Source organism: Elgaria multicarinata, chromosome 10 (assembly GCF_023053635.1).
Source record: "Elgaria multicarinata webbii isolate HBS135686 ecotype San Diego chromosome 10, rElgMul1.1.pri, whole genome shotgun sequence".
Classification (NCBI taxonomy): Eukaryota; Metazoa; Chordata; class Lepidosauria; order Squamata; family Anguidae; genus Elgaria; species Elgaria multicarinata.
The window spans coordinates 86,267,425-86,411,603 of NC_086180.1; the positions used below are offsets into that span (position 1 = coordinate 86,267,425).

At 42.3% G+C, this 144,179-nt stretch overlaps 1 protein-coding gene across 1 annotated transcript; it reads right to left on the minus strand.

Moving 5' to 3' along the window:
* Window positions 1-61,571: 61,571 nt before the first annotated feature.
* LOC134404491 (cytosolic beta-glucosidase-like) lies at window positions 61,572-119,482 on the minus strand. Its single transcript, XM_063135197.1, has 5 exons — window positions 119,353-119,482; window positions 103,387-103,659; window positions 94,852-95,657; window positions 91,335-91,458; window positions 61,572-62,113 (listed from the first exon to the last, which is right to left on the minus strand). The coding sequence occupies exons 1-5, from the start codon at window positions 119,480-119,482 to the stop codon at window positions 61,908-61,910; spliced, it is 1,539 nt and encodes a 512-aa protein (XP_062991267.1). The 3' UTR covers window positions 61,572-61,907.
* Between the last annotated feature and the right edge of the window lie 24,697 nt (window positions 119,483-144,179).

Consider the following 144,179-nt stretch of genomic DNA (forward strand, 5'->3'; position numbering starts at 1 on the left):
TTTTGAAATGTAAACAAAACAAATTCTCCCCTTTCTCTAGATTTTACCAAAAGCAAAATTTGGTGGCTGATTTGGAGATTCCTGTACAGGAGAAACATCTGAGGAATTTCAATGAAAGTTTTTTAAAAAAACCCAAACTGTTAAGTTCAGTGAAATTTCTCGGGGTGGGAAAAATATAATCATTTACTGGGCGACTTATCACACAATATGTGGATAACCACTCATTAAGGTGGTCCTCTGTATTGGCCAAGTGTTGAGAAGAGTTTGACAGCATAACCGCACCTGATTATAGAACTGGGGAAGCAGGACAGTGATAAACGTCTCTTCACCGGTTCGCCAGCACAATACAAACAACCAGATTAGCAACTAGTAAAATGCCCATTGTGGTAAGCTACTACAAGATAAACAGTTGTGTGTTCCAGGTTCAATAAAAACACTGTTGTTGTTTTTCTTTTAAAAAAACATTTTTTAAAATAAATAAATAAATCAGATTTTGAAATTTTCTTAAAACAATTAGTAAAAAAAAGAGCCTAGATCAAAGATATCATCATGAATACTAATTATTGCAATGGATTTTAATATGTTCAATAGATTTTAATCTACTGTTATATGTCAAAGTGTCTGTTACCAACAATTGTAGTAAAATTCCTAAGATGGGATTTGTAGTTAGAATCTCTGGAATGTTGGGGGGGCCTTCCTACAAGCTGGAAGAATGTGCGTAACTGTGGCAACGAAGGACACAATGAATTTATGGCTGATGAGAGAGATAAGGGTTACTCTCTCTAGAAACTTAAACCACTAGAATATTCCTTCGAAGACAGAAATAAAGGGGGTCATTGGGGGATAGAAGCTATTTGCATAATACTATAAATACAGTGACCCTTGAGGCGGAGACTCAGTTTCTCTTTTCGTCTTTTGAGAAGAGGCTCCGCTGCAGTGTGTGTGTCTGACTTGCAATTAAAAGCCCCTTTCGGCTTGTGAATGTACCTGTGCCGTGTCCGTGTTGGCCAGTAGAATAAGGAAATCCATGACATTATACAAATTCTAATTATAATCTATGAATATGTTAACTGCAGTTTATGGAGATGGAAGATAACCTGACCAGGCCCATTCTGCACTGCAGGTGGTGTACAGAAGCGTATGCTCTCCCACATGTGCTCTCAAGGCCTTGACTCTGTCTAAGTGCAAAGATAGAGAAGGTCAATAAATAGAGGATTTTGGGAGATGGAACAGATCTAAACAAGGAGGAGGAATTTGGATCTAAATGCAGAGGATAGGGGAGGGGAATAGAAAGTGAAACCAATAGTGAACAGAACATATTCATGCACTCCTGACTCCTGAGGAAACTTCTGCTGAAGGGAAATACCTAGCATGGCACCAGAAGGCCATAAAAGAGACCCCATTGGGGAATATTTTCTTTCATAGAATCATAGAATAGCAGAGTTGGAAAGGGCCTACAAGGCCATCGAGTCCAACCCCCAGCTCAATGCAGGAATCCACCCTAAAGCATCCCTGACAGGTGGTTGTCCAGCTGCCTCTTGAAGGCCTCTAGTGTGGGAGAGCCCACAACCTCCCTAGGTAACTGATTCCATTGTCGCACTGCTCTAACAGTCAGGAAGTTTTTCCTGATGTCCAGCTGGAATCTGGCTTCCTGTAACTTGAGCCCATTATTCTGTGTGCTGCACTCTGGGAGGATCGAGAAGAGATCCTGGCCCTCCTCTGTGTGACAACCTTTTAAGTATTTGAAGAGTGCTATCATGTCTCCCCTCAATCTTCTCTTCTCCAGGCTAAACATGCCCAGTTCTTTCAGTCTCTCTTCATTGGGCTTTGTTTCCAGACCCCTGATCATCCTGGTTGCCCTCCTCTGAACACGCTCCAGCTTGTCTGCGTCCTTCTTGAATTGTGGAGCCACACTGTGTGTGGTGTGGTTGAAATGGTCAAAACGTTATTTACTTTTTTAAAAGAACTTTACATTTATTTAAAAATGGAAATAATTAGCCATTCATAAAATTCCTCTGTGTGTTTTGTTAATGTTGTCTGTTGAAGACAAAAACTAACCACAAGAATAAAGAATCTTATTAGCGCAAATTAAAAACCAGTTTGATGGTGGTGATTCTGGCACATCAAGACAAAAATATCGTGATTAACTGAATAGTTGCAGCTGGTTCATCTCCTGAACGACTTCACAAGTTCTTTCTGCTTTAGTACGGAAAGGGCCCCATTTGGTTTTGATGAAAATTAATCTGAAAACAATTCAGAATAATTGCTTAGTGTGTACCTACCTTCTAATGAAACCAACATCTCTGAAGACGTCTTAAGGTTATACCCTATTTCTTTGATTCTAAGATGCACTTTTCCCCCCATATAAACATCTCTAAAAATGAGGTGCGTCTTAGAAATCACGGGTGTGTCTTAGGGTTTTGTGTTTTTTTTCTGTTGGTGATACTGAAATTAGTGTGCATCTTACAATCGAAGAAATACGGTATTAACCAACTAGTAAAGCCCATGTCACCATAGCCCTGCTGCTTTCCTGCTTCTTTACCCCTCAGTTCTGTCACTAGAGTGGCCCTTGAATAATACAAACGTGGCTCCTGCATAGCGAATCCTCCCTCAGAAATCTGTATGCAGCATGGCCTGGCTCCCTGATTGGCCACCTCCATCCCCCTTCTCCTCCCTGCTAGTAGCAACAGCCTTTATGCCATACTGATTGTTTGAGCAGGGCAATCTGTTATCCCGGTGGCAAATGGGCTGCCCTGCCTGTTTGGCATGGAGGAAAATCAATTGTTAATAAAGCTTGAATGTTGAACTTTTCGAACTGCTCAAGGTTTAGTTTAAAACAAAAATGCACAAAATCAGTCTGGTAGATCTTGAGTAATAAGCCTTATGCTACCATATTCTAATTTATTTATTTACTAGCTGTACCCTGCCACGCGTTGCTGTGGCTCAGTCTGGTTAAATTGAAAAGAAAGAAAAGACAAAGCGGATGTTTCTAATATGTTTAATTTCACAATGCTTGTGGATATACAATATTTTTAGTTGTTCCATTGTCTGTGTAGATATAGAGATTGTCTGGTTTGCCGACTCTAGAACACGCAACATATGAGAAGCAATCTGTGTCTAAATCTAAACCGCACAATTCTAAAGATTGGCCCTGAGCTTTGTTGATGGTGATTGCAAACGCCAATCGAATTGGGAACTGCAATCTCTTAAATTGAAATGGCATATCTGTTGGAATCATAGGAATGCGAGGAATGAGGACATCTTCACCTTTGAAAGGTCCTGTCAAGATTGTTGCTTCTATGACGTTGCTCAGTAATTTTTTTACTGCAAGCCGCGTGCCGTTGCAAAGTTTTGGCTGGTTGATATTTCGCAACATGATAATTGGCAGGCCGATTTTCAATTGCAGTACGTGCGGTGGCATCCCTGGCAGATCAAGTGAATTCAAAAATTCTGTTGGATAATTAACCGCTTCATCTGCTTCCACAACAGTGCTGATGCCCGTTCTTCCTCAGTCTGATTTGCAATTTCTCGTCGCAGTGCTTCCGCTCTGCGAGTACGATGACCTAAGTGTGATCTTCTGCGAGGCATTATTTGGATGAAGTAAAGCAGATTGTTTGGTTTTTTAAAAAGGATGTTTTTACGGTGAGGAGGTTAGTGGAAACTCCTGGCAGTTACCTTTCTTCAGAACATGCAACTGTCACAGGTGTGCCATCTATATTCACTCAGCCAATTGTGAGAGAACATGCAAATAGGAGAGGAGGCAGAGGCAGTGGATTGGCCTACTGGTTGGCAATGTCACAATGACCTATAAGAGCAAATAGGAGAGGACATGAAAATAGGAGAGAAGGTAGAGGCAGTGGATTGGCCTACTGGTTGGCGATGTCACAATGATCAGCAGGACTGGTTTTGAGGAGGCCTATTTCTTCGATTTTGTCCCCATATAGAACATAGTTACATAACAACGCTCACGTATTCGAATGCAACGTTGTGTCAAAATTTCAAAGCAATCGGTGAAGAACTTTCGGAGATATAACGTCTGTTTCGAACAAACATTTACATTTTTATTTATATAGATTTATTTATTTCATTTATATACTGCCCCATAGCTGAAGCTCTTTGGGCGGTTCACAAAAGTTAAAAACAGTGAACATTAAAAACAAATATACAAAAAATTTAAACCATCAAAAGCATAAAAACAACAATATTCGTATATAGTTAATGCACTTCTACTAAAAATGAGTAAATAGAATCTTCCTCACTAGTGATTTAAATTGAGATTTAAATAATTAAATTTGAGTTCTTCAGAGAAGCAATTTAAATCATGATTTAAATCAATTTGATTTAAATCAACTCAACCCTGGTGTATTCATCTCAAAGTTATAGCAGATCTGCTGTGCATACAACCGTTTTCAAATATATACAAGACTGGCAAATTCAAGTTTTAATACACGTTTCACGGCTTCTCAAATGAAATCACAAGTTTTGGCAGATTCAGGAAATGGGCAAGGACCATTTAGAGCTAATACTTACTTACCCACTGCAGTGGGTGAGAGCAGTGACGTGACCTTCCATAGATATGTGCATGCTGGTGGCGCAATGATGCAACTTCTCCTCACATGAGTGTCAACCAACTGGGACCTCTCTTTGAAAGTTCTGAACTGGAGTGTCTCCTGGACATGACAAACCCACTTAAGCTAGCCTGCTACCCTGAGGTGCAGTAGAGGATGCTGCCCAGTTACCAATGCTGAAGTAAGATTCAACAGCCAGTCCAGTCAGTTTATCTACATGAGATGTGGAAGAGGGGCATGACCTTGACCTTTGCCTCATGCAGCAAAATGCCTGACACTGGCAGGAAGTTTTGTAGCATGACGTTTTGTTTCTGTAGGCCATAGGTCTCCCACAAGTCTGTCACCTCCTGACCTAAGGTAGGTTGCAACAGTGTCACCACTAAAATTTCCTTTTCCCAAAAAAGTACAAAAATGGGCATGAAGAGGAAAGTGGAGTAGGAGAAGAACGAACGAAAGAAAGAAAGAAAGAAAGAAAGAAAGAAAGAAAGAAAGAAAGAAGTTTATTATACTGGTTTTATACAAGTTTAATTTTCACGATCCCCCAAATATCCTGGGAGATTTTTAGTTTGGTGCAGAGTGAAGAATTCACTATTACAGATCTCTGCCATCACCATTCCACGGCACTACAACAACCAAAGTTCCCAGGAATTATTTACACCAGTATGGTTTCCTTGTGGATATGCCCTGAGAAATATAATCTTTACTTACTAGTGTTTAGCAAAGGTTTCCTCCTTTTAGATTCGCCTATTTTGTGATTTTCTGGTGAATGCAAGTGGAATTAGTGATGAATTGCCCCTGAAATATTCTCTCTGAATTATACCAATGTTTGTTTCTCTTCCTGTAGGAACAGAATTATAGATTTCCTCTTGCTATTTTTTCCTATTTATTTTCATAGCAATGTAGGGATATTTCACTTAAAAAAATAAAAGAGAGAGGAAGACAGAGAGAAAAATAGTACTTAGAGTCTTCATCCAAATGCAAACAGAAATAAACATGGAGACAATTAAGAGATGCCATTCAAGAAGCATTTATCAACATTAATTTAACCATCACTCATTCCCATCTGATACTTATCAGAAAGCTATAAGAATAGGCTGAATCTGCAAACAGGAAGTTTTAAATTAAAGGCACAGGAGTGCCTACTAACACTCTTCTTGTTCACATTAGACAGACTGATATGAAGTTGCATTTTATCCACCAACACAAACAACTCCCTCAAATCACCCTACAGTCTGACAAAATCATCTGGATGATCAGTAAAAAAATATTGAGTGAATGAGTGAATGAAGGATAGCCATTCAAGACAAAATGGCTAGCAAAGTAGCAATGTGAGTCCCAGGTTACGGGTTGGAACTAAAGGCTGGGTTTGAAAAGGCTGGAGAGTGCTACTACTCTTAAGCGTTTAAGTGAATTTTAACTTGTTTTTTCTAGGATTTCAATATATCTAATTTTTCCGGTATTTCCACTATCACTCATGTTTAATGTCACATTATTCTTTATGGCAATGTGTTGTTAGAAACATTCATTTCAAGTGATGCATCCTTTTCATATATATATCCAACGATACTTGAAATAAGTGTCCCTGTAAAGATTAAGTGCATAATTTAATTGTCCTTGTATCTGATGGAGAAAAAATGATTCCCACAGCAGCCCTATTGACTCCTTCAACCTTGCCTCTTGAAACCTTCCTGAATGCAGGAGCTGATACTGCAGGTTTTGTATTTATAATGATTAATTAATTCTGCGCTAAGCAATGTTCCTGACTGCACGAACAAAATCCACTTTAGAAAACATAAATGACAGCCTGCCTAAAATAATTAACACCAGCGCTGATAGAATTGGGGATGTTTCTCTCTCCGCTTTATGCTGGTGTGTTTCGAGAGACTATAATTACAAAATATTTCTCCCAAGCAAAAAGGATGGCATTAAAAAAGAAGCATGATTCATATAAAGAATATATGTTACAGGCACAAAGCACCGAAGAGAAAAATGCTGGCTTAAAATGGAGATATAATGCAATGGCTTCTAGTAATTGACTGGGGATGTTTTCTTTTTTCTTCTTCTTCTTTATCACAACAAACATGCCTAGGCTGTTCATCTTCTTAGAACTGGAGTTCTCAAATTTAGCCCCAATTCAGACCGAGCAGTGAGCATTTAGACGCCCATTAAATAGCGACTGTGGATGGAGATGCAACCAGTTTAACATTGTGAAGGGAATGCATATGTGCGCCTGCATTGCCATGTGCACAGGAAAGCTATTGCCACACACACATTTTAGCCTTGCTGGATCAGGGTGAAACATACATATCCTTCTCTTGATGGCTACAACAATGCTTTTCAGCAGAGGCAGCTCACACAGTCAACTGGGAGTTACCAACTAATACATCCAGTGATGTGACGCATTAGGTCACCTCATACATGTGATAGCCCCCACAAGAGAGCACAGATCTGCTATGGTCATGGCCAGGCTGGGCTTGTATCAAGATGCCATGGGTATGAACCAGTGCAAGTAGCCAGTATGTGAATGTCCCAGTTCACCCAATAGCAGTAGCACTATTTTGAGCCCATGTCGCTATGGGAACCATCATATACAGATAAACTGTGTGTATATTCCTGTTCACTCACTTGTTTTCACTCAGAAAGTGGTATAGATTATGTCCCAAACACATGCATTGAATAGAGTGGCCACTCGTACATTGCCAAAAAAGAGGACAAATGATGGGACAGATTTGCATATAATGTTCCCAGATCGAAAGAGGGAGAGAACATAATTACTATAATTTAAATAGAACTGTGCTGCTACATCTCACCATAGTGATGTAGAGTTTGTTAAGGAGTTCTGGAGCATCTCTACATGAGTGATTTATTCCACATTCATGATTGGCCACTCACAGAAGTTTTCAGGTGCTTTACATGACACCATCAACCTCCAGGATGTCTCCTGCGCTTTCCTCCAGTAATCCCGTTCATTTAAAAACACGGAGATAATGCAGTATTTAAAATAACCGTAGGATTACTTCCACCTGTACATGGTGCTGTTTCATTGAACTTTATGCAGCATTGCCCAGAGGGGAAGTTTTCGATTACAAATCACGTGATCGCCATTGGTCGCCATCTAAAGGTGCCTGTAGTGAACGTAGAAAGACCTGAGAAAATAAAGCCTGGTAAGGATTCAGGTTTTTTCCTTAATGTAGAGATGTCCCTGTGTACATGTTCAGTCTATTTATTTATTTATATTTATTTTTATTTATTTATTTATTTATTTATTTATTACATTTTTATACCGCTCAATAGCTGAAGCTCTCTGGGCGGTTCACAAAAATTAAAACCACAATAAAACACCCAACAGGTTAAAACACAATTACGAAATACAGTATAAAAAGCGCAACCAGGATAAAACCACACAGCAAAGTTGATATAAGATTAAAATACAGAGTTAAAACAGTAAAATTTAAATTTAAGTCAAAATTAAGTGTTAAAATACTGAGTGAATAAAAAGGTCTTCAGCTGGCGACGAAAGCAGTACAGTGTAGGCGCCAGGCGGACCTCTCTGGGGAGCTCGTTCCACAACCGGGGTGCCACAGCGGAGAAAGCCCAGTCCAGGAGCTAAGTGTTGAAGGAAAACATCAAGGACCCTATTCTGCTCTCCCTTCTTTAATTCACAGTTGGACTGGTCAGTCCTTCAAATAAAGGATGCCCTCAAATGAAGGACTCCCTTCTGTAAAGGAGGACACCTGGCCACCCTAGCACAGAGGTTTATTACCAAGACTGGCAGTACTAATTTTGCATAGGCATTTTGTTTTCTCTGGGATCTCTGGAGAAAAAGGAGGGGGTCAGGGAACATAGTCTTTTGAGACCACCTGGAGGGGCAAATTTAGTCTGAGCTTCTGCATCCCTGCACTACATGCTTACTTGGAGCTAAACTCCAGTAAGTACAGTAGTGCTTACTTCTGAGTAAACATGTAGTAGACATCTTCTCAATTATTGCCAAGATTTATTTTAAGGATGTGACTTCAGGAATACAACATTGCCTCTAATGCCAGGCTGAGTCGCTCACAAATCAAAGGAAAGGGGACCACAAGAAAGCATAGTATGCTTTAAGATTCCAAGGGGGTGGATCCCAGAGAAATCAAAACGCATATGTAAAATTAGATTAGGGAGTCACTGTGATAACTCCCAAATGAAAAGTTTTAGGATGCAACCATGCTGCTTCCTGCACTGGAGTTAGGTGCATGAATGAGCCCTCATGGCTCAGCCAAGGCATGCAAAATAACCCTGTACTTCACTTTTGAGACACCTGTGCTTTGAACTATGCAATCCTTCTTCAACTAGAGCAGTGCTACCTAATCTCATTAGCACTTGTGCCATTTTTACATCATAACAATGGGGCTGCAAAGCACCACAAGGTTTTCCAATGGCAGCATCCATTTCTGGATAGGAGCATGAAAAGCTGCCTTATTCAGAGCAAGACAATTGGTCCAGTTGCTATTGTTGACCCTGACTTGCAGCAGCTCTCCAGAGTTTCATACAGGAGTTCTACCTGGAGAGATCCCAGGGATCCTATAGCTATGTTGGACCAAGTATGTGGGCCCATTTTGCATGATTTTTCCAGCTTGGAAAAATTGTGGGCAGATAATGAGGTTCAGGCCTATGCACATAGGCTGGTATGCATGGAGCCATTGGCCCACACATCATCTTATGCGCATGGAGAAAGGGGGAGTGCCTGCCATCCTTGACGGAAAGAGGAGTATAGCCCAGATTAGTAGGTGTAGATGTGCCTTAGTCCAAGATGTTCTGTAGCTGAGCGGTATCTTCCTTATAATTGGCTGCTGAGCACGTTCCCACCTTTCTATGAATTTTCAAATATCCCAGAATGCACCCTGTAATTAGAGACAAGTCACAAGAATTCAATATAACAGTTGGACAGCTCCATCCACTTTGCCTCGCGATCTCGGAAAACATCCGAGTTCCCTCGGAGACATCATTATATTTTAATTCAGGGGTGGAATTGTGATCCTTTCCCACCTAGCCAAATCGCAGTACCTGTCTGTGGACCAGTAAAAAAAGAAAAAAGAACGCACTCACTTAGTGTTTAAATGCTCAGATGACCCAACTCATGCAATATAAATAAATGTGACAGCAGCGTGGAATGTGAATGTTGCATTTTCCCATGAATATCTAAGCAGATTATACAAAATTACACTACAAGTGGATGCTGACAGCTGGAGAACAGGCAACACAGAAAAGCTGTCAGACCATGTCTCTATAAAGCATTTCCTTTTGTGTATGGAATTATTTGATACTGTCATCACAGTTCTCTCCGCCGGAATATCCATGCTCCAGCTTATGATGATATTCAAAATTGTACATGGAAACACAGGACACGGCTGATCTGAATTCATTCTGCACAGGAATTCCGCATTACAAAAAGCATGTTCTGTAATTAAAAGAAATTACAAGAGGGACTTGCAACAAAATGTTGCCGTGTCTCCTCAGCTCCTAAATTACTTCCCCTACAACCAGACACTCCTCTTTTTATTTTACTGCTGATAACCCATCATTGCATAGGTCCTGTAAGCTCAGAGGTCCTTCTTAGTCCTTTTTTATTTCTTAAAATTTCTCTTTCCTTTTCCTGTATGAACTGATATACTTCTGCGTACCTGGAGAATCAAATGCACAACCCCCCATTTTGTTTTTGAGCAGCTGTGCTTCACTTCCAAACTGATAAGACAAGTTTGCTTTTGGAGAGAACAAATGGAGTTTAAAAACTAAAAACAACCTCCCACAATAATTCCCCCAGAATGCTTGGAATTATACTCCCTCACAGCCCTATTCAGCACTATCTCTCACATGTTGGATAAACACATGAAGCGAAGGGTAAGGCCACACTGACTAACCCCACCCCGATATCGTGTGTGGCAATTAACCCCACCCCTTGCATGCATGCACACCGTATGCAGGTCTTCAGGGAGACATCCTTCACATGTACAGTTACAAAGGTTTCCCTGCAATCTAGAAACACTCATGCAGGATTCAAAAGCTGCTTCCCCACAGGTGTTTGAGCTGGGCACACAGATACCAGGGCGTAGGGCTAGTCAATATGGCCCTGCTCCCCCCTCCAATGCATGAGGGATACTTCTGAATAGGCGTCAAGACGTCTCATCATTCTGAGCATTCTGGGGAAGGAAATGGCATATGCCAGCCCAAGAAGAATGCAGAGGAGCAAAGGTGGGGTTTTCTCCCTATTCCTGAAATTTGCACCCTTCCCCCCAAATGTGAAAGATGTGAGGAAGTTTCACCCCTGCCTTCATTACAAATTTAGTCAGAAATTCTTAGTTGAGTTTAAAATTCCCCCACAGGTATAACACCTGGGAAGGATTCTGCCCAGCCGCCATGTCATCATATTAACTTTCTCTGTGGATGTTGTTTTGTGAGGTGACATTCACACATCCAAACCACCCCCAGTAGCCTGAAGTGGCATTATTTAAGAAGTCTTCCCTCAGCACAAGGTCTAACAGGTGTACCCCTTGATTTAGGCCTATGCACAAAGCTAATCCTACTCTGTGTGAATGGAGGAAAATTTCAATGGTTTTGTTTGAGAGAGCTTCCTAGTGTCTTGTGTTCATCAAACCCAGGTGAGGCAGTGGCTGTTCTGAACCAGTGCCTGGATGAGGGCTAACAAACTGGTAATGGACTGGATGAGGGCTAACAAACTGAGATTCAATCCAGACAAGACAGAGGTAGTGGGTGGTTCATCTGTCCAGCAAGGTGATGTTTGCCCTGTCCTGGATGGGGTTGCACTCTCCCTAAAGGATCTGGTACGTAGTTTGGGGGTGCTTTTGGATCCAGAACTATCACTTGAGGCACAGGTGAACTCAGTGGAAAAGAGCACCTTTGATCAGCTTAGGCTGATATACCAACTGCGCTCTTATCTGGGCAGAGATAGCCTAGCTACAGTTATCCATGCTCTGATAACCTCTCGTTTGGATTACTGCAATGAGTTATACGTGGGGCTGCCTTTGAAAATGGTCCAGAAACTTCAACTGGTACAAAACAAGGCAGCACGGTTGCTAACAGGGACTGGCCAACAAGACCATATCACGCCAGTCTTTTTCCAGCTTCATTGGCTGCCAGTCCAGGTCCAGGCCTGTTTCAAAGTGCTGGTATTAACATTTAAAGCCCTAAACAGCTTGGGGCCAGGCTATCTGAAGGAACGCCTCCTCCCATATGTACCTGCCCAGACCCTAAGGTCATCCTCAGGGTTCCTTCTCCGTGAGCCCCTGCCAAAGGAAGTGAGGCAGGTGGCTACCAGGAGCAGGGCCTTCTCTGCTGTGGCACCCTGGCTGTGGAATGAGCCCCCTGAGGAGGTTCGCTTGGCACCTACATTATATTCTTTTAGATGCCAGATGAAGACCTTTTTATTCTCCCAGCATTTTAACAGTCTATAAATTAATTTTAACTTTGCTGTTTTAAATTTGTATTTTTGCATTGCTATTGTTTTTATCTTGGTTGTGCTTTTATATTGTATTTTATATTATGGTTTTATACTATTGTTTCGTTTTGAATTGTCTTAAATTTGTAAACCGTCCAGAGAGCTTCAGCTATTGGGCGGTATAGAAATGCAATTAATAAATAAATAAATAAAAATAAATAGTGTCTTGTGTTCAATGAGTCCAAAGTCTGGCCCCTTCCCCACAACCTTCAGAATGATTTAAAGACAGTCACCTTTAGGTGTGCTTTTAATGTTACCTGATTCCTACAAGTTATTTTCTTTTATGATGATGCTGTTTATAATTATTTTGGTTATGTTTTAACTGATTTTTTGAATTCCTGTGAATTGCTTTGGGATCCCCTGTGGGGCTGAAAGGCAAGTGAAGGGGAACATGATAGAGATACATAAAAGTATGCATGGTGAATGGTGGAAGATTCAGGACCGTCAAAAGGAATTACTTCTTTACACAGCACATAGTTAAACCATGGAATTCGCTATCACAAAATGTATTGATAGCCACCAACTTCAACAGCTTTAAAAGGGGATTTGACAAATTCATCATCATCATCATATGTTCATTTCGTACCCGCCTCTCCCTTTGGATCGAGGCGGGGAACAACATTAGTGCAGGAATCAACACATTTTTTAAAAAAATCCTGATTTTACATAAATCTGGGTAGGCCTGCCAGAAAAGTCTTCAAAGCTGCCTTAAAATCACAGAGGGAGTTAATATTACGAACCTCCTTTGGCAGGCCATTCCATAATCCAGGGGCGACAGAAGAAAAGGTCCTCTGGGAAACTGATGTCAGCCTAGTCTTGGCTGACTGAAGTATGTTCACCCCAGAGGACCTGAGTGTGCAGGGCGGACTGTATGGGAGAAGGCGATCCCACAGGTAACCTGGACCCAAACTATTTAGGGCTTTAAAGGTAATGACCAACACTTTGTACTTTGCACGGAAACTAATCGGCAGCAAGTGGAGTGATTTTAATGTTGGGGCAATATGCTCACCCCTAGATGTACCGGTGACCAACCTGGCTGCCATGTTTTGAACTAGTTGAAGTTTCCGAACTAGGTACAATGGTAGCCCTATGTATAGCGCATTGCAGAAGTCAAGCCTTGAGGTTACCAGTGCATGCACAACCGCCTTATTTTCATGGAAGATAAGGCTATTGGTGTCTAATAGCCATGGTTATATATGAACTCAGGTATCAGAGGCAGTGCGCCTCTATATACCAGCTCCTGGTGAACACGAGCAGGAAGGTGCAATTGTACTCATGTCTTGCTTGTGGGCTTTTCATTGTCATCTGGCTGGCCACTGTGGGAACAAAACGATGGACAATATAAGCCATTGTCTTGATCCAGGAAGGCTCTTCCTATGTTCATAGAAATATTACTTATAAACAAATAAACTAGCGACAGATGGACTTGCACTCATCTAATGATATAGCATGGTGCCAAACTAGGCATCATGCTATATGTGCTGCCAAAAATGGTGGCCACATGTGTAATTGAGACTTGCTTCCTGTCAGGACATGCCAAAGAGTGGGAGGAGAGCCAGTGAAATGCAGAATGTGATGGATACATTAGTCTAACCATTACAGAGAGGAATGTTAGAGCTGTGGCTGCCATTTTTGATGGCATCACATGTTTATTGTAACCTCTAGTCTGGCCCTCAGCTACAGCTTATCTGTATGGATCAATTTCAATGCTCACATTTGGTGGGTATCTTGTAACTTAATAACGGTGAGCATGAAGATCCTACTTTCCATATGAGGAGTACTGTCAGAGCATGAAAGAACAATAAAGTTCCCAATGCATCCTGGTGAAGTTGGTTCTTCTGAATCTTCTTCATTCCATATTAAGGGAACAATTAAGATGAAATTGATCAGCTAAATTGTGTGGCGTCCCAAATGTTTGCAGATAACAAATAGATCACTTATAGACCTTAAATGGAACATTTAAAAACAACATAGCTCAGTTGGATTGCAACTGATTTTTTTTTTAAAAAAAATGTAATTAACTTTTGCATCCCAAATAAACTTGATTGTTTTCAATTCTAGGATATAAAGCACAATGGGAAGGACGCCCCTAACTCTTGAACGATAATCAGGTTCCCTTCAGCCTTGTCACAGATTCATGTAGGGAGGGATAGATTCTCAACTATTGAAGAGTGAGAGAGATTGCAGACGTTTTGAAGCAGCGGTAAGTCAGGAAAGCAAAGAGTTACAATGATCTATGGAGTTCTAGACAGATGCCGGCTAAATTGTATTTGGAGGAAGCTAGACAGGCAAAATGAAACTCTTTGAAAGCATCAACTGAAGTGAGTCTACAGCCTGTTATCAAATAACTGTAGTTATAATTTGGTCAGCTGATCTGATCTCATTCAATCATGTATTTTCATTTGTACAAGAAGAGTGTACAAGTCACTGTACAACTGAAGGAAGGAAGTCAGAATTGAATTTGTCATTCTCCTTTTCACCCACATCTCCATTCATCCTCCCTCTATTTTCCTGTCGCTTGTACTCATGCAGACTTCCAAGGCCCAGGTAAGCTGTCAAGGAGGGAACAGCTTACTTGGGAGGAAGCAAGGGTAAAAGCCAAGTGCCATCCAATTCATGTAGGTCCGTATCCCTGAACGGGTCGCTTAAGGGGTACAGGTAGGAATCATGCTCCATACCTATTTGTACCATTTTAAGCAGGTTCATGGGACAGTGGCCCATCGGGTTGGAAATAAGTGCTTGAACTCCAAATCAGTGCCAGCTCCAGGTTTTTGAAGGCTCTTGAGCAAGGCACCCTCAGTGGGCCTCCTTCTTCACTGCGTTTACATTCCCACCAGCTGCTATTGCTCCTCATCACGGCCATCACTTGCTGGCTTAACAGGCAGAGACTTAGTGAACAAGTAGGCAGTGGTAGCTATTGCTTCTCTTTCTCACCGCCACCTGTATCACAGCCAGAGCAGGAGGCAGGTGAACAAGGAGGTTGCAAGCAATGCTAAAGAGGAAAAACAACTCCAGGGGACCAGCGTATGGGCCCTTGGCAAGTGCTTGACCATGCCTACCCTTGATACCCTTGCCTGCCCTGACTGTGCCGATCTTTGATGCCAGTTCTTCTCCCTCTTCCCTAGCCTCTAGGCCACAGGACCAGCAACTGATTCAACAACTATAACTGGACACCTGAATCACTCACCTAATAGGAGAGTGCCTCCTTTAGCACTGATTAGGATGTGGTTGGAGCTGCCTGTGACCACGTTGATAGACGTTTTTTCCAGATCCAGGTATATCTATGGGTTCCTCAAACTATGGTCCTTGGCTGTGGTCAGGATAGCTATTGAGGTAGCTGTGGCCAATTGCAATCTATGGTGGTCTCCTCCGATGACAGAGTGAGTGGCCATAAGCCTACCTCTTCCCATTTCTTCCTCCTTACTTTCCTTCCATTCCCACCCCTTTTATAGGGGCTGGAGATGTGTTTAAGCTTACAGAAGAGTTGTTCTCTGCCCTAGCCATGTTTATTCCCAGTCCTAGCTATTTCAGTGCCTCACAAAGCACTATTAGAAGCCGAATAAACCTTCTCCATTTAAAGCAAGGTTGTCCAATAAAAGACTCAGGGCCTAAACAGGCCTTTATGGATCTATAGTCCAGCCTGTCACATGCCGTCACCCTCCACATGAATTACGGAACCATCTACACAGCTAAAAACCTGACACCTTTGAGTACTAAAGAGGCTTACTCACTCATGGCTGCTACTGCATGCCACAGCACTCTCATGTTATTTATATATACACGTAACCTCTCTTTGGCCCTGTTCAGAAGGCACCTTAAACAATGGCTTTAATCATGGTGAATAAGGCAAAAAGCCTTATTCACCGTGGTTAAAGCTGTGATTTAAGGTGTCTTCTGAACAGGGCCTTAGTTATATTCTTGCTATAAACGTTTGGACTCCATTGATTTATGGAACTGCAAGGACCATTTCTAACGTCGTCCAGTTTTACCCCCTACTTGACGAAAACAGATAAGGGAGGGGCTGTGGCTCAGTGGTAAAGCACCAGCTTTGCATGCTGAAGGTCCCAGGTTCAATACCTCGTATCTCCAGGGAAGCTAGGAATGAATCCTGCCTCAAACCCTGCCTGGAGAGCCAGTGTCAACAATACTAGGCTAGATGGTCTGACTCACCTCCCTGTGCTCCTATGATGTGTCTGGTGCTAAATACAGGTAGAATTGACATTTGGGGAGGGGCGTGTGTGAAAACCGACAGGTGTGGGCCCTGAGTTTGCTGCCCAAAAAAGCCTTTGTGTATGAAACCAATATTTTTTACAGGTGAACTAATGTAACGTACACTGAGGAAAAACTGTGTCTGAGGGCATCTACACTGCAAACGTATGGTTTTTTTAAAAAATAACAGTTAAAATTGTTATGGCTTCTCCTGGCCCCACCCCCTTTTCCCTCACCACTGGTCATTTGGTGGTTTCTCAGATTTGGGGCTGGTTTCCCCCATTCTAAAAGGTTGAAATGCATCTCCTACAGCTCAGTTAGTGGCAATTAAGAGCTTCAAGCTGAAATACGCTGGCATTTTTTTGCATTTTGCCCCTGGCCCTTTTGCTGTTGTCCCACTGGGATGGGGCTCCTGAGAGCTTTTCTGAAATGGAATTTGCCCCTTAATCTGAAAGAGGCTCCATGCCCCTGCCTTCCCTCGAAGAACACTGGCCGATCACTCTGCTGCTGAGATTCCTCTGTTAGAGCGAGACCTCCCCTCAGCTCTTATCAGAGGGACTGACGATTATGCTGGTTTATTGAACGCATTGTGGTGTAGACGTGCCTGCCCTCTGTTGCCAGACCTTTCCAGAAGGGTACAGGATTGTGCTTATTTGGGACACGCTATAACACATGATGTAGTATGGACTTGCCTCCCCCCGCCCCCGCCCCAGCTTTAACAAGATTTGACAGCTTCAGGAGCAAGAACATCAAAGCAATTTACTGCAGATATTTTTTGGGAACAGCAATACCAAGATTCAGTTCACCCTATACATGCCATCTTCTTTCTTCCGGATAATGGGGACTTCAAAGACAAATGGGGTAAAAGCAGTTGAACTCATTGATTGATCTTTGTCTGGAACATTTAAAAGAGAAACCATACCTCCCAGATATTGACTTGAAAAATAGTGTTCTGCTTATGTAAGCAGTAGTATGCAGACAGGAGTGCTATTTCTCTAGCTGTGTCAAATGCTTTGGAACAGTTCATGCAACTTTTAAATAGACTTCAGTAGACAATCACTTGATCGTATTACCAAGTGTCAGGAGAAAATCTGACCCTATTATTATTATTATTATTTAAGGGGAAAAGGGGAATTTAAATTTAGCTGCAAGCTCGTTTTATAAAATAACATTATCAGGTTGTTTTATTTTAAAATGTGGAACACAGAACTAAGACTATATCCCCCAACAACTATTTTTCACACTACTTTAGTTGTCTGGTTTCTCCACCCCAAAGAACCTTGGGATTTGTAGTGCTTTATGGAGTGTTGAGAATTTTCTGCAGAAGAAACCATTTTCACAGAGAACTATACTTCTCAAGTGTTGGGTTGTTGTTGTTTTATTACATGGCATATGGCAAGAGAAACACTGGATGAACTTGAGGAGGAAAGCACTAGCTGCTGCCTAGCCTATCAGAGAAAGGCAAAGTTGGGGCAGGCGCACTCCAGATTAGATATGGAAGCATCAGGATCCTCAGGCAGGATTCCAGAAGTCAGTGGCTTGAGCTGGAAGCTGGAGCCTGACGATGATACTATTTCCTTGGAAGGAAGTATAAGAGTAAATGCGTCCCAGGGCATGGTTTGAAGGCATGGAAGACAGCAACCTTTCTAAAACTAAGCATATCTGTACAAAGATGGCCTAGCTACAGTTATCCATAACCACTCGTTTGAGTTACTGCAACGCGTTATACATGGGGCTGCCTTTGAAAATGGTCCGGAAACTTCAGCTGGAACAAAACAGGGCAGCACATTTATTAACAGGGACTGGCCAATGAGACCATATCACGCCGGTCCTTTTCCAACTTTACTGGCATCCAGTCCAGGTCCGGCCCGATTCAAAGTGCTGGTATTAACATTTAAAGCCCTAAACAGCTTGGGGCCAGGCTATCTGAAGGAATGCCTCCTCCCATATGTACCTGCCCGGACCCTAAGGTCATCCTCAGGGGTCCTTCTCCGCGAGCCCCTGCCAAAGGAAGTGAGGCAGTTGGCTACAAGGAGGAGGGCCTTCTCTGCTGTGGCACCCCGGCTGTGGAATGAGCTCTCTAAGGAGGCTTGCCTGGCATCTACACTATATTCTTTCAGACAGCAGGTGAAGACCTTTTTATTCTCTCAGCATTTTAACAGTCTATACATTTAATTTTAACTTTGCTGTTTTAAATTTGCATTTCTGCACTGCTGCTGATTTTATCCTGGTTGTGCTTTTATATTGTGTTTTTATACTATTTGTTTTATACTTTGAAACGTTTTAATTTTTGTGAACCACCCAGGGAGCTTCGGCTATTTGGTGGTATAAAAATGCAATAAATAAATAAATAATCAGATCTCATGTATGCTGCCTTGAAATAATAATAATAATAATAATAATAATAATAATAATAATAATAATAATGTTGAGTGTTTTATAAGTCAAAGAATGGAATATGAAAAGAAAGAAAGAAAAAGAAATATTTAGAGTGTAGGTATGCCCTGAGTCAAAATGATGAAACAATATTTTGGAAAGTAAATGGTGCACTTCAATCTGCTTTTAGGATGTACCCCTTATGAACCTAATTAGATGACCCTAGTAGTCCCAGATGTTCCCATCAAAAGGTGTTAACCCAAATACATAACAGCTTCTTCTTCTGGGTATAGATCCAGCACCATGTACATTGATGGTGCTATATAAATAAATAATAATAATAATCTCCCTTGTCAGATCAGGGTGCAAGTCTATTGAAAACAGATGCACACTGTGTCAGCTTTTAAGTGGGATCTTAAAACCATTACATTGACTCCAGTCATAGTATAAAATCATGGCATCATTTGTTTTAAAAATCACATCTATATCCTCCCCTTACTCCAAAGGTCTCATGTTGGCTTGCATGAAGCCATCTCATTTAATACTCACAACAACCCTATGAGGCAGGTTAGGCTGTGTGAGGGCTTGAACCAGAAAACTCAGGGCTCATCTACACCAAGCAGGATAATCCACTATGAAAGCAGTATGAAAATGGTATATAAAAGGCAGGAGCCACACTACTGCTTTATAGCAGTATTGAAGTGCACTGCAGGATTTACACTACCGCTTTATAGTGGTATTGAAGTGTACTGACGACTGTTGGGGCCCAGGACACAGCTACACCAAGCAGGATATAACACTATGAAAGCGGTATATGGTCTGTGTCAATGGGCCCCAACAGTTGTCAATGCACTTCAATACCGCTATAAAGCAGTAGTGTGGCTCCTGCCTTTTATATCCCTCTTTCATACCACTTTCATAGTGGAATATCCTGCTTGGTGTAGTTGAGCCCTCAGTATCAGAGTCCAAGGCCTAATCTCTTGAACTCCTACGTACTGTGCATATTTGGGGCACAGAGACTTCTTCAGGCACAGAGCAGGACATAAGCAACTGCAAATGGCAGGCAGTATGAAAACTCTGGATTGACCAAGTCTGGAATAACTACTAGGCACCCAGCCATCTGCCTTTACCTGACCAACCGAGCAGTGCCTTTTGCCTATTGCACTTCCAGTCATGGACCTCTGGAAAACATGCTTCACAGGTCTAAATTTAGGTACTGCCTGCCCCAGCCAGGATCACCTTGATAGGTAGCATAGTGACTCCCCCAAGGCCACCCAGTGACTTTCATGGCAGCACACAACTTTGAACCAAGATCCCTCCTCTAGTCCAAAGCCAACATGCCAGCCACTGTCCCACATTGGCTCTCTGGCTACTTGCCACGCAGGTTGCAAAATTAGCATTGTACAACAGTGCTGAGGCTAACACAAATGTACGCTGAAGATGCAAGTGGCACAAAAACAGAAAGGGAAAGATTTCCAGATCAAAACAGAAAAGAAATAACAAAGGCGAGTGACACATGAATGGATAAATGGAGAAAGTCTACAACTTTCTTCGAGGCATGAATGAAAGATCCTTTACACTGAGAACTAAATATTGTTAAGTGATTAAAAAAGAATATTTCTTTATTATCAATTAAACAGAAGAGACGTACCCCCTGTGGGCCAAAGGGTTTTTTAGCAGAGAACAATAAAAATAACTGATTAAGGGAAATAATCCCCATAGTCTCAGAGGGGCTACTGGGCTGTTACATTACGCTTGTTGCTGTTTATCGCTATACAAGTCTCTGCAGTCTCTTCAGGATGGAACTGTGGTTTATTTGCAATCTACCACCTCTCCAGGTCAGTTAAGAACATAAGAACAGCTCCATTGGATCAGACTAACATTTCATCTAGTCCTTGTTTCCCATAGCGGCCAATCTGTTTTCCATTGTGGCTGTCCACCAACTGGTACTCAGATGCGTACTGCCTCAAACCTAGGGGTAGTCTGTACCCATCAAAGATTAGTAGTCCTTGGTAGACTTATCCTCCTTGAATTAGTCTAATCCCTTTCAAAGCCATCTAAGCTAGCGACCAACACCATGTCTTGGGGTAGTGAGTTCCATATATTGATTCATTGTAGTTGTTGGGTGTAAAACCAAGAGTAGAATTTTAGGATACTCTTAATATGCATTTAGGAAGTTTTTAACAGTGTATGCTATGTTTTTAATCAGTATTTTGTGTATTTTATGCCGCCTCGATCCAATTGGAGAGGCGGTTAAGAAATAAATTATTATTATTATTGACGTGGATCAAAGTGAATTTTTGGCAGCCAGAAAGGAAGCCAGAGAAGTTCCAGGAGAATGAAACAAATTCAGATTTTACCATAGAAGGGTGTTGGCTGAAGGACAGGAAGTCAAGTTCATGAAGGAGGTTCCACATGCTGAAAGGCTTCTGAGTGACTGCACTAGCTAGTGGTTCTGAACACTGCTACAGCCATTCTCAGACAGTTCCCTTTCAAACTTCCCTCGTTGCTACTCACTTGCTCACTCATGTTTCTGCTGGCAACACCTGGCTTCTCACTGGATTTGGAGCTATTCACAAATGCATGCTCATTAACTGAGGTCTGTAGCAACAAAGCTGTGAATTCCATGTGTACATGACTCATCCTAGATCAATTAGCACAATCTGAATTTCCTATCGGTTCCCATGACCTGCTTCTGTCAGATATAGTATTATGAGGCCCTTGACAAAACCACATGGGTTTTCATAGCCAATAGGACTAAATGGCAGTGTAGACACATGAAGAAGAAAATGGCACCAATCCAGCATTAAAACAATACAAATATGAGTACAGAAAAATCATTGGAAAATGGAAATGCTTTTCAACATTCTCAGAAAGGAACCCAAAACAAGCTAAGTAGTATTCTTCACCAGTAGTTTGCCGTTTACATACTGTGCAAATCTCTACAGTAGCAAATATCTGCTAGTCTACAATCCAGATGAATATACAGAAATTGGCATACTTTATGTTAAAATATGAAATGTATAATAAAGGAACTGAGATTAAACTATAGGGCAACAACTGCGAATTCTTGTTTTCTTTTTTAAGTGAGGATGAACATTCTATATCATTAACGTCTTTCTTACGACTGCTCTACTAACTATTACACTAAAATCGAAAAACACAGCAAGCTTCTATTGCTGCTGAACAGCGAGAAATCCTTAAAGCTATTCCAGATAGTCAAAGCCCCCCCCAAAAAACCCACCTACCAATGAAAATTATTCCAGTAAGTATAAAATTATTATAAAACTGTCACATTTCTAATATTTCATATCACTCCTGACCATAAGCTCTGCAGCTATAAAAGCAATATCTCTGTCTCTTCAATGTACGGAAATGATGGTTTGCATTCTACCAGGCTTATGATGGTAAAATGCCTTTAATTATGTTCCAGACGACTGTTAGTAAGGAATTCTTAAACTCCCGTCAAGGTCAAAGCTTTACTTTCTTGCTGATCCTGAGATCATCAATCTGTGATTTCTATTTCACTAACATAATATCTGTATTATTCTTGAGAAACACTTTATTACTGCATAGTCTTCAGAGGTACTGGATAACATCAACTGTCCCTAAAGGTTTGGATGTGACACACTGATGTCCCTTTCTCCTTTACCAGTCTTTAAAGGTCAGCTAGACTGAAAACTAATGTATGTGCTTATTTCATATGTGAACAGATAGTAATATCACAACATCATATCGAAGGGGGGGTCAGCTGAGGTCATGAATCTCAAGCATATGGTAAACAGCATCAACTTCCTACAAATGTCTGTTCCCAATGACACATTTTAACACAAACAAGGAGGTGTAATGATTGGTTGCCAATCACAGCTCTAACTGGGCACCTTGAGAGCCCCGGCCTCTCTGTGTAGTTTTTGTTGAATTTAAACGATTGCTAGCTATTCGGCGCACAGTAATACACTCTTACTCCCAAACCATTAATTTAAACTCTGAGACACCAAAACCCAAAGAAGAATCATCTTCATGGATCACTGACCTTGTTAACAAGTATAAAATAGAATAAATTCTCTTAAAGCGATGCCTACTAGCTTTGCTGTATGGAAGGGTCTATAAATATATTTCTGGTATTGCAACAAATCCTAGTACCAAGTTGGTAGTTTTAGGGTAACGTGACCTTGCCTTTTGAGTGAATATCAGTAGTCCAATTTTCATTCTATACGTATTTTTTAAGGCTCTAACAAGAGTTAACATATTCAAACATCTTAGCTTTATTAAACTGTAAGACAAAAGTCTCCCACGAACATCTGGATAAATGCCACTGAGGTGGAACAGAGCAGAAGATTAGCAAAATAACACAACTAAGGCTTCCTTCACATTTATACACATATGCACAGGAGTGGACGGGGATTGATCAAATGGTGCTTTCCCCCGTCTTCCAGTGAGTTGATGATCAGGTGAAAGAGTCAGTAGGTCTTACCCGTGCAGTTAAAGCATTCACACACATACTACAGCCATGAGAGATTACATCACGTTGAAACAAAACCCCCATGAAGAAGGGTGAGCCAAATGGGAACAGAAAATATCCTAGAGGTATTTACACCGGAACCAAGGATGTAAACAGGAAAACTAACAAAAAGGGCAACCCTTATAAACTGTCAAATGATATTAGGCATATGTGATAAGTGACAGCAGAAATTGCACACAGTAAAACAATATCAAAACACCGTATGTAAGCACTCAATAAGTGACAAAATGAAAGAGGGGGAAATGGAGGTCCATTGGAACCAGGTTAGGCTGAGAATTACAATCTTTCACCCTAACCTGCCACACGGGGTTGTTTATTGTTTTATATTTCTTTATTGCATTTCTTTATTGCATTTCTTTATTACCTGTTTTCCTCCAAGGAACCCAACGTGGTGTACATAACCTTCCTCCTCTCCGTTTTATCCTCACAACCACAACCCTGTGAGGTAGGCAGGGCTGAGAGTATGTGGGTGAGCTTCCATTGACATGTAGGAACTAGAACCAGATCTCCCGACTCCCAATTCAACACTCTCGCCACTGTGCCACACTTCGTTGCAAAGAAAAAATGGAAAAGGAAGACAGTGTAGACCACCTTGATATCCTTGGGAGAAAACTAGGGTATACATGTAATAAATAAGTAATAATGAGTAACTCTGGGCGTTACTAGACGAGGCTCTAGCGCGCGTTACCTTCCGCAGTCACGTCGAGGCTTCCAGATGACGTTCACGAGGATCCGCCGTTATCCCGCGGTGAAGCCTCTTTCTCCCGACTTTAAAAAAGTGAGTTTTAGGGCGCCTTTTCCTGCTGTCCCGCGGTAATTCGGAGTACGTGTGGGAGGATGTGAGGTCACTGCGGTCCGCACTGGGCAGGAAAAGGCGTGCTAAGGGGGAGTGGTCAGCGGCTTCGGTCAAGCCGCCTCCGCCATTTGCGCGCAGTCCGCCAGCTGGGGCAGCGCGGCGGAGCGGCTTTTTTTTATTATTTCCCCAGTGACAGTTTGCGCAGGAACGGAGGAACGGAAAAGTGGCTGGTGACTCCTTGCGGTGGGCAGCTACCGTGGCCGCATAATGGCGGTGCTGTACGCTGCCTGTTAGTGTGGGTACCAGGCTGGCAGAGGGCAGAGCTGTTTGTGGGCTGCTGCCATGGCTACGGCCAGATGTGGGTTGGCTCCTTGGGATGGGGCACAGGGCACAGAGGCGGTCATCGCCGCCGACACCTCAGAGGCATGATGGGAGATGTAGGCACAGAGTGCCCATGCAGACGATTGACCTCGGGTCATATGACACCCGCCACGACCCCCATCAGGAAGTGAGCGCATCAATGTTGACCCTCAACAGCACCAGCAGCACTTCGGCTGGCACTGGCACTGCCGCCGCTGCCGCCGCCAGGGCCGGCGGCGGCATCGCTGACGGCTGCGCAAGTTTGCGGTCTTTCGGACGTGCGCAAACCGTGCAGCGAGCGAAAAAAAAAGCCGCGGCAATCAGGCCGGTGTGGCTGCGCAACCGTTCTCGCGGCGGCAGCAGCACAACCGGCGCAAACTTCCGCCACAAATCGAAGGCAGGTGTGGATGATGAGGCGTCACGGCTGAACGGGAAAAGCCGCTTTCACCGCTCCTCAACGACGGAACACCCGGTACGTCTAGCAACGCCCTCTGTGTCCCTTTGTGTATTCTTCCACTGTCACACTAGCCACCAGCATGATTCACTGATCAGAGTCCCAAACATTGTTCTTAATATGGCAACTCAATGCACTATGCGCACTGTATATAGCTACCAGAAGGTTTACCAGCACAGCAAAGAGTCCTTTAGCTCATAACTAGAAGAAATGGAGGAGGGAGGCTTTTTCATTCCAGACTAGTTTGTGGTTCGGGTCATGTAGAAAAACACAAAGATGTGATTTATTTTATTACTATTATTCCCTTTCCAACCCACACTACTATGCTATGCAGTGCAATCCTAGCCATGTTTTCTCAGAAGTATGGCTTCTTAAAATTCAACGGGACTCACTCCCAGGTTAGTGTGGCTACGATTGCAGCCTTTGGTTTCCTGAGGAGTGAGAACCATTTTCAATTGCAGAAATTAAATACAAATTCAACGCTACCAGTGAAACAGCCAAGGTTCACAAATGTAGAATGCATTTTGTTACCAGTAATTAATATTAATTAAGGCTGAGGTTTTAAGGTATGAAACAACTGACGAAACCGGCAGGGTTCAGATTCCTATTTGTCAACTTTTATTTGAAAACAGCAGGAGAAGTTTTGATCGGAACAATATTTAGCCTCAAACCATCATGCAGATTGTTTTGTGTGGTTGTAATTGAAAAAAGACAGCTTTGGTCGAAGCTCCTGAACACTTTTTATTGCTAATTTTGGCTGTAAACCTGTTAATTAGTTACTAGTAAAACATTAGTGAATGGAGCAAAAAGGACCCATCTGTTTAACATTACAAAGATGTCTTCTGGGCATAACATTTTAAAACAATGGTGGCAATCACGGTATTACCTATTTATTGAACAAAATTCACACAAACATCCTTTCCCTTTCTTATTTCTATAGCCTATGCCTTGAAATGATGTATCTTTGAAATCTCTTTTACTTAAAATAAATGCATAAGGCAACTTAACATTCACATTAAGAGAGCAACCCTATGAGTGTACAGCCCCAGTGGTGAAAGGCTGTGATCTCGGAGCTCTCTGTCCGTTCTAAGATTTGCCAGGCTCTTGCCAGCAGGGCAAGAGGAGCAATAGAGGCTATTTTTGCCTCTTCTTCCTAAAACGCATTTTGTTTAGATGGCCCCCTGAGCCCATCCAACACCTGTTGCTGGGTGCAGGGGTTCAGAGGCCATTGGATCCATGCACTCTCCCCGTCCATGTCCACTGGCACGCCCCCATCCCTCCTCCTCCTTCCACTTCCTGAGGGTGGGGAAAGAAGCCACTATGGAGCTTCCCATGGAAGGTGAAAGGGGCAGGGTTGGAGTGAGGAATCCACAGTCAGATCTCTCCTTAGGCCATAGCTCTATCTACGGCTGTGGAGGAGAAGATCCACATGCTGTCCATGGACCATCGGATTATTCTCTCAGCGCACTTTGGGAAAATAATAAAAATAATAATAATAATAATGGCTTAGGAGCGCAATATCTGATGGAATGCCTCTCCCGACATGAACCTAACCGTACACTGTGCTCAACATCTAAGGTCCTCCTCCGAGTGCCTACTCCGAGGGAAGCTCGGAGGATGGCAACAAGGGAGAGGGCCTTTTCGGTGGTTTCCCCCCAAATGTGGAATGATCTCCCCAACGAGGCTCACCTGGCGCCAACATTGTTATCTTTTCGGCGGCAGGTCAAGACTTTTCTCTTCTCCCAGGCATTTTAACAGCATTTAACAACGTTAAGTTTGTTTTTAATGGACCCCAGAATTGTTGTTTTTAAATGGATACTGTTGTTTTTATACTGTTGTTTTTATGTTTTTGATGGTTTTTAAATTTTGTATACTTTTTAATATTTACCATTTTTAACTGTTGTAAACCACCCAGAGAGCTTCGGCTGTGGGGCGGTATATAAATGTAATAAAATAAAATAAATAAATAAATAAATGAATAATATATTTATTTATTTATTTATTTATTTGTTACCCGCCTCTCCCTCTGGATCGAGGCGGGGTACAACACAAATAAAAACACCATAAAGTACATAAAACTAATTCAAACGTTTAAAACCAGTGCATGATTAAAAGCAGCACACCATTAAAAAAGGCATCTTAAAATTCAGCTAGGTAGGCCTGCCGGAAGAGATCAGTCTTTATGGCTTTCTTAAATTCTGGAAGACTGTTAAGTTGACGAATCTCTCCCGGCAAGCCATTCCACAAACTGGGAGCAGCAGAAGAAAAGGTCCTCTGGGTAATAGTTGTCAGCCTTGTTTTTGTTGGCTGGAGTATGGCATGGTTTGGAGTATTCAGTTCTCCCTAATACTATTTGCTACAAGTGGATGGGCTACTTGGCAATGTCCTCAGTGATTCTTGAGTTTTCAGTAGAATGTATCGCCTTATTTGACTGCTTAGATTGTTTTGGACCTTTAAATCGTACCTCCTCTGCCTCCATCTCTCAGGCCTATTAGGGTTCTGTGTCACTGATCTACCAGGTTCTGATCCATTTCCTGATGGGAGTCAGAACTTATACCTCAGTGCATGTAACCTTGGCAGCTATCAGCCCAGTGTTGACACCACTACTTTGCAGATTTCACCTACCCCATTCATTACAGAATATTACTGCCTGAGCTTTGTGGGTGGAAAACCCACCTTTCATTTTGATTGTATCGGAAAATTAATTTATTCTCTGCTTGAGCTGCTGCCTCATCCATAAACGTGCGGCTTAATACAATTCAGTTTACAGTATTATTCATAAACAAACTAGTTTCAGATTGACATGCAAGTTCCTTTTTATTTTATTTATTTTATATTTTTATCAGTAAAAAATGGTTAGTCAGGGAAGACATTGACGTGAACCGTATTTCAACTGCCATAACTGGAAATGATAAAACAGGAAGACAAGGCCTTGACAAATAATGTTCAATGAGAAACATTACAAAGTATTCCAGGACAGAAAAACAGAGACAAAATAAAGACTAATGGCACAAAAATTACAAGAGGTAAACATCTTAAAATAAATAAATCTGGCTGCAGGTTTTTGAGGGCGAGGCATTCCCAACAGCCCTCCTATTCACTTAGTCACTAGTGAGCCTAACTTCTCATGGACATTTTTACCAGGTGCTATTACTCCTCGTTCTCTTTTTTTAATCATTGCTAGCACGTGCAAGCACAGGGATCCCTGCTCACCCACGAGCTGCCACTTTGCAGAAAATAGCAGGTAAGCATTTTACATAAATCATCATTTTGAGCAAATGACAGCCATAAATAGGGCCATTTAAGCAAAATCACAAGCTTAAAAAAATCACATGATTTTTTTTTGTAAATGACCCTATTTACGGCTGCCATTTGCACAAAATGGTGATTTACCTAAAAAGCCTAGCTTCCATTTTGTGCAAAATGGTGATTACTGGAGCTGTGGGACACCATGAGCTGCTCACCAGATGTTCATGGACCATGTGACAGCTTATTGCACCTGGCGAACAGGGTCGGGCAGCTGATGGGGGGGGGTGTCTGGCGAGCAGGACACAAAATGGGCAAAGGTGACTTCGCCCATCCCTACCTCTCCATTTCTGTTTTAAATCTGATATTGCATTTTAAATCTTTGCACCACAACTAGGTTCTATTTGGTTTTGGTTTTTATACTTCAGTTTTATGTTTTCATATCGTATTTTATCATCTCGTATTTTATGGCTTTAATTGTTGTGAACCGCCCAGAGACTGTTGGCTATTGGGTGGCATAGAAATGTAATAAATCAATATTGTTCCTCTCTCTCACCATCACCATTGCATGGGCCAAAGCAAGAGGCAGGTAAAGGGGCAAGTTGCAATGGGGAAGAAGAGGGACAAGTCCACGGGGCCCATAAGTGGACCTTTGCTGGGGTACAGGCCCTCGGCAAGTGCCTGACCTTGACACAGGTCCTGAAAATTAGGAAGATGGCAGGAGAACACTGCACAGGGGAGGCGCTGGTTATCAGTGCTCGGCCACCAGGAGCCACGTCAGAGCTGACATTTAGTAACTGCAGATCAGGGTCCAGCATCACTACTGAGACCGAGAATACCCAAAGACACTGCCTGGGGTTGAAGCCAAGGTATCCGTGTCAAATTAGATATGACAACAGCATCTGCATTTATTGTTCCTGTGTCTGCCCCATTCACATACAAAACAGGGATGTGGCATAGGTGAACGTTCACATTAAAAGGGGTGCACAGGTGAGGGGCACTGAACTTTTCCCTACTTTACCACCATGGGATCTATCACTCCTGGCACCTGTCCCCCCCCACACCATTCCTAGTTGGAATTGGAGGTGGAGTGGAGGGTGGTGAGCATTTTGAGGGACAGACCACGGGAGGTAAGGTGGAGCAGGGAGGGCCTGGTTGCAGATTTGAGGAGCTTTGGACAGGCTGGCCTCTCTGGAGGAGGGGAAGCGCTGACAACCTTATGCCCTCCCAAACTGAGCTTATTGAGACAGGGGGCTTTTCAACATGAGGCATTTATCATGCGCTTGTCATTTCCTACTCATAGTTATTTACAGATTCTTTAGAGGATGCCGTGCCCCTCCAGTTTTGCTTGTGCATCTAACCAGCCCTTTGGACAAGTTTTTGTTTGGGTTTTTTTAGAAGAGAGAACATGTGGCATTTAATTGTGAAAGTGGCTGCTAGGGTGCACTACAAGGTCTTGTTGGCCATGTATAAAGCCCTGCATTGCTTGGGTCCTGGATACCTGAGCGCTCGCCTTTCTCCTGTGTCTCACCATTGGCAGACTCGCTCTCAGGAGCAGGGTGCCCTGATGGTCCCCCACTACAAATTGGAATGTGCCGGGGCCAAGGCTTTTTCAGTGGCTGGCCCCCGGTTATGGAATAATGTGCCCCTGGAGATTAGACAGGCTCCCACTCTCAATTGCTTCAAACCCCTTTGTAAGGCGTTTTTATTTTCACAGGAGTTTGGGGAGGGGGTGGTTTAGATTGGGGTTGAGGGCTTTTAATGGTTTGAGGGTGAGGGTTTTAATGGAATTCTTAATGTGGGTTGAGGATTTTAACGGAATTGTTTTGTCTGTCATTGTAAAGCGCCTTGATTCCAGAAATGGGGAGGCGGCGTTATAAAAATGCTTTAAATAAATAGATAGATAAAGAGTAAGTTCCTCTTGTGTATTTGCAGTATTCCTCTTTGCCACAGTGGTGATGTAGTGGAAAAGCAGGAAAGGAAATGCTCCTTGTGTAGTGCTTTGATTTCAATCCTGCCACGATAGCCATTAACAGCCTTGTGTAGAAAAGCTCAGATGGTGGCACTGATGTTCCAAGCAAGGTGAAACAAAACAATTATAAAAGGGAAGAAAACCGATTAGTGTGCTAAGGGTGTTTTTTATTGTAAGGGAGGGAACGAAGGGAGTGGATTGTGGACCCCTGGGGCAGAAAAATACTCAATTGACCAAAACTATAGCTGAGTTCAAGTTCTTATAATCACATGAGATATCACTCTAAAGTAACAAATAAAAGTACAAATTCTCCCTTATAATATTTTAATAGTGTTCTTTTTCATCTTATCTTTGTTATGTATTTATTTCGATTCTAAATAAATACATATCAAAGTTAAGATGAAACAGAACACTACTAAAATATTATAAGGGCGAATTTGTACATTTATTTGTTCTTAACTAATTTATTTAAAAACATTTTAGACCACTAAAAATAACTAGCACAGTATTTCGGGGGGTGGGGGAGACCCCTAACCCAACACCCTCAGAGAGCCCTCTCCCCAGTGGAGATGATGTGTGTAGTCTCACTTTCACACCAGAGAATCAAGAACTGGTCACCCCATTTCTATCCCTTGCAGGAAAAAAGTCTACATCTGGGTCTAGGAAGTACCCACTACTTCTTCTACTGCCTTCTACGTGGGATGCAGGAAGGGGAGGAACCATCAGAGGATACATTGCAAGGGGGAGGAGCCATCAAAGAACACTTCACAAATGCCCTCAGAAACTTTTCGCTGAAATCTATATTTTCTATATATAGTCCAAGGAGAATTTATATCCAGCTTGGTGTCGATCTGGCCCTTGTTTTCTATATACCGTCCTAGGAGGGTTTATTGGATGCACTTGAAACTGGTACAGGACAGCGGTTTGTTGCTTGTGTTGGCAGGACCTAAAAAAGGTGCAGGACCTAAAACAGGTGCAGGAATCAGTCTGAGAAATCCTTTTTTCATCTCTCCTAGAATTCCCGCCAAGGGCTTGCCACCTCAAAATCATTTTGTATAGGAAGGGGTAAATTTCACTCACTGTGCCTATCACATAACCCTAATTATCCATCTCTTTATTTTAATGATGAAATAATACAATCTCCTATTTTCTCTAATTAACTTTATTAGGAAGGCATTTTTATGTGCCTATTTTTAAAAAATGAAATTCCATTAAAAGTCAGCATATCAGATCTTATTAATTCTATTACATTACAACATGAAACATTTCACTGCAGAAAGGGTAGGGAAAAAAGAACTGAATCAAACCCTAATGTTAAGCTTTGATAATATTGATTTTTAAAAAATTCCGCGTGTTCACTTTTCTGTCTATTCACTTTTTAAAATAATCTCTGAAAACTTTCCTAATGTGAACGAGGTTTTCTCCCCTCCCCCATCAACAAAGATCAGCTCATCATAACCTACTTTAGAGGCATTTTTTTTACTCTATTCCCATTTTATTTTTCCTAAGAGTAAAATGGAGTGCTGAGGCCTCCAGCAGTTCCAATTATTCAACCCTTGGCTCCTTGCTTTAGTTTATATTTAGTTTCTTTCACATTTGTATTATTTTGATTAAAATAAGAACCAAAGTGACTTACAATAAAAAAGAATGCAACACAACAAAAAATCATAAAAACAATAAACAATAATTAACACATCAAGAGGCAGCAGTATCCAAAGTTTAGTGAACACAGCATAAAATGACAAGATTAAAAGCTGATTCTAACCAAAGAGGTCATTCCTCTTGACCTGTGATTGGGCTGGGGGCAAGGAGATAATAAATAAATGGTACCAATTACAGGGAGGTACCAACGATCTGGAAACTTCAACTGGTACAAAACAGGGCTGCACGGTTACTAACAGGGACTGGCCGACGAGACCACATCACGCCAGTCCTTTTACAACTTCATTGGCTGCCAGTCCAGGTCCGGGCCCGATTCAAAGTGCTGGTATTAACATTTAAAGCCCTAAACGGCTTGGGGCCAGGCTATCTGAAGGAACGCCTCCTCCCATATGTACCTGCCCGGACCCTAAGGTCATCTTCAGGGGTCCTTCTCCATGAGCCCCTGCCAAAGGAAGTGAGGCAAGTGGCTACCAGGAGGAGGGCCTTCTCTGCTGTGGCACCCCGGCTGTGGAATGAGCTCCCCAGAGAGGTTCGCCTGGCACCTGCATTACATGCTTTTAGACGCCAGGTGAAGACCTTTTTATTCTCCCAGCATTTTAACAGTCTATAAATAAATTTTAACTTGGTGTTTTAAATTTGTAATTTTGCATTGCTCCTGTTTTGATCTGGTTGAGCTTTTATATTGTATTTTATATTATGGTTTTATACTGTTGTTTTATACTTTGAATGTTTTAAATTTTTGTGAACCACCCAGAGAGCTCCGGCTATCGGGCGGTATAGAAATGCAATAATAAATAAATAAATAAATAAATTACAAGAACCTTCTCCTTTCTACAGCATTAACTACTGATCATTACCTTTAAAGGTGCAACCTGATGTATGTTTAGACAGAAAAAGTCCCACAACTCTCTGCATGCTAACTGGGATTGCACCCTAAAGATCTGCATGGCTTTGCTTTCCCAGTCCTTGTTTGACACTTAAGTACCTGCTCATTTTTATTTATTTTATTATTGCATTTATATCCTGCCTTTTTTCCTCTAAGGAACCCAAGGCGGTGTACATAATCCTCCTCCTCTCCATTTTATCCTCACAACAACAACCCTGCGACGTAGGTCGGGTTGAAAGTCTGTGACTGGCCCAAAGTCACCCAGTGGGTGACCGTGGCTGAGTGGGGACTAGAACCCGGATCTCCCGACTCCCAGTCCAACACTTTATCCACTATGCCACACTGGCTCACGACATTTGCTCTTCAAACTCGATCCCCCTAAGCTGCTTCAAAGTCTGTAACATGGCTCTATCCATTCTCCCATACTTTCCCCAGAGCATCACACTAATTCCCTAAAAAGAGTATCATAGCTCTTTCTCTCTCTCTTCAAATCCTGCCTCAAACCCTGTGTTGTCTGTGAGGTCTTAGCCTTCATCCACCATTGCAACCAAATTTAAGCATGTGTAACCTGGGGGGATTCCACACGTCGTACTGACGGCGCTTCCATGCGCCCCCAGTGCGCCCCCAAAGCGATCGTGTAGCTTGCCTGGAGAAGAGACGAGGAAGAGGCGTCCTTGCCGCCGCCGCCACCCACCTACCTCCTCGCCGGCCGGGACGGAGAGCTCGGCGGAAGAAGGCGGGCTTCCGCCGAGCTCTCTGACCCGGCCGGCAAGGAGGTAGGTGGGTGGCGGCGGCGGCAAGGACGCCTCTTCCTCGTCTCTTCTCCAGACAAGCTACACGATTGCTTTGGGGGCGCACTGGGGGCGCATGGAAGCGCCCTCAGTACGACGTGTGGAATCCCCCCAGATTTGCTCATGTTCATACTTTGCAAACCTACTCTTGCCCACAGGCAATTTGATAGTAAGCACCCAAGGGGGTGGGGAGTTCTGTCTCTTTTATTATTATTTTAAACTCTGTATAGGCCAGAATCCTGCATACCTTTAAGGATTCCTTCTTCCATATGTGCCTCTCTGCTTATTCAGATCGTCCCGAGGGTGTTTTTCCACATTCCATCACTTACTGCAGTTAGATCCCCAAGTTCGAATCAGAGTCTTCTCTACTGAGGGACCCGATCTTTGGAGCTCTTCCCCCAGTAAATCAGGATGTCCCCCTGTCACTGGAGTTTTCATAGGCAGGTTAAACATTTCTCTGAAAAGGCTTTTGCTGGATTATGCTGAAGTTGATGGGTTGTTTTGCGATTGTGTCTCAGCTTAGTTTCTCAGCATTTGGTTTATAAGCAAGGAGCGCCTCCTCCACTTTCTCCTGTTCTCATCCAAAATGAATTCTTGTCCCATGACCATTTAAATGCAGCAGCTATAGCCTTACTTAAACCTTTGTTTCCGCACAGGACAAGTCAATAGCTATCAGACTCACTTCTAGGGAACTGTCGTAAGTAGCTGCAGGATAAGGTGAGAAGTCTCTGGAGCAATACTGATAAGTGGCTGCAGGAAAGGTAACCAAGTGTAGCAAGTAGCTGCAGGACCAGGGCAGATGTTTAGAGAGTGATAAAGGTAAGTAGCTGCAGGATCAGGATAAATGCTCATGCAGAAGGTAAGTATTTGCAATTCAGGCTGGATGCCTATAGTGTAATATGGGTAAGTATTGACAGGATCAGGATGAAGGTCCGTGGTGTTGGTAAGTTAACTGCATGGCTAGGTTGAATGTCCCTAGAGCAATAAAGGTAAGTAGTTGCAAGGTCAGAGAAAATGCCAACATAATGATGCTAGACGTAGGTAAGTAGGTGTAGAGTCAAGATGATCTGTTACTGAATTTGCTGTAGAACTGAGCCAGTCTTTCCTTATCTACTTGTTCTGCTGTGCTCCTGACTGCTGCTGATTGTATTGGAGGTATCTCCCGTATTACTTAACAGCCACTCCTGTTTCAGCTCTTTGGCCTTCTAACGACCCACTGCTCTTTTCCTCTTTCTACTAACTCCCTTTTTCCCCTCTTCTGTTCTTTGTTCCCTTTCAGTTGATCTTTCCAGCTGCTCCTCCTGAGTCTCTTTAGTTCAGCTCTCTTTCTTCACTCCTCCCTGAGCTGCTAACATTCAGGCTTTTATCCTGTGCTTCTGCCCCCCACCTCCCATTCTTCCTCAGGCTCCTTAAGCCATTTAAAAAGCCCCTGTGCTGATTCTCTTGCCTTCTATTCAACCAGCCCTAACTGTTGCTGTCTAGTCTTGCTTGGCAACCAGGGATACCTGAGGATTGTACAGCGACCCCCAATGGTTCCTCACAGCATGGTGCAAAATATTGATTGTAGTCCCAGTGGATCGCCTGGCAGCTTCTGCTTGATGGAATTGTCACAAAGAATGCTGGACTAGATGGTTTTTTTTCCTGTTCCAGCAAGGCACTTCTTATATTCCTAAGCATTAGTGCATATTCTTGTTCAAATCAAGTAAGTGTTATTATTCAACACAATATCTGAATGCATAGGAATGCTGATGAATTATCCCTAATTATGGGTGACCATATGGAATGGAGGACAGGGCTCCTGTATCTTTAACAGTTGCGTAGAAAAGGGAATTTCAGCAGGTGTCATTTGTATGCATGCAGCACCTGGTGAAATTTCCTATTCATCACAAGTCTCCTGCAGCTTTAACAGTTGTGATGAAGAGGGGATTTCACCAGGTGCTGCATGCATACAAATGACACCTGCTCAAATCCCCCTTTCTATGCAACTGTTAAAGATACAGGAGCCCTGTCCTCCTACCCTACCTTAACTCTTGATATACCATCAGTATATGCATCTTTTTTTTTTGTATCAATGTCTAACACATAGATGGATCATAAGGATTCTAATCAACAACAACACAGTAGACCACACAATGGATTTTAGCAGACAGTTATTTGTCTCATGCACCATATAGCTAGAAAGGTGCCTGAAAAATGTTGTGAATAAATACATACACTAATGCTATGCTATAACTAATCACCTTAATACCGTATTTCTTCGATTCTAAGATGCCATCGATTGTAAGACACACACGAATTTCAGTACCACCAACAGAAAAAAAAAGCTTTGATTCTAAGAAATAATAAACGCACCCACGATTCTAAGACACACCCCATTTTTAGAGATGTTTATATGGGGGGAAAGTGCGTCTTAGAATCGAAGAAATACGGTATTAAATAACACCTTCAAAAGTAATCATATGCAAAACTAAATGGACGTGCTAGAGGTGCAAAGGAAATTAAGGTCTGTTTCTAGATAGGGCAAATATCTATTCCAGAAATTACTAAATAATGGGATGAATATGGCCCTCTCTAAATCAGGGGTTTGTCCTGCAGCTTAACTGGGCTTCTGCTTCCAGGTTGTCTGCAGGTTTAAGCATAGGCATGCACAGCACTTTTCATTAGTGTGTGCACCCAGGGATTTATTTATTTTTAAAGATGGACATTTTTTGAATACTCAGTCATAAGGAACATTATTTTTATTCATTTCTTTATTAAACACTGTAGACACTGATGCCCAGCTCCGTGTTCAGCTTGCCTGGCCATGAAGGGCTGTTGCAGGTAAGGGTGGGGGTGGGGCTTTGTGGTGACACCTGCCAGAGGAGGGGCTTACGAGGTGATATTAGCCTTTGGAGGCCCTCCTCCTGGCCTCGCTAAAGCCCGGCTCCCAGCAGAGCGATTCCTTTTTGCTCCTGCTTTGGGGAGCAACAGTGTGTTGTCAAGGGCAGCAACAGCAGCAAAGCAGCTGGAGGGCTGTTCCCACCACGTGGGCGGCATTCTGGCACGGCATGCACTCAGTATCATCTACACGCACCTCTGTTGGTTCGAGTTGAGTTGGCGCAGCCACTCTAGAAGACAACTAGTGGCCGAGGGGGCACGGCTTCCGACAGAGGGGCTCCGAGCAGTTCCTTTTTAATACCGCTGCTCTCTTGGAGGCAGTGGTTGTTCACCATGGTGGTGGATCAGCTTGAGGGCAGCCAGAGGGCCATTCCTGATACATCTGGATCCCTACTCAATGGCTTCTTTTAATTCAGCGCTTATTGCTTGAGACATTAAGGTTTGCCTAGGCAGACCTGGCACATCCCTTGCGCACGCCTATGGGTTTAAGATTGGCTCTTTTACACGGGCTGACAATGGCTGTTTTTTGGGGGGGGTGTGTCTTTCTCCGCAAGTTCTATATGTTTCATTATACAGCCACTAAATGGCACTGTGGTATAGCACAATTATGAAAATTTACTTAGCCACTAAAGTGGATAATTGCTCTTCTAGAGAAGGTGCTGCAGTTTCTCTGATCTTAAAAAAGCCAGGATAAAGATTATAAAGCACAGGAAAGGCCCTGGAGATTGATGATGTCATGTAAAGGACCTGCAAATTTCCGTACGTGACCAATCATGAGTGCAAGGTAAAAGTCTTGTGTAGAAAATAGGGGTGTGCACGGACCCCCCGATCCACTTCTCTTCCAGATCTGCAATTTGCGGATCGGGCTGCTTCGCTCCGCCCCACCTATAGTCCGCTCCGCTGCGGAGCTCCGGATCCGGATCGGAGCTCCGCTTTTCCCCCCATAGGCTTGCATTGAAATCCAAAAAAGTCTACAACTTTTTTCTGTTAAAGTTAGAAACCTCAAGTTTGGCACCATGACACCTCATGGACATATACACATGCATGCCAAGCCTCAAGCCAATCCAAGTGTCCCCTGATTTTTGGGGAATTTTTGAAAATCGGACACCCCATTTTCAGACATGGACTGTTCTCTGACATTTTGACAGATAAAAAAAATTGAAGTGGGCACCCTCACAGATGCCATATAGATCCACAATCATGCCAAGTTTCAAGCAAATCCCATCATCCCCTGATTTTTGGCGGGGCTTAAACCTCTAACGCACCACCCATAACCCCAATTCACACCCCTTTCGATATCTCCGTCAATTTTCACGTTAGAAACCTCAAACTCGGAACCATGACAGCTTATCCAGGGATACACATGCTTGCCAAGATTCAAGGCAGTCGCATCATCCCCTGATTTTTGGGGAATTTTTGATAATCGGACACCCCATTTTCAGACATGGACTGTTCTCCGACATTTTTTGACAGATAAAAACTTGGAAGCAGGCACCCTCACAGATGCCATCTAGATCCACATCCATGCCAAGTTTCAAGTAAATCCCATCATCCCCTGATTTTTGGCGGGGCTTAAACCTCTAATGCACCACCCATAACCCCAATTCACACCCCTTTCAATATCTCCATCAATTTCCATGTTAGAAACCTCAAACTCGGCACCATGATAGATTATCCATGGATACACATGCCTGACAAGACTCAAGCCAATCCCATCATCTCCTGATTTTTGGGGAATTTATGAAAATCGGACACCCCATTTTCAGACATGGACTGTTCCCCGACATTTTGACAGATAATTTTTTTTGAAGTGGGCACCCTCACAGATGCCATCTAGATCCACAATCATGCCAAGTTTCAAGCAAATCCCATCATCCCCTGATTTTTGGTGGGGCTTTAACCTCTAACGCACCACCCATAACCCCAATTCACACCCCTTTCAATATATCCGTCGATTTTTACGGTAGAAACCTCAAACTAGGCACCATGATAGTTTATTCTTGTATACACATGCATGCTAAGCCTCAAGCAAATCCCATCATCCCCTGATTTTTGGCGGGGCTTTAAACTTTTAACTCACCTCAAATCAAGTCCCATGCTAGAACTACGTCAATTTTCATGTTAGAAACCTCAATTTCGTCACCATGACACCTCATGGACGTATACACATGCATGCCAAGACTTAAGCCAATCCCCTCATCTCCTGATTTTTGGGGAATTTTTGAAAATCAGACACCCCAGTATCTCAGGGATTTAAAGCTGCAGACAGCTCAATGGGGCCATTTCAAAGGAAATCCCAACATGCCATGAATTGGGGAGTAGATAAACCTATATGAATCTTCTTCCACACTTGAAAAATTGATTTGTAACTTCAAAAAGTCTAAGTGAGCACAGGAAGGACTTGTCCCCTGAGTCAAAGCAAGACACACACAAACCATCCCTGCGAGGTGGGCAGGGGAGGAGGGAGGGAAGGCAGGCAGGCAGCAGACATTTCTGGGGGCATAAGGAAGTGAGCCAAGGATAGTTTCAAAACCAGTAATGCAAACCATCCCTGTGAGGCGGGAGCAGCACAGAGAGATGCCTTTTCTTTTGCATCCCATAACTAGGAGGCTAGGAGGATAAGAGTAAAGCTTTGTGATCCTTGCTTCAGAGTTGATTGACTGCACTGTGATCACAGCCATTACTAAACAACAAAATAATAATGTTAATAGCAGTACTAATTAATATTAATAGCAACAATAACAACAACAACAACAGTAAGAAGTTGAGCCACAATGAAAGCCTGCCTGACTTCACTGAAGAGGAAAAGCCAGGAGAGCTTGGGCTATGGGGTGTAAATAGAAAATGGAATAAATAAATAAATAAACAAACAAACAAACAAAGGAGGGGTAGAATTAAAAGCAGCAGTGTTGCTGAATAAACAACAGGAAGAATTTTTTTCAAAAAGGCTATATCTGTCTTTTACCAGTAAGAGGGAAGTGGACGTGTCCAGGGGGAGGGGGAATTGTGCCAATTGTTGACTGGCCCTAAGTAAGTACCAGTGTTAAGAAGCGACCTGCCACTTCAACTCATGAGAGGCATTAGTCTCCACTGGTTAACCTTCGGAGGACTCTGATGACCCTCCAGGGCAGGACACAGTGTATGTGTGCACTGGGCATGTCCACATGCTCTAGGGGCCTCATCCCCTTGCACCACATCTATTCAGTTGTTCACCAAGGTTAGGGTGGGTAGCAGTGCTGTGTTTCCTATCTGTTATTTATTTGCTTAGTACATGATTTCAGGTTGTGTTTGTGCATTTGGTGGGGCTACTGTTTTAAAAAACACTGGGAAAAGTCTGTTCAGACTAAGAAAGAGAAGTTTCCCAGTATTCCAAGTCCTGTTTTGCTTATCCCCTCCTCCAACTTTGGGATCATGTGATCATGACTCTGCCTCTCAGCACTTCAAAAAGGTATCTCTCCCGCTTTTTCTACCCGATTTTTCCAAAAATTATAGCAAGCGAACCGCACCACACAGAGAGCTGAGAGTAGGCTCAAAATGACCCCCAGCCACGACTCTCTAAGCACAAGAAGTTTCAGAAAGATAGCTTAAAAAACAACACAGTTATCCACTATTCTTTTCTGCAATGCAATCCTATGGGCGAAATTTTCCAAAATGGCGATCGGAGCGCTCCGTGAAAAGAGAAGCGCTCCGCCTATGGCCGCTTCTCTTCACCGTGCTTCTAAGGGTCTGCGGTCTGCTTCTACTCTGCCTCTGGGCAAGGTGGAGCAGGCCAATTCGCTTCTGATTCTCCGATTCTAATCGGAGCGGAGCACACCTCAAGTAGAAAAGCCTTGCTCTCCCAGCTTTCCCTCTCCTTCCCATGCACTCACTTTAGGCTGTGTGGGGATTCCCTCTAGCTAGCTCCTGTCCTAAGCATGCAGACACCTCTGGGCACAGAGAAAAGACTGGATTGTCCAGTTACTTTCTACACTATTTCTTAACCCCTTCCATTTCTGATTCTCACCAAATGTCTTTCTTTATTAATTCTATATTCTATATTTTGCAAGACATTTCAGTTTTAGCTGGAATGTGTGGGATTTTCCACCCTGTTGGTATTTTTTGTGTCATAGCCAGGCTTAAAATCCTTTTAACCAATTCCGAGTCCTCTTGAGCAACTAACCTTCTTTGCTAACAAAAATACAAACCCCTCATAAGTGTGATAGAGCTGGTTTGCCTGCTGTTGGGGTCCCACGTCAATTCCCAGGCAGTAATTGATATGCTGTAATGTTTTCTTTATCATTACTGGACAGTAGAGACTTGAGTTTTTAATGATTTTCTGTCACCACCTGAAAGTGATAAGGCCTACGAGCAGTAATAGCAGAATAAAGGATTCTCCGATACCCCACTGAGGCAATATCATGTTCTGCTGCTTTTCCCAGCACATTCCACAGATGTGACTCTAGGGCGCGTGCAACCTAAACATTTTGGGCTTAGGCTAAGAACAGTCTATTTCTTACAGAGCTGTTGTACAACATGGGTGACAGACCACAGACAAGAGATGGAGATCGGAGGGTAATTGACAGCAGGTTTTTTTTAAAAAAAACCAAAAACAAACACCAACTTTCAGTGTGCTCAAGATAGAGAAAAACCATAGCAATTCTTATTTGGCTGTTTTATGAAAAGAAAGTCTGAGCGAACATCGCAAGAGAAATATATGGGCTGTGTCAGGAGAGTGGAAATATCACACAACACACAGTGGAATGACTTGTAGTACAGACCTAATTGGCTTAAATGGCTTATTTGGGTTTTCCGTAAGCTGCAAATGTAGACCATATAACTTGTCTAGCCACAGCTGTTTTCTTTATTCAGCATTTTATCTCCTGGGAAGGAGGTATAGTACTGTAAATTATACACAAAAGACAGAGGGATTTCTAACGCTTTCCAGCAATTCCCCTCCTCTACAACACACACGTTGTGTAAGTTTGGGAAGGGAGTGCATTCTCCAGGGTCAGGGCTAATGGCAATGTCTCTGGCTCCAGGAAGAAAATGTTAAACCTGGCACAGAGCATTAAATTTGGGGCGTGTCTGTACAGGCTTGTCTCCTCCAGCTTTTGAATTCTTTTGAGTTAAGCTGAAAAGAGGAGTCAGTTCTTCCTTCCAACTCAGAAAGCAGGCTGAAATGATTTGTTATGTCAAATTTATATCTGTTAGGGAAAAGCAGGATTGTGGAAGGCATGGCTGGATTAGTGGGTGGGTGGGTGCACATGAGAATTAAGTTCAGGCAAGATTAGGAAACGTTAAGGGTAAAGAGGAAGCAAATAAGGCAGGATTCGGTGCAAGGAGGCTGTTAATCCCCTGTACCTATTTTTGGTTTTGTCACAGAATTGAGATCAAAGCTCTACATTTGGAGCACTTCCTTTCCGGCTTTTCTGCTACATAACCTCTAGATGGCACTCTCTTATAGTGGAATAGTGCAAGTACACAAGAGGATGTTGCGGTTTCTTTCTCTTTCCCAATTAAATGCCACATTTTTTCTGCTCTAAAAGTACCAGCTAAAAGTGCTGGTTAGACACAAAATCGACATTGGAGTGTCACTTTGTCTAAAGAACCCATAAACAGCCATGAATAGGAATGATGAGCACACAATAAATGCCATTGCGGCATCATACCAAAAAGACATTATTGAAAGCTTGGATTTTGGCCATTCATTATAGCAATTACTTGGCTACTTCACCACATATTCAGACTTAGCGCAGACTCCCTCAATCCCATGCTTTAGCTCACTTTCAGATACTGTTTAGATCAGCCTTACCCAACCTGATGCTCCCAGATGAATTAGACTACGCTTCCCATCATCCCTCAGTTAGCTGTGGCTGATGTGCGCTGTAATTTAATACATTTGGATGGTGCCAAGTCGGGAAAGACTCCTTTACCTGTACCTGCAGATATGTGGGAGTCACCTATCTGTGAGGCAATTTCATACAGCTGGAGGTATGCCTAAACAACCTAGCCACTGGGGTGGGGCACAGTGTGTGGGTCTACCCAGTTAGTTCTACCTACATATCTGGGTCATTCAGAGGGTATGGGATGATCTCTTGGATTAGCAGTTCTTGTGCAGCTGCAGGCATAGCTAAAGAGTACCTCAGAGTTGTACAACTTGCGCCAAGACCTGGAGGAGGCAAATTCTGTATTCCTTTGGAATGATGAAAACATGGGAATATGGTTAGGCGAGCGCTAGTTTAGCACCTGGCCTTAAGGAATCACGGTCTGTAGTGTTAAATCACAAACTCCAAAGCTTAGTGAGAAAAGCTTTCAGAAGCTGGCATATACTTAGACTTATCCGCGTGCATGCTGAAATGGTTGTGGTTAGAGAAATACAGAACTAATAAACGTTCTGCAGAGGTTGTGTACTAACTGAAAAGTATCCTGCATCCAAGATTTAGAAAACAAGCATAATTATCCATCAACGGACTGTATTGGCATCGCGGAAGATTTTTTGTTATTACGAGGAGGTATAGGTGGGGGGAACATGTGTTTTCATTTCACTGGCCAAGGTCAGATGATTTCGCCTCTTATAGATATCACTTTGTTGTATAAGTAGATAACAAACCTCTATATATCACTGTGACATTTAAGTATAAACAGGGGAGCAGCCCCCGAGCTTCAAAGTATCCTCCCAAGCTAAGGCACCTGTGCAACAAGACCCTCCCTGATAAAGCAGTGTCGACACAGATAAGGATGTTCGAGGAGGAGTAGGGGAGGTGACGGGTGTCTGTTGCTATGGGTCAGCAGCTGACGATCAAAGACAAGAAGGCAGACCAGATGATGTATAAAAACCAACACTACAGTCTGAGGAGGGGGGCTTCTGCATAGACCGTCCGGAAGGTGCTGCGCCAGTGATTCTTGGGGTCTTGCTCGCTGCCAACCGAAGTCCTCGGCAGCGGAATGAGCAAGAGGCTGACGAACCTGTCTCGGTGTACTCTCTGTATATGCTTCTGGTAATGTATGCTAGTTGTTAGAGAACTAATAAATCACTCATGACCTTACTCCCTGGTCTGGTTATTGTCTCCGGGATCTAAAAAGAACCTTGTTTTGACTTCCTAGCTGGCCACCAGCGGTCAAAACAATACACGGACACGCTTAAGAAATTCAGTTAGTTCAAAATAGGGCAGCTAGAGAGCTGTGGCTGGCTGATGTGATCATATTATGCCACTACTTTGCCATCTGCACCAGTTGCCAGTCCATTTCCAGCCCTATTCAAAGTGCTGGTTTTAACATTGAAAGCCCTAAACAGCTTGGGCCAGCTTATCTGAAAGAGTGTCTCCTCCCCTATTTACCTACTGGGACACAAAGTCCGTCATCTGAGGCCTTCCTCCAAGTGCCCCCTGCTAAATGAAGCAAAGTGGGTGGCTTCAAGAAAAAGGGCCCTTTCAGTGGTGGCACCACCATCTGTGGAATGCCCTCACCAGAGATGTTTGCCCAGTGCCTACGTTATGGTCTTTTCAGCACCCACCAGAGACACTTTTTTTAATCCTTCCAAGCTTTTAGATCATTGCACTTTTAGATCATTGCTGCCATGTTTTTACTTTTTATTGTGTGCTGTTTTTATTCATTGTTTTATGTTTTTAATGTATTGCGAAATAAATATATAAATATATTCAGTTGAGTAATTCATTAGTTAGTATATAGACCCTGTGATTTACTGACTGTACCAGATATATTTTGTCATAAATGGTTCTAGGATCCTTCTTCCCGTAAGGAGATTCCCAGCAAGGAGTTGTGGCTCACCTTATGAAAATAAATGGCCATGTCTTGCGTGTACTAAGTTTTATGTATGCTGGTTTTTGCATCCACCAGGGAGAGTAGGATAAGAAAAGGTAGGAGATGTACTTGTACTTCCTATGTCATACAATCCTTTCTTACGTGGATTCTAATCATGCCATCTTGTACAAAGCTGGGAATGAACATGTTGCTTTCATACTGTAACCCTAACACATTCTTTCAGAGTAGAGAACATGGCCTCTGTTTCATTACTGCTTAATTCCAGAATAAATGTTGCCGTCACTCTTTTATAGAGTTATGCCTTTATTTACTCGGAGAGCGCAATTTTCTCACATTTGACAGACCATTGCTCATGCTTTTCATTGTCATGGTGTTAGTGAAATGTAGCGTAAGCTTTAAATTTTCAACCAGTGTCCAATCAATAAGAAGATCCTACCATCCGAATAATGCCATGATATTTGACCAAAATCTATTCAACTGGTTCATTCCTTGTGACTTACAAATGCCATCACCCTCAAAATGAACACAGCTTTGTGCTATGACATGTTTTCCCCCCACTACCCCGCTTTGATTCAACACTTCTAATGAATATATTTCAAAATGAGGTAGCCGATTAAATAAATTTTATGTGCCGTATCAAAACAGTCATATTAACATTATTTGTGACAGCAAAGTTCTGAGTAAATTACAGGAAACTTACATATGCAGTACATTTAGCAAGAATAGAGGTTTTCAAAGAGCATAAATCTTGGAAGATGTCAACCTGCCACAGAAATGATATGTAGACTTTCTTCTCCATATTTCCATGACAGGAACAAAACGTGTTCCTTGGCATGGTTTTCAAATGCATCGAATTAGTATCCAAACCAGAATTTATTGCTAATGCAATAGCTTAGGAAAGCAGGGCCCATAAACTGTAATAAAAGGCTCCTATATCTCTGTATCCCTCGATGCCCAACCTGACAAGACTATGATTATGCATTCTCCTCTCCATAGCTATTTTTCCTTCAGCCATATTGTTTAATTTGCAGGCTGGCTTGAGCAATGAAATTTTCCTTCCTATGAGATGTCTTCATTAATAAAAGAGAACCGGTTTCCAAGAAGAAGCCTGGCCGCTAGCTTGTTGGACATATCCCACATTACCTGATAATAACAAAATGGTGGAATGTTTGACACCTCCAGCATGGCCCAGTTTGCCTTTTATAGCTCATGAAGCAATTCAAGAGGAGGACGTGGACAGATCAAATCATGGACTCGCATGCTCAGAAACATCTAAAACATCTCTAAAGAGAAGCAGTGAGAGTTGTCAGCCATTCGTGTCTTGCATGATTATAAATTCTGAAAGATTTAAAATAGAAATAACCAATAAGCTCACAAAGAAAATCTTATATCTTAAACCAATTCTTGCAGTTATTGTCAAAGAGTGACCATGGTCCTTGACAAGTCTCTGATTACTTTATGCCATATATGGGGTGAGATCCATAATTGGTCATAATTAGAGTAGATTTATTGAAATCAATGGGACACATTAGTTATGACTAACTTAAGACCCATTGATTACTCTAGGTATTGTTAAGTTTGGATCCAACCCTTGGTTATTTTTACCATTTTAGCAATTCATCTGGTTTTAACAATCTGGTCTTTTAAACCTGGGGAGCTTGTGTTCATGTCCTTTGGCTTTTCTATCTATATGTTTGCATTATTCATATGTTGGAAGCAGTGTTCATAGTAAGGATGAAACTTAGAGGAGATCTACACTAGTATATTGAACGTTTTATTTTTGAACTATTTAAAACGTAGCGGTTTTTAAAACTTTTACTTATGTTTTCTCTTTCCGTGGGAATGCATTTTTTTTGGCCACACTAGGAAAATAAATCTGTTTGTTCTATTTCCCTGTCTGCCCATTTCCCCATCCACTTCCTCTTCTCACCGCTTCAGTTGCCCCTCCACCTACAAACAATCCACCAAGAAGCCTCCCAAAAGTGAAACTGGAAGTGGCTGCAAAAAAGAGGCTTGAAAGAAAAAAACTGCTCCAACTTTGGGCGCGGAAATTACATAAACATGCCCCCCAGGAATGCGATTGGCTAAAGAAATACAGGAAACCCATTTAAAACAATGAAATTGGCCACATCATACCAAATAGAATGACTTATTTCAGAGAAGTTCAAAATAAAAACTGGAGAATAGACAACAATAAAACATCACAAACTGAACACCATGTGGCAAAATAGTACGAAACGCACACTTAAAAACAGTAAGACACGTTCTAACTTGACTAGTGTAGATCTCCTCTTAGTATGGCTGGAATTTGCCCATGTTTTGTCAAAAGTTATTTTGTTTAAAAAATTATAATCCCAGTGGGTAACACTAAATGTCACTTAAACAGGAAAATAGTAATCAGGTACCCATCAATGTGAGGGACTAATTTAATCTATAAATTATGTTAATAGCAATCTACATCACTATCAAGTTATATTACTAATATGCAACATTGCTAGATGAGGATTTTTCCCTACATATTTAACCATTAAAATAATAAAAACGGTGAACCCCTTAATGTTATACATATTTTGCCCCACTAACCGTGGATGTCTGGAGTGTCCATAATTTTCCAGATTAAAAGGTGAAACCAAAAGGGATAAAAGGGGTACCTGAAGTAGGTTTATTGAGCAGAAAAAATGTAGGTCCCAAAATAGTCCAAGCATTAGTATGGACTAAACCAAAGTCTGAGTCAAATCTGGGAGTTCCAGTTTGGGGTGAAAAGCAGCCGTTGGCTCTTGGCTCTAAGGGGTGCAATGGAACATTGCCTCTCAGGATCCACAAGCCCTATTGTATACAACATCCAAAGTTCTTATTGAGGAACAAAAGTGACAATGAATAAAAGCAGAAGCTCCAAAATTAAGAACTGTTTCTGCCTAAGATCTTCCTACTTGGAAAATATCTGTGCTGAGCTGAAAGTTTGCGGTCAAAAATATCTGGCTCCAATTTAGAAGGGGATGAATTCTAAAAAATGGTTGACCTAAAGTTGGCAACCATTTTTTGAAAGGGGGAAGGGCAATTTCTCAAAGGTTTGTTAGGAAAGCGAGGTTAGCACTGCTGCCTGCAGCCATGGCAACACCAATAAAAATGGCAAAGGAGCTCTTCTCAACAGTTGGGGGCCACCACATTTTATTCAGAATTCCCTGGACATCTCAGGGCATTGTAGGAAAAATGGTATCCTCCTAGAATGATGCAAAGCATTCTATTGGATAGAAATGGCAGCCACTCTTGGAAAAAGTTCAGTCGGTAACCTTTGTCGGTGTTACCAGGACCACGTATGGCACTGAAAATGGAAGTTTAAAAAAGGGTGGAGAAAAACCTGCTACTTCCCATCACTGGTAAATCTCTTGAGTTTAAATATATTTACTGGCACCTCTCCTCAGTCCATTCACCACATCTTGATTGGTTTTTGCCCCTGTATCAGCTTCTTTTTCCTGGTGATTCATTAACTGTGCAAAAAGCCACTTACAAACCCTGCTGGGCCTTTCAGCTATACGCTGCCCTACTCTTCTTCTTGGTGTTCCAACCCTCTTTTTAGGTTTCCCGGTCTAACCCTCTGCCCATTTCCGTGCATGCTTCAAGGCTAAAACAGGCATTACTTTAAATCAGTGTCTAGCAACTACATCTGTTATTCATTTTTACTCTAGAGTAGGTGCAGGGCCCTAAATAAGATCAGGATCCTAATATGGGGAAGGAGGCTTTTAAGATATAGAGGAAGGGTACGCCTATAATAGAATAAAAATGAATAAATGATGTAACTGCTAGGTAAGGATTTAAAATAATATCTGTTTTGGCCCTCATCTGACCTGGCTGCCTTCATTGGATTCTAACCATAGCTTGTCTTTTGAAGTACGATCCTCATTTTGCCTTCTTAACCAGACAGACAGACAGACAGACAGACAGACAGACAGACAGACAGACACACACACACACACACACACTGCCAGAAGGTGTCTCCTCTCCAAATACCTCCTCTGCACGTGACACTGGTTGGTAACTCTACCACAATATGGTGGCATTGCAAAGCTGTTGCCACTGGAATGACAGAAAAGCTCTCATGTCCCTGCCTGCCAGTTATCTTCTGCTCCTGGACCTTTCGAGCATTATCACAAAACATCTTTTATGTTTCAATAAAGGTGATCTTAACAGGATTAAATGCAACTGAGAGTCAATAAGGGAGCAGCTAATAGTAGACTTTGTTGTAAGAAAATGGTCTATCGGAACATATAGGACTTGGAAGCTGTTCAAAGGCCTATTGTTGTTTTTTAAATGCAAGAAAAATATATATTCTGAGCCACCCTCTCTGTGCCTTTTGACAGTGCAAGCAAATCAGTTCACAGTCCATTAAAGTAATAAGAACCTTATATCATATTTTGCGAGTAAATATACATTTACAAGAAAACCAAAGACTCCCGGGTAGAGTTCCTATCACAAAGTCTTATTACCACTAGAGAGGTATATGAAATGCACTCAGTTCTGCCTGACGCTCTGGCTTTAATACACAAACGCTGGAAAACCACCTGCATGAAAAGGATTGCGGTTGGATCCCCAGAATGGCAGCTCCTAAATCATTGCTCTTGCCTGCAATAACATCCAGCAAGTAGGATTTGCAGGTCTGTCTCAATATGTATAAGGAACCCATCATGAAAAGGTCACATTTTATAAAAGCTTCCTTCCTATCAGTGAGGCAAACAATTGAGAAGAAGCAGCTTCTGAGCAGAGAAATGCGGGGCTGTTTGAACAATGCTTGATAAAGACATTAGAAAAATGCTGCTACATGAGATATTGGGCTTGAATTGCAACTACAGTGGAAGTAATAGTATTTTGATGCTTGAATCTGCTCTTTTTTAAAAAACAACAACATACGGACAGTTCACTTGTCGCCTAATAACAAATTGTGCGTTAACTCTGAGTAGTTTAACTTAAAAACAATCCAGAGTGTCCAGGTTCAGACATCACACTCACTATCTATAATCAGTGTGATCATAGATTTTCAAAAAGTGGAAGCGGGTTGCCCTCAACCCCACAAATTCTGGGTTAAACAGCCCATGATTTGCTGCTATGATTTGCAAACCAGGGCAATATCTGTCAGGGGTTCCAAGCTTGAACCAGGAATGTCAGTGTCCGAAAGTCCTACCAGGGTACAGACTGTGTCCTCTTTTGATTCAAAAGATAATAGGGAAGTAGAACATCAACACCTGTGATTGACGGACAACATGGAATACCTGGAGTAGTCAAGCCTAAAATAAATACTAGGAGCCTGGCCTTTTGCTCTTGTTTGGTCAACAAGCAGTACGGCAAATACTCTAAGAAGCAGGATTGACAGAGGGTTAGTGGTATTCGATGTAAAAAAAATGTATTATGATGCTGCCCAAATTGAATTCACCAACAGAATTCTGGAAAGAGCCTCATGTTTTACTCTGTACAGCACCATGTACATTGATGGTGCTATATAAATAAATAAATAAATAAATAAATAATAATAATAATATACGGGGTGGGGACATGCTTGTACACCATTGAGAGCAATTTGAATTAAATAAAAGGAATCATTTTCTTCTCATCTAAGCCTGGGATAGACAACATCTAGCCCGTGGGCACCAATGTGCGTCCAGACACTTCCCTTAGCAGCCTACCCATCCCACTTTTTTTAAAAAAAATCAACATGTTTTCCTAACAGCAGCCAGGATAGGTTTCCATTGGTGCTGAAAACTGTGAGTTCAAAGGATCTGCTTAGAATGTTGGGGCTCAGACCCCACCTTCCGCCTCGCACTCCATCTTTGGGGCATGTTATTTGTCCTTTGCCACACCTCCCACGGCAGCCATTTTGTGGTGGTACATCGGACAGCTGCTCAAACTGCCAAATGTATTCTTTGCCCAAAAATGTTGTCTATGCCTGAGCTAGGCCATTGTGTTCACGGATATGCGATGCTATGTCATTAAATAATGAAGGAGAAATGGGAAATGGGATCTATGAGGCTGTCTTTCAACCAGGCATGATGTATATCAGAGCTGCCCAATGTGTGGGCTTGTCCATTTGTGCACGGTGGTTTGGAGTCCGGAAATACGTCTTTCCACACAATGCTCAGGCTCTGTACATAAAAATGTGTGCCATTTAGCCGTAAGAACTGCAGTGTTGTGGAGCAGATATGGCTGTGGAATTCCCTCCCCTGTGCAGTGCGTCTGTTGGCCAATCCAGACGCACCTCTTTAACCAGGTCTTTGGAAGTGGATGAATTATAAGACCTAATGTTGTTGTTTTCCCTCTGGTGAAGCAGTCGTTTGGACTGAGTTTTTAATGTTGGTTTTTAGTTAGTTTTATTGATATGTATCTGCGTCTCCCTGGAACCATAGGGTGAAGGGTGAGCTATAAATAATATGGTCAGGCATTACATACAAAATTCAAAGAGAGATAAAATATTGAAGCGTGGACTATTCCTTTTCTTCTTTGTTTGCGTTTTCTTACGCATGAAACTTTCCGTACAAACTTTTCACTGCTTAGTACAGTTACTAAGCCAGATAAGATTTCTTTGGGGCTGCATTTGGTTCATTGGCTACTGGTTCACAATACCTGACTTATATTCATGCAGGGTGGGGAGGGGGGAATTTAAATTTCTCAATTCCCTATAAAGCAGTCCCATATTAGTCTGAGTTCTGAATTCTGCTTTTGGCTATTGGAAGTCATCTCTCTTTCTCAGCCCTTCTTGTGTCAACTGTGGCAAGCTTCATATTTCTGCTTGGGATAACTTCTGTGATACTGTTAGTCTAAGGAGAGTGGAGCAGGTGGGATGTGTAAACCCATCACACCGCTGTATATGAGAAAGGGCTTCCTTTCTAACCCTCTTTGAAAAACTCCCATATATTTTGCCCTCCGTCTGACAAAACATAATTACATGCTGAAAAATGTCTTGAGCTGCAGAAGGTAGCAGCACCAGCTCCATTTTCCAAGGTACTCCCTAAGCCAATTTTGTGGAAATACCACATCTCATGAGGGAAATTCAAAATATTTCCCAGATTATTTTGCCACCCCCATGTCTCTTTTGATAGAATTAGTTTCATTTGTAGTGTGTTAATAACGAGCATAAAATACAAGCATTTTATTTACTGAAATTCCATTCTAAAGCTTCATTTGAACTCCTCCAAGATTATCACATACATTCTTGCTTTTGAAATAATTAAATTTCACCTTCATTATTATTTTCTCACACTTTCCCCCCCCTCTCTATGAAGTTTATCACAGTTTGCGCGATGAATTATAGCACTCCAAGGGCAATTACATGCTAACGTATTGGCAATTGTGACTGAATCTGGTGCTCCAGGTGAAGTATATACCTGATAATTAGAGACTATTAATTCTGTTTTGTTAGATTTATCATCTGGGCTTGTGGTAATGAAACACAGATTTCTGTTTGCCTTGTGCTTTTAACACATGACTTTAAACAACAGCTTTTGGAAAACAGATTTTCACAGTATTTACTGACCAACATGTCAAAAATTAGTTTGAAGAATGGATTAATTATGCATACACAATGCAGTTGCTCCTTTATAGTTAGGAAAATGTTAATAGAGAAAATTGCTAATCTACTTCAAAAGAAAGAGCAGTTTTGGGTTGCCAACGTTTTTCTCATTTATATCCCCTCTGAAAATTCTACAGGATTCTCTTGAGACAACTTGCAAACCTCACAATTCATTTCTTGAAAAGCTTTGGCTCACTTCATCTGTTATTTATTTATTTTAAGTTGGTGAAGTTACCGCAAAGGTGATTTATTACATTGGGTGTGTGTGTTCGATTGTGCCATTTTATCTTTGTTCAAAATTCTTCAACTGCTTTGCTTTGAGTAAGAACTTCCAAATTCACTTCGAATGCCACTTTAGGTGAAATATGGTAATGATACCAACTTCAATATAAACTTGTTTAATTGAAATAGGGTCAATTCACACATTACTTTTTGAAGCGATACGTCAAAATTAACTATTTTAAATTTATAAAGCAGGAGAAGGAAACATATGGCTGATCAGATGTTGGGGGACTGCAACTCCCATCAGCCAGACTAGCCAGTGATGAGGGATAACAGGAGTTACAAACAAACATCTGGAAGGCCACATGTTCCGCATCGCTAGTATATAATGCACTGTTCATGTAATGAGATCCATTTAGTACACAATCCTATCAATTACATCCTCAATGATTGGAAGCTCCCAAACTTGGAGGCCTCCAATCATCCAACACAGGGTGAAAGGAGTGGCAGAGGTGAGCTTTGTCTCCCTGACCTCCACCCTGCATTTTTTGCTAGACAGGCTTTTTTTTACCCATCTAGCAACAGAGCTTCAGAGGGAGAATGGAGGCTGGAATAGGCTCAGGATAGTTCATATCCTGGCCTCTCCATTCTCCTCCCTTCCCTGCCTTTTCCTTCTCTCTGACGTCAATTTTCAGACCTTGGAGGGCAGCGGTGTAGTTCTTGTTGTGCCATTTCCAAGGGGTGGGGGTCAGATCGTCGACTTCCCCTTCTGAAGTTGAAGGGACATCTCCGATCTCAGGGGGGAGAATCCCCATAGTCCTATGGCCCCTCAGACAATGTCTAGGGACAACAGGATTACTTCTTTATTGGACTAAAGACAAATCAGCGAGAGTTAGGGTTTGTCCTGGCATGGAAAATACGTCTCACCACACATGGATGTATCCAAACAAAATATTTACATGAAAATTTACCACATCAAAAAGTAGCCAGCAATTTGGTTCCAGATCAACTGAGCAGATGCATATTATAGCTCATTTTTCTTCGTTGCTGCAGTATTTCTTCTGGTTCATTTGGCTGTTTCACTTGTGAAGCTCACAACATTCGAGTGGACTTTGTATCCAGAATTAGCCCATGCGAATAAGCTAAATTAGATTCCTATACACTTCACTGCAGAGCAAATATTCTATTCAGTTGTAATTGCAGTCTTGTTTAAGTGAAAGGGCAGGTTAAGATCAAATGCAAGGCCAACCCCGTCCCTCTCCCAGAACACCACAAGAGCATCTGGGAAGCGTGTCGGCTACTGCAATATGTTTTGGGTTTTTTTAGTGAACTATTCAAATGTTTCCCTTTATTGGCAATGAAAGCAGGGACTCTCTCTCTCTCTCTCTCTCTTTTAAAGGGATGGGTTTCTAGCAGTCTCAGCCTCTGCCCTGAAAGAAGCTACTAGGTCATTTAAGTCCCTGGAATTGGTCTTATGGGGAGGAGGGTGTTTAGATGGCACTGCCCATTACTTAACTCACTTCAAAATGTGGTGAGCTCGCCCCACTGTATTTGGAGGCCCTCTTGCTCATTCTGCTGAGTGGGGCCCTGGACAGAGTCCTGTCTCACAGTCCTGCCCTGACAGCACCAGTGAATGGATGTTAGGGCTGACGGACGCTCAGTCACAATTGGTCACTTGGCAGAGTTCTTTAAGGGTGAAATCCAATGCATGTTTAGACAGGAAAAAAAGCCCTACAACTGCCAGCATACGTTTTTAGAGATGTGGTTCCTTTGATTCTCTCTCTCTCTCCCCGCCCCCCAAGATAAACAATATAGAAATCTCTTTCTATATGGTGCATCGACTCCTAAAAACTAACACTGGCAAAGGAAGTAATGCAGGTGGCTACTAGGAGGAGGGCTTTCTCCGCTGTGGCACCCTGGTTGTGGAATGAGCTCCCCAGAGAGGTCCGCCTGGCGCCTACACTGTACTCCTTTCATCGCCAGCTGAAGACCTTTTTATTCTCTCAGTATTTTAACACTTAATTTTAACTTAAATTTAAATTTTACTGTTCTAACTTTGTATTTTAATCTTATATCAATTTTGCTGTGTGGTTTTATCCTGGTTGTGCTTTTTATACTGTATTTTGTATTTGTGCTTTTAACCTTTTGGTTGTTTTATTATGGTTTTAATTTTTGTGAACCGCCCAGAGAGCTTCAGCTATTGGGCGGTATAAAAATGTAATAAATAAATAAAAAACCTGCTCCTACCTTTGTTTTTAATTGATTCCAATAAATGAGGATATCATTCTGTGGGTACTTTTTACCTGTTTGCCCTCCTATAATTTGAGAGAAATTCTTGCTTTTGAAAACACTTGGTTACCAAAAAACCCCTATATTCTCTTGTAAAGCAGGAGACAAGGCCGGTGCAATCCCTTCCCCCTGGGTCTTGACATTCACTCCCTCCCTTCAGCTGCTCTGCTGAGTGGGAAACCAGATACGTCTCACAGCAGGTGAGGAAAGGGAGTGGGTGATAAGAGCATGGAAAGAATGGAGATGGAGTTGCCTTGCCTACCATCTAAGCAAGAGATTTAAAAGGACAGAATTTGGGTTTTAAAGCACAGCAAGGGCTTGTTTTAGAAATGCAGCATGCACATGCTCTTTGTTTCTCTTCATATCTTCTTTAATCTTCTTTGCCCAGTATTGCAGTTATGTTCTAGAGTTACTCAAATAAAGCCTGAAGGCAGTGATGAATGTGGTCTTCTGATATTTCTATCACAGAGCATGTATATGTTTCATTGTCTGCAGCTCTCCAGAATACCAGAGCTCTGTGGTTGGGTTGAAGCAAGAAAGGAACCCGGGCTCCTTTCTTATCCTGCGTTGGCTGTACATGTGGAGAGCCAGCGTGGTCTACTGGTTAGAATGATGGACTGCGGAGATCCAGGTTCTAGGCTCCAGTCAGCCATGAAGCTCACTGGGTGACTTTGGTCCAGTCAGTGATTCTCAGCCTAACACATTTCACAGGGTTGTTGTGAGGATAAAATTGAGAGGAGGACAACCATGTAAGCCACCTTGGAAGGAAAAAAAGCAGAAAATGAACGTAATCTCCCTATATAAAGATAAACTTAGGTCTGTGGGTTTGTATGTATGGAAATGTTTACCCACTTCTAGATGAGTTACAAACTTGAAATTTGGTACACTGGTACATCTTCCTGTACAATGAGCCCCCAAAATCCCAAAACCCAAATTTGTGCAGTTTAACTATTTTTAAACAATTTAAAACAGATTCTATGCTTATGCATACAACTGCCAGCAATTGTCTGGGTAGCGCCTCTCGGACGATGGGGTGACTTGTGTTCTGCCGAAGACATGCTGGTACGAGTAGGCATTTCAGAGTTCTTGGGGGATTGCGAGCAGCAATGTGGGCGATGGCCTGAGATCTCTGAAATAGCTACACATACCAGCATGCTTTGCCTGGAGCTGCCTGCGTCCACTGAGAGTCACTTCCCTCCACTTCTCGTCGATGTTACTCCTCGAGAAAGAGAGGCAAGGAGCAACATCATCAGCAAGCAGAGGGCAGTGGATTAATGTTATTCGGGGACCTGAGCAACACCAGGAATATCTGCTAGTAATAAATAAATTAAACAAACAAACAAACATAGGAACAGGGTCATAGACCCAGGGGCAAGCTACAGGTTACACAGAAGAAATGTGAACAGGTTCTTGACAGTTTTATAAAATGAAAAGAAGCTGTAAGAGCAGCAGCCTGGAACAGGCTGCTGAAGTTTTTTCCTCCAGTGGTCTTCCACTCAAAATCATCCCCCCTGCTGGTTTCTCTGCAGGGAAAACAGATCTGAATAGGTTGATTTTCCTCTCTAAAGGGGAAAAACAGTGGGGGCTCTTTTGAGTGGTTAAAGAGCTGGCCGGAAAAGGGTTAACACTCCTCCCCAGCCAAACTTCCTTTGCTCCTGATTGCAGGCTGGTGGAGCCCCCCGCCCAGCACCCACTGTCACCTGCCCATGTGACAATAGGTGCTGTGGAGGCACTGGTTGATGCTCAGGGGCCCAAAAAGCAGTCTGCCCAGGAACCTCCAAAACTGGTGTCAGGCCCAATTCAAGGGAAAAAAATGTTACGGAGATATTTCCCCCCTAAAGAGCGATCACATACACTCATCCGTAGGGTCTGAGGAGTTAGTGATAGCCCCTTGTAATGATAAATTGAATCTATAACATAGGAGTTAATAGGGAGACCTGACCCCTGGCCCCTTGCACTAGAGATCCCTTCATGTGCTTTCTAAGATAGATGTGTATATTTCAGGCCTGAAGTGGTGTTTTAAAGGTGTCTTGGTTTGTTCCAAAACAAGATTAAAAGCGGATGCAAGTCAATTAAACTTGTGTATTATGCTTACCTGAGCAAAGATTTGGCCGCCCTTCAAATGTCCAAACGCTGACAGCCTTCGGCCTTATTCACTCAGCAGGCCTAAACAGACACACCACATGGTCAGAAGTCTCCATCTATTGGTTTTAACAAACATAAGCTGGAGATCCCAAATCCATCCCTTTCTCAGTGTGCTGCCATCTGCCTACTTGCTCACCCTCTGGAAGCACCTGGATTCTTTTTCGCAGCAGCAGAAAGTAATCAAGAAATCCCAGGGGTGCAGAAACACCCATGTTCTTCTGTTGCTGCTCCAAGAGCAATTTAGATACTACAGGACTGTGAGTGGGCAAGTCAGAAGAGGCTGGATTGAGGTTCTCTAGCTTACTTACAACCTGTCAGAAGCAATAGCTACTACTGTCACAAGGAGGCTTCTTACCACGTAGAGGATCTACACTAGGGTGACCATATTTGGGAAACCAAAAAAGAGGACACCTAGTGTGTGCGTGTGGGGAAGCAGCTTTCTGAGTCCTGCAGAAAGTACGTTATTCCCCCGCCACCTTAAAGAACCCGATTGGAGTGGAGGAGAGGAAAGGATTTCATTCTGCACCACCACCATCCACACCAATTGGGGCCTTTTCTATAATGTCCACGAATGACCCACTTTCCTCTTTAAGACCTCAATTGGAGCTCGGGGTGGGGGAATGACGTGCCTCAAGAAAGCATGTCACTCCCTCCTGCCATGCTAATGGCAGCCTTAAAGAGGAAGGTGTGTCATTCCAGGACATTATTGAAAATTATAGAAAATCCCCCCTGACACCATGGGAAGAACAAAAACCAGGACAAATCCGGGGAAATCCTGACAGTTGGTCACCCTAATCTACACAGGCCCAGTGGAGGCTAGTGGCTCTAATGTCAGTGGGTTCCAGTCAGAACGTTAAAGGAGCTATCGCTCCTTTAGAACTAAAACCCAGATATTGAAGCCTCCAGTGCACAGGCCTGCTATATGAACTAGGCCTTGGTTACAGTTTTTATACTTGCTATTTTGATCACATATTGAGGGTGGGGAAATGTCTTAAATGGAAGAGTTTATAAAAAGCCATTTTGGGTGCAATCCTATGCACGTTTAGCCAGGAAAAAGTCCTATAATTCCCATGCTGGCTGGGGAATGCTGCGAGTTGTAGGACTTTCCCCCCCCCCCCCGTCTAAACATGCATAGGGTTGTGCCCTTAGTCAACAAGAAATTTTTGTTGTGCATTTTTGAGATGTTAATTTCCATGATCAGATATAGAAAAACAGATGCATCTGTTCCTGAATTTTAAATAAAAACAGGCTAAAGAAAAACACCTACTCTACTGTACTCTGATGACCTTCTAGATTGATATGTACAGTTTGTATGGATTTTAAGTATAATTAACAACTTCCCATTCAGTATTTAACAGCTTCAACTGTTTCTTTGATGGCCAAAAGCTAATCAATCTTGTTCTCAAATGCTAATACAAGCAATTAAAAATAACATTAATTGAAATACTGCAGGGGCTGGGTGGATTTTTTTCCCATTTAACCTCATGGCAACACTAATTTACAGTACTAATTAGTGAATTGCCCTTTGTATCATAAAACTTAGGAAGAGAGAGGTGTCCTTTAAAGCCCAACAGAGAAGTACAGATGGTCACTGCACTTTCAGTGGGTTTGTATGCCAACATTTCGAATATTTATTTCACCTGATGGGCCAAATGTGCTGGAGCATATTATGTACAAAGAGAACATTAATATTGCTTTGCTGAGAAAATGTATAGCCTATTTGTCTCACAGTAAACCATATAAATATGCCTACAAGGATAAATAATATTCTATCCAATGTCCTAATTAAAGGAAAGAAAACTCTTCTGTCTTAGATAATATAAGAGGGTAAAGTGAATTGGAAATAAAGATAGACTGTAAAATCTGAGACCGGGTGGGGTGGGATGGGGTGGGATGGGGTGGGGTCTGCTTAAAAACACAAATAAAATAAACTGGAAATATAACTTAAATTTAAAGTTATGCAATATGAGATTTTTATTGTGCAATTAGGTACAAACAATTAACAAACAAAAAGGACACAAAATACAATTTATAATCCCCACATATGTTTACTTTAATTTCCTTTTAGTTGAGTAAGTTGACTTTAATATCAGCGGAACGCAACTCAACCATTTTACCCTTTGCTCCCGGGTAAGTAATAGTATTTTCATTGCTAACAAAATTACCTGCACTGTGATGTGAAAAGCATCCAGAAATCAAGGTGTCTTTGATTTAAGAAGGTAGAGAATGGAATGATTATATTGTGGTCTACACAAACACAATATGTGGAATTTTCTTTAAAAGATGAGATATATTGAGTTTAGTTCTTAGAGATACCATCTCCTTCAGTAAATGGAATTGAAGATGCATCTAATTAGCACATGCATTTAACATGAATTTATTACCAGAGGCTGGCACATACATGCACATTTGACGATTGAAACATTAAGCACACAATCCTATCAGATCTGACCTTGATGCCCACAAGCCTCTGAACTCAGAGGCTTGCGAGTATCCTAGGGTGACCATATGAAAAGGAGGACAGGGCTCCTGTATCTTTAACAGTTACATAGAAAAGGGAATTTCAGCAAGTGTCTGTGGTATATATGGAGAACCTGGTGAAACTTCCTCTTCATCACAATAGTTAAAGCTGCAGAAGCTATACTACAGTGACCAGATGTAAAAGAGGGCAGGGCACCTGCAGCTTTAACTGTGATGAAGAGGGAATTTCACCAGGTTCTCCATATGTACGAAGGACACCTGCTGAAATTCGCTTTTCAATACAACTGTTAAAGATACAGGAGCCCAGTCCTCCTTTTCTCACTTGCCTCCCACTCTACACTTTAGCTAGACAGGTCTTTTTGGCCATCTAGCTGAGGCATGGGGGAGGGAAGGAGGCTGGAGAATTCCTCATACTCAGGGCCGGCGCTACCATTAGGCCAACTAGGCAGCCGCCTAGGGCGCAGACCTCAGAGGGGAGCAGTACTGCCCTTAAAGCCATGGTTTAAGGTGTCTACTGAATCAGGCCAGTGTATTGAAGAAGAGCATGATAGACTGTTTGGAACTGGCATGTATGTATGTGTGTGTGTGCGCGCGCCGCACACATGGAATATGTAAGGGGTGAATGTAAGATTGTTCTTCTGCAGTTGTTATCATCATCTATAAAATGAGAAGATCGTTATTTGATAAATAATGGAAATATACGGTTAAAAACTGCCAGGACAAACCAATAGCTACCACTTTCTTTCTTAGTTCCTCCATCAACACAACATGTCAAAGGGAGCAAAAGGAAGTCTTAATCCCAGCAGAGCACCTTGATGTACCATTTCCACAGGTAAAGTAGATGTGGGGTTTACACAAAACAGAGGAACAAAGCCAAGCAATCTTATACATTTTAGACTTCTGGTCTTTTGTGAACAGCTGCAGAATGTAAGCACTGTACATTTTTTAAAAGCATTTTTAGAAAAAAAATCTAAGCAATCAGCAGCGTGCGTGATTTTTTTTTTTTTTAATCTAGGAAAGATTTAACACTTTTTAAGATTACTTTTCCTATTGTACAAGCTTCCTTTGTATACAGGGTCTTTAAAAACTCCTTTTCTTCCATTGTTGGAATGGGAAGGGGGCTATGTGGGATTGTATACAGGATCTTTTGTTGCAGCGGTACTTTTCTCTTTGACTTTGCCAGGTGGATGGGTAGGTGGGGGAGGCCATTTCCCCGTGTACAAGGCTTTAGGCACAGTCCTGGACACAGCACCTGCCCTGTCCTAGGGAGCACATCGCTGGCCCGTTTGGCACTAATCTTGCTACTCTGCTCACCGAGCAACGCCTCGTTTTCTAGACTAGCGGACAGAAGTATGTGTCCCTTCGGTTATTCTGCAATTGCTCCAAACCAAGTTCTGATCAAAATGACATTTGCTTGAGAGCAACGTAAATAGCTCCTAGGCAATATATTCACGCTCTCCTAGTTGCTCCTTTACAAGGAGGCACTTAGCAAAAGCAGTAGCTCTGACACTGCAACAGAACTCATTTGCTAGCCATTTGTAGAGGCAAAGCCTCAGAAGGTACATCTCAGAGGGCCAGGTAGTTCCTTTTCTCTGCCTTATTCCTTGGAGGCAAACAGGTGTTCCTTGCATCTTCCAACGCCTAAATATTTCATGTGGTGCAGTCAGGAAGGGTAGTGGCTAAGGTGTTGGACTGGGAGTCGGGAGATCCGGGTTCTAGTCCCCACTCGGCCATGGAAACCCACTGGGTGACTTTGGGCCAGTCACAGACTCTCAGCCCAACCTACCTCACAGGCTTGTTGTTATGAGGATAGAAATGGAGAAGAGGAGGATTATGTACACCGCTTTGGGTTCCTTGGGGGAAAAATGTCATTGGCCCCGTTCAGACAACATGCTAAACCATGCTGCTTAACCACAAAACGGTTAACGGAATGCATTAACCTTAATGCATTCCATTAACCATGTTGTAGTTAAGCAGCATGGTTTAGCGTATTGTCTGAATGGGGCCATTATATAAATGTACTGAATAATAATAATAATATGGTGAAAGCACATCATGTGGCACCAGTACAGAATTGAGCTTCCTTTGTATCTTAGTTTTCATTTTTTTGAAATTCTGGCAAGTCTCTAGCCGATGTGGCCATGAAAATATGCTTTAAACTGTGTGGCTTAATGCCAACGTTTTCCAGTGGTTGTGGCGGTGCTTCAGTGCCTGCATAGCTCCTAGCTCCTACCCATGATTAAATAAATAAAAAAAATATCCCTGCAGAGTAAAGTATGCAATATTAAAGAAATTCTATACATCTGCATAATTTATACATGTCACAGAATTCAGCTTTTCCTCACACCGAATTTGGATTACCTGAGTGAAGATTTAAAAAGAAAAGTACCTATTTCATCAACGTGTGCTAGTTGCTTGCTATTGTCTATTGAATTTCTGCTCGTTACTAGACCATCCTTTGTTAAGCAGACTGCTTACTACCCCTTAACTGTGCATGTATTCATTCAATACACAGAAATGTCCAACAAGGTGCAAACAGAGCTAAAAAGCTATAGTGGTTTTAAAGGTGAAGCAGTCTTGCAGTGCAATGTTTCTCTGGAAATCTGATACAGAGTTGGAGAATTTGTTGCCTGTTATAGAAATGTCAGTTTGCTTTCAATAGGCTCCGCTTCTTAATACAATAAATACTACAAAGTCACCCTAAGTCTTTGCTCAACCAAAGCAAACAACACCTCTTTGAATTTCTCACCATTCAGGGAAATGGAAAGCAATATCCACTTTATTGGTACGACTTTAGTAAACTTACTTTGCTACCAAATCTAAAAACTGAATAAATATATACGGAGTTTTGAAATTTTAAAAATCGTATTTAGAAATCTGGATTTGTAAAAAATATAGAGATATTGAGCTGTCAAAATGTGTTTTGTCCATAACAGGTAAACAAATATTTGGATGGTTTCACTTGTTCCTTGCTTATTATTTCACTCTGATAGGAAAACGAAACACATAGGCAGACAGAAGTGTCTTTGAAATTTGTAGCATTTTCAGTTTGCTTTTTTCAACCCGAACCTTACAGTTTTGTAAGTCTGGCTTCCTTTTTGTATAGTTATTGTTCTGATTCCTTCTATTGCTTGTATTTTTAATCTGAATGTTGGTATTGAAAACCAACATTCAGATTAAAAAAGAGATTTCATCACGTGGCTCCTTTGAAAGTCGTCCATGGATACTGCTAAGAGACATCTGTTACCCATCTAATTTAACCCGTCTGTTGTTGGCAATGACTTTGGCATATTCAATGGCCGATCGGTAAGGAAGACGAGGAAGTGCTGAATTTTCAAAGGCTACATGGAAGAGTCCAAATCGAGAGCTGTATCCACAAGTCCATTCAAAGTTGTCCAAAAGGGACCAAACAAAGTAGCCTTTCAGTTGGACACCATCAATGTAAATTGCTGGAAGGAAAAATGGAAAGAAACACATTTATTTAATTTATATTTATTTGTTACATTTATATCTCGCCTGTCCTCCAAGGAGCCCAAGGTGGCATACATTATCCGCCTTCTCTTCATTTTATCCTCACAACCACAAACCTGTGAGGCATTAGTGACTGGCCCCAAATCACCCAGTGAGCTTCATGGCCAAGTAGGGAATAGAACTTGTGTTTCCTGAGCCACAGTCCAACATTCTCATTGCTACATCACACTGGTTTTTACTTTAGCTCACCTTTTGTTTATGGAACTCAAAAGGACATACATAAGGTTCATAGGAGGTCTCTCATCCAAGTACTCACAAGGCCTAGACCTGCTTAGTTTCAATAAGGTTATTGTAGCAAATACTTTCACACCAAGGGAGACTAGTCACTTGGGTACCTCTTGCTGCCATTCAACGTTGCAGCAATATCTAGTGAATGTAGATCTGGATCACGCGCTAGTTTCCCTGATTTTATGTAGGTTAGCAACAGTGCGAGTCAGGCCTCCATACATAGGATGTTTATGCATGTAAACATGTAGCGTTATCCAGTAGGCGTGGACAGGTCATGATTCTGCTTATTGCCACTGCTTGTAATATCTGCATCACAGATTGGCAAATTTCAGGCATGAGCTTCTAACCAAAGATCCTGTAAGATCTATCACCAGAACCTGGTGCAAAATATATAGAATTAAAGAATTCTGAGCCCAGGAGTTTGGTCCCCCTCAGCAGTATAATTTAGAGTGAGGTATTTGTTGTTGCTACAGTTAAACAATTGGGAGTCTGAAATATTTGCCAACCTACTTCAAAACATCACCAGATCTGCCAGTAGTTCCTTACCTCTCTTCTGTCCTATTTTTCACAGTGCTTCATCCAAACTGGGACTGTGTAATGAATTTTCATTTTTAATGAGTGAGCTTTCTATATTTTGGGAAACATATGTGCTATTATTTCCACACGAAAGTAGTGTTTTAGCAATATGCCAACATGGACTAAATCATTGCATAAAGAACATCATGTGAAAAATAAAGTTCTGATTGCTTAAAACCACTGTTGATTTCACAGCAAGCTTAAATGTTCAGAAAGAGCAGCAGTCTCTACTACTTGTCTTACAGACAGACAGACAGACAGAGACACAGACACACACACACACACACACACACACACACACACACACACACACACACAAATATTTAGGGAAAGAACTGCCTAGGTAGAGTCCACTATAGCTCGTGAAGAACGCAGCCCTCTCTGACATTATTAGACAATAAGCCACTGAGGACTCTACTGTATAATCTCTCTGCATGCTATAGACAAAACAGGAGAGGAAACCTTGCCCACGTGACTTGTCAGCTTGATTTATGAGGTACCTAAATCTTGGGGGAAGCAATCTTTTGTGTATTAAACCTCTGCTCAAAACAGCGCTGCGTGCAAAGATAACTGAGGACGACAGGGATGGCTCTTGGTCCACCAAAGCTGGAACAAATGTGATAAGGGCCGCCGTTCGCACGCATCTACTGGTTTGTTGGGGGAGGGGGGTTGGCTTTAAGCTATTATGAAAGGGAAAGGGTGCGCAGGGAGGCAAACGTAATGTAAAGGTGAGGCACGAAAATAATATCCGCGGTGAACTTTTGATGTACTGCTTCCTTGATGATAGGACGTTTGCTAAACATGGTGACTCCATGCCGATACTTTGATTAGAAAACACGTTGGGAGCTCATTATTTCTAAGCCGTGGGCATGATTCCCCAACGTTCTTAGTTAAATTGCACATTTCTGCCATACTGCACCAGTTATTCAACTCGCTTTCCCCCCATCCGTTTTTTGGGCAAGTGGAAGACTCTTAACTAAACGTTGCCCTGGAAGCAGACGATCCACTTTAGACGTACAATGGCCTCTTTATCTTTGGAGAATGGGACTAGTTCAAACCTCGCTCTGAGCACAAACACAGAACTGTGTCATTCTGCCCAGGTGATCTTCAGGTGAAGGAGGTGCATTATGGTACTCCTATAGAGGCTGTGGAGGAGAAAAATCCTTATGTCTGTAAAGTAACTGAAAGTCCATACACCTCCCTTTTACTCAATTAAATGTGAAGAACACAGGAGCTAAAGGATAAAAACGACTGATAAACTGTATGAGCAGATGAGGCTTCTGAGGCTGAATTCTTAGGCTGAAGCTGCTCAAATCACCGTGTCACATTTCATTTCATTTTTCTGTCCCTCATTGGCCCAAAATAATCTTTATGCATTTTCATAACACACGTTTCTGTCTTTCAGTATTGCACACTTGGAGTTCTGTTTCATACTTTTTATTAATAAATGCTGAATTTATGCAACGGCATTCTTATATCTAGACACCTCCAAAACATTGTCTGTAGTGTGTGGAAGAAAAGAAAAAGACTGGGGGGGGGGGCAGAGGTGATGCCTAATAGCCAGTGCCTAGGATCATCCTGGAGGTCTAAATTAATAGCTTTGGTAGCAAAGTTAGCCATATAACAGAGGTGTGAAATGGTGCCAATTCCCCTGCACACCTTGGTGTTTGATATGTGTGGGTTTAAAAAACAGGAAACATTGAAGAAGGGGAGGACAATGGCCAGAAAGAATGGAAGATTAGTTTACACCCCCTGCACCACATGCTTCCACCTCTCTGATGAAGTGTTTGATGATGTACAGGAAAACTAGGAAGTAGAGGACAAACCGAATCAGGTCAAAGGATGTCATGCAGACTATTTATTTAGTTATGTATTTCTATATTGCCCTAAATCACAAACACCCAAGAGTAGGCTACACTATTACATTAAAACTAACCACCACCACCACCATGAAAATTCATTACAAAATACAGAGGATTGCATTTTTAAAAGCACGCCCTATCCAATGCAGTGCAATCCTATGCATGTCTACTTGGAACTAAGTCCTGTTCCGTTCATTGGGACTTACTCCAAGGTAAGTGTCTATAGGATCACAGCCTAAAACATTTCAACTTGAAATGCCTAAAAGGACCGGTGTGGAATAATGATGATGGTGATGATCTTTGCCTGGCACCAGGTGCTGCCAGGTGAGCTTCCTTGGGGAGAGAGTTCTACAACTGAGGTGCTGCAATGCAGAGCGCCCTGTGTTTTGGTTGCCACCTTCCTGAGGTCTGCATGGAGGAAAGCATCAGCAGATGAACAGGCTGATGTGGGTGCAGATGTTCCTTCAGATATTTGGCCCCCAGACATAGAGCTTTATAGATAAATCACCAGCAACTTGAATTGAGCTCAGAAATAGATCAAATAATTGGTGCAATTGGTTCACAACAGTTAGTCCCAGTAAGAATTCTTGCAGCTGTGTTCTGTCCTAACTACAGTTTTTGAGTTGTCTTTAAGGGCAACTTCATGCAGTGGAGGCTGGTGGCTCCAATTTCGGTGGGGCTGTGCTTTCATCCTGGGTTTCAGTCAGAACTACCCAGAATTCTTAAGGTGCTGAACCAAATTCACGATAGAGTTCAGCACCTTGGAGAGCTCTTTTAGAGTTCTGGGTGGTTCTGACTAAAACCTGAGTGGCATCACAGCCCCACCAAAATAGGAGCCACCACCCACCACCGGCTTCATGAAGAATGCCTCTGTGCAATCTGTACCATTCTTATTTATTTATTTATTTATTTATTTATTTATTTAGCACCAGGAATGTACTTGGTGCTGTTCAAAATATACAAATAAAACAGCGATACCCTGCCTAGAGTCTTACAATCTAAAATCACATTAAAACATATGAAGGGGGGGGGGGTTCACAAAGCAGAAATAAGAGAATAATCATAGTAATAAGAACAGTAAATCAAGCTAAAATACCAAAAGCTATTGAAAACAAATGCTCCCCTTTTACATGTATGAAAAGCAGGTTGTATGAAAACACCTGGTACAAACACACCATTGATATATCGTATATCAACATATATATGTCTCTCTATGTCACTTCCATGTCAGGACAACTGTGTGTGCACCATCACATATGTGACCGCTCATGATCATAGATGAGGGTATACCTACAGAGGAGAATTGTTGTATACAAAGTGAACCTTATTCTCAATCTCTACAACTGTGTCTAAGTACTCTGGTGACAGCCACATTATTAATTAGCATAGATCTATTTACACCCATCATGCCATTAATCACTGTATCAGGAAGGTCGTCTAATTAATTAACCACCATGGGTGGTCACAACAGCTGAAAGAACCATTTCAGGTGTATGGCAGAGTACCTCATTTGTCTTGTCTTATGCGTTACCCATCTCTTTCTTGTAGGGCCCTTTCTGCATACTTTTCTTTCCTTGATCTCTGTGTTAGCTTTGATACCATGGGACACTCACTCTCCACAAGGTCTTTTCATTCTTGGAGTGTTATGACATCAATTTACTGGTCCTTCACATCACACTGACAGCTCCTTCAGTTCCTCTATTGAAATAGCTTCTTCTCTTTCACTGTCCAGTGGCATTTTCTAACGTTTACTATGAATTCCGGCTTTTATTCTCTTTTCTTTTTAAACATCGCAACGGTGGTCCCTACCCCAACCTGATCCATACATATATATTCCATTTTTTGTCCATATTTTTACTTTAAACCCAGCTTCCCAACTCAGACATCTGTGGTGTCTTATCCCTCTTCCATTGCCATGATGTCTTGCACAAATCCATCAGTGGTCAGCCACCTACAATGTGCAGAAGGCAAGGGTCTCCAAAGTCCCTTCCACTGGCCAACTCAGGCATATTATATTTTGTACTTCTTGCATTAGATGATTTGGTTTTTTTTCCCAAAAAACCAAAATGATAATAAATAAATAAATAAATAAATAAATAAATAAATAAAATTCTTTAATTTTGGCATGGCTGAGAGTCACCGGGGCTACTTCATGGCCAATAGCTTAGAGGGCTTTGTAAACAAACAGAAAAGATTTGATTTGATTTTTGATATTGTATTTGATTTTATATATGACTTGTAACTAGCTAAAACCCATTCAGGGTTGCCATAATAATAAATGAGGAGGTTAGGTCTATCAGTGCCTGCCAGTCATGTTTATTTATTAATTAAAACATGCATTTGTTTTACTTACTTATATAGTGCCAAGCATTTATATAGTGCCAACAAAAAAAAATGTTATGGTGCTTTCCAAAAAATTAGATGACAGGTCTCTGCCTCAAAGGGCTTACAATATAGAAATAAACACGAAGGAGACAACAAAGGGAGGTGACAGAAGCGGAGGAAGGGCTAGAATCATAGAATAGCAGAGTTGGAAGAGGCCTACAAGGCCATCAAGTCCAACAAATTTTTGTGTACCGCCCAGAGAGCTTTGGCTATTGGGTGGTATAAAAATGTAATAAATAAATAAATAAATAAATAACCCCCCTGCTCGATGCAGGAATCCACCCTAAAGCATCCTTGACAGATGGTTGTCCAGCTGCCTCTTGTGGTTCCACATGCTTAGTTGCAGGAAGGCAACGCTCCAGATGTTTTTGACTACAACTCCCATCATCTCTGACCATTAGCCATGCTGTCTGGGATTGACCAGTGTAGTAGTTGAACAGTTCTGGAGGGATCCAGGTTGGGGAAAGGCACAATAGAACATGAAGACTTGGCGTAGTGCTGAAGACGTCATGACGAAAAGCCTCCAACGTGGCACGGACTCAAAATCAAAACCACAAAAAATAACGCAATATCAAAGAACGTTGCCAAAGAAGCAGGCTGTACACTCCGCGCCCCCCTGAACACGGGTCCACTGCCGTGTTGTGGTAACAGGCAGTCCTGTTTCATCCTGAAGCAACTGCCCAAGTCACAGCAGCTCTGCATGTAGGCCCAAGACGCTTCCATCTCTGTCATCCATGAACCATCCAGCAACCCTACATACTCTCATAGGCCAACACGCAGGTGCCGCTGAGCCCCTGAACTAGACCCACATCTACAGCATTTGGCGCGACAGAGGGGGGATGTCTGCAATTGAGAGATTGTAAACTAAAACCAATTGTGAGCTGTCTGAATGCACAGTAGGTTCAATGTGTCAAGACCGATTTACATTTCAGTTTTTCCGCAGCTGGCAATCTTAGCAATAGTAGAAGACAGACAGAAACTAAACATATGAGCATCAATAAAGAGGATTAAGGATAAATACTAGGGATTTCTTCTGAGTGGCATTTTGCAAGCATTGTTCACAAACTGACAACTTTATAGCGCCTACTGTCTAAGAGGAGACAAACAGAAGATTTGTGAGCAGGGAAAGCAGCCATTTTCAATGAAGAAGTCAGCATATTTAATAAGGAAAACCGGGAAGGGGGGGAACATCAGGTGCAATTCAAATACCTGTTTATTAGAATTCTCTAGCTCTCATCTGCTCAGGGGTTTAACTGGCAATAAATTAAAGTGCTGTACAGCATTGTTGCCACTAGAATTGTGAACTTCTTAAGTTCACATGTTTCCCTAGCCGATGAACCTTTTCCTGTGGTAATTTATTTATTTATTTTATTTATTTATTTATTTATTTATTACATTTTTATACCGCCCAATAGCTGAAGCTCTCTGGGCGGTTCACAAAAATTAAAACCATAATAAAACAACCAACATGTTACTACAAAATACAGTATAAAAAGCACAACCAGGATAAAACCATGCAGCAAAATTGATATAAGATTAAAATACAGAGTTAGAACAGTAAAATTTAAATTTAAGTTAAAATTAAGTGTTAAAATACTGAGAGAATAAAAAGGTCTTCAGCTGGCGGTGAAAGGAGTACAGTGTAGGCGCCAGGCGGACCTCTCTGGGGAGCTCATTCCACAACCCGGGTGCCACAGCAGAGAAAGCCCTCCTCCTCCTAGCCACCTACCTCACTTCCTTTGGTAGGGGCTCACGGAGAAGGGCCCCTGTAGATGAGCTTAAGGCCCGGGCAGGTACATATGGGAGGAGGCGTTCCTTCAGATAGCCTGGCCCCAAGCCGTTTAGGGCATTAAATGTCAATACCAGCACTTTGAATCGGGCCCGGACCTGGACTAGCAGCCAATGAAGTTGTAAAAGGACTGGCGTAATGTGATCTCGTCGGCCAGTCCCTGTTAGTAACCGGGCTGCCCTGTTTTGTTCCAGTTGAAGTTTCCAGACCATTTTCAAAGGCAGACCCACGTATAACGCATTGCAGTAATCCAAACGAGAGGTTATCAGAGCATGGATAACTGTAGCTAGGCTATCTCTGTCTAGATAAGGGTGCAGTTGGTATATCAGCCTAAGCTGATAAAAGGTGCTCTTTGCTACTGAGTTCACCTGTGCCTCAAGTGACAGTTCTGGATCCAAGTGACAGTTCTGGTAAAAGAGCAGGATGCACCTCCTCCTCTACCACCCACGTAACATTCACTGCTGATATAGTGGTCCCCACGTACCCAGTTCGCACAATCTTTGTCCCCCTCAGCTGATGCCGTACAATTGGGAATTAGCCGGACATCTTCTCCAAGTCATCATGAGCACAACAGTTTCTGTTGGCTGAGCGTTTTCAAGAAACAAACATTGCAGAAAAGGGTGAAACGGTGCACATGTCTGAGTCACACGAAGGTTTCTCCACTAAGGATATCATATATCCCAGCAGGATTACATGGAGAAAATAAGTGCAGACTGTTTGTAGAAGGCATCTCATGGTTTGGGAGGGTCTACATGTGCAATGTGAAGGAGACAGTGATGAACCTGTATAGTCAAAACCTATATACATTTTCTAGTTTTTGCCATAGCTGCAATCGCTATTTATATTTTTATATTTTATATTTTTATATCTAATCCAAAGGGATCGTGTCTGGTCTCAATAGACCAACCTTTCCCAACTTGGGGCCCTCCAGCTGTGCTGGACTACAAGTCCCAGAATCCCCCAGCCAGCCAGCCCCACAGGTCGGGGAAGTCTACTATATACACTCATCTCATTTGATGCACACATCAAATGAGATCATAGAATCATAGAATAGCAGAGTTGGAAGGGGCCTACAAGGCCATCAAGTCCAACCCCCTGCTCAATGCAGGAATCCACCCTAAAGCATCCTTGACAGATGGTTGTCCAGCTACCTCTTGAATGCCTCTAGTGTGGGAGAGCCCACCACCTCCCTAGGTAACTGGTTCCATTGTCGTACTGCTCTAACAGTCAGGAAGTTTTTCCTGATGTCCAGCTGGAATCTGGCTTCCTTTAACTTGAGCACGTTATTCCGTGTGCTGCACTCTGGGAGGATCGAGAAGAGATCCTGAGTGAGGTTAGTTAGGCAAAGAGATAATGACCATACTCACACATTCCCAAGAATGGACGCTAGCCAAATGCAAGGTAAGACAGCAGAATTATGCCTGCCCACATGCCTCCAGTTCTGCCTCACCTCCACTTGTTAATGTAATGTTCACATAAAAGTATGCAGTGAATACCTTTGCTGCTTTCCCCCCTCTTCCGATTCTGAGGAGTAAGGATTGCCCTATTTTCAGTATACGAATGAGGCAACCGATACACCTTCTTGCAATGTGGGTTGTACATCAAGATATGAAGGGAAAACTGGGTCTTGAGGGCAAGACATGAAGAGTGATCCTGCTGCCCCACTGCACGTTCAGTGCGCACACTTTTTGGAATGCATGAATAGCCGCCACCACCTGACTAAGGCCAACCACTCTTCATCCATTCATGACATTTAGAACTGTAAGATATGGCTGAGGCTCATGCCACACAATCCCATGCTGTTAAAACTGTTTACAATCAGGGACTGGCTGAAGGGCTAGCTTCAAGTCTCACATTTTTGGTGGTAGAGAGTAGAAATAATGCCTTACTGCATTTTGTAATGGCCTTTGTAATGGATCTTGCAAATCACCTCAGATGTGCAGAGAGGCCCAGCAGGGCAAGGTGAAAATGCTTTCCATGTGAAGAGTGGACATGATGTTACTATGTCACCAGATGATGTCACTATGAAGTTACCAGAGGCTTCTGGGAATTCAAGACACAGGCCTATCATTGCCCTGAGATGTCCCTGGGTCATTGCAGGCTATCTCCTATGCTCCAAAGCCTCCAGCACAGAGGTGTAATGGAAATTTTTGAAGTGCATCATGTCAGTCCCCATAGCCACATCCTGAAGGACCATCCAAAATTGCAGGCAGCTGCATTGATCCATATCAACAAAAAAGTTCTAGGAGTTTTCATGGAGCAGATCCTGGTTGGGACAAAACTCCACCTCATCACTACTCACCCGCCAAAGCCTCTTACTGTGTAAGAAAATATATTCCATCCAAATCACACTTGTGTGAGAGACTTCAGATTGCTACGCATGTATCGCAAGTGAAAGTTTGTCATTTTGTCTAATTCCAGTCTAGAGCAAATAAAAAGACCTGTCAGACCGAACGCACCAAAGCCACTCTTGCTGTCCACCAACATCATCCAGGCCTATTCCTTTTAATTAAAAGAAATGCTCTCAGGCTTGCCATATTCTGCAAACTGCAGATCAATACTTATTCAGAAAACAAGACTCCTTGTATACTGCGAATTGAAAATTATGAAATATGTCTTCTCCTTGAAAACTTTTGGGACTAAAGCATTATTGCATACAGAATCTCTCTTGCTGCCAAGATGGAAAAAAAATAATGAAATCGTACAAGGGAGAACGAGTAAAAAAAAAAAAATCAAGAATACAGGTAAATTATATATATAAAATCATGCTGGTTGCAGCAATAATGAAGCACAATCAATTATAAAAGCCAATTGACCTATTATATTTTACTTACCTAAACATTTTGAACTCTCCATATCCTATCATGAACTGGAAAACAGTTCTTAAAAAACTAATGTAGTACAATGAGCTTTTATATTGTATTTTATGTTATAGTTTTATACTGTTGCTTTATACTTTGAATGTTTAAATTTTTATGAACCGGCTATTGGGCGGTATAGAAATGTAATAAATAAATAAATAAATAAATAAATAAATAAATAAATAAAATTATAGACCAGGTGATGGGGTTGCACTCCCTCTAAAGGACCAGGTTCGTAGTTTGGGGGTGCTCTTGGATCCAGAACAGTCACTTGAGGCACAGGTGAACTCAGTGGCAAAGAGCACCTTTGATCAGCTTAGGCTGATATACCAACTGCGCCCTTATCTGGACAGAGATAGCCTAGCTACAGTGATCCATGCTCTGATAACCTCTCATCTGGATTACTGCAATGGATTATATGTGGGTCTGCCTTTGAAAATGGTCTGGAAACTTCAGCTGGTACAAAACAAGGCAGCCCGTTTACTAACAGAGACTGACCAACGAGACATCACGCCAGTCCAGGTCTGGGCCCGATTCAAAGTGCTGGTATTAATATTCCAAGCCGTAAATGGCTTGGGGACAGGTTATCTGACGGAATACCTCCTCCCATATGTACCTTCCCAGACCCTAAGATCATCTACAGGGGTTCTTCTCCATGAACCCTTGCCAAAGAAAGTGAGGCAGGTGGCTACCACAAGGATGGACTTCTCTGTTGTGGCACCCCAGCTGTGGAATGAGCTCCCTAGAGAGATTCGCCTGGCACCTACAGTATCTTTTAGACGTCAGGTGAAGACCTTTTTATTTTCTTAGTATTTTAACAGTTTATCAACTTAATTTTTAACTTTGCTGTTTTAAATTTGGATTTCACATCTGTATTAATTTCTGCATTGCTGCTTGGTTTTATCCTGTTTGTGCTTTTATATTGTATTTTATACTATGTTTTTATACTGTTTTTGTTTTATATTTTGAATGATTTTCATGGCTTCAGTTTTTGTGAACCGCCCAGAGAGCTTTGGCTATTGGGCGGTATAAAAATGCAATAAATAAATAAAACCTGTCACTATATAAAACAAGAAAAAAAGCAAAAATTACCCACCCCCAAATGTAATTTAAAAATGTGTTTGTGTGTGTGTGTGTGTGTGTGTGTGTGTCCACACACCTAAAAGTTAAAAGGACAGTACAATTCTGTTCTGGTAGCACTCTTTCTCTTTCAAGAAGCTAATTTGACAACTTCGGAATCACCATTAAAAAGTCCCTGCTCCTTTCCATTATTAATCACACCACTCCAAAAGATACACAAACTAACAACAACAACAAATCTTCAGTTTCACTCCATTTTTACATTAGGAGATGGAAAGGGCACACTCCAAGCTATGTCGGACCCAAGTTTTAAAATTACAGCCATATAGTACCAATACTTCAACACTTCAATTCTAAGATCTCTGAACTGAACACACACAAAAGATTTTTGTGACCTCTAAATTTGTTATCCAAGATAAACACATTAGAAAAAGAAGAAGGATTACCTTCTCTGCAGAGCTGGAAAGATGAAGGCACAGAACAGAATTTTCTACGTATTTATCCTGAATAGTTTAGTGGATAAGCCTTTCCCCCCCCCCCTGCTGAATTATCTCAGCAAGTCCATACGAATTGTCTTAGGATGCTGTCATGAGTAATATTCAAACTTTATTCTGTTGTATGAAAATATAGGTTGTTCTGCCTTTTACTCCTGGGCTTGCCAGTAGCCCTATGAAGGGACAAGTGGTGGTTCAGGTATCCAGACCAGTGTTTGTGGTCAAACGTCTAGTTTCACTTCCAGTTCTGCACATATTTTATTCATTTATTTATTTATTTATTTAGAATATTTATATACCGCTCCCCATTGAAAAATTTTGGAGCGGTGTACAAGATAAAATGAAAACAAAAACAGAATAAAACAGTTAAAACAAAATTTAAAAGAAGCAAAAAAAAAAAAAAACCACCAACAACAGAGATTCAAGGCTGCATATTAAGGAAAGGCTTCCTGGAATAAAGATGTTTTCAGGAGGCGCCGAAAGGAGTACAAGGTTGGAGCCTGCCTGACCTCCAGAGGCAGGGAGTTCCACAGGAGGGGCGCCACCACGCTGAAGGCTCTTCCCCTGGTGGACTCCAATCGGAGGATGGGTCTATGTGGAACCTCCAGGAGCAGGCCCTCGGATGACCTCAGTGACCGGGCAGGTTGGTAAGGGAGAAGGCGCTCTCTCAGGTATCCTGCTCCCAAGTTGTTTAGGGCTTTGTACACAGGTACAAGACCCTTAAACCTGGCCCGGTAGCGAATAGGCAGCCAGTGCAGTTCCCTCAGCAGAGGAGTTACATGCTGGAAAGGGGCAGCTCCAGACAACAGCCGAGCTGCAGCATTCTGCACTAGCTCCAGCTTCCGGAGCAGCTTCAAGGGCAGCCGCACACAGAGCGCATTGCAGTAGTCCAATCTTGAGGTTACCAATGCCTGTACCACCGTGGTCAAGCTATCCCTGTCCAGGAGAGGCCGTAGTTGGCGAACCAACCGAAGATGGTAAAAGGCACTCCGAGCCGTGGCAGCTACTTGAGCCTCCAACGACAGAAATGGGTCTAAGAGTACCCCCAAACTACGAACCTGTTCTTTCAGAGGCAGTGCAACCCCATCCAGAACAGGCAATCCAGAACTGCAACACTTGGGGGAGGGAAAATGCAAGCCTACACACCTGGCTGCTTTTAGAGATTTGCATGTTTTTAATGTGGATCTGAAAGCACGTCTAGCTAAATGAGCTTACAAAGCCTCCCGTGTTTGAGAAACCTAAGGTCCTTTTAACTGGAGATGGCCAGCACTGGCGGTTTCTACCAACGTAACAGCGCTACCATGGAGCTATAAACCCTCACCAAACCTCAACCAGAAATGGAACAGAACATAAACTAGAAATCATTAAAACACACACGTATAAAAAGACATCTTTATTTAGTCAGGACTTCGTATATAAACTGGTCTGTTGCTGGAGGTGTTTTTAATTGGTTTATTTCTATTTATTTCTTACATTGTTGTGTTTTTAATGCTATGTTTTAAATAAGATTTCATTTTTAATCTGCATTTAATTGTTCGCCGCCTTGAGCACCAATTGTGGGCAGAAAGGCAGGATATAAGTTCAATACTAAATGAATCAATATTGTGTTCTAGAGGATAATATTTTAACTCCCCAAATATTTTGTGTTTTATGGAACATTTTCATCCTTGCTAGTCTAACAAAGTACAAGTGAACTATGAGGCATATTTATTCTTTGAACTCAGCTAGGACTGATCTTCCAGCACTGCAAAAATCTCTGACGATTAGCCAAATTCTGCAAGACTAGCAGTCTTCGTTCACTACGGAGGACAGTAAACTACTTCCTCACCCCAGGAGGGAGAGAAAGGTCGCCTGGGGTCTGGGACTAAGGTTATTAGTGATATAACAGCAGCCGCCACATCACAGTGCTTTCTGTCTGCAAAGCACCTAGATTTGCAGATGTTCAGAAGCCAATGGCAAAAATGTACAGTGAACAATTCTGGGCTCTCTTTCCCTCCTATCTTCTGATGAAGAAGGATTTCTTTCAAATTAGATCAAAGCCAGTCTCCTTTGCCCACACCGTTCTGATGTCACACTAGATTTGGGGTGGGGGTTATTTTTTTCCCCTAAACAACAGCAACAAAATTTATAAATACAGGACACATTAATAAAAGTGAAGTTTTGGGGAAGCTTTTTGTTTAAATAAAAGACATTTTTCATATCATGTTAATCTTCCTTTCCTATTACAAGCCAGCAACAGGTGCATATCCAGAGTTTATTTAAGATCAATAGATTAGAGATGAAAGAATTAAAGTAGACTTTTCTCTGACTAAAAGAGAATATGAAATGGATACAGCAAAACACTGCCACCTCCAGTTACAGAGAATACTCCGTCTACCGTCTATACGACGCACACACACACACTCCTCACTACTGAAAGATGAAGAGTACATATAAAGCACAAGTGAACCCTAGAGGCAGGCAAGGTGCCTAAGGCTAATTGAATACCAGTGAGGTCCCAGGGAATTTCTTTGATCACACATCGATTATTTTCTCAGCTTCATGTAATTCCCACAATAAAAAAAAAGGTATTAATCCCAAGTTAAGGTTGAAAATTTAAAGATGTCCCTTGAAATGGGCATCATGTTGCAGAAAACAGGGAGATGGAGGGTTCAAATCCCTGCTCAACCATTACATTCAACTGGGTGATCTGGGGAACGCCCCCACCCTCTCAGCCTGACCTACCTTTCAAAGTTGCAGTAAAGGTAAAATGGGGGGGAAAGGAAAGGAACCTCTCGTGCAAGCACTGAGTCTTTACTGACTCTTGGAGGGACGCCAGCTTTCGCTGACGTTTTCTTGGCAGGCCTTATAGCGGGGTGGTTTGCCGTTGCCTTCCCCGGCCGTTATTACCTTTCCCCCAGCTAACTGGGTACTCATTTTACCGACCTCGGAAGGATGGAAGGCTGAGTCGACCTGAGCCGGCTGCCTGAAACCAGCTTCTGCTGGGATTGAACTCAGGCCATGGGGAGAGTTTCAGCTACAGAAACTGCTGCTTTACCGCTCTGCGCCACACAAGGCTCAAAGGAAAGGAACCTCTCGTGCAAGTACTTGAGTCATTGCTGACTCCTAGAGGTACGCCTGCTTTCGCTGACGTTTTCTTGGCAGACTTTGTAGTGGGGTGGTTTGCCATTGCCTTCCCCAGTCGCAGTTACCTTTCCCCCAGCTAGCTGGGTACTCATTGGAAGGCTGAGTCGACCTGAGCCGGCTGCCTGAGAACCAGCTTCCGCTGGGATCGAACTCAAGCCGTGGGGAGAGTTTCAGCTGCAGTAAATGCCGCTTACCACTCTGTGCCACACGAGGCTCATGTTAAAATGGGGAAACCCTCATATAAAGCATCTTTAACGCTTTGGAAGAAGGATGGGGTATGAATGTGGTAAATACATGCTGAGGTTCTGCACTGCACCCTGCAAGACCTCTCTGAAAATGGGCAGAATCCAATAGGGCGCTTACGTCCCCACCAATTCCTTTCTGACAGCAGAGATTTAGAGATTCCTAGGGGAAGCCCTGAAACGACTAGAAATGCTTGTTTCTGGAAGAAGCCAGGTCGGCGGAACTTCCATATTTATTTCTTTATTAAAATATTTGCATCCCGCCCTTTTTTCCACTGGGATCTCAGGGCGGCGTCAATTCAAGCAATATAAAACAATAAATAATTTGCACAGCTAAAAATGTATTAAACCATTAACAAGCTAATGCCGGTAACAAATGTAAAACGGTAAAAATAATAATTGAAACTAGATGTTACTCCAGGCAAATTTAGCCCTCAAAGGCTTTGATAAAAAGCCACGGTTTAACTTGGTGCCAAAACAAAGCCAGCGCCTGCGCCAGTCGGGCCTCCAAGGGGAGGGCATTCCACAACCATGGTGCCACAACAAAGAAAGCCCTCTCCCATGTCCCACCATAATGTATGTCTCGAACGGGTGGGACGCAGGGGTGAGCTCTGCCAACTTGCCTCCTTCCAGAAAGGAGTGTTTCTGCTCATTTCAAGTTGTCCTGGAAGTGCTAAATTGCCATTGCGCAATTGGTGGGGCCTCCTTGCGCAGTGAAATCGGTGGGTTGGAAGAGAATCAACAGGGGCGGAAGCACCCTGTTTGATTCTGCCCAAAGTGAACCGACTTGACATCTTTGAGCATTGAGGATACTTTCAGACACCACTGAATAAGCACCACGCTAGAATGAGTACCACACTTAAAAGTCCGGATGTGTTGTACTATAATCCCCAGCATCCCTCAGACAGCTGCAGGGAGCACCAGGTCAGGGAAGAACTGCCTTAAAATAAATCTGAACTACCTGTAAATAATTGCTATTGCTACTCAATAGCCACTAGATGCCACCAGTGCATGGATTACACTACCCTGGGAGGGCCCAGGAAGGGATAATCCACTGCAAGCCACTCCTATGTGTCTGGCCAGCTGACTGGTTTCACGTACAGAGGGACTTTGGGTGTTTCACGTACCGAGAGACTTTTCAGCCCAGTGGGGAAAGAGCTATCTGGAGCAGGACCACTGGGAGAGGAGTAGAGAGCCTTCTCTCCCCCTGTCCCTCAGCAATCCTGATGGAGATTGCTCTTTCTCTGCTGGTGGTAGCAGAGGGAAAAGAGTGGTCTGTATGAGGATCTCTGAGGGAGGGAGAAGTGCCTGTGTGTGTGGGTGTAAGATTCATCAACGGGGGGCAGGACACCCATGGGGCCACAGTTAAGGCCTTGTGGGTCCACCGGTTGTGCACCCCCTGGTATAAATGATGGAAATGGGCATATGAACTATGCAGCCATACTAACAGCACAAAGCCTTTTGCTTTTTTCTTCCTTTTTTGAAAGTGTGTCTGTGTGCACATCGGGGAGGTTAACCGTTTGGCCCATGTTGGTTAACATTATGGTGCCTTAAATATAACCACCACAAGTGCTTTTAAAAACACACTGCTATGTTGCACTTCCATCTTTATTAAACCAAGAGCAAGCTTTTGAAATTTGGTGTGCCTCTTATTCCTCCCCAATTATAGATTTTTCTCCTAATAATCAGTCTCTAAGAAACGAAGCAAAGAAAAGGTCACCGTCAGGGGCATTGCTAGGTCAGGGGCCCACGGAGCCCCAATTCCAGATCAGTTTTCCTGGGCTGTGGGTCTATTCCCGAAAGCCTCAACTGTCTATTGATGACAATGGAAGATGCTCTTTTAACTCAATTGCATGGGTGTGTGTGGGGGGGGGGTCCTATAGGAGGCAAAGAGAAAGAAGAACGAATGGGACACGAGAGTTGGCAAATTATTTATAACTGAAGAGGAACTTCTGATTTCGGATGAGCTTCGGCGGGGTGCTAATTAAGTAATTTATTTTATTTGAGATTATTTGAATGAGAAATTCACTGGCTGGCTTTGCCTTCTGTGAAATTTAAGTAAATCCTAATAATTATTTCTAAATGTGCATATAGATATAAATTAGCATATCTAAAACTTATGCGGATTTGTACCCAGTGGGCCTGGGGCCTGAGTCTTTTAAGTGACTAGCAATGCCCCTGGTCACCATTAAAAGTCATCTTGATTCCCAGTGTATTAGAAACCTGCATTACTCCTGAGTTATGGGGTCATGCACCTGGTTCCTAGAACGGGCTCAGGAAAGGTATGTGCACTTTGGGGTCTCAGAAAAGCACATGGAGGTAGAGGCCATGGCCTGTTGTTGGGTTATTTGAGGGTTGCTAACCCCCTCCAACAAGCCATGCTGCCTGGGTTTGGATGACATAACAACCTGTGCCCGGGAGGGTAATTAAGCAAATGGTGCCTGGCCTGCACCCCAGCTGAAACAAGCCATCATTACTTGTTTCAGCTGTGGTGATCGTGCAAACTGAGCAACTGTATTTTTTATTGTGGTTTGATATTTTATTCTAATTGCTGTTTCAATGAATTCTGTACACTGATGAAATGTGGTATATTATAATTATAGTAGTAGTAGTAGTAATATGAATACTAAAACTACACAACACTACACCAGTGTGGTGTAGTGGCTAAATTGTTGGACTGTGAGTCAGGAGATCCAGGTTCTAGTCCCCACTCAGCCATGGAAGCTCACTGGGTGAGTTTGGGTCAATCACAGACTCTCAGCCCAGCCTACCTCACAGGGTTGTTGTTGTGAGGATAAAAATGGAGAGGAGGATTATGTACGCCACCTTGGGTTCCTTGGAGGAAAAAAGGCAGGATATAAATGCAATAAATAAAATAAAATAAATACTAATACTAATACTAAAAATAATTGTCCATGACTTCTTGAAGAGTCCAAACTTGCCATCAGCACATCTTTTTAAACATAGCAGGTACATCTTTAAATTTCTCACTTGTAATGTATTCCCCACTCAAAATAAAAACAACCACCCAAAATGTGACAGCCATCATTAGTTCTTTGATGCTTGCAGCTAATTTTATATTTTGTGCATATGAGCTACCAAGCAGCGATGCATAAATTGGGAGTCAACCATAAAATCACTATAAAAATGACCTATAAACTCTTTACTTTTACAATATAAAATAGAGCAATAACAAAAAAGTTTCTCCCAGCAGGGGATAATCAGAAGGAACCATATTTAATTGTAACATTGTTGTTGAGAAATTGTATGAAGGAATAAGCACTCTTTTCAGGCACAGATATGAAGAATTAAATTACCCTTTAGGTTGAAAATCCACAGGCTTTTTAATTTCTCCTAAAGATGAGTTCTTTTGAGAACTCTGTGAAAACTCCAGGATTTCTTCAGCTACAAGTACCAACTCTAATCAGAAAACAAACACGCCTGCTGCTCAAAATACATCACGCTCCCCCAGAACGTTCTCCAACCAGAAATACTTACCATTCTACGTCAGGGCAGACTTAACTCTGATTCCCTGCTAAGAAATGGTCAAATGATGGATTAAGCGAAACCCTGGTCATCTTCAATTGGATTAACATTTAACAACATAGTGAAAGTCTAAGCAATTAGAACATTGGGCATTGAACTGGGTTCTCGTTGCGCTTTTGCTACAACTTTCAGACACTGATGGATAACAAATAGTGAATGCAATAGTACGGTGGGGATTTTTATTAAAAGTTACATATGTAATTTGCCATTCAAGTGTGACTTGCTGCATCAAAATGTTGCAGTGCACTCTCACAGAACATGAGTGTGCCCGTTGAGGGTTCCAGCCAGCCACCATGCTCTCTTCCATGATATTCCATTCCACACATGGTTTCTGTTTGTCAACTGGCACAGCATTCCATGGCTACTCGGCATTGTCTGTTCTCAACAGGCTGCTTGAAGAGCAGGGGAAGCATTGCCGCTTAAGTTTTTAAGTGTTTGTACTTTTGCAAATCTCAGGATTCTCCCAAACATGGTATGACCTCCCGCTTGGTTCTCAGTCTCAGCACTTCTACCAGACTAGAGTGGAACCATTATTTCTGGTGATCTTGACACTGTACTTCTGTTGATACAACCTAGAATTGCATTGGCCTTCTTAACCAACACTGATGTTAAACTGAATATGGTCATGTGGTCTGCTAATTGTTTAGCTTGTGGTCAGATTGTATTTACAAAATGGAGCCATGGAAGTTACAAACCAAAACCAACCTTGGCGAGGAAATTACATATGATTCGGTATTGTGTAATTTTTGCATTAGTTCAGCTAAAAAGGAACTTTGGACATTTCTTCTTCTTCCTCTAGAGTGGTATGATTGATTTATATATTCCCTTGTGCTTTGTGTCAGGTTTTTGATATGATCTTTGAGTAATATTATTTTGATATTAAATTTGTAATGTGTTCTCAATATGTAATGGTGAAATTCCATTTATATTAAAGCTCGTTAACTAAGCCTTTTAAAAACTTAACGAAAACAAAAACCTGGATCTCTTTCAGTCTGGCTTCTAACTTGGTTTTGGGATAGCTTCAGTCACTTTAGTTGAGAAACTTTGACAGGAAGTGGGCAGCGAGAATGTAATTTCAGTTGGTTCCTCTGGATTTCTCAGCAACATTGACCATGGAATCCTTCTGGGTCGCTTGCTATAGTACAGCCATTCTGGTTTTATCTAGAGGCTAGATTCCAGGAGATGGTGCTGAGCAACTACAGCTGTTCTTGATTGCCCTCGGCTTGCAGGGTGCCACAGGGTGCCATTCTCTTTCTCATGCCATTTAACATCTACATGACGTTGAGGGAGATTGTCTGGAAATTCGGGGTACAGTGCCATCAGTATGTTGATGATACCCAGTTCTAACTCTCCTTTTCATCAGATCCAGAGGGTAAGGGTGGGCAGTGGATGCTCTGAATTGGTCACTGTGGGTCACTGATGGGATGAACCAGGACAAATGTGAAAAAGCAGATGTACCGTTGATTCAGATATGGGTGCAATGAGTGCTGGACATGGTGCCACTCCTTTTGAAGGTTCAGTGTCACAGCTTAAGAGGTGCTTTTGCACTTGACATTGCACTTGGGTGCTCAAGTGGTGCCAATAGCCAAGGGTGCATTTTACCAGCTTAGGCTGCTTCCCCAGCTGCACCCTTTCATGGAGAAGAATGATTTAGCCATCGCCACCACACCTTATTGAGAACAAAGGGGGGAGTATTGCCTTTTCTGTCAAAAGAGGTGGAAGCACTTGGGGCATTTTAGTTTAGAAAAAAAAAAGATGACTAAAGGGCAATAAGGTAGACATTTATACAGTTATACATACTATGTGGAAAGTGGATCCAGGCAAGTTTTTCTCCTCTTATAACAGTAGAACTTGGAATCACTGGCAATAGACTCAAGATAAAAATAAAATAAACACTTCTTCATATAATGTGTAATTTGTGGAGTTCTCCGCCATAACTGTTTTAACTGTATCTATTGCTTTTAAAGTATATATTGTTTTAACTTGGATCATGGTTTAATTTGTTTTTAACTGTGTATATTGTTTTATACTGTATGTTTTTATCTGTACGCCGCCCTGAGATCTTAGTGATATAGGGCAGGATATAAATGTTCTAAATAAATAAATAAGATGCTGATGATGCTGATGACCATGATACAGCACCATCTCTATATAGGGTGTTTTACAAAGGACAGGTATGACAGGCCCGTGCCCCAAGGAGTTTACAATCTAAAACAGACATCAGGAAACAATAAACGGTTGAAATGGAAGAATGGGTAAATAAGGGAAGAGTATGGGATTACCCCAATTACACTTACTTTGGTCTAGTTATGATATTATGGTGCTTCAGTTTGAGGGATTAAATGGAAAGGAGGAGGAGCTGAGCTTGGGAGTGTTTGGGGTGTGGCCCTTCACGGGAACAGGCATTATTATTATTAATAATAATATTTATTTATATAGAGCCATCAATTTTCATGGTGCTGTACAGAACAAAATAAAACAGAATACAAAACACCCTGCTGTATGGCTTACATTCTAAAATCACAGTAACAAACAAACAGGGAGGGGAAAGGCCAACCAGCATGGGGGACAATAAAACAAATAATAAAAACTAGTACCGTCACACTACGGATCAAAAGCTTTTAAGAAAAGGAACGTTTTCAAATAAGATTTAAAAACTGAGATCGACGTCACGGTCCACAGATGCGCTGGAAGAGAATTCCAGGCATGGGGGCAGCGAGCGAAAACAGGTGAAGATGAGCGAGAGAAGTAGAAACCCTTGGGCGAGTAAGAGACATGGTGTTATGAGAGCGAAGGGTGCGAGCAGGACAGTAAGGTGAAATAAGAGACGAGAGATAGGGAGGAGCCAGACCATAACAAGCTTTAAAAGTCAAAAGGAGAAGCTTGTACTGAATTCTGTAGGAGACAGGGAGACAGTGAAGGGATTTTAGAAGCGGGGTGACGTGATCAAAATGACGAGCCAGAAAAATAATCTTAGCCGCAGAATGATGAATGGAAACCAATGGGGAAAGATGAGAAGAAGGAAGACCAGTCAATGGGAGATTACAATAGCCCAAGCGGGAAATAACCAAGGCATGAACGAGAGTCTTGGCGGAAGAGACCGATAAGAACGGGCGAATTCTAGAGATGTTACACAAGAAGAAACGACAAGACTTAGCTACAGCCTCACTATGAGAAGAAAAAGAAAGTGAAGCTAGCTGAAGGCCCCTGCAGCTGATAACAATCCCCAATCACCACATTCCCCATAAAAGATTTCCCTGAATTCAGAAGTGACGCTAGAAGCAACTATTGTTCTCGGTGCCTCATCTGTGTTACTTGCATACCAGCTCCCTGTTCTTATCCTGACCTTGGACCGGACCCTGACTAAGCTTTGACAGCTTTCTGTTTCCAGTATTGTTGACCCAGCTTCGGACAGACACTTCGGCTCTTGACCATGGACTGTTTGCTGACTTTCCCCTCCTGCTTATCTCTCTAACGTCGGAGATTTACGACAGATATGCTGATGGCTTTAAAAGGGAATTAGACAGGTTTATGGTTTATCAATGGCTACTAGCCATGATGGCTACAGGGAATGCCCAGAGAATTCTGAGGCAGTGTGCCACTGAATACTATCTGCTGGGGAGCAAACGCAGAGGAATCTGTTGTCTTTGAGGTCCGTGGGGTACCTGGAGGCATCTGGTGGGTTGTTGTTAGAAACCGGATACTGGGCTAGTTTCTGGGGGCCAATTTAAAATGGTGTTTTTGACCTTTCAAGTGGTAGGTGGTAAAAGATATGTGAAGGATTTCCTGCCCCTACAGAAGCCTACAATACGTGGATGCTAAGACCTGATTAGGAAGCCCTGCTGCAGGGGTTCCCACTGTCTGACACAAGATGGGCTGGTGAGGAAAGACGGGGCCCTTCCCCCTATGGTGCCAGATGTGAAGCTTCGTCCCAAAGGAAGTCCACCTCACTCCTTCCCTTCAGCAGTCCAAGGAAATGGTTCTCTGGAGACCCTTTGGGATAGCCTCTCGTATTACAACTGCTTGCGGATATTTTCCTTTGAACGTTATTTTAAGATACTATTCTAATTTTCATTTTGTTTTTTTAAATTTGTAAGCAATCATGGAGGTTGTTATCAAAAAGTGGCCTATAAAGGTGTTTAAAAAAACCAACCATCAGCATTGCCATTCAAATTAACAGTAATGTGTTGCTTTTTTTTTTTTTTTTAAGTAATAATGCCAGGAGCCAGATAAAATTGCTTTGGAGGTCAGATCCGGCATGTGTACTATATGATCTGGCAACAAAATATAAAGCTGTGCAGGTTCACATTTAAAGCTGGTTCTTTAAAACAGTCTCATGTTTGCAAGCTGAAATCCTCCACCATAACCCTGCAAAGTTATTTGCATTTAATATTAATAGGACTTCATAACACATAATGCATTGTGTGCATTTTACCCAGTCACTTCTAATGCTCCGTTCTATTGATCAGTATTTTTGTTTCCATTTTACCCTGACATTGTAAAGGCAAATACACAGAAGTGCAGTGCCAGTGCTTCATTTTGACATTGTAATATTCTTTCCGTACACTTGCATTTTCATTATCTGGAGACCATTGGAATGACAAGACGTCCCCTTACAGGAACTGACAAAACCGCCTTAACTCAAAACTATAATGAAAAGGAATGACTGTGGGAGAAGGGTAGCAATTTATCAGCCAAAACAACCAAGTCAGAAGAACACAGATTCCTCCCCACCCCACCCCACCCCCACACACGTTTGCTACTTGTATTTCCTTTCTCCCCCTCCCGGCAAAAGGAACTAATTAAAATTTCACTCCTATCCCAGGCAAGCCACGGCCAGGGGGAATGGTTAGCTGTGCCTTTAGGGAGACACCACAGCTCGCTGCTAAGCACTGTTACGCACATGCGCCCTGAGTAGTGAGAAGATTCAGGGGTTCCAGCACTTCCTCAAGAGTTCAGTTTCCTTAGAAGAAGGGCACTGAGGACTTTGGGCATTTCTGTGATACAAGGTTTATTTAGCGATACACACAGGCTGAGCATAAGATGAGGATCCACAGCATTCACACCCCAACACACTCCTGTTCTCCATTAGATGTACAGGGGAACCCATAGATTCCTGCAGAAAGCAAGTCAGTACTCTACCTCTTTTTCGATTGAGTTTCAACCTAGACTGGCTGTTAGGGCCAAAACAGACATGACTTTAAATCCGCATCTAGCAGCTATGCCTTTTTCCTTCTTTTTATTTTTACTCTAGAATAAATGCAGTGCCCCCAATATGGATCTTAAAAGCCCCCTTACCACCACCATGCTGCCATGCTAGGGACCTAATCTGGATCAGGACCCTTGCGACATGAAAGGCCACCATGGGTTATTTAACCCATGGGTTGTGCGGTCGCCATTTTGAATATTTAACCTCTGCTTGGGGGTCGTCGTGTTGTGCGAAGCCAGCAAGCATGGGCTATGTGAGAATTAAACAATACACTCTGAGCCCATGGTCTGTTTTAGGGTTATGCAAGGGTTGTTTAACCCTCACATAATCCAGGCTTGCAGGGGTCGCATGACAATTCCTGAGTGGGGTTACGTGTGCAACCTCATCGTGCATTGAATATCTGATGACGAGCCACAGCGTGTCGTCCAAACTCAGTCTAAGTAAAATGAAAAAAAAAGATGTAGCTGCTAGATATGATAGGGATTTAAAGTTATGTCTGTATCAGCCCTTACACACACAGACGCCGAGTTTCCCCCTTTTCTTCTAACCCCAGACTCAATTAGCACATTGCTTAGGGAGACGGTGCAGGGTTGCGGGGAGGTAAGCCCCCTTCCAGAATTGTCTAACCTCTGCCTTCTGGCCCCATCCCATTAAAACATACCAACAGAATGTTACCAGCCATCATCTATTTATTGTCAGGTGCTGCCTCCAGGCATCTTACATTGACAGCTTTACTTACAGAAACCTAAGTCAAGAATTGCAGAGCTGGAAAAGACCCTCCATCTCTTTGCAATCAAAGGCTTAGGATATAAGGTGATTGTGGTGTTACATCCCACAAGTCAGTTCCCTAATGTATGTCTAGGATTTGTAAGACAATTATGTTTAGAATGTTGACCTGAGTGGGTGGAGATTGAATATCTTAGGAGAGGGGAGGTGATAGTGGTGTTGGGGTGTTTTTAAAGTACTTTGGTTCGAGGGAAAATTAGAGGATCAGGGAAAAGAGGGTTGTCTTTTGAGTGTAGTGTGCAGATAGTCAGTTGGTGTATATTAAACAATCCTGAGAATAAAGGAAGTTCAAGAGTGAAGGTGTGAGAGAAAGGAAAGCGTGTATGAGAAGAGAGAAAGGATTGGATGAGAGGTTTTAACAAGGGTCTGAAAAGTTTTATTATGAAACAAAGTTTGTGAACATTGAAATAAATTTGTATTCAGTTTGTTTTACTACCACAAAAATCCCACGTGTCTCCTTGGCATTTATCATCTGCAGTTATATACATATAACACCCGTTCTGACATTAATTCCCCATCAGCACATATAATTCAAAACGCATTATTTTATTCCTGAAATTATTCCTGTTTAACTCCTTTCTCCACACAGTTGGTAGAAAGGTGGTGTTTGTCCCTCACCTCAGGCTCCTAAAGTGGTGGTGCATAGCTTGAGCAGGGAGTGTCCGTGGACAGGCCTGTTGTAAAGAGCCTGTGTCGTGGCACAGTGACCCCAAAAGGTCATTTAGACTGACCCCAAACATATGAAAGCACAGATTAAAAAGAGCCTGCCTCAATCAGACCAAGGGCCCATCTAATCCGGCATTGGCCAGTCCAAAATCCCAGCCCCTGTCCTCTACTGAACCCCCATCCCCCACCGCTAGAATTCACAGATTCACTTTGCCTCTGAAATTGAAGTTCCATTTAACGATATGCCCAATTTCAGTTGATAGATCTCTCCTTTATGAATTTGTCTAGTCCCCTTTAAATCATAATTCTTTCATTCAGATGTGACTAATGCTATTTTCCTTTCCCCTTTCTCTCTGGTGCCAAAGGAAAATAATTTATCAAATGTTGGACTGTTGTAGATTAGAAGATAGAAACAGCCAACCTGTTGCCATAGATCAGATTGTTTCCTGTGTATCTGCCGTGACTATTTTCACTGAAGTCTTCAATAACTATGATGGCCCCTTGCTGGGGGTGGGCTGTCATTAGAAGCCTAGAGCTGGGCCATTAGAAACCTTCTCAGCAGTCCTAGACGGCTGTGTTAGCTGTGGCATATTTCTCTGCCTAAAAAGATTTTGTTGGAGGGGGGAAATGACCAAAACAGGCATCAAAACCTTGGAATGTGCCTCTTATGCTGCGAAGGGGAAGAGGTAAGTCATTTGTTTTTCTCTTAAATTGATCCTCTGCCATCGGAGGGGGTGGAATCAATGGGGCTGTCTTTATACAGCTTGATTTTGATATTATTCCCACAGAAGCTACTGCTGAGCATCTTAACTTCAACAAGGTAATAGAAAACCTGACAGTTGTTGGAACTTTTTACCCATCTAGAGCCACACATCCTGAAAGAAGTGGGCATTAGATCTATCAGGCACCATTTCAAAGAGGGGGAAGATTGGGCGGGGATTCGCAGCTGGATTTAAAAGGCTGATGGTCGGATATTCAAGACTAAATTGGGAAAAAAGCAATGTTACTTAAGAGCATTCATCATGGTTCTTTTTGTTTCATATCTCATAACTATAACAATGGCCCTTTCTACACTTAAGGGTTATCCCAGGAAAACGGAAGGATCCTCCCTGCCTGCTCCCGGGATCCCCCTGTGTGGCATCTGGATGCACAGGAACGATCCCGGGATACAGGGCTGGTGTAGACATGCCCAATGCCATCAACATAGATTAGGGTGGATTCCTGCATGGAGCAGGGGGTTGGACTCGATGGCCTTATAGGCCCCTTCCTGACGTGGTAAGTATAGTAATGCACTTTTTAGAGCTAGTACAGAATGCAACCCACACTAGCAGAGTTTTTCAGGAAGTCCAGCGTCAAGACAAAGAAGCTGATCTCAAGATGAAAGACCACACAGGCAAAGATCAGTGGTGCTCAGCTAAGTTCTTTACTGTGCAGTATCATACAACGTGGCAATGCAGTAGCAATTTAGAGCAATATACGCAATGATTCTTCACTCTAAACCTAAACCTTCTTCCCCACACTATCCATAATCCAGATTCTTCTTTATAGTCATTTGAGCCAACCAGTTGGTGACATTCTTACCATGTGGTATTATTGCATCAGCTTTCCCACACTCTTTGTGAGTCTGCAAACCATTCCAGCTGCTCCTAATTAGTCACCTGGCTGTAGGTGCAATAATCACTTTGGCCTTGAAAATACCACCAGCTAATCTGGATTTCTCCTTGTGTGTCATAATGGCAGAAAAACCTCTAGTCATTTTTTGGTTCACTCACCCCAGAAATCTGACACTTCCAACTCTACTATTCTATGATTCTATGAAATAGCTAGAAACTCCTCCCGAGGCCCCCGCTCCCCTTTTTAGGCAAAGGGATTTGTTCTTTTGGCATGCAAGTTGGCGCCTATGCAGTTGTTTATCAAAATAGGTCAGAGGGCCGAACTGGATGTAACGTTAATTGGTAAATGCAATTAGCACACACTTTTTTGGTTATATAAATAGCATCCATGGGGGAGGCTCAGCAGTATTAGGACAGCTCCACACCACTACCACAGTCCCAACAAAACTACCCATAGACCCCCAACGGAGGCAGTGTGTGGGTGGGTGGGTAGGTGGGTGTGTTTGCACATCCACAATTTTCGACTCAGGGAAACTTTTAACATTATGCCAAAGAAACTCTAATGGGGTCAAGTGGGGCTGTGACTCCGCTCTGGGTTTCAGCCAGAACTCTAAAGTTCAAGGTGCTGAACCTATTTGGGGGCTGGGTTCAGCATCCTAGATGGCTCTTTTAACCTGGAACATATTGATAGCCCCACACTGACATCGGAGCCACCAGCCTACACTGACTGGGCTTCTGTTCATACTATGCGGTTTTATCTCCCCCCACCCTTGATAGATGTTCCTTTTATTTTGTACTGTAATTTAAAACTTTTATATTGTCCCATGATGTATTTTAGGGTTTTAATTGTTGTGAACCTTTCAGAGAATTTTGGCTACTGGGGAGTATAGAAATATAATAAAGAAATAAAGAAATAAAGAAAGGAGGATGTCGGGAGAAAGGAACGTATATTCATATGTGGTGGAATTGTGAATATGTACAAAAACTATGGAAAATGTTTAAAGAGATAAATGAAATAATTGGATTGAAGTTAGAAGAGACACCAAACATAGCATTGTTATCAATGTATGGAAAAATTAAATGTACTCAAATGATAAAAGAATTAATAATGAATTTGTTAACAGCTGCAAGGTTAATGATAGCCAGAAAATGGAAGGTTCAAGGATATTATCACATAGAAGACTGGTATAAAGAAATATGGGATATCGCTGTTAATGGTAAACTAACATGTAATATTAGAGTAAGAAGAGGAATAACAAAAATAATGACTTTGAAGAGATATGGAAACTGTTTTTGGAATTTGTTTTATTAAAGGGGAGAGGAAGAACACCTCCAGAGGATTCAATGTAATTTTGGAAAGTAGAATAAAATTCCTGGGGATGGAGTGCACTTATTAATGTTAATAGGTAATAATAAGTATAATGTGTAGTTAAATATTGAAGATTGATGTTACTGTTATGTATGTGTATTGTTCATATGTGTAGTTATGAAAAAATTAATAAAATAATAATAATAATAGTAATAATGATAATAAAAAATAAAATAAAGGAGAAGTCCTATGTCTCCCTGGACAGTGTCTAGGGGGACATAGGGTCGTTCAGTTTCCTCGCTCCAAGCTCATAGACAAGGAACAAGGAAACTGCGCTCTTCACCCCTGCCTCCTCCCCCTTGTATCTGGCGTGGAGAGAACTGTACTGGTTCTCTCTCCGTGTTTGTGAAATGGAGGATGGAAATGGGAGAAAGGAGGCCTTCTGTGGAAGGGGACTGGGGACCTGGGCTACGAGGTGGGGCTACAAAATCACCCATCTTAGCTACAAATGCTCTATATTGGATACTATAGAGCCTCCAAGTTCAGAGGCTTACGTGTAGCCAGGGTGCATCCCACAGGACTGCATCCTTCACCAAAGGGCATTTTACTTGCCTGACTGATAAAACCCTATTTTCCTACTGGGATCTAAAAAGAGCCAGTAATTTAGATTATTCCCTGGCTCTACCCCTAAACTGCCAACTCCCATTCTAGCTCCACTCTCGGCCTATCAGAGTCCTCCAACGCCTGCCCTATCTCAACAAGGCTCTGCTTGAATCTATCTGCTCAGAACCAGAACTCTTTGCTCCTCCTAGGAAGGCAGTATTCTTTTAAAGCAATAGTTCTAAACTCAATTTTCCTCTGTCAGATCATACAGGGAGGGACTGTAGCACAGTGGTAGAGCAATGCTTTGCATGCAGAAGGTCCCAAGTTCAATCTCCGGTATCTCCAGGTAGTGCTAGGAAAGAATCCTGCCTGAAACCATGGAGAGCCGCAGTGTCAACAATACTAGGGTAGATGGACCAGTGCTCTGACTCAGTATAAGGCAGCTCCCCATGCATCCCAACTAGAAACAGCTTCCTATGCATCAATTACCATGGCCGATCATTTTAGCATTATGAACCCAGCCTGAAAGGATGTAATTTCCATAAATATGTGCTGAAACTTTCTCCCTTCCTTCCATTCTATGATGACACAGGAGGTCTAACGCTACTCTCTTTCCTATCTAAACATTTCCCCCTCTAATCACAATGCTTTTGTCAGATGTACATTAGCTTCAAGAATCACTAGTCACTGCTAAATGCAAATAGGCACATAGGAAAATCATATTAAGTTTGCACAATTGATCTTTCATCATCCTTAAATTGTACCTTTTAAAATCTCCTGTAAAGTCAGCCTGAAATACTCCCAACGCAGAGTGTCATCGAGTGGAGCAGGGTCACTTTGGGAAAACCCATTCTCGGTGATGTAAATTATAGGGTGATTATATGTATCCTAGAACAAGGGAGCAGAAGTTTTATTCAGAACAGATGTTAAGAAAAGCTCATAAAATCAGGTGCATTACCCTCTATCTACTTTAAGCTACAACCAAAACTAGTTTTCATCAAATTGCACTGACCCTATTAACTTAATTTTCCACAAGCTGACCTTTTATGACTAACAATGGAAAAGCAAAACTGTGCAAATATCCATGAAGACAGAGAAATTACTTATTTTAATGAGAATACTAAAATATCTCTTTTTGCATTAGCATCTGCTTTATTGCCACTGCTTTTTAACCCCTTGGTCCAGGCAAGTCATGACAAATCCCTCTGGCAGAAACGATCTGAATATACTGCATCCCAAGCGGGTGCTGGAATAAAAATGGCCATCACACCATTCAAAGGCATGGCAGTGGGCATCCTTCCATATGTAGGGTTGCCATATTTTGAATCCACAAAACCGGGACAATTTTTTGTGGTGGGGCTAGGATTTTTTTTAAAAAAACTGAGCAATATGTAAAGGTCTAGGGAAAGAAAGAAAGCTATTTGAGCTTTAGTTATCTAAGGCCTTAGCTAGACCTAAGTATTATCCAAGGCAAATGGAGGGATGTGTTCAGGGACTGCAATCCTATGTGTGTCTACTCAGAAACAAATCCTATTAAGTTAATTAGGACTTATTCCCAGGTAAGTATGCATAGGACTGCAGCCTAAAGTACTTAAGCACCTGCAAATAAATAATAGGCAAAGAACAGTTTAAGCAAACAAACAAACAAAAATGACACTAAATTACATTTCTCCACTAGTTCTCAAAAGCTAGAGGAGACTTCAATATGAAGACTTACACTCCACTGAGCAGGCTCAGGGCACCATTTTGGAGGCTGGAATTTCTCCGGCCGGCTGGAACAGGAATCTGGGATTCTTGACTGACCAGCTAGGACATTTTGGAAATGCTTGGAAACCGTGACATTCCTGGTTTTCTGGGACGTATGGCAACCCTATTCATATGTCACGTTATAGGCCCAACATAAACAGGCCTTGAGCAGTTGATGAGCAATTATCTCATCACCACCCCACCTCAAGGGTGGTCTTCCTAAAAATGACCCAAGCACAATAGTCCGGGGATTTCAGGGATTAGAGGTATGCAGCTCAGGATATGACATTCACATATTTATTTATTTATTTATTTATTTATTGCATTTCTATACCGCCCAATAGCCGAACCTCTCTGCATCTTGCACACCCATGTTTTCCACACCCACACTGCAACTGAATGACAACCCACTTGGGGTGACACCTTTTAACCTGACAAATTATGAACAATCTGCTATTTATTTATTTAATGACATTTATATACCGCTCCATAGCCGAAACTCTCTTTAAAAAAACTATTCTGGGGGCAATTAATTACAAACAACTCAGCATATGTTGTTAACTGCCCGGGAAAAGAGAAAAGTCTTAACCTGGTGCTGAAAAGATAACAATGTTGGCGCCAGGTGAGCCTCGTCAGGGAGATCATTCCATAATTGGGGGGCCACCACTGAGAAGGCCCTCTCCCTTGTTGCCATCCTCCGAGCTTCCCTTGGAGTAGGCACTCGGAGGAGGACCTTAGATGTTGAGTGCAGTGTACGGGTAGGTTCATGTCGGGAGAGGCGTTCCATCAGGTATTGCGGTCCTGAACATTGGGGATGTGTAGAACACCATGGGAACACAACTACTAGTGATCCAAGAGGGGGAGAATGAGGTTAAGGGGGTGTAGCTTCTCTAAGGACCACCATGTAAATTCATGGCAAGAGCCAAGTATTGAACTTGCTGGCTCGTAACCAAGTCTCTTAACCGTAATGCTACACCTTCTCAAACAGACTATCTGATCCAGATTTCCTGGCATTCTGGGAAATGTTGGGTGCTGTAGTCCAACAGATCTGTAGGGCACCAGTTATGGGAAGGCTGGTCTGAGGTGCAAGGCAAGATAATCAAATCAATGTTCTGGTAAATGTTTGTTGAATGCATTACGAAGTCAGTGGGTGGGTGGGCAGGGTCAGTCCTACCATGAAGCGTAGGAAGCAGGTGCAGCAGATGCCAGAGCATGGGAACTGTGATGCTCTCCCCTGCCAAAGGATCTTCTGCTTCCTAGTCTTGCTGGCCACCTGCATGGCCAGCTATGCAGGCAGCCGACAGGACCAAGAAGCAGCCACTCGCTCACTGGTGTGCCTTCTGCCCGCACGTGTTTGGGCCTGCCCATGCATGCCAGCTGGCCCAGCCAGCTTATTTTTCCTCATGCAGACTCACGCACCCTCCTTGCCAGCGCGCTGTCTGTACGGTCCTTCTGCCCTCAGGAGCTGCGTGCGTGGCGCCTGCGTGAGGTCGGACAATCGTGAGAAGTCCCGGGATCTCTCACGATACTTCGCTGGATGTGCAGGTACAGCGTGGCTCCTGACGGTGGAAACCACTTTAGAGCAGCGCTGGCAAGGAGGGCAGGCATGTCCGCCACTGGAAAAGTGAGCTACCTGGCGGCGGGCAGGTGCACAGATTGGGGGGAGGCGGCAGCAGTGCCGCGGTTCCCTGTTTCAGGAGGCGGCCTATTTTGGGCCAGGCCTGGGGGTGGGGATCATCTCGCCTCATGGGAGAGCGAACATGGTGAGGACTGCTTTTTAGGTTTGTTTGTATGCATCCCAAGGAGCTAATCGAACTTCCACACATGCATGGGACCCATGTGTGTGGAATTGGTTGGCAAATTGCCTAAGCTGTTTTGGGTATAAAATCACTTCTATGCCATAAAGCAATTAGATACAAGGGCCACTAAAGATCAACTAAATGAGTGGATTTAGATCTCGATGTATATGTCTTACAAACAAAGCAAGGCTCATTGTGAACCGCCCAGGGAGCTTTGCCTATTGGCCGGTATAAAAATGCAATAAATAAAGAATAAGGTATAAATGTACTTCCTTTCTCTAAATGGGAAGTAAACAAAAATATTTAAGAATGGATTCAAATCACTTCTGTGTGGGAACAAGAGGTCTCAAATCGTTTCTGGAATTCGTTTGAGGCAACTGTTTCTGTTGTATTTGGAAACCATTATCAAAAGAGGTACCCTAGAAAAGCTGCCTAGGAGTGCATTATGGGAAAACTGGGCCCAACACAGTTACTCTGCGGGTGGATTAAGGCGGCATGAAAACACAATCTTTATCGCACACCCTTCAAAGAGTGGCATATGCAATACGAGCAGTTCCATATCACCCTGTGAGGGGCTGCTACGCGGTACGCTGACTGCGACACGCTATTGTTACCTGGATTCACACAAATACCCAAAAGCGTTTTGATCCCTAAAGTACCACCACATGAGACTTTAGCAGTGCTGGGTTCTTAAAACAGCTGGATAAACCCACTAGGAGGGGCAGAAGCAACATACCTTAATGTATTTCAACAGCCGACGTAAACCCCATGGAACCACAGCCAACCAAGAACTGCCAGTTGCAACAGGCCAGGATGGATCAGTGACTTGCTCTGCTTCTTTGTCTGCAGACATACTTGGCTGAGTGCACAAATTATCTTGGTGCTTAATTTTGCGGGTCGTATAATAATTTAGAGCAAAGAAATCAGCAGTGCCCTTGATCATCGTCTTCTCCTCGCTGGTAAATTCCAGCAGCCTTGACGACGGAGAGCCTTGCCGTTTACATACAGCCGCTATCTTGGACTTCATGACAGCTGGATAGTCACCATCAAGGAAGATTGGGGTAGCAAACCAATCCAGGCAGAATGCCAGGTGCCTCTTAGCAGCTTCACGGTCGGCAAGGGAATTCGGATTGAAGGGTTCTGCCCAATCCGAATTTAGCGCTATAGACACAAGCCCGCCTTGCTTCTTCCGGAATAGTCTATCGTAACTGTGCCAGGCGGCAGCGTGAGCTTTGATCATGTTATGAGCTGCCAGGTATGCTCCAGTACCAGGCTCTGTCACACCTGGTGCCATAAGGCCCTTTTCATAGCCAAGCACGGCAACAACGTACGGCTCATTAATGGTGATCCACAGCTTTACTCTGTCCCCAAATGTTCTGAAGCAGAACTGGGCGTAAGCATCAAACGCTTCCGCTGTGGCGCCTGATCTCCAGCCGCCCTGATCTTCTAAGGGTTGAGGCAAGTCAAAGTGATACAATGTCACCACGGGCGTCACACCGTTCATTAGCAGGCTGTCAATCACTCCGGCGTAATAATCGACTCCTAAAGAAGAAAGCAAGACAACAAGTGCAATGATGTCATGTGAGCTCTCCACTTGGGCCGTGTCTATACCAGGATGCATTGGCGCCTCGTGATCCAACGTCCCCATGGAAAGGAGCGCAAATGCAGGGTTTGGAACTTCATGGGGCAGCTGCCGCCGCCCCTAACATCCCATTCCTCCCCCCCCATTGTTCCCCCCCCTCCGTGCTGCCAAAGAGAAAGACGTCATGGAGGGGAAGAGTTGGTTCCTCACTCCATTTTCTTGTATTTTTTTTACCCTTTTGTTGTAATGTGCAGCCCAACTGGCCCATGGAGGCAGCCCAGTGGCCTTTCGGCTCACTGCCCCCCCTCCCCCCAGTACTGTTGCACCCGCATGTGGCTTAAGTTTTTTTGTTTTTTTAATACATTTTATTCAGTTGTGACACTCCACTGGCCTGCCCCCTCCCCACGTCCAGGCCAACCCATATCCAGGCCAACGGCGACCACTCAGGGGCCGTCATTGGCCAGGCACCGCCTCCGCTGTAACACTGGAGCAAGGCGACAGGTGGCAAATGCGCATCTGCGCACTGCTCGGAGGAAAAAGTTGGGGTAAGTCCCTGACTTTTCAAAAGCGGAGCCCCGGGATGGTCCCACAATGGCTGCTGCGTCATCTAAGTGACCTGACGCCCCTGCAGATCCACCCCAGGTCTTTCCCCTCTTCAAGACAAGCCCAAGGTTTGCATTTGTACTCCGTCAAGCAGGCAAAGGTTTTCTATGGCCTTTGTTGTGGGGTGTTGTTGTTGTTGTTTGTGTTTGTTTTTATGGTTTCTTTTGTTTTTAAACAATCAACCTCTGATAACTTCTTGCATTTCAGGAGACCTGTCCTAGGCTCATATGCCATTCTCTCCCCTCCCCAGTATCAGTCAGTCCTCCTAGCTAACTGTGTTAAAGGGTTTGATGTTAATAGCTGAGAGCCCCCTCCCTCCTGCTGCCAACGGTCAACTGTCACTGCTGAACTTTGCAACTAAGATTGTAGTGCCTGAATTTATTTTCCTTTCCCCCCTCCTCCTCCCTCCCAATCCCCTTTCCTTTTGTGTCATGTCTTTTAGATTGTAAGCCTGTGGGCAGGGACTGTCAAGAAATACTTTTGTAAGCTGCCGTGAGAGCCTTTTTTGCCTGAGTGGCAGCATAAAAACGCTTAAATAAATAAATAAGATAAATAAATATTGATTGGGATAAAGCAGGGTGTGTTCAGCCATTGATACTTCAAAAGTTTTCCCCTTGAAAATCTAGCCATGTAGAACTTATAGGCCTTGGCCATAACTTACTTATACCGTAGGTAAATCAAAGGCTATTTCACCTATGCATGTCTGTGCTTTGATGACTGAAGCACCAAATGGTAGCATATGAATGTCATTAAGCAGTCACAGATCAAAGTACATGAACAGAACAGTCATACTGTCAGAGATTCCAGAATCTGAACTACAAGCCTAAGAAAGGGTGAGTGAATCAGGCTGGTGTCCGCATTAACGGCTCTGAAGACATTCTTTAACTAATAGATGTTATTCTTTTTACTCTAGAGTAAGTACCCCCTGCTGCGGGCCCAATCTGGATCCGCTCCCCCACACCTGGAATTTGTATTGCCATTAAAGCAACTGGATCCATATTTGACAACATATATCACAGTTACATATTTAAAGTAATGTGTACTTTGGCCCTGAGGCCCATTTTTTCTGGCTTTCTGTTGACTAATGTTAAACAATCAGAAACAGCCACCACTCAGGTCCAGATGTCTTGCTCTACATTATCTTTACTGAGACAGTGTTCAGTGTTAAAACAGTTCTGCTTTCACAGCTGTACCATATGGCTGGTCTTATCTCAAGCATTCCAGCCAATATGCTTTTAATTCAGCATTTGAGGCAAGATGCCTCCAAACATTGCATAGATCTTGACATAAACTAGCCAGGGACACACGTCTTTTCCCTTTTTGCAACCAGATCTGATGGGGAGTTTTTACCTAAAGGTCAGCAGTTTTTTTACCATTAAAGGTCTGCAGGTAAGGCATACTAGTGTCTGGGCAAGGAAAGTTATGAGAAATGCCCATTAATCCTTGTAACACCTACCCACCCACCAACACTTCTCTTCATTTTAATTTTGCCCTTATTGGCTTTATTGAAGCCATGAATCCCATCTCAGTAGTTAAGAACATAAGAAGAGCCACGCTGGATCACACCAAACATCAATCTAGACCAGCATTCCACTTACACAATGGCCAACTAGCTGCCTGTGGGAAACCCAAAAGCAGGGAGTGCAATAGCACCTTCTGGCTCATGTTCACCAGCAACTGGTGTTCATAGACGTACGGCTTCTGATACTGGAGGTAATGTACAGCCATTAAGACTAGTAGCCAGTAGTGGTGTGCAGAGTGGGTCTGACCTGCTCTGAAATTCAGAGTGGTGTGATGACCCAGTTTTGTGCTCCAATTTTCAGAGCGGCTCCCTTGCTCCACCCCATCAGATTATCTGTCAGAAAACTGCTCTGTTTTTGGAGAACCGCTCTATTATAGTCTATGGAAACTAACAAAAATGTTTACAGCGCCATTATTTTTAAAGATAAAAAGATGAAACTTGGCACCATGGTAGCTCTTAAGTAGAGATTTAGGTATGCCACGTTGGAAGCAGATCTGGTCATGCCTTGATTTTTAGGGATTTTTTAAAGTTCAAACAGAAACCTCTTTGGGGTCTAGGACCTTGAGCAGTTTCAAGAATAGAGAAAAAAAAATATGTCCTGCTTGTGCATGAGTTTTGAAAAAAATGTGTGCTACAATGTGCATAACTAGAACACAAACACACGCACAGCACAGAAATAAACGCACACACAAACTAGAAGACAAGACAAACGCTGACAGACAGTAGAAAACAACACAACTTAAGGAGAATTATTTTTGGGGGGTAGTAGACTTTAAACACACACCGTACAATCTGCCCCGCACACTCAGGTCATAGAATCATAGAATCATAGAATAGCAGAGTTGGAAGGGGCCTACAAGGCCATCGAGTCCAACCCCCTGCTCAATGCAGGAATCCACCCTAAAGCATCCCTGACAGATGGTTGTCCAGCTGCCTCTTGAATGCCTCTAGTGTGGGAGAGCCCACAACCTCCCTAGGTAGCTGATTCCACTGTCGCACTGCTCTAACAGTCAGGAAGCCAAAATGAAGCTGACAAGTATTACCCAGAAGACCTTCTCTTCTGCTGCTCCCAGACTGTGGAATGGCCTGCCAGAGGAGACTCGTCAACTTAATAGTCTTTTAGCATTTAAGAAAGCTATCAAGATCGATCTATTCCAGCAGACCTATCCAGTGGAATTTTAGGATGTTTTTTTAGGATGTTTTAATCATGTATACTACGTTTTTAATTCAGTTTTGTGTATTTTATACTTGATGTTGTTCCCCGCCTCGATCCAAACGGAGAGGCGGGTAAGAAATAAGATGATGTCAAGAAGAGCCTAGGAGAGGAGGATGGGTCAAAACGCATGAGAAACGTGGAGAAGCAGAAGAGTCTATATGTTAACTGACACTCTCAAAGAACTCTAAAAGCCATGTTGATTCCTTTTCAGCCTGTCCCTCTGTATACTTACTAATTTTATCCTGAATAATGCTTTCAACCCATTTACTCAGAACAGACATTAACCTGAACAGCCTGTAATTTCCAAGTAGCCCTTGGGATCACTGCTTAAAAATTGCCATTATATTGGCCATTCTCCAGTGCTTTGGTACAGAGGCTGATCCTAGGGACATGTTATATAATTATAAAAGGCAGGAAACACACACATCCTCTGGTTTTTAATTGTTCGATGCAAAACACGATCTACTAAGAGGAGGGCAACCAGGATGATCAGGGGTCTGGAAACAAAGCCCTATGAAGAGAGACTGAAAGAACTGTGCATGTTTAGCCTGGAGAAGAGAAGATTGAGGGGAGACACGATAGCACGGAACATGGACACGGAATAATGGGCTCAAGTTAAAGGAAGCCAGATTCCGGCTGGACATCAGGAAAAACTTCCTGACTGTTAGAGTAGTATGACAATGGAATCAGTTACCTAAGGAGGTTGTGGGCTCTCCCACACTAGAGGCATTCAAGAGGCAGCTGGACAACCATCTGTCAGGGATGCTTTAGGGCGGATCCCTGCATTGAGCAGGCGCTTGGACTTGATGGCCTTGTAGGCCCCTTCCAATTCTGCTATTCTATGATTCTACTTTTAGCATCCTACAAAGGAACTGTTAGGTGCATTCCAAAGTTGAAACGGATGCTATTTATAATAAATAAATAAGAGTTGTGAATCAGGAAGGCCTTGTTCAAATGTTGCCTCCGTCATGAACTCCACTAGGTAACCTTAGGCAGTCCTTTATTCTCTTAGAAGGAGCACCTGCTGCAACATGGAGACAATAGCACTTGGCCTACCTTACAGGACTATTGTAACAATTATTTTGCATCAAATGTGGAACACTTTGAATTTTCAAAAAGCACAATTCAGTTGCTAAATATTATTTCTTATCACCATCATCATCAGGAAGGAAGTGAGGCAGGTGGCTACTACGAGGAGGGCTTTCTCTGCTGTGGCACCCCGGCTGTGGAACGAGCTCCCCAGAGCGGTTCGCTTGGTGCCTACATTGTTTTCCTTTCGTCGCCAGCTGAAGACCTTTTTATTTTCTCAGTATTTTAACACCTAATTTAACTTAAATTTAAACTCTGCTGTTTCAATCTCTGTGTGGTTTTAATCCTGGTCGTGCTTTTTATATTGCATTTTGTATTTGTGTTTTTAAATTGTTGGTTGTTTTATTATGCTCTTCATGTTTTTAATTTTTGTGAACCGCCCAGAGAGCTTCAGCTATTGGGCGGTATAGAAATGCAATAAAATAAATAAATAAATAATAAAGCCTTAAAACAAGAATAACTATGGTACATTTTATCCTAAACACGGTATTTAAAAGGAGTGAAGCACCTATAATCAAAAATGACTCTCGTGCTAATGGTATCTGAGGCCGAATATAAAAACGGTGTCCTTCATGGTGATGATTACAATATTAATAACAACAGTGTTAATTCAATAGCCACCCTGCAACGATATCAATGCTTTCTGGGACACACACCCTTAGCCTTGCCTGTCATGTTGTTCCTTTAAAATAAAATGGCTTTTTAACACATACCACATTCCCGGTAGTTGGAAAACAAATGATTTTTTAAAAAAGATTTCCCCCAGTGTCCCATAGGTGTGAAATCGGTAGTGAATCAGTTTGTGTGATTTTTTTTTTAAAGGGCATTGCTCCAAGGTTTCTGATTCTCTTCATGCTCTTTGGGGGAAAAATGTTTATACTGGGGACGGTGGCCTTTTCCATGCTATGCAGTTACAATTGCTTCAACAGATCACTGCTCCGGAGAAGCGAGATCCTGCCTAATGAAAACCAACCTACTAGGAGAGCCGCCAGTGCCCTTTTGTTAAATTTAAAGTTCATAATATTAATCAGAAAAGTGTTTACAATAAGAACCAAGCCGGAGAAAAGTATGCTAAAAAATTACAACTGAATTTACAAGTATGATGATTTCTCCGACTGCCATCTTACGAGAGTCTGTTAAACTTATCCTTCCGCTCCAACATCTAAATGGCATAACCTATTCTGGACCCCAGTGCTGTCAACCAGCAAAGGCTATGGTGCTTTCCATCTGAAAAGTGCTGCCATTTAATGAGGAGGGGTGGGTGGGAATACTCAGACATATTTGAAGCTTCAGTATCTAGAAAGTCTCTTCACAGAAGGCTGCCAGCGCTGGTATCCACACCAAGCCCTGAAACAAGCGCAAAGCCCCTTCCAGAAACAAACAGATTCGGGGCTTGCTCATGGAAGCGTTACATCAAGGCCGCTCCCTGGGCTGGGCTGGCAAAGCCACCCATGTGCGGAAGGTCCATGTTGGATCTTGCCCCAGCTCTTCTCATCTCAGGCAAGGGCTAGAGAAAAAAACCGGTTTGGAAAAGGTCTCTGTCTGAACAAGAGCCCTTGCTGAAATGGCACTCCTAGAGATATCAAGCCTAGGAAGGGCAGAGAGGAAAGAGATGAGTGTGCGTGCACTCCCACCCACCCACCTACCCCCACATTCATTTCTACTTATTTTTCTGCTCACTTCTCCATAGGCAAAAGCACCTCTGATTTTTTTCCTCCCACATGGCCTCAACCCAAGTTCTATTCCAGTCTTCCCCAAACTGGTTTCCTCCAGATGTTTTTGACTGCAATGCTCAGCATTCCTGTCCATTGGACATGATGGCTGGGGCTGATGCGTGCGGTGGCCCAAAACATCTGATGGGCACCCAGGTTGGGGAAGACTGCTCTATTTGCAGGCCAAGCAAAGTGGGAATAATCAACACATCCATCAGCACCTAGGTTGACTTTGTTCCCATTAGAATGTAAGCCTATGCGGCAGGGCCTTGCTATTTACTGTTTTACTCTGTACAGCACCATGTACATTGATGGTGCTATATAAATAAATAATAATAATAATAATGTAGTTGATCCGCAACTAATACCTGCATTTACAAGGCAAGGATTGTCTCTTATCATAATGGACTCTGAAAAAAACAGCAATTCCTTCAAACATGTATTTAGTACGTATTTCAATGTGTTTCATTCCTCCAACCCAATAATCTTTAATTGCTATAAACTCTGGAACAGCGTAAGGAGCTCAACTTACAAGGAGTAACAAGGGAGAACGGGTGATACCATTTTAATAGAATAAGAGACTTTATGGCATAAAGCCTCCTGCTATGTTAAATGGTATCTCCCATTCTTCCCTTGCTGCTTCTTACATCTTGAAGACCTTTACGCTACTCCATAGTTTATGGCAACTGAACGTGCTGAGGTTGGTGGTGTGAAATACATTGAAATACATTTCAAATTACGCTGTTTGAAGGAATTGCTGTGGTTTTAAGAGTTTCAGCTCTTGGATGGTATAGACATGTAATATCAAATCCCTTCTCGCAACTCCCTTTCACCTTTCATTCGCCTGGTCTATTAATCCTTCCCAATGGGTTGAATTCAAAGGTGCCCTTCTACACGGCAAAACTTCCCTGTTTACAGAACGGCTGCTTCATAGCTTGCAGCAGAGTGTGGCATGAGAAAAGTGAAAGTAAATAGAATACAATTGTTGTACAAAAGCTTTGTAAACTCCGACCCAAGCAGAAGTGTAAGAATTCCTACCGAATTTTGCATGAACACTGCAAATTTTTCCACTTGTCATTGCACAAGTGTTTGTGAATCATCACAGCTGGCTATTTCCATTCCACCCAATATGGCCCTTTGGATCCAACCCAATATGGTATTTTGTTACCTTTGTATCTGCCTTTCCTCTGTTGTCTCTCCTCCCCTCCCACTGGCCGAACAGAGATTGTAAGTTCCCTGACGTCTTGCCTTTTTTCTTTCTTTTTCTCCCTTTTTGCTCTGTAAAGTGCTATTTAATTAATGGTACTGCATAAGAATAATTGATATGCAATATTTTAAAAAGCAACACTATAGCTGTATACTTATCTAAAAAAATAATAATCACATTACCAGGAGTATACTGGAATATTAATTAGGACAAGGTTTTCAAATCTCTCTTTTTTTTTTAACTCAAGATCATCCCATAATTACTCTGAACAAAGTTGCAATTTCAAAACTGCACTGCAGAATAGCACACTGGATTAATTATGCCAGGCTGCAGCAATAACCTTGAATTAAAGCAGCACAACTTTCTATTTTAAAGGAACAATTGCCTTTCTGGTTGATGAAACCTGTCGTCCCATCAGGTAACAGACGTGACCAGGAAAGAGAGAAGCGATAATGAGTCAATCCAAGCTGTTTGATACATTTCAAATCTTCCTCCCACAGAGTATAGCTGCCACAAGCTACATCACCAGTCTGGTTCTTGAAAACCCGGTCTCCTCCCTGATGGGTGAACGTGTCCCAAACACTGGGGCCTTTTCCATCTGCATCCCAGCCTCCTGATTAAAAACAAAACAATCGTTACACTTTTGACATGGAAAAGACACAAGTTGAATGTAAAAATAATGCAATCACATACACTGGACAAAGAGAGCCAGGTGCTTGGTAAGCAAATAATATGGAACTCTGTTCACAGCTTCAATTTTAAGTGGAGCTCTCTGAACTATAGAATTATTGGTATTATGCTATGTATTTATTCATGGTGTTGTTCGCTGCTTGAATACCATAAAAAAAATCCACATAAAGGTGATTACATGTCAGACATACCGTACATATTTACCCAAACCCAGATGTTTGTGAACCTTTGTAAGAGACAGGAAAATTCTTCACCAACATTCCCCCAACCCACCTTGCTACTGCAATTCCCACTCTCAACCCTCTTACACATTTACAGTCATAATCAGCACCAAAGGAGTATAATAAATATGTAAAACTTCCCCCTAACTCGTGCCATTTCATATTGCATAAGTTCTTCTACCATAAAAAGGTTTATTCTGTGATGTTTCATCTAGCAAGGGTGTGTGTATGGAAATGAACTCCCACAGTTCAAAATATCCAAGCCCATCAAGTATTGAGCACAAGCATGCTGTGATGGACAGGGTCTGGCTTGTTATGGGTTCTGGGCCCACATCAATAACAGCCCTCCTCATTGTCATAGCAACCCCTGCACGAACAAATTCACTTAGTTTTTAATTTTTGTGAACCGCCCAGAGAGCTCCGGCTATTGGGCGGTATAGAAATGTAATCAATAAATAAATAATAAATAAATACTTGGTACAAATGGGCAGGAGTATTACCGAGGCCTGGTGCTACTGCTTCCTTTAATAAGGCCTATGAGGTGCTGGGAAACCATATTTCCCAGGAATTCTACATTTAGGACACTGCAGGGGCAGCATACTTTGGTATAATGGAGGCCAGGTCTTTTCAATATAAGCACACTCATTGACACAACTACTTTCGGTTAAGTTTAGTGGAAAGGGGAGAGTGTGTTTGGTAACGATCACTTTCCCCAATGATGTCATCAAGAGTTTGATGGAGCCCAAACTGAGTTTATTTATTTATTTATTACATTTTTATACCACCCAATAGCCGAAGCTCTCTGGGCGGTTCACAAAAATTAAAACCATAATTAAACAACCAACAGGTTAAAAGCACAAATACAAAATACAGTATAAAAAGCACAACCAGGATAAAACCACACAGCAAAATTGATATAAGATTAAAATACAGAGTTAGAACAGTAAAATTTAAATGTAAGTTAAAATTAAGTGTTAAAATACTGAGAGAATAAAAAGGTCTTCAGCTGGCGACGAAAGGAGTACAGTGTAGGCACCAGGCAGACCTCTCTGGGGAGCTCATTCCACAACCGGGGTGCTACAGCAGAGAAAGCCCTCCTCCTAGTAACCACCTTTGAAGGGCTCAGAAATAATATTGGTTTCCTGAGGGTTTTTTGAGGGTGGTGGTGGATGGGATTTAGCTGAGCTTAGTCTATAATTGACATAAGGTTAGGGGTGTGTGACTTGGCCATCATTAGTTTCAATCCTACCTCCAACTGTGGTAGTAGGTATTTTTTTTTAATGTGAGAGTTTTAATAAAAAGGGCTTCAGATCAGGTAGATGATGAGTTAAAGTGAAAAGATGGGGAGAGGAATGACACACAGCTCTTCCATAGTATAAGGACATCCAAATATCACCAACATAGGGAAAACTAATAGTTATCCACTGTAACACGTAATTCAACTTAGCCTGTATCGTGATACTGTTAGACAGAGTATTACTCTGCCCCATCAGTCAATGTGCCTGTTCATGAAACACAAGGGTGGTTAATAAGTCATAGTGGCTTGTTAACCACCCCTGTGCATGCCGCCCAAACTACCTAATTACCCATACCACAAGTGCTTTGTCATGACACCTGAACCCAGCGAGAAACCATGGCTGGTTCTAGGGTTGCTGGATGGTTTATTAACTCCCCGGATTCAGACATCACAACAAGCTGTGCCTGACAAGGGTAATTTGGTAAGTCGGCTGGCACATGCTTAATAAACTACCATGGCTTATCCACCACCCTGATGTCCAGCAAACCTGAGGGGTATCTACACTGCAGCTTTAAAGCGCTTTAAAGTGCTTTATAACAGTTTTGACAACTGTTGGAGCCCAGGACACACTGCATATACAGTTTTCAAAACGTTTTCAAAGTGCTTTAAAGCGCTTTAAAAGCAATAGTGTAGATCCCCCGCAGGTCAATGACATGAAGGGGCAACAGACAAGAAACGGCACGGTGGAATGAGATTAGGACATGGTGTAATTTGTATAACATGTTACAGGGAAAGAAAGGGGAAAAGGAGAATTTGACACAGGGCTGGCAATTATGGTGGCAGCTCCATGTTTCTTATAATGTGCAGTTCCATTCTAAGATAAGGAGGCATTCATCATTCAATTCTTTTCTTCCTTTATTCATACCCTTGGGCTTTTGAGTTGGAGGGAAAAGTGCATGGGTATATTTGTTGGAGAATTACAAGACCCTATAGCAGAGCTTTCCAAACTTTTCATGTTGGTGACACACTTTTTAGACATGCATCATTTTGTGACACAGTAATTCAGTTTTACTAGCAAACCAGAGGTTAAACTAACCCCTTATAAGAGATACGGACACATACATAAATTGTAATAACGAAATGTATGGGGACACAACATATCTCATGAAAACCTTTCATTTATATTTTAAAAAATATATGATTTGCAAGATAGTAACATACATTTCCAAGACTTTTCACATTGAACTTTCATGTCTATTTTAGATCGTGGGGGAAGACAGGTTCCGGTTTGTGTGATCATCTGCGGCCACAGTATGGTCTTCTGGGCTGGCAGAAGGGCGGCCACCTCTTCCTTCGGAACCCAACTGGGCTTGAGCCAGTTTGCTACCATACAGTGGTTGGGTAGACGCGGAATGCGTTGGGAACGCCTGCTGCCCACTTTATTCCAGGATCAGGGGGCTTGTGCACCACCACAAGTTGTCATGATACACCTCGGAGAAAACGATCTGGGGCTGCTGAAGGGCAAAGCCCTTATACTGCAAGCGATAGCCGATTTCAAGATTATTCGGCAACGCTGGCCTGGCGTAATAATAATCTGGTCATGCGTGCTACCTAGGTTCACCTGGCGAACAGGCTGTGACATCAAAGCAATGGAGCGGGCCCAGCGACGAGTTAACGGCGAGATCTTCCGGAATCTAATTAAATACGGAAACTTCAGCATTTTGCACCCCGCAATTACACTAACCCGGAGGGAGCTATACAGACAAGACGGCGTGCACTTGTCTGACATTGGCAACGATTTATTTTTACACGATCTGCAAGGGGGTCTGAAAAGCGTCATTCTAGGTGGATGGGGGGGAGCGACTAAGCAAGTGGCTTGACGCCCTCCGTGGCAGGTAGGGACGGGCATCCAGAGGGCTTTGAATGGCGAGCATTCAGAGGCACTGTTCCAGTGATAGGTGATTCCCGAGGGCTCCCAGTGTTGAGCCTTGTGGCCAGGCTGGGGGATAAGGACCCTCTGAGGCTGACCTCCCTCACCCACCTTGAGCCTGGGGGCATGGGTTGGGGGTGACAAAGGAAGGTCTCCCTACCCCATCAGGGGACGGACAGTAGGGCGGCGAAAAGCTGAGCGTCACCCGCTGGGCCGAGAAAGCTCGCTCTTTACATCGAAACGTCTGTACGCAGGCCAGACTGGATACCCGATAGGACACCCCTTTGCAGATCTTGAATAAAAGTGGCCCAGTTTAAATCCAACACTTTGTGTCGTCTCTTATTTCTTGCGTCCGTCCCACAATCAGCTGTTTCGACCCAATTATGCATACTGCGCATGCGCAGTACCTGTACGATCCCTTGACTGTGGTGTGCACACACGGATCCAACGGAAGGGGAATATACTAGTGCACCATACTAATCGGCACCTTTGCTGCGTAAAAATGCATGCAAGTTGGTATTGCTTATTTCACATAGACTCAGAGGTTTCTCGTTACGTTCGCGTGACACACCTACACACTGCAGCTGACACACTAACGTGTCGCGACACACAGTTTGGAAAGCTCTGCCCTATAGGAACAAACATTTGGGATCACTACAGGTCTTACAGACTTGTATATGGGCAGCCCTCCATTGTGAATAATAATCCTATATACAATTCCATTAAATTGGAGTCTTTGTCAAATCTACCTCATTCCAGTTTTGTTTTCTTTTAAAAACTCTATGGCTTAATTAGGGGTCTATTTGAGGCTGATATCAGATTAGTAAAGTGGTGTGTGTGTGTGTGTGTGTGTGTGTGTGTGTTTTTCAAAGTGTAGGCGGGTTAAATGTAAAAGATCCGTCTGTATCAAAGAGAGCCTTCAGCACAAGATGGATTCATCCAGCAAACAGGCACTTATGGTTGTCTGGGATGTCCTTTGAAAGTCCTGACAGACTGTTAGAAAGAAAGGAAATGCCATTATAAGCCATGGCCCTAGGCATGCAGAAGATGAATTAATGTAACAGCGCCTCTGCGAAATGTCTGCCTTTCGCTTAGACAAGCGTCTGCAGCACACACGCACACAAAACGGCAAAGGTTTTCTCCAAATTAAATTTTACACTAGGTTTTTGCAACCTTTGCATAAATTTTTGTGTCCTGATAGTTTAAAGATATTTCATAGTGATTTCAAAGTCTTTGATAGAGGTCACTATTTAAAATGTTATTATGGGCTGCAATCATGCATACCTTCTCCCCCCCCCTTCCTTTTTTTTTTTTTTTTAAAAAATCCTGATTCTCCGAGCGTGGAGCTAGTGTAGCGTAAGAGACTGAGCTGTGAAACAGGAAGTCCCTAGTTTAGATCTCCCCTCTGCTCAGAAGGTGGACCCATATGAAAGCTGCTGTTTTCTCAGCAAAGCAACTTTCTCCTGCAATATGGGAATAATAATACTGCCATACCTTTTCAGGCTGTTGTAAGAATTACTGAGATAACTTAAGTGTAAAGTACTGAAAATGTCAAAGGCCTAGTTTGTTAATTTATTTCCGCAGTGCCATTTATGAGTCCATTGTGCTTTATGAAGTAATAGAGGGCAGGTCCTTGTTCTGGGGAACTCACACTCTACAGGAGAGACAACGGAGGAAGGCGAGAGAAATGAAGATGGGAAAAGCTTGGAGAATGGCAACAAGGACTTTTCAGTGGTGGCCCCTCAATTATGGAATGATCTCCCTGATGAGGCTCGCCTGGAGCCGAGATTGTTATCTTTCTGGTGCCAGGTCAAGACTTTTCTCTTTTCCAATTCATTTAACAACATATGCTGAGTTTCTTAACTGACCCCAGACTAGTTGTTTTAAATGGATATTGTCTGTTTTTGTTTGTATTGTATACTTTTTATAGTTTTAAATTTTGTATATTTCTTTTAATATTCACAGTTTTTAACTTTTGTAAACCGCCCAGAGAGCTTTGGGTGTGGGGCAGTATATAAATATAATAAAATAAATAAATAATAAATAACAGAGGGAGGGTGTGTGTTCATTTCCGTTACAGATATTACACCAAAGCACACATTATTTTAAATCTGTATCTAGTAGCTATGTCTTCTGTCTTTTTTTACTCTAGAGTAGGCACAGGGGCCCCCAATCGAGATCTTAAAAGCCCCCTTACATGCTAGGGTCCCAATCCTGATCGGGGATCCTGCATCTACTGTAGAGTAAAAATGGGGCAGGGGATAGAAAGGCATAGCTGCTAGCTACAGATTTAAAGTAATGTCTGTTTAGTTACACCACGGCATAGAGATTCGGGGGTTGTCCGAAGGTTTCACGGAGAAGATGGATTTTGAGGAGGTATTTGAAGAAGAAACGTGGTCTCACACAGGTGTTTGGAGAGATCATTCCTGGAGCAAGGGTGGAATCACTTAAGAGTGCAGCAGCCTGTAGGACTAATAAAGTAAGTGAAGCTGGCTGGGCAAAGGGCCACAGGCAAAAGCAGCGAGACAGGAGGAGGGGCAAAGCCATGGATAAATGACCGATAGTTTTATTGATGCTAAAAAATGAGTGATCCATAAGTATCTACTTCCCTCCTGTAGAATGCACATGCAAGCATTTTGGGGCATAAACATTGGGACAATCTCACTATCCTTTGAAGACAACAATAATGAGAGCAAGCATTTCAAGGGATTCAAATACATGAACTCAGTGGTTCTTATAACCACCCTCTAAGGTTGCAGATAAGAGACTGATAAAAGACAGTGGTTTGCCCAAGGCTATCAAATGACCTCACAGCTTTCAGGTTCTTAACTTACACTCTTAAGGCATATCAATCATTACAAAAATGTATCATTTTTAATACCAGTTTGAGTACCAGAGCTTCTCTTCAAAATTCCTGAAAACTATAGTTTGGTGAGAGCCAGTGTGGTGTAGTGGCTAAGGTGTTGGACTGGGAGTTGGGAGATCCAGGTTCTAGTCCCCACTTGGCCATGGAAACCCACTGGGTGACTTTGGGCCAGTCACAGACTCTCAGCCCAACCTACCTCACAGGGGTGTTGTTGTGAGGATAAAGTGGACAGGAGGAGGATTATGTACACTGCCCTGGGTTCCTTGGAGGAAAAAAAGTGGGATATAAATGTAATAAATAAATAACATAAATAAATAAATAAATAAATAAATAAATAAATAAGAGAATTCTGTTAGAAATCCATCCCCTCCTCACCCCCAGAACTACAGATCCCGGGACACCCCGGGGGAAACAAAATGAAGTCTTGGTATAGGTCCAAGAGAATTTCCATCAGTGAGGCTTAAATCACCTTTGAGTCTCTCACCCACTATTAGTGTAAATATGTGAAAAAGCAGAAGGGAGGCATTTGTAATGTAAATGGGCATTCTGGCCAGTCTAGTTTTACATTCACATCACAAGGTAATTGAGCCAGAATGACTTTAACCCTCATGAAAGATCTTCTGAGAGTAGCTAACTGGATTTCACAGCAAGCCAGCCACAAGGAAGTATATATTCTGCAGATTCGTGATAAAAATGCAGCTCTTATTTGGCTTGATACAAGATGCCAGACTAAATCTTTTTTTATCTATATTCAATTTAAAAACAAAACAAAGTCAGCATAGGATCCATAATACTATAAGTAGTAATTTAAAAGCTAACAATAAAACTACCCCAAAATAATCATATGTCAACCTGTGTTTTGCTCTGTTTAGTTTCCACTACACATATACTTCTAAATATGCAGACCAAATATCCATGTGTTTGTTGGAACAGAGCTGTCGGTAATAGTACGGTTTTTCATAAGTTGCTAGAGATGTAGGACTTTCTCTCCAGTGTATTATGGATTGGGGTGGGGGAGGTGGTCTAGCCTTGAAGGATCATCCTCTTGGCTATCATGAAGGCCTGTAAAATCCATTCCCTTTTACCTTCAGAGGGATGGAACACAAACAGAAAACAACCAAGGAGTATATGAACATCCTTGATGTCTAATAATGCATCAAGTACAAAATTAATTCAAACAATAACATCTAGCCAAACAGGGACCACCACCAGTTATGCTCACATCCTGTGGACCAATGATGTGCCTGTAGTGCCACAGCACCAGCATTATCTGAGGTTGCTAGATTCTTTTTTCAACAAGTGTTGTAGGGTCCCGTACGTGTGATCTGTCCATTTTTGCTGAATTAAGGTCTGGAGAAATGTGCTGAGCGTTTCCATTGTCCTGGGTGTATTTGGATACTCCATTTCCCTGTTCCACTCTTTTCTAACTGTTTGTGTGAATTTTGTCCCAAGCCAGCAGATTTCATTATGGTGGGTTTGTCAGATTTTGTTGCGTTAATTAAGTCACAAGAACATAAGAACATAAGAAGTGCCCTGATGCTGGATCAGACCGAGGGTCCATCTAGTCCAGCACTCTGTTCACATAGTGGTCAACCAGCCATCGGCCAGGGATGAACAAGGCAGGACATGGTGCAACAGCACCCTCCCACCCATGTTCCCCTGCAACTGGTGCACACAGGCTTACTGCCTCATATACTGGAGATAGCACAGAGCCATCAGGGCTAGTAGCCATTGATAGCCTTCCCCTCCAGGAATTTATCCAACCCCCTTTTAAAGCCATCTAATTTGGTGGCAATCATTACCTCTTGTGGTAGTGAGTTCCATAATTTAACTATGTGCTGTGTGAAGAAGTACTTCCTTTTATTTGTCCTCAATCTCCCACCAATCACCTTCATGGGATGTCCCCTGGTTCTAGTATTTTGATAGAGGAAGAAAAATGTCTCCCTATCCACATTCTCCACACCATGCATAATTTTGTACACCTCTATCATGTCTCCCCTTAGCCTCCTTTTTTCCAAGCTAAACAATCCCAGTTGATGTAACCTTCCCTCGTAGGGGAGATGCTCTGGCCCCTTAATCATTTTAGTTGCCCTTTTCTGCACTTTTCCCAGTTCTATAATATCCTTTTTTAGGTGTGGTGACCCGAAGTCCTTGAACAGCTTTGGTGTCTCTGAGGCACTCACAGCTGATAGGGGAATATATGGTGGATAAAGTGTGTTTTAGCTGGAGAAACTGGCATTGGGCAGTGTTAGCAATTGAATATTTACCCTGTAACTCAGCAAATATGAGGAAGTCATTATTTTGTTGATTGAATGAGCAAATGTGTTGATTTCCTTTCCCACCCACTGTCTCCAGAGAAAAGGGTTTCCTGAAATTTTCAGATCAGTGTTACATCACAGGGTTAGCTTTGCATGTATAATTCTAAATTCTTCGAGGCAGGAGTAGCAATAAAGGACTCTGCTCCAAGGAGTCTACAAACTAAATTCTGCTATACACTGGGATGAGAATGCAAACATATGTTGTCACTAAATAAGAAACAGCAATCCTCAAACTACTTCTCCAGGAGTAATCCCAATGAGTTCAATGGGAATGGTTCAAAGTAAAGAGCTGGAAGATGGAAAATTGCAACATCCAATATGATTTGTGGGTATATTTGGTGTGTGTGTGTGAGCGCGCGCATGTTTTACACATTTGACCACAAATTATTTTAACTTTGCTAATATCTAGCATTGCGCATTGTACTCTGATCACAGAAATAAAAAGTGGGTTAAAATCTTCCAGTCTTTATAACAGGAAAGATTTTTCAGAGTTTCCCATCTCAAAAATTAAAGGGATATTATGGCTTAGAACGTCTATAAATTAAATATCAGCTAGTCTGCAAGATTAATATCTATGTAATAGTTACACACCAGCCCTCAATAAAAAGAGTTTTAATAATCAATTAGTATAATAGAAATTAAAGATGGAAAAGACCTATTAGGAGGTCATCCAGCCCATCCCTAGCTGATGCCAAATTGCTCCCTGAAGTATATTCAGTACTTTAATACACATCTGTCTTATTAAATCTAAGTTTAATGCAAGGTTAAGCATATTGCAGACACTTAAAGCATTCCTAGAATATGTAATATCCCTTCCACAACCAGGCTTTTGGTCACGTCTCATGTTCTTTACAGAATTTTATCATAGCTCGAGCGCACCAATATATCTACGCAGGGTTATTCGGCAAATTGAACTTTAATGTGGGACAACCTTCAAAGTAGGTCAATTATTAGATCAAAGTGCTTTGAGTGTCTCTCAAGGTTCACGTTTTCCCGTGGTTCGGTGACTCAAGGCAATCGTATTTTCGTCAGCTCCTCAGAGCAGGGAAAGTTTTCTAACACATCAACTTTGACATCAATTAAAGATTCAATTTCTCCCCATGGAAAGATTTAACTCTTCAAACTTTTGCTATTCTGTGGAAGAATGAAATCCTTTAACAAAATTGAAAGACGGTGGTTTTTAGCAGCATGAATCATTTTAAAAATACTAGGCCCAGATTCTGAACATGCCGTGAATCACTTGCATTCTTCAGTCAATGCATCAATCCAACTCTATACTGGACTGTGAAAAAAGCACATGCTTCTCATGCTAATGGTCTAGGCTCAATCTCTGGCAACGCCTGCTAAGTCTGGGGAAGAGTCCTGTCTAAAATCCTGAAGAGCTGTGGACAGTATAGGCAAATGGTGAGGACCCTTTTTCTATGCCCGAGGACTGGATTGCATGGAGGAGAAGTTCCCGGAGGCCACCATGCAATGGTTGGAAAGGCCAAAGTAGGGTGGGGTCACAGGCAAAAGCGGGACTTTAGGAAAACATCACAACTTGCATGAATTAAAGATTCCCTTTCTTCCCACGGAAAGGTTTATTTTAGGGGGCATGTCTACTCAGAAGTAAACAGGAAAGAATGAGTCAGTAGCACTTTCAATATGCATCCCATATGCCAAACCTCTGCATATCTAGCAGTAAGCATGAGCAGCAGGTCTACTTAGAAGAATGCAGGACAAGCCTCTGCATGCCTAGTCACAAGTAAGCAGGACAAGGCTCAGAAGGAAGCAGGACTGAATCACTCAGCAGCACTTTCAAACAGCATTTCTATACAGAAGTAAGCATGAGCATCGTGACTACTTGAAGGGCAAGCTTCTGCATATTTGCATGACTACTCAGAAGTAAGCAGGACAAGGCTCAGAAGGAAGCAGGACTGAATCACTCAGCAGCACTTTCAAACAGCATTTCTATACAGAAGTAAGCATGAGCATCGTGACTACTTGAAGGGCAAGCTTCTGCATATTTGCATGACTACTCAGAAGTAAGGAGGACAAGCCTCAGAAGGAAGCAGGACTGAATCACTCAGCAACTTCCTGCACCGGCCCTTCTCCCTCACAAGGAAAAGCAAGTGCCTCCCCCTGCTACGCACTGAGAAAGGGAAAAGTGCTAAGCAGGGGAAAGCACTTAACTCCTATCAGCTGCTGATTGGAGATAAGTGCTATTTCCTCCCAGTTGAGGGGGTGAGGTGGGGCCAGGGGAAGAAGCTGTCAGACTATCCCTTGAATAGATAATGCTGAGCTAGATGGACCAATGAGATAAGTTTCTATGCTATTCCTATTTTTATAATACTAGTCTCAGCTTCTGAACATATCATGAATCTCTTGCATTCTGCTGTCAATACATTAGTCAGAATCTATATTGTAATGCATTAAAGCAGAGGTGGGCAGAAGGATCTATTGGTAGATCTCTGGGTGATTTGTAGTATATCGGCAAGGGTTTCAGACTCCCAATTATTTAACAGTAGCAAGAATAATATGACGTTTTCTGCCTAAATTAGACTACTGAAATAAATAAATGTTGGGTAATCAGGAGTTGACTTTTGTGTGAAAGGACTGTAAGCTCAGTTGAACTTCGGTACAGAAAACAAATTCCCAGACTCAGAGGCACCCTATTCTTTAATTCTACATCTTTTGTACCTGGATCTAATTGGTGGATCTTGGGGTTCTAGTAAAAACAAGACACAAAGTTTATCCGACAAGCCTGAATTCTGTGCAAACTTGCATTAAATGATTTATGACACTGAGGACGGCTCTGGTAGTGATTGGCTGAGCTGTCCTATTGCCATAGCTCAGGCTGTGCCACTAGCTGAGCTGCTCAACTCCTAGGAGCTACAGATTAAAGGCAGGAGGGCCTAGATAAGTACCAGCCAGTAGCTTGAAGAGGAAGAACACCAAGATGAGTAGGGATTGATAGCTGCCGTGTGGCAAAGAGAAGTGAAGGGAATGGGAGAGAAAGGGTGGGAGCGCGAGCAGAAAACGAAAAAACCAGTAGTGAGAATTGTCTGAGAGAACAGCTGCTGTCATGCCCTGCACAGAGATGGAGTCAGGAGATGAGGAGGAGGTGGCAGAGGCTGGACCTAGTACCGAGAAGCCCAGCTCAGGTAGTGAGGAGGCTGGACTGGCAGAGACTGTGGCAGAGCCTCAGGGAGAAGAGCCAAGGCCAGCTGGGACCTCTGCCAGCTCTGAGGGCTTGATGCCAGCAAAGACTATGGAGGAGCCGCAGAGGTCTGACGAGGAGGCGGAGAAGCCTGGTTTCAGCCAGTTGCGGGCGGAGAAGGCAACCAGACGCCAGTCTCGCCGCCTCCACCAGAAACTCCAGGCAATTAGGGATCAGCTGAGAGACCATGACTCAGCACTCTGACTGAGCATAAAAGCGCAGCCGTGAGCCATGCAAAGTTGTCAGAGATTATCTGAGCATTCTGGCGGAAGCCTCTGCTCTTAGATCTTGTGACCTCATGCCTTGTTCCTGGATGCCTGGATTCTGATTCCTGTCTTGATTCCCGGACCCCGTGACCACGTCTGCCTACTCTGGATTCCTGCTTCGACCTTGGAACGGTTTGTGACTACGTCTTGCCTGTTGTTGCCCCTGACTCTGGACTGTGTTACTGGTTTGTTGCTGACTGTTGGCTGTGTTTGAACTTGGACTGCATTATCGAATCTCCTCCTTGCCACGCTCCCTCGACTTTGGACTGAACATTGACTACGCTAAGAGCCTGCTTCCTGAACTGTTCCTGTTCATTGATTTTTGCATTCAAACCCCCGTTTCCCCCTCCTTTCCCTGCACTGTTTAGCTTCTGTAAATAAACACCTTCGTTGCCTAGCTACCGGCTGGTCTTATCTTTCTTTGTCAAGCCATTTGGCGGCTTTCCCGGACAGCTGCGCACAAAGCCAGAAGCCACAGAAATGCAAAATCACATGTTGATTAGAAATGACTAGGTATCACTTTGACTGCAGGCTTCCAACCATGTTATAATGGGCCAAAACAGTTGACTGATTTTGATCTGGGGTCTAGGGGTCTTCTCTCTGCTAGGTAATACACAATCTGCAGTGTGCCTGGACAATGTCTCCAACCAGCCCACTGTTTTTTCTCCCCCTCCCCTCTACTTCCACCAGACCTTTCTCTACTTCCTCAATGGCCACCATTTTGCCAGCTTGCTTCCCCATATTCCTTTATGATCCTGTACGTGTGTGATGATAAAATGGCTGCCACACACAGAAACTTGGCAACACATACCTGATGAAGAAACCTGGCTACCAGGGTGAGAGGTACAGTGACTATCAGGAGCAGGTGCAGAGGGGTGCGCCTAGGCTGCTCAATGTTTGTAGGGAATCCTGCTGTTGCAGGAGACCTTTTGAACTCTGGAGGATGGCTTGCACATGCATAGGCATCACTTGCTGAACCAATGCATTATGATTCAGAGCTGAATGAATGGAATGCCTCCATCGAAAAGCACTGTGTAAAAGGAAAAGTGTGATGATGCAGAAGTTCCACCTGCAAGTTGCCACTTGATGCTGCAGTCAACAAGTGATAAACATGCTGGTGAAAACCCCCAAGCCTATGATTTAATCCCTCTTTAGTGCTCAGTTGACCTCTGTACAGTCAGGTTTCTTCACGGCAAGCAGTGTGTCAGAAACATCTGATGAGTTTCAGACTATGAGACAGCTGCCTGAGATAATGATGATTCAAATATTCATCTTAAAGTCTCTTCCACATGCAGTGTGCAGGCCTAAAACAGCTACGTTCAGGAAGGGTTCATTTTTGTCTGTGATGGCATCCTGCACCCAGCAACTGCAGATTGAGTTACTACAGTTCAGGTGCAACTTTACCACTTGATTCTGCCAATTGTATATTGCTGATTGTATAGCCTCAGCTGAAAACCAGATGAAAAAATGCACTTCTTGTTTAACTCTCATTAATTTTTTTGTACTTTTCCTTTTGAGTTATTATAATAATAATAATAATAATAATAATAAAAAGCAGAAAATTCTAAATGGGAGTCTAAAGTCCAGCTGGTGCTACATCATAAGTCTGCCAATAAATGCATTTTAGAGCATGTGTAAAAAGACAGTCAAAATCAAGATCAGGAGATAAGGATCTAGTTTGTATGCAGAGTATGGGTTAACATTAAATTGTGAATTGTCATTAAGTGTGAACCCTGGACTACGGTTTAACTACAGGTTGTTAACCATGAACAACCCAGAGCTCACAAACCAATAACAAACCATGGGTTCTTTCTGGGCTATCAGTAGGCAATTGCTCACAAGAACAAGTCAAGCTATGGGAACATGTAACAGCAGAAAAACACTTGTTCTACTAAGAGCATTATCTTTCAGTAAAATAAGCTGAATTGAACTGTGCATTCCCAGGCTCCATTCACAAGTTTCAATCTCTCCACCCAAGCCTACTCAAAACCCAGTAAACCCTTTTCCAAGCCTATTTTACCACTTCATCACTGCATATCTGGAAGCCATTGGTTCATTATATATGATTTGAAGTGTCTTTAAGATTATTTTACAGAGACAGGGCACTTCCACACGTCGTTCTCAGGGCGCTTCCATCCGCCCCCAGTGCACCCCGAAAACGATCGTGTAACTCGCCTGTAAAAGAGACGCTCTCCACCCCGCCTTCTTCCGCTGAGCTCTCCGTCCCGGCCGGCAAGGAGGGAGTTGGGTGGCGCCGGCACCGGCAAGGACGCTTCTTCCTCGTCTCTTTTACAGGCGAGTTACACGATCGTTTTCGGGGTGCACTGGGGGCGGATGGAAGCACCCTGAGAACGACATGTGGAAGTGCCCACAGAGTCTAATTCTATATTTGTAGGTGATCTATCAATGTTATTCTGGGCTGGGGTTGGAACAAAGTCCTGGACTGGCCATACTTTGAGGGCAACTCATAGAGCATGGTCTACTACTGGTACTGATCAATGACTTGAGTGGCCAAAGGCTAATTTGGAGTTCCAGGGCTGTTCAAATCTTAACTACTTTTGTAGACTCTACCTCTTGAACAATGAATGGCAGGCAAGCCACTAGGATACAGAAGCCAACTTTAATCTCAGGTGTGTTTTTCTGGTATTCCCTTCAATCTGTATGTTCAATCTGCATTCACGGACACACTCTTTGCTCCACTTTACTCATTACTCAAAGGCAAATCAAGCTGGCAAAGTGCATACAAAGCAACCAATTTCAGTTCCCTGGTTTAGATTTTGAACTGTAAGTCACCTGGAGTTTGATTTTGTTGTAGAAAGGTTGGGTATGATGTCTAGATAAATAAATAAAAACAACTTACACCTAAAATATAATCTTAGATTACAAAGGAGTGTAATCAGCTATCTAGGAAGAAGGCTTTCTCCGCTGTGGCATCCCGGCTGTGGAATGAGCTCCCCAGAGAGGTCCGCCTGGCGCCTACACTGTACTCCTTTCGTCACCAGCTGAAGACCTTTTTACTCTCTCAGTATTTGAACACTTAATTTTAACTTAAATTTAAATTTTACTGTTCTAATTCTGTATTATAATCTTATATCAATTTCTGCTGCGTGGTTTTATCCTGGTTGTGATTTTTATATTGTATTTTGTATTTGTGTTTTAGACTGTTGGTTGATTTATTATGGTTTTAATTTTTGTGAACCGCCCAGAGAGCTTCGGCTATTGGGCGGTATAAAAATGTAATAAATAAATAAATAAAACATGTTGTTTTATCTTTGTCTGCCATTGAGATCTAGAGGAATTCATTCCTGTTATTCCCTCCCATTGGGTATTTTGAAGTAGGTTCTTGTGTTCTGCTGCTGCCGGAGGGAAGAGAAAAGTAATTGTGGAGATCTCATCTAGAACAGCATAAGACTTAATAGCTAAGGGCAATAATCAAACTCAAGCTCAAGTACTATCTTCTCCATATTTACGGTGGATAAACCATTATTTCAAACAAAGCATTTTAAACAGTCTATTTTATTTCCTCTACCACAAACTCCAGTTGCAAAACATATTTAAAAAACCAAACAAAAACCATACCTTCAATCTGGTATGCTGCTGTTGCTGCACCCCAGGCAAATTCTCCTGGGAAATAAGCATTTTCCGGATTCCAGTTGGAGGCTTCAGAAGAGAGGGTGGCTTTAATGCTGGCAGAGGCAGCTGAGGCCATGGTACTAGGACAGTCGGTCAGCTAGCGAGGACTTCCTGTGCTGCTCTTCCTTTTGCTCCAAGCAGATTTTGTGTCAGTCAGAGGGAAAGAAGAATTGAAACCGGAGCTTTAGCCTTTGGGAATAAATCTTGTTTCGTTCATAAGCCAAACGCCCCAGGTTCAGAGGGCAGTCTTCAACCTTCTGGACTCCTGTTGAAGAAGGAGAAGCTACAGTGACTCCTCCTTCAGGGAACAGCCAAAGAATGTTGTCCTGTGAAAAAGATATAGGCCTCCAGGTAGCCCGACATCCCTCATTTGAAGGTGTTATTTTTTAAGCTCCCCAGTGGAAAGAGTCCCATCAGATATGATGGAATGACTGCTATTTCAAAATAGTAGTCCAAGAGAATCCCCAAAGTAAAGCACAACCGTTCAGCATAGAGCTGCAGAGAATGGACAACCCATAAAAAAGACGAGGCTTGACACCTTTTAATCCTGCAAATTGAGGACAAACTAGTTGGTAACCATGTCAATGGGGCAAAAAGAATAGAGGATCCGGGTAATTATTGAGAGCCAGCTTCTAATTACAGGCATTTAGCCAAATTGTTTAAATTATATAATACGGAGTTGTGAAACAGAGCTGCAGATGCCTAGTGCTGTTACATCCCTGCTGCTGCTGTCTAAGAGGTAGATCTCTCATCACAACAGCGCTATGACGCATTTCATCAATGATCTTTGAATGTTGGAAGAGCTCACATGTGTATTTAAAGTAATTTGTGAAGGAGGTGCTCCACCTGAAGGCCTGTAAACACAAGAGCCTGATTCCCCCCCCCCCCACACACACTTTTTTGAGGGGACAAAACTGTACAACTTGAGGGACCACATGTACGGACCTGAATTATACTACATTGGGGTGATCACATGACCAGCACCAAGCGTAGGCATGGTCAGGCAGCTGCTGAAGGCGCATGCCCTGGCAGGCTGCACTGACTAGAGCCCCTTGGCTTATTCATCTGTCTCTCATTTTAGCCCAGGCAACAGCGGTGGTAAGAAGGAGAATCCAAGCAGCAAGTGGTAGAAATAATGAGAAAGAAGATGAAGGGTGAAAGCAGATGGTGATGGTGAGAAGGTAGACTCACTGAACCATATAGGGTGTCTTGCCCAAGGACCCACAAAAACCTGGAATTGGCACTGGGTGGGCAACTTGTGGCCCTCCAGATGTTTTGGCCTACAACTCCCATTATCCCTTGCCACTGGCTATTGTTGCTAGAGCTAAGTAATAATTATATATTTATTTCTTACCTGCCTCTGGATCCTAGGGAACATGATCGGTGAACAACATAGATTACAAAAATATTATAAAATACATAAAACTGATTAAGGCATATAAAACTAATACATTATTAAAACAACAGCCAGACATCTTAAAGTTCAACTGGGTAGGCCTGCCGGAAGAGATCAGTCTTTCTTGCTTTTTTATATTCATAAAGACAGTTGAGTTGGCGGATGTCTCCCGGCAGGCCATTCCACAGTCTGGGAGCGGCAGAAGAGAAGGTCTTCTGGGTAAAAGCTAATCTAGTTTTTGCTGGCTGAAGTAGATTCTTCCCAGAGGACCTGAGTGGGGGGGGGCGGATTGTACGGGAGAAGGCGATCTCGCAGGTAACCTGGACCCAAACCATGTATGGCTTTAAAGGTAATAACCAACACTTTATACTTCGCCCGGAAACTAACTGGCAGCCAGTGTAGTGATTTTAAAGCTGGAGGGCCACAAGTCACCCATTCCTACATTATATAGACTAAATAGAGAAGAGGGGAACACATCCCCTTCTGTCACGACATGGAAAAGTGTACCGAGTGGAACCATTATATTTGTACAAAAACCCCTTGTCCTTATTTGTTGTTGTTGTTTTCAAATAGGAGGTGTTTGTGTTACTCTTCGCTGCTTCCAGGAGCTTTCTACCCTTGAGGTGTACTTTTGAACACTGAGCAACATTATCAGACTTTTGAACGTTGAGCAACATTATCAGCCCTCATAAACATGGGCAAATTCCTTCCATAATATGTTTTCTATCTACTATGGAGTAGACAGAAATATGAGCTATCCATAAAAACTATACAACAGCTGGGAACCTGATAAAGGACTGTTAAAAGAAGAAAAACCCACAGAGCACAGCAAAACTGATACTGCATTGCTCCATTCTTTTACAACCCACCTGTACAGGTGGTCGCTTTGACTTGCTCCACATGGTGTCTTAGCACTCTCAATGCAGCCACAACACTGTGGTCCAGTGCTGGTTTATTAATAAATTGATCTTGCTGTGACAGTGGCCTTAGCTAGCCTTAGCTAGCTTATCCCGGGGTCATCCCTGCCTGCTCCCGGGATCCCCTGTGTGTCATTTACATGAACAGGGATGACCCCGGGACGATCCCAGGATAAACCTTAGGTCTAGCTAAGGCCTAAGATGGCTAGGCTCTGTGAGAACATAGTGGCATACCTGTGACAGAGGACCAATGTAGACTGGCCCACAGGGGTTTTCAGAGGTTTCCATCACAACAGCAGCTCTCCCAGCACACATGCTGGACAGTCACTCAAGTTAACCTGGATTGTCCATGGGCCAGGCTCACTACAGCCATGGACATCAGCATTCGTGTCTCCCGTCTGGTACATTAAAGTGAGACCTTATGCTTCCTGTACTCTCAAGCCATCCATGTCAAAAGGGAAGACAAAAACTTGATTAGAAGAAGGCAAAAGTGTCGTTGGTGCCCATTCTCTCTTCCAGGCCAAGAACTAAGATACTTTCCTCATACAAGAGGAAACTCAAAGGCCTCCAGTAGTTAAAAGATATTTAAGCATATCACACTAGATGGCACCATTGCAATTTTATTGTTCAGACATTGTAAGAATTATTTCCCCTCTGACAGTATTAAAACACACCCATATTGATTTATGCTAAGGTCATTATTAATGTTTATTGGGCCACAGGCAACGTGTACCTTTGAAAAACGGGGGGGGGGGGGGGAGAAAAAAGTCAAACTCTATTAAATGAATCCCAGGCTTGTGCTGTATTGCTTTCCTTACATGGACCCTTTGACTTAGGAAACATTCACCCAGGAGAGTTGATCTACTGTTGTAAATCTCTAACATGTATTACATTTATGACTGGAGTTGGCATAGGATCTGGCTTTGGTCAGACCCCATTGTACAAGTTTATGTGCTTGTGTGTGCAACTGTAAAGTAAGCAACGGTTAATGTTTAAGAATCCTCATAAAAGTTGTACAGCAACTAGATCTGTCTCAGACAAATCTCACCCTGGTCTGCAATGCTTATTTATTACATTTATATCTCATTCTTTTTCATGGAGCTTGGGTCTCCTCATTTCTCCCCAGAACAATCCTGTGAGGTGGAGGTTAGGCTAAGAAAGAGAGTAAATGGCCTAAAGTCACTATATGAACATCATGGCTGAACAAGGACTTGAACACAGGCCTCCCTGTTCCCAATCTAACATTCTAGACACTACAACATATTGTCTTGAAAAGGTATCACTCTTGAAAAACATCATTTCCATTTTTAAATCTGAAATTGCTTCAAATATCTTTCACATCTACTGATGAAAATGCATTTTCCCCATTTTAACAACAGTTTTATTGTTTTATTTATTTCAAATATTTCCAGGTTGCCTCTTTGAACTCTCGCTAGGAATCCTTAGAGAGTTGGGAAGAACTACTGCATAGGGGGTAGAGAATTCTCATAGACAATTTACATGCACCGCTGTTGCCGTGATTAATGTGGACATAAAAATGAGCCGCTTAATATTGTGTACTAACAAAATCATTGAGACTGGTATGTTATATTTTCTTATGCAAATACAAAAGAGAGAACTGGAAAGCATTAAGCAAGTACGATGATACAGCCGGGTTTTATGAAAACACTGATTGGAATGTCTCACAAAAATTGCTTAAATTGAACATAAACACTTCTGCTGGCTGAAATGAAGGGTGGTGAAAAACAACAACTTTAGGGTGGGTGGGAGAAGCTGTTAATGCGTTTCAAAGAAAATGGTATTACTTCTGATCCTATTTAGTAGCTTCATTAATGTTCCGGAAGAGGGAGGGGATGCCAGATTAATTAAATCTGCAGATATAAGAGTGGGAGGAGCAGAGACATTAAGAACATGGGCAGAATATAACAAGGCTGTTCACCTTGGAAAGTGACAAAGTGCTGCATCTGGTAGAAAATTGGGAGAAAGGGGATAATGGAGAGGTAGGAGAAGGCACAGGAGATTTAGTGGCAAGAGAAAAATCTGACAAGAGTTAACCATTCCAGTCTATTGGTCCGAAAAGATGGCACTCTTATTCTTCCAGAAACCCATTTGGTAGAGATCCTGGAACTTTGTCAGAATAAGAATTACAACTGGCCATGGATGCCATGATAACCCAGGTACACCTGGATGCCATGATAACTCAGGCATCCAGGTGTACCACAATTTGGGAAGTAAGTAGCAAGTCAGTCCAGAAATCCATGTGGTTTACCTCCGCAACAAGTTGCTCAGACTATGGGCATGTCTCCACCAGCCCTATATCCCGGGATCATCCCTGTGCATCCAAATACCACACAGGAGATCCCGGGAGCAGGCAGGGATGATCCCTCCATTTTCCTGGGATAACCCTTAGGCGTAGAAAGGGCCTGAGAGAGTGTAATCAATTTTGGAGCAGGCAGTGGCTCTCACCGATTATGTTCCCTAGGATCAGAAAGATTCTTGTTTGTAATGCTGATATCCTGGATGAAATGCCTGCAGCTCCCTCCTCTGACTGGAATAGGAAAGCAGTGGCTGACACACACCACTCTTGATCTGAACTCCATAATGCCTGACAGCAATGGGCAATGAAAGATAACCAAAGCCCAGCTAATGGAACGGCACAACTCCGCAATATAATACTGCTCTTGTACAAACCTATGGTACAACCATACTTAGAATACTGTGTACAGTTCTGCATACCACACCTTAAAAAAATATTTGTAGTGCTGGAAAAGGTGCAGAAAGGTTCTCAAGGAATTGGAGTAACTCCCCTACGAGGAAAAGTTACAATGTTTGGGTTGTAATGTTTAGCTTAGAAAAAAATACAAATTTGGGCAGACATGACAGAGGTATATAAAACTGTGCATGTGTGAAGGAAATGGATAAGGGGATGTTTTCCCTCCCTGTTTCATAATATTAGAACCCGGGGTCATCCGATGAAGCTGATTGGTTGGAGATCCAGTACAGATAAGAGGAAGTACTTATTCACAGCACATAAACTATGGAATTTGCTGCCACATGATATAGAGATGTCCCCCAACTTGGAAGGCTTTAAAAAGGGATTAGCCAAGTTCATGGATGGCAAGGCTACCAATGGTAATAGTCATGATGGCACTTATATAGCCTCCATTGATCAGAAGAAGTGTGCCTCTCTATACCAGTCCCTGGCGAACATGAGCAGGTGAGTGCCGTTGCACCCATGTCATGGCTGTGGGCTTCCCACGGGCATCCAGTTGGCCACTGTGTGAACAGAATGCTGGACTAGATGGGACTTTGGTCTGATCCATCAGCCTTCTCTTACTGTGCTTAACTAAGTTGTTACGTTTCTTCCCTGATATATGCTGTTACTCTGCTACTTTCAAATGCTATTGCATAGCTAGTAGAGGATAGTGCAGCAGGCCTGGCCAACCAGAATTCAGAAGCAAGCTCTGACTTGGTTCATATGCTGACAGAACACGAAGGCAGGCGTTCACCCTGCCACAGGTGTGAATTCTCAGGAAGAAAGGGGCTCCCAGACCAAGCAGGAGAGACTTCCATGGAGTGGCTGACCATCCTTTCACCCTGTGCTCTCAGAGAGGAAATGTCCCACACCAGCCCACCTTTTTAGTGGCTATGCCTAACTTCATAGGGCAGGCCCCACTGGATTCCTAATTTGCTCCGTCAACATCTGATTCACACTGAGAAGACATGGGAAGCCGCTAATTTAAGTAGTCAGAAGCAGCTGCTGAGGAGGAGGACTTGGTACGGGGCAGCCACAATGCTCCTTCCTGATCCTTTTTCGAACATTAGCCTTGTTCACCTCTGTAGCCCTTGGCAACATGCGCTTCTCCTCTTTGCCCATTTGCTTTCCTAGAGATGTTAAGATTTCTGGAAATTCTGAACCCATAGAAACTCCCCCCCCCCTTTTTTTTTTTTTTTTGGTAGTTGCTTTCCGGGGTCCATTCAAAGTGTCGGTTTTAACCTTTAAAGCTCTAAATAGCTCAGGGCTTGGCTATCTAAGGGACCACCTATCTCTCTACAAACCTATCAGAGTATTACAATCTGCAGGAGAGGCCTTCTTGAGGGCACAATTACCAACAGAGGTACGTTTGGCAGGCACACATGAAATAGCTTTCTCTTGTGTCACTCCCAAGTGGTGGCATGCACTCCTGCAGAAACTACAATTGATGCCCACTCTCTTGGCTTTTTAAAAAGGGTGTGAATATAGATCTTTTTAAAGTTAGCCTTTTAAATTCCGCAATTGGTTTAATGTTTTTAATTTTCCTGTTCCCTATTGTTTTAAGATTTTATAGCTTAAAATTGTTGTGCACTGCCTTGCTATTTTTTTTAAAAGAAATAAGGTGGTTTATAAATATTAATAAAATAAGATAAATAATGGCTAGTATCCAATGTTAGTCCTACATAGAGTAGAACCATTGAAATGAATGAGACTTAAGTAACAAGTCCATTCATTTCAATGGGAGTACTCTGTGTAGAAGTAACATTGGATGTTATTTTGCTATGTGCTACGTGTAGACCTCCTTTCATTCTTCTGCTGCTTTCTTTCTTATCAGCCACTCTATACTCCAACTCTTTTAATACTCTTCTTTTCTTTCTTTCTTGGACCCTTCTGCTTCTCCAGCTTTCTCATGCTTTTCAACCATTCCTCTTTTCCTAGGCTCTTCTCAAAATAATAATAATAATAATAATAATAATAATAATAATAATAATTCTTACCCGCCTCTCTGTCTGGATCAAGGCGGGGGAACAACAAGTATAAAATACATAAAACTGAATTAAAAACATAGTATACATTACTAAAATATCCTAAAAACATCCTAAAAACATCCTAAAATTCCACTGGATAGGCCTGCCGGAATAGATCAGTCTTTATAGCTTTCTTAAATAACCATTAAAAAAACCATTAGGTTGGCGAGTCTCCTCCGGCAGGCCATTCCACAGTCTGGGAGCAGCAGAAGAGAAGGTCCTCTGAGTAATACTTGTCAGCCACATTTTGGCAGACTGAAGTACCATATTTCTTTGATTGTAAGACACCATTGATTGTAAGACGCACACTAATTTCAGTACCACGAACAGAAATAAAAAACTAAGACACACCCGTGATACTAAGACGCACCCCGTTTTTAGAGATTTTTTATATGGGGGGAAAGTGCGTCCTAAAATTGAAGAAACACGGTAGATTCTTCCCAGAGGACCTGAATGTGCGGGGTGGACATAAGGTCACTTAGCCAATCACTACTACAAGTTTCATCGCTACCACTACAAATTCCAACAGGACATTTCCTATAGGAGTCATCTGTGAGTCACCTGCAACTGTACCTCCAAGAAAGTAGGTAACAAACTTTTCCAAAGATTTGTGCAATACCATTATAAGCTAAGTACTTCTCCGTTCGTCACCTCCTTTCCTAAGAAAACACTTGTTTATTGTACATGCTGTTTTTATCCTGCAAAACATTAATGGATGCTTTTTCAAGCACCTGTGAAGCAAGATAAGTACCGCAGTAGTCATTTAATTTGACAAAGTAATCTAAACGCCTATTTGAAATCTAGTAAATACAAGGTTTTTTTTTTAAAAAAGATATGCTTTTATACTATTTGTTGTTCCAGGCATTATTAAAGATGTGCAGTGATGCCTGGAGATGATTAGGTTGTTCTGAGACTATCGTAAGACACACACCTGCCCCAGAGCTGTACTAATGGAATCAGAAAGAGAGAGAAAAGATCAATGGAGCTTCTCTTTAGCATACCTGTCTCTTGCTTGATTTGAACACATAAAATGAAAGAGAGATTAAAAGATACAATACTTAGAATGGCACAGTGTTGATTTTTTAAAAAATTATCTCTGAGCTCGTCTACTTAATAAAAAAAAAGTCACTGGGATAGATCCAGTATCTCATTCAATTTCAGCTCTTTTGATCTCTCATCCTCTTTTAGTTCATTTCAGAGAAATTTGAACAGGTGCGCAGTAAAGATGAAACTACACATATATCCCTCTCCTTCCTAAAAAAAAGATAATTGTAAATACCACAAAAAGGGGGAGTTCAGGGTTAAACAGCTGGCTTTTCTAAATTTCCCTGGGAAAATGGACACCTCTCCCATCAGCTCCTTTGAAAATTTGCCTGGCCATCTTGGGCTTGTCACAGCAAATGTAACAAAGACAGTAAATTCCTCTTAACTCATCCTTGCCAAATATCCAACATGCAATGAAAATAAAATCATAGTACAATGGAAAGAGTCATTACTTCCCTCTGGACTTGTTTTTCTAGTTCGGTTGCTTTTCCCCACGACAAAATATATCCTACGTGCAGTTCTCCAGAGATGGTGGGCTGGAAGATTCCAGAAAAACAACTTTAAGCTTTGTTATAAAATCCAGTATTCTGAGTCGTCAATGGATTTGACTTTTGACTTCATTTCAGGATAAGCAACCATATATGAACTACACAAGCCTTAGAGCCACTTCAGACATACACATTCATCATTTGTTGACCATAGCATCTAGTTATTACTTATTTCATTTACAACATTTCTACCCTACTCTTCAGCCACGTTTACTAAAAAATAATGGAGTCAGTTTGCATATTCAGGAGAACATTATCCCATATGTATATGAACCAGATATACAGAGATGGGCACAGTGCACAGTTTACATCTCCTTATAGCCTGCCTGCCTGAATGGAGGATTATGTTGCTGAACTAAGCAAAAATTCCATGGCTTCCTTTAAATACGCGTAATTGGTATTTATGTACATCCACAATGTTGTTCACACTAATCCATATGCATGCCAGTGTCTTGTGTGTATACTTTATAAATAAAAAGATGTTTTTATTCAGTGCCACCCCTGCCTTTCTTTAAATGCCAATTATCTCCCTATAGCACAGCTGAGATGACTTGGTTGATTTTATAAAGTGAAAGTAAAAGTGTTGCAAAGATCTGACTTCAGCCTATTTTTTCCTCCTGACTTTTCTCTCCTCCCTATAGTATACCATTGTACCTTTAATAACAATGAAGGTAGGGAGAAAGTATTGAACTGAGAAAGTAGAAGGCATGTTTTAATAATTATCAAGGTGTCTGCCACAAAAGCAATGAGTCACTATGACCCACTGCAGATGTCTTTGAGGTATCCAAGGTCATCCTCAGGGGTCCTTCTCAGCGAGCCCCTGCCAAAGGAGGAGGGCCTTCTCTGCTGTGGCACCCCGGCTGTGGAATGAGCTCCCTAAGGAGGTTCGCTTGGCACCTACATTATATGCCTTTTTATTCTCCCAGCATTTTAACAGTCTATAAATAAATTTTAACTTGGTGTTTTAAATTTGTAATTTTGCATTGCTGCTGTTTTTATCTGGTTGAGCTTTTATATTGTATTTTATATTATGGTTTTATACTGTTGTTTTATACTTTGAATGGTTTTAATTTTTGTGAACCACCCAGAGAGCTCTGGCTATTGGGCAGTATAGAAATGTAATAAATAAATAAATAAATAAATAAATAAATAAATTATACAAACACACAGAAGATTGGTTTGCATGACATGAGGGTGGTTAATTAGTCACTGTGGCTTGTTAACTACCCTGCGCATGCCAGCCTGATTTTCTTAATTACTCTCGCTGGGCATGGCTTGTCATGACATCCAAACACAGCAAGGCTGGGTAGTTGGGGTGGGGTGGGGGGAGATTAACAACCTACCCAGCAACCCTACAACAGGCCATGGGTTCTGGATTGTTTGTTCACCCCAACCACTCACCCTCTCTGGGTCCGGACCTCACGACAAGCTGTGTCTGAGGAGGGTAATTCTGTAAATCGGGCTAGGATGCAACTGGCATACACAGGGGGATCAGCAAGGCACTGTAGCTTATTAACCACTCGTGTGTCATGAGGACCGGATCATAGTTTTTTCTCCCTCCCATAAAGACAAACAGAATCAACCAACCATCTTCACAGACATTTACTAGAATTCTTTCAAAGGCCAAATCCAGATTATTTTCCATTCCTTTGATCATCCAGATATGAAGTGATCAATCCCAGCATTTGAAATTGCACTAACATAAAAATAGCATAGTAGCTATGGGAAGACTAGAAAACATTAAATTCATACAATTTCTATGGTTTTTCACGAGTCTTTCCCCCACATTTTGTAATTTAGGGTTATATACCATTTTCCCTTTTTTTGTGTGTGAATTCTACAGAAGTAAATACATGTTCTTAGTACATGCTAGCCAGAAATTATGCCTGAGAGGAAAAAAGAGGAAGGAAAGGGCAGAACGGATTATAATGAATTTAATAGTAATCTACATGCTAAGTAAGTACTAATCATTGCCCATGTGAAGGTTTGCATTAACAGTAATGCATTAACAGTCTCAAACTAACACCAAGTAGTATTTATACTAATTGGTCTGTAGGTAGCCTCAAAGTGGACCAATGCTAACATTTCTAAGCTTTCAGAGAGGAAAACAATTAACAAAACCACGTAGTTAAATCATAGGGGCTCAATGGATAGGGTTTGGGGAAGGAGAGGAGTGTTGTGGTTCCTCTCAAGACTTCCTATCCACATGGGTGCCAGTTTTGAGTGTTTCTACCTGCTTTGGGCACTCAGGTCCAATTGGGAATTTTATTAGTCTCCCTACCTGAGCTGATGGAAGTGGTCTTGGACTTGGTACTAAGGGCTCACAGGTTTAACTTCCTGACGGACTAGAGTTGTAAAATTTCCGGAAATTTTGAAGCCACGGAAGAAACACAGTTTTATTGCTATTTTTTTCCACCCCTAGGGGGAAATGGAATTTATGAGGGAAATTGAAAAAAAATGCAATATCAGCACCTTTTACAGATTGAAATTTACTTTGTTATGTATAAGTTGGACATAAAATCATCACATTTAGTATATAAAAGGTACAGTGTACTCAAACAATTATTACAAATTGAATTTACTTTTTAATTTTTTTTATTTATTTTTATTTTATTTTTTTGGTAACAAATGGAGCTACAAGCTCCTGAACTATAAGGAACCTCTTTGGTTTTGCCAGTTTATGAGGAACAGGCAAAAAAACATTTAAAAAAAAAATAGAAGAAACCATCAACAATAGTAACAAAGAAAATTATTTGTCTCTGCTAGTCCTGCACAGTGCTAAAATAAAACATTCCATAATCCATTCTTTCTTCATTTTTTAAAAAAAAAATCATTTTTTTTCAGAAAAAAACAAAAAAAGGCTTCAAAAAAATTGGGAAAACGTCCCCCCCCCCCCCCAGAATTTTTCTGTTTTTTTTTTCGGCCTTCACATCTCTGTGACAGACCTCAAAATCCATGCTCAAGCAGCCTTGTCAGGGGCAGCTCAGGATTTCTTGACGGCCATGAAAATCATGGGGCTTTCTCAACGTGTCATCAGATGGATGCATATAATCCGTATGTTATAATGTTAAGTGGTGGTGGGCTTCTGCTGCTACTCTTTTGCCATGGTCAGATCACAGCCTAATAAGGTTTAGACTGATAATGGATATTCACATCTGCAAGGTGATGGACCTATTAGAATTCTACCACTGAACTACAACTGTTCTCCTAAGTCAGCGGTTCTCAATCTGTGGGTCGGGACCCCTTTGGGGGTCGAATGACCCTTTCACAGGGGTCGCCTAAGACCATCAGAAAACACATATTTCCGATGGTCTTAGGAAACTATATTGACTGAACTATGTCATGTATCATCTTTTGTATTATTAAAGCTATTGTTATGTATTATTTTCATTAGCAAACCATCCCATGACAATGGATCGTGTAGAGAAGAATGAAAATAATTTTATGGTTGGGGGTCACCACAACATGAGGAACTGTATTAAAGGGTCGCGGCATTAGGAAGGTTGAGAACCACTGTCCTAAGTTATGAAGTGCCCCCCCAATACTTTCCTCCAGAACCTATGACTCACACTTACGCTGAGTCACAATGTTCATTCATCCAAACTAGTACTGTCTATCATGATTGGTAAGGACTCTCCAAGGCTAGGATCTTTCAGACCATGGCTACCCATGATCCCAGATGCCTGGAAATCAAATTAGGGCACTTGTGCATGCAGAATATGCAGTCTATCATTGAGCTGTGGGCTCTCCTTGACAATTGGTGCATTTTGTAAGGCACCAAGCGGGCTCTCACAAAGGCCTCCGGCAGCCAGTCCCATCTAGCACCTTACCACCAGCTTTCTGGATCCTCAGGAAGCCAGGCCATCTAGACCTGAAGAGAGTCAACTGACCTCTCAGCTTGAATATTGTCAGCTGACTCTCCAAGCCAACTGGCACACACCAGGCCCTATAAAGTCTTTGCAGCCAAGCTACTGCTTATTCAAGTTACATTCATATGAGCCACATGGCTTTCTAAAAGGCATTTGAGAAGACTCTAGAGGAATGCATGAATACCAAACTATACTCCCCCCCCCCCCACGCCACACACACACACACATCATAGCTATGGCATTCAGCCTTGGCCGGATGCCCAGAACAGGCTCAAGACATGTGTGTCCCTAAGCACAGTTCTGTTATAAAGCCTACAATAGTTACACAGCTGGATTAAAGCCTCTGACATACCTTTGGAAATTGGTACACGAGATGATTTAAAACAAAGAAAGATTCAGTTGTGGTTCTTTTCAGATGCTTTTTAGATGTACTCCAACTTTATTTTCAAATCTGCACTATCGGACATACCGGCAAGTTGAGGGATGGCTGAAGTCCTGCAATCTTGCCATCCTCTGCTGATACCATCACTTGCTACCACTGCACCTTCCCACCTCCGCTTGGGGAAAAGGTCATGCACCCAGCTGGGTGGAGATAGGGACTTTGCTTTTGTTTCCCCCCAGGTGGGGCAGAAGTAATAAGTGACAGCCACTGGAGGGGTGCAAGACTGCAGGGCTTCAGCCAAACATGTGTGCTGGTGGTATGCCTTGCAGTTCAAGCCTGAAGGCAGACTGGGAGCACTCTAAGCAGCTGGGAGTCCCTTTTCCAGCTCCAGCCTTTATGATCCAGGCATGAATACCAGCAAAACCGTGCGTTCTGTTCAGGATTTTCTCACCGTAAAAGCTTCCTTCTCCATGAGCCCCTGCCGAAGGAAGTGAGGCAGGTGGCTACTAGGAGGAGGGCTTTCTCTGCTGTGGCACCCCGGCTGTGGAACGAGCTCCCCAGAGAGGTTCGCTTGGCACCTACATTGTTTTCCTTTTGGCGCCAGCTGAAGACCTTTTTATTTTCTCAGTATTTGAACACTTAATTTTAACTTAAATTTAAATTTACTGTTTTAACTCTGTATTTTAATTTTATATCAATTTTGCTGCGTGGTTTTTATCCTGGTTGTGGTTTTTATACTGTATTTTGTAGTAACATGTTGGTTGTTTTATTATGGTTTTAATTTTTGTGAACCGCCCAGAGAGGTTCGCTTGGCGCCTACATTGTTTTCCTTTCGTCGCCAGCTGAAGACCTTTTTATTTTCTAAGTATTTTAACACCTAATTTAACTTAAATTTAAACTCTGCTGTTTTAATTTCATATTTTAACCTATATCAATTTTGCTGCGTGGTTTTATCCTGGTTGTGCTTTTTATATTTTATTTTGTATTTGTGTTTTTAAATTGTTGGTTGTTTTATTATGCTCTTCATGGTTTTAATTTTTGAGAACCGCCCAGAGAGCTTCGGCTATTGGATGGGATAGAAATGAAATGAAATGAATAAATAAATTGCTGAAAGCTGGTGGTTTTTCCGGCCCAGCTCCTCCCCAAACACACCAAAATGCTGGGTTTGACTTTTCAAGTCCTAAATGCCAGAATATCTCAAGAGTAATCTCACGCCCTATGAACCTGCCTGACAACCTAGCTGTAAACATCCTGCTAAAGGTCCCTCCACAATCAGATGTATAGTACACAGTGCTTTTTAGTTGTGCCCCCCCCCCCAGATTTGGAACGGCCTCCCAAGAGGTCTCTTGATTGTCTGCTTTGGGAAGTCAAGACGGTATTGTTTCAGAAGATTCTTTCAGAATCTGGTTAGAAATCAGGATTTACTTCTGCAGTTGCTGTTTCTAGTCTGTTCTGTTTTCAGCTGGTTGTAATTTTAATTTAGTTGCCTTTATTGTTATCTTGATATTATTTCTTTATTTTATTTTTGCCAGCTGCCTAAATACTCCAAAAGAAAGGTGTAGTATAAATCCTCATCGTCACCACCATCTTAAGCATGCTTACATAGAAAGAAGTCCCACTGAAAGCAATGGAAACTATTTCACACTAAGCAGCGCCAGGACTAGGCAGAATGCTACACTTTTAAAAATGAAATGTTTATCTCCAACAGTAATGCATGTTTATTATACCCACAGGCCTGTTAAATATTTCCTACATCCAAACTGGCCCTTGGCAATTTCCTAGTAAATGTCACAACTTGAAATTATGATCTTTGCTTTCGGCAACTCAGATACCAGCAACTTTAAACTGCCAGATCATTCTGTTAACACTCAGAATTGCTTCTCATATTACTTTTTCCATACCACTTCTTGAGATACATGTAGGGAAGTGTCCAGAATATGCCTATATTTGTAGCTTGGGAATAGTCAGGCATGCACCCAACAAACTTCCCAGAAGCTAGTTAGCCAGATGCAAATTTGGCAGGGGGCTGGGGGGGGGGGGGGAGATGGCTCATAAATGACTTGTGCACAGAAAACATTTTACCCCACCCCACCCTAAAAGCAAGCAGTCCAAATTGTTACTAGACAGGCACTCTTATGAACAACTGCACTGTGTGAATTGGCTAACTGCAGGCACGGCTAGCAGAAATCCATCTGATTACAACAGATGGAAAAAAGTTAGTTGCAAGCTTTGGCATGTTTGCCTGTCATATCCATGGTGGCCTGATTCACACAATACACTTCTCTATGTGAGTCCAGGCCCAGAAGTATGAATTCATACTTCGGTGAATTCACACAAAGATGCATCTCTGAAGTTGTCGAGATAGACATTCATCTGAAGAATTGGCAGAACAGATTGCAACACTGTTAGAAACTTCCAGAAGCGCACAGATCTGGCTACATAGTACAGTTAGATGAATATATGCAAATCAGCAAATACAGTGAGATTTTTAGTGGCTCAATATAGGGCATACATTATTATATTCCAGATATTCCAGGGTAACTATAAAATTGTATTGTCTTTTTTCAGTTACCTATTTGACTTAATCTAGTGAACAGCACTCTTCGGGGTTATCTGCAGAACTGTTTGTTGGACAGGAATACGTTGCTTGCGGTGTTGGTGTTTTTCTAGTTTCTCTTCCAACCCAGAGACTTTAAGGTCAGTTCCTAGAGCAGGCAGAAGGTAACATTCTGTTAATCAAATAAAGGTAGACAGCCAAGCTCAGCCAATCCTGAAGCTTCGTACTGCCTGCCAATTGCTGGGGCTGATGTTGCATACCCATTTTCTTCAGCGGTCAACTGGAAGGAAGTGGTCAATCACTCTACTGCTGGAATAGGGCCACACTCCTGCCCCGGGCATTGGCTATCCTGGCCGCACCAACAGACTTCCACACGTTAGTGTAGTTATCTGTAAGGAAGAAACCTATGTGTGCACAGCAGCTCACACCTACATTTCCACGCAATTGGTTGTCTGGATTGTAAGGGAGCCTGCATGTGAGCAGCTGCTCATACGCAGGAAGGGACATTCTACCATGCATGGTGGACCTGCAAAAAAGCAAAGACTTTCTGGATACAAATCCATTCCGTAATCCAAAAATATCCTAAAAATTAATATCCAATTGAAACCGGAATACTTTCTTTTGGGATTTATGGATGAGCAGATGAAAAAGAACCATGGGACTATATTCTTATATATGACGACAGCTGCAAGACTGATATATGCACAAAGATGGAAGGGCAAAATAGTGCCCACAACAGAGGAATGGCTACTGAAGATGTTTGAGCTAGCGGAGATGGCGAAACTCATGGCAATAATGAGGGGAAAATCGACTGTAAGATTTATAACTGAAAGAGAACCTTTTGTAAACTTTATGAAGGGACGAGAAAAAAATGACTTGTATATCTGTGGATTCAACCAATAGTGTAGAAAATGTGGAGTGAGAAATTAGAGATTTGGATTTGACAGTGATAAAAAAAACCAATAATAATAACGACAACATTGTTATATATTTTTGCTGAGGAGAATATTCTTCCAATATTCTTCCAATAAAAGAACATTTTATTTGGTGTTTTGTTTGTTTGATTTTGTTTTGTCTTATTTTTGTGGGCGTGTGTTTATATGTATATTTTGTTTTGTTAGTGTTCTTTATTTACTGGTGTTTGGAAATAATAAAAAGATTAAAACGGAGCAGCTGCTCATATATATGGTTCTTCCCTGCGAGCACATGAATATTTGTAGGCCGGGCCAGGCATCGTGCTTGACACAGGAGGCCAGGAGCATGCCCCCATGCCCCAGTAAGTGCATGAAGCCCTCTTTCGGTAACACGTGAAGGAGGTGTCGGGCCCTGAGGTTTAGACAGCTTACCAGGATAGAGCCTAGCCTCTTGGCCTGAGCCCCCGATACACCCCCAAAGTTTTAAATCCAGTTGTAACATTAAGCATCTCTTCAGCACTAACCTGTGAAAATAAGGCTGCCTCTTCTCCCAGCAGATAAAAAAATGTCAATATTAACTATACACAACTTTCAAAGTTCCCACTTCTTCTTCTTCTTCTTCTTCTTCTTCTTCTTCTTCTTCTTCTTATTATTATTATTATTATTTATTGCATTTTTATACCACCCAATAGCCAAAGCTCCCTGGGCGGTTCTTAGCGCTGAGGCTGAGCAGCTAGAAGGCAAAAACTTGATTTTAAAAGCAGTCAGCAAGCATACCTTCATTTTCCATCCTCTGCCCCAAACACATCTGTGTAATGTCACTAAAGATTTTATTAGAATAAGTTACTTGGTGGGCCAAGAACAGAGCATGGGCTCTCAATCCTTGTGGAAAATGCAAGATGGAAATCATTTTTTTTAAAAAAAAACTTTAGTCACCTCATAATGAGATTAACAGAAGGACGGAAGATCCTGTCAAACTAATTCACATGTTAGTTCTGAATGAGGGGACATTCCCCTTTGCTTGTTAAAAGCCCAACTGACTCAAAGAGCTGTGGAAGTAGAAAAGCTTTCCCTGGACTTTGCCACTTCAGACTGCTAGTGGAGGATATTAAACTTCTGTAAGCACAGACAATTAGCCTTTCAGGAAAAAAACCAGCCTTATCCGTGACTCTTCTCTCATACAATGTAGGCTTGGAAGTGATTATGTAGGAAGATTTATATGGAGAAATAATCAATCATGTGTTTCTCTTACCCAGCGATACCTGCAGATGGAAGTGTTATATTCCAGTCTTACTACCTCATCTGCTATTTGTATGAACTAGGTCTTAAAAACTTGAAGAGGAAAGCAGAATTTCTGCCACCAGCAATTATCTGCAGATATCTAGGACGTGGCTGGTGCCCAACAGATGCAAAATGCTTTGGAAGCCAAGAAAGATTTAGCATGAGCTAAATTTCATAAATGTTGTCCAAAACTATTTTACAATATATAGTTCATAGATTCATCGCAAAGCCATGTGCCAAATTAAAAAAATATATCTCTCAAACCCGCACAAGAAGAGTTTAAAAACTCAAAAGGATTCTTATATGGAGAAAAATATTGGACATAATACAGCTAAAGTCCATTGATTTAAGCATGTATTGAACTTTCTCCAATTGAAATCAAAGGGGATTTACCCTCATCTTTGCTTGGACAATGCCCAATATTCCCCTCCCATTATAATTTTCCCTTTTTATACACACCAGACTTCTTTTGCCCAGATTTTCCAAAATCATTGGGCAATGTATTCACTCCGAGTTCTTAGCTCAAACGATAAAACTAATTGCAGCAGGATTGTTTTAGAAAGGTGTGATAGAGAGAGATATTTCCTGGAAGTGTGGTTTATGTTTTAAGATATTTGATACAGAAGCTCGATTTCTAAGAATCCGATGAGAGTCCTGATAATATTTAGCACTTCTAGAGCCCTTGTCAAATTTTCAAAGAGCTTCACAGACATTTATCAATATCCCTTACAACACTCCTGCAAGGTAAGCCAGTAGTATACCCATTTTGCAGAAGGCTGAGATGGAGAATAATGACCTGACTTGCAGAATCCTTCCTCTGGCATTTTTCTTTCCCTATCAGGTTTCCTGGTGCCTCCTGGCAAACTGACACAGGACACCCAAATCAGTGAGACTTCTGTATTGCAGAAAATCTCACCGTAAAACTCAATGGTTACACATTTCAGAAATCACATAGCTGATGATCAGTAGCTATAGGCTCTAAGAAATTCCAGAACAAAAAAACCCAAATCACTACAACCATGACTGAGCTCCTCATCAACATGGTTTCCCTGTCACTATCTCCACTACCTCCACGGTTCCAAACACAAGGGAAAGGTCAATCCATACACAGGCTCCAAACCCGGATGAGGGATGGGAACGATCCCTCAGGCAATCAAAGGGGAACATTCTTGAAAGGCCTAAACAAAACCATACCCACAGAGAGCTAGACAAACTTTGAATCTTTCGTTGGTGACTCCATGACTGAGGCCCATCAAGACCAAGGGAAGAGTAAACTCACGGACATGAGGAGTCCAGAGCTACCGCTTTCATATCAGCACCTCCATGCTGCATGAGTATAGGCAGAGGAAAGTCCAAAAGGTGCAGATGTCCATGTGCCGAGGGCCTCCAGAGCCCCAGACGATGATGGATCCAAACAGAGAGGGCTTTGGGCAATGCAGACGAGATGTTCATAGCAAAGAGCTCCACCTTTGCATCAGCTTAAAATGGAAGGCGTTGATGGCAATACGCCTCCTCCAGGCCACTTGACAAACAAGGGCTCCAGGATGATGCTTCAATCTGGGTGCACCTTCTGCAACCCCCCACTCCTCCCCTATCAGGCTCTCACGGAGAGCTTACCACTGCCCCTGCTTGTCAAGGTCAACTTCACAGATGGGCACAGGGAGTAGAGTGACTCCTCGCTGCTCTGCTCTGCAATCACTGGCAAAGATTAACTTGCACAGTTTCTGACATTCCACAGACCAAATAGGCCCAAACACTTCCAAACTACTCCTAATTAAATTTCTGCTATGAATTACAAGGCCCTTTGAGTTGCTGAAACTGTTCCCTGACATTGCCTCTCATTCCTGGCTGGAGCATTCCCTCTTCCAAATCTCCTTTCCTGGTTTCCTCTCCTTCGTTCCCATCTCTGCTTTCTCACGTTCTTGCTTCTCCTCCTTCCCTTTGTCCTTCTGTTTTACTTCAGCCTCTCTAGGGTTTAGAACAGTGGTTCTTAACCATTTTGGTGTCACACCTCCCTTGTGAAAAATCTTATGACCCATGCCTCCCATGTGTTAAGGGCCCAAAATTAAGGCTTAGGCAGGACGAGTTTGCATTTTTTTAGTTCTGTTTGTGGACTAAAAAAATGCATATTCAATGGAAAGAACACAAACACAAGCACTGAACAGTTTTGTGGAAATAAAACCTGTATTTAAAGAAAGTATTTTTAATAGCTACACACATAAAAGAGGGATAATTTCAAAATAATTTCAATGTGATCGCTGTTGCCGTTTGTGCTCAGCAAGGGTAGTTATTCGAGGGATAATGTTAGACAATGCTAGGCGCATGTCATCTCTGGCATCCAACCGATTTCTAGCTTTGGTTTTTATGCTGACAAGAGTTGAAAATCCAGATTCACACAGATAGATTGTTGGAAATGGAATTAATGATGAAATAGCTTTCTTTGCCAGAACAGGATATGCAGCCATTTGAGAGCACCAAAATTCTTCAAGATTTTGGTTGAAGAAATTTTGCTTGACCAAGGCTTTGCTCATCTTTTTGCATATCAGCATCATCCATACAGTCCAAACTAAATGTGAAAGGATTTCGAACCCACAATAGCTTCGGCTATTGGGCAGTATAGAAATGCAAAAAAAATAATACTTTTTGCAATAAACCGGAAAAAAGTGACTTAGAACAAAGCAGTCGCTTACCTTAAAAGATTGATTGTTCTTCATGAACGCTAATGCATGTGTAGCAGGTAACGATAACTACGATAAAGCACGTGGTGTACAAATGAGCTACGTCGTAGCTCCCAAGATTAGTAGAAAGAAATAAGGTTGGGCCAAGCTGCGCTGCTATGTACTTGTAAAATAAACAATTTATAGTTGAGAGGCTACTCACACCTCCCCTGGAGTTGGTCCAAACCTCCCCTGGGGAGGCGTACCCCACCGGTTAAGAACCCCTGGTTTAGAGGGCTCAGCCAATAAATTCAGAAATCCTTCTTCATGACCTGCATCTCTGTTATATTAGGGTGTCTTATCCAATCTCTGTCAGAGGCTTTACCACCACAAAATTACTTTGCGCAACACAATATGAAATTGCCCAAAGAGATGATATTCTAAAATCCACCCTCTAACATTCCCACATACTCTAAATACCATATGTAGTAATGAACTGGCATTATGTAATGGGAAACTACCGCAGCCAGAAATGTGACATCCCTGTAAAAACAGTGAATTTTTTTTTAATCCTCTGTTCCAACCAAGTTCAATTTCTTACTGAATTGACCCATGAACCACTGAATCATTAGTTTCTAAAAACCCAATTTTACCAGCCAATTATTCAGCAGAACATGACATGATCAATGATGCTGAAGGAGTCAAGCGAGTTGTATTGATCAATTTTGTGTGTATATATATATGTATGTGTGTGTGTGCGTGTGTGTACAAAACGCAACTGTCAGCTCATTTGGGTTTGTTGCTGATAAAGTGATGTTTAAAACAATTAATGAAGTAATGCTTTGAACACGGAGGGCAAAAGCACTAATTGATATTTTAAAAAAGTCAGAATACTCAATTAATTAATAATTTTCCTACTAACTGATTTCTTCAAAAATTCTGGAGGGCAAAACTGTGGTGATTGGGATCTATAATAATTGTCTCCCTATAATAGCTTAGCATTTGACACTTTTCTAAAAGGAACCCGGGGAAACGAGCTGAAAGACCAGTTAATCCCTCAAATCCATTTCCAATTATTCCAGAGATTTTGGGAGTGGGGAATCAGAAATAAGCATGCTCTCCGTCACTCCATGCTTTCAACTATCAGTTTTGAGATGCACTGCTACAAGAAATGCTGATATGTGCAGCCCTCGTTGCAAAAACAGTCCTCCACTTCTGAAAAACCACAATTCTTCCTTTAATAGATTAGTGGCAAGAGGTGCTATCAGAACTTGCCATTAAAGAACTCATAATATACTGATATAATTACTTTGATATACAGATATTATATACAGACACATTTGATCAACTCCGGCAGAGATAACCAGCTTGACTTTTCAACCTGAAACAAGACAATTGTATAAGACAAACTACAATCGTTAATTTCCCCCTCCCATCTCTCGTCGCATTTCCTCTCCGTCTGCCCCAAGCAGTCGACCTCACAGAGGGATGAAGGCACCAATATTTAGCAGACCTAAAACTATTATGGATTACAGTGCTTAGAACAGGAATCCGTGGGGTGGACTCCTGTTCTAAGGAGTCCACCCTGTTAGCCTGTGGGGTGCCACAAGGTTCTTTCTTGTCCTCCATGCTTTTTAGCATCTACATCAAACTGCTGGGAGAAGTCGTCAGGAGTTTGGGGCTGAAATGTCATTCAGTAGGCAGATGATACTCAACTCCACCTCTCGTTTCCATCTGCACATCCCTGCACTTTTGAACCAGTGCCTGGATGCTGTTTTGGGATGGATGAAGATGAACAAACTGGAACTTAATCCAGACAAGATGGAGGTACTGTGGGTTAGGAAACCAACTACTTTGGATGGAGGTTTAAAACTGGTCTTAAATGGGGTTGCACTCCCGCTAGAAGACCAAATGCGCCGTTTGGGATCTAAAGTGTTGGTTTTGACCTTTACAACCTTAAACAGTTTGGAACCAAGTTAATCAAAGGACTGCCTTCACCCATATTAGCCTGCCCGCTGTTCTCATTTGCCCACCTATCAGAGCAGTTCGGTGAGTGATCACCCATACCTTTGGAGCAAGTTGCCATTGGAGGTCTGTCATGCTCCATCATTGTGGTTTTATTTTATAGCTGTAAGCCATCTTGGGAGGGTCTCTGCTCTGAAAGGTGGCCAAGAAATATTTTAAATAAATAAATAAATAAATAAATAAATAAATAAATAAATAAATAAATAAATAAATAATAAAATCTCCACTCTTCCTTGACTCCTGAAAGCTTCCTCAGGCAGATAGTGTCAGCAGCTCTTGGCTTTCAGAACGCTTGATGGAGCGGGCTGTTAGCCCTTAGTGATCACAAAGCATCAACCCAACATGTAAGGGTCAAATGACACATTGGATTAAATATCTAACATGTAGCTGATTCTCTTACTCAAAGGTAAACAAAGGAGGTGGGATGCAGGGTGTGTGTGTGTGTGTGAAGGTGTTCTAGATCAGAAACACAGGACACAGGACCTTCCTTCCCTAGCCAAAATTGCCTCCAAATCTCCCATCACCCTGCACAGTGGTTAACAATAGTAAAAAAAAAAAAAGCCTCCCTTTGGTGCCTGTGGGAGGCTTTTTTTAAACTATTGTTAATTGCTGCATAGTGGGTGGGGAGAATGTCTTTGTGAAGGTCATGGCTTTGTGAAGGTCATGGAGAAGGAAGGTTTAAACCTCTACTCCTCAAGCTGCATACTCCGTATTCAACACAATGTTCATGTCCAAAGACAACAGGGGCTTCTCCTAGTCTGGAGAGATGCTATCAATGGCCCCGTCAAGACAACACGCTAAACCATGCTGCTTAACCACAAAATGGTTAACGGAATGCCTTTTAAGATGTTTTTAGAATGTTTTTTAGGATGTTTTAACAATGTATATTATGTTTTAATTCAGCTCTATGTATTTTAATGTTTACTGTTGTTCCCCACCTTGATCAAATTGGAGAGGCGGGTAAGAAATAAAATTATTATTATTATTATTATTATTATTATTATTATTATTATTATTATTATTATTATTATTTAGGGTGTTTTCCTGATGTCCAGCTGGAATCTGGCTTCCTGTAACTTGAGCCTTTTATTCCGTGTCCTGCACTCTGGGATGATCGAGAAGACATCCTGACCTTCTTCTGTGTGACAACCTTTTAAGTGTTTGAAGAGTGCTCTCATGTCTCCCCTCAATCTTCTCTTCTCCAGGCTAAACATGCCCAGTTCTTTCAGTCTCTCTTCATAGGGCTTTGTTTCCAGACCCCTGATCATCCTCGTTGCCCTCCTCTGAACATGCTAAACTCCTTCCCTCCAACTGCTTCCACCCCCTAGATGGAACCATAGATGCATGTTTGCCACATCCTGTGAGAGAAGGCAAGGAGGAAGGAGTAGGTGCAGCTAGGAGTTTCATTTATATTTCTAGGCTACTTTTCAGTGCAACAGCTTTCTCCACATTCCAATGCAAGTTTCGCAACTCAGCAACTCAGGTTCTCAATCCCAGGTCCACCACCAAACATCTAATTTGGCCCCAAGCCACTTAAAAATTGCAACCTAAATTATAACAGCCTTAACTCTTCTTTAAATAAGTATGCTTTTAACAAGTGTTTAAGTTCTACCTGCTTTACGTACAATGCTATTTGCCCTGGAAATGAGAATGTGTTTAGCTGGCCAAGAGCATACCAGAAAGAGGTTTGCTGTCTTGTTGGAAGGGTGGCATCAATATTAATGGCTATACAGCAGCTTTATTCTTACCAAAATAGCATTCAAAAGTGACTTGCTAAGCCACCTTGTGTTATTGGGTGTTCTAGGATTTTCAAAGCAAAAAACCAATATGAGGGATTAATGGTTAAGGTTATGCAAAATCCATTTAATCAGCATGGCTAATTTTAGCTTTAACTAAAGCTGCTGGCAATGGCATTGCGTTTTGCTCTGGAGCTTTACTTTTAAACAGTGATAGAACACACTTTTAAAAGGTACATTTATCTTAACTGAGGACCTACCTAATGCTCTTTAATCACTGAAGAAATGATTTGAATAGTATTTGCATGAAGAAAAAAGGGCAAGTAAGCATTTCAGTTCTTTGCAGTTAGATAATTCTCTTATTGAATACTCACTTGGTAAGTAAAGCATCATCAACTTGGACTTCACTTCTGGGACCAATTATACAAATTATACCTCCTCACCTCTCAGAAAAAGGTTGGGGGAACCCAAAAGCTAGAAAAATCGATGGGACATAGAGACCCAAACAACAGGGAAGTTCTACCGAGAAAATGCCTTTTTCTCAGTCCAAGACCATGAGCTCAAGTATCCAGAATTCTTTCACGATGCAAATGTTTTGTCTAAACTAAGAGTTACTGCAGAGGGGAGGATTTAGTTCTAAATTAACACCTTAAATCAAGCATGGA

Excerpts from the sequence above, each read along its gene's own strand:
- LOC134404491 (XM_063135197.1), bottom strand. The coding sequence starts at position 119,482 with ATGGCCTCAGCTGCCTCTGCCAGCATTAAAGCCACCCTCTCTTCTGAA. Across the intron at positions 95,658-103,386 it reads TTGTGCTGCTTTAATTCAAG|GAGTCGATTATTACGCCGGA; the intron begins GTTATTGCTGCA and ends TTTCTTCTTTAG. Across the intron at positions 62,114-91,334 it reads TTTACAGGAGATTTTAAAAG|CAATTTACATTGATGGTGTC; the intron begins GTACAATTTAAG and ends TTTTCCTTCCAG.